At 42.9% G+C, this 144,179-nt stretch overlaps 1 protein-coding gene across 4 annotated transcripts; it reads left to right on the top strand.

The window, feature by feature from the left end:
* Positions 1-1,805: 1,805 nt before the first annotated feature.
* Positions 1,806-70,246, top strand: PDCD6IP (programmed cell death 6 interacting protein). Of its 4 annotated transcripts, none has more exons than XM_069561350.1 (18): positions 1,806-2,198; positions 15,160-15,214; positions 16,598-16,667; positions 25,765-25,892; positions 28,103-28,256; positions 29,408-29,508; positions 31,800-31,916; positions 41,319-41,541; positions 42,828-42,951; positions 47,954-48,131; positions 53,210-53,321; positions 54,428-54,597; positions 58,792-59,040; positions 59,407-59,541; positions 60,670-60,764; positions 65,837-65,960; positions 67,144-67,352; positions 68,266-70,246. In XM_069561350.1, the coding sequence occupies exons 1-18, from the start codon at positions 1,990-1,992 to the stop codon at positions 68,438-68,440; spliced, it is 2,628 nt and encodes an 875-aa protein (XP_069417451.1). In that variant the 5' UTR covers positions 1,806-1,989; the 3' UTR covers positions 68,441-70,246. The 4 variants fall into 4 exon arrangements, 2 of the variants coding, with proteins under 2 accessions (XP_069417451.1, XP_069417452.1); XR_011250801.1 differs by having other exon boundaries at positions 1,826-2,198; positions 65,837-66,080; XR_011250800.1 differs by having other exon boundaries at positions 1,847-2,198; positions 31,785-31,916; positions 65,837-66,080.
* Positions 70,247-144,179: the final 73,933 nt, after the last annotated feature.

Genomic DNA, 144,179 nt, shown 5'->3' on the forward strand with positions numbered 1-144,179 from the left:
TGCTTGAAATTTCACCTTGATGTCAACTAGTCCAAGAACTGTCCATGAGCTGATCACACCCTGCTCCCTAGCCACGGTAAAACTGTTCACTACCCCCTCCACAGTGGGCCACACAGTCTTGATGGCAGAAACCCACTGTGGCTCCCTCTGCCTGGCAAAGCAATAAAAGCTACTCTTTCTACTTCACCCAAAACTCTTGTCTCCCTGTCTCTATGAAGAGTTGGCCAAGTTTTGGCAACACTAACAACTTACATAAAATCCTTCTAGATCTTTTTTCATACTACATAAATATACATATGTGCATTTTGTAATCAAAATGAGATATTGTAACATACGTATTGTTTTGTGACCTGCCCTTTTCAGTTAACCAACTCCGCCTTTCCATGGCACTGTGTTTCCAGCTCATATTCAGTCCATCTATATTCATATTTCTTCAGTTGTCCTGAAATTTCATAGGTAGTCTGTTCAAATCAGGATTCAATCTGGACCCTATGTCCCTCATATTTCTTTTTATAGAGCAGGGGCTTTTTTCCCTCAACTCTAAATTTTTAAAGAGACGGGACCAGTTTTTCTGCACAATGTTCCACCTTCTGGATTTGCTTGGTTACTTTGTATGGTATCATTTAGTTTGCTCTTTTATCCCCTGCATTTCTCATAAATTGTGTTAGATGCAAAGAACTGAGAGAGTCAAGTTAAACATTTTTGACTGGACTAGATCACAGATGAGGATATCGTATACTTCATATGACACCCCACGAGGTTGATGCACAGGGTGGTCTTTTAAACATGAATGGTATCATGTCACCATTGTTAAATGCCATTTATAGCTTCCTACTTATTCTACATTACAACTCTTCAACTTGGCTCACAATGGTCTGAAAGATTTGGTGCCTTATTTTTCCACTTTAATTTCCTCCAGTCTCTGCTTGCTTTTTAAAATTGCTGCTATGCTGTTTCCACTCCCTGAACATGGGAAGCGGAAGTACTTGCCTTCTAGGACCTTTGCCCCGTGGTCTGGGAGACTCTCCCCAGCCACTACTTTCTCCGTTTTTCTTCCTTTCTCCTAACGTCAAGCATCTTATCAAACTGTACGCCCTTTTTCTTTTTTTTAAAATATATATACTTCATATAACTATTATTAACTTTTTTTGCCACTTAACTTGGCATCTTCCATCCAACCTGAGCCCCCTACAGTGGAAGTGGGAACACCAGGGAAGTCCCTCAAACTGCAGGTCTTTTAAAGTTCACTTCCTTAGAAAAGCTGTCTCTAATTACTTAATAATTGTAATTATTTAAACTAGCTTCGTTGGCGGGACCTTCATACCCTACATCCCAAGCACCTTGCTTTTCGTACCAAGATACTTTTTTCGCATTGGCAGGTGATTCTTTACCAGTAGCGCCATCTGGGAAGACCCCCAAGATACTTTTTTGGTCCGCCTTAGTATCTGTGTCCATACCTGACAGTAAGCTGCCCAAGTGCAAGGGCCTTGCCTGTTCGACTCACTGTGAACACAGCATCTGTGCACAGCACGCCGCCGACTGAATCACCATAGGTCACAATAACCCTGAAGCAGCCGGGTCTTGGGCAGGTGGCCGCAAACTCGCGTCAGTGCCCGTAATAGGAGTACTTCCCTGGGAAATCGTTCGAGTGCAGGAAGTTATTTTTACGCAGGTAATTTTTCTGCCCAATGGCCGAAGCAGTAGAAGGAAAGAGAAAATTCCACAGGTGGGGCAGGCTGGCACCTTCAGCCCAGGACGAGTGGGGCCCAGGTGAGCAGCCGGCTCCCCGACTCCCTCACGTGACCGCGGGCGGCGCGCCGAGTGCGCCTGCGCCGGAGCTCCCGGAAGTGGCCGGACCCGAAGCGCAAGCGGAGCGCACGTCCGTCAGCCGCTCAGTCCGCCCGGCCGCCGGCCCGGTACTCCGCGCGCCTCGACCGTCGTCGCCGTCCCGTGGTGTCTTTGGCCCGAAGGGCGGCCGAGGCGCTCGCCATGGCGGCGTTCATCTCAGTACAGCTGAAAAAGACCTCGGAGGTGGACCTGGCCAAGCCGCTGGTGAAGTTCATCCAGCAGACGTACCCGAGCGGCGGGGAGGAGCAGGCCCAGTACTGCCGCGCGGCCGAGGAGCTCAGCAAGCTGCGGCGCGCCGCGCTCGGCCGCCCGCTGGACAAGCACGAGGGCGCGCTCGAGACGCTGCTGAGGTGGGCCTGGGGCCGGGTAGGGGGAGGCTGTCGGCCGCCCGCCGCTTGCCTTACTTCCTCCGCCCTTCCTGACTCCTTGACACCCACGGCCGGGCCGGCCGCCCCACCCCGGCTCGGCCCGGCGCGTAGGTGTGGTCTGCATTCCTTCCTGCTGCAGGCCCCGGTGACCCTACCCGCTTCCCCTGGCTGTCCGCCGCGGGCCGCGGGCCTCGGTCCTCCGGGGCCCGGCCCACCGGCCACCCGCGAGGAACGGTCCACCACGTATTCACTCTCTCTCGCCACATTTACTCAGAACTAGTTTTCTTCACTTTTTTTTGGGGGGGGGGGGGGTTGTCTGTGAGACACCTCCCTTCCTCCATTTTTGCCTCACCGGAAAACTTTGTTGGCCAGGTTGGAATTTCATAATAGTAATTGGCTTGAGGGAAGTGGCAGAATTGGGGCTCTGGAACTCACGTTTGTTACTTACTCCATACTGTCCACTTTGAAATGAGCCCTCTTCCTAAGTTCATCGTAGCCTAACGACAGATGGAGAATTCCATTGGTTAGGAGCTGCCATTATTTAAAATTTAAACTTGAATAACAGAACGGTCCAGATAGGTTCCTTTTAATCAGTTTGTTCACAAACAGGTATGCACATAATGGAGTAAATTTGTTATCTTAGTAAATATTTATTGAACTCAGGATGTATTTAATGAGTTTTTTTCTGTAGAACTTTGCAGTTAGAATGGCAGGACATTTTTATAGCACTTTATAGTTAAAAAAAATTATTTCGCCCACCTTTTAATCACATTTCCTGTGTCTAATGTAGTCTCAGTTCACAGGAAAAACACAGCTATGTTAGGACGCAAGTAGGAGCCGCTCAGGTTAAACTCACTAACTGAAAAGGCGACGGATATTGCTTCCTTAGTTTTAGGCATTCCTGGAGATGATTCTGCTTCCAGGATGTTTTCCTCTTAGGAGAGCTTTGTTCCTGTAATCCGGAGAGATGGCCACTGGCTCTCCTGTAATTACGGTGGTCTTAACAGTCAGGATCTTACACAAGAGTGCTTTTCTCCTGCGCCCTGGCAAAAGTCCACGGAAGCCTCTGATTGGATTGGCTTGTGCCCATGTGCAATGGTGGGAAATGGCCTAATCGCCCTCCTCTGAGTCACTCTGCTGGTTTAACTTCTCCGTGCAGCATGGATTAAAGTAGCATTATTATGGAGTCAGTTTTACAGAAGGAGGGTACTGAATAGATTACGACCCCTTGGTGGTAAATTTTAAATGATGAGACTTGGGTTTCAAAGATCATTAGCTTGATACTTAGTATAAGCTTTTTAAAAAGTTAACCTATGAATGCTTAGACATTCTTTATATTAACATACGTAAGAATATTTCCAAAGCAGTTCTTACCTAGACCTGAGTAGCGTTCAGTGAGGATTTTTCACTAGTAGTATTTAAAGTGGAGAAGGCAGTGGCACCCTACTCCAGTACTCTTGCCTGGAGAATCCCCATGGACAGAGGAGCCTGGTGGACTGCAGTCCACCACTCCAGTGTTCTTGCCTGGAGAATCCCGGGTATGGCGGAGCCTGGTGGGCTGCCATCTCTGGGGTCGCACAGAGTCGGACAGGACTGAAGCGACGTAGCAGCAGCAGTATTTAAAAAGCATGGGTCATGGTATAATAAGAATGCATTAGGTTTGGTCTCAACACTTAAGGAGCAGTGGAGTCTTCAGAGACTTGACAGACAAGAAAGGATAGTGAATATTGGTAATGTGAGGTTTAAAACTTATTTCATTTGTGCATTCTCTTAGTATTTTCCCAGGCGTGAATGTGACAACTGTTCCTACGTTTTAGGGCTCTTGCAGAGATAGTTTGTTTGAAACTGTTTCTTTAGTCATCTCTGCATTATCCTCACGTTAGCACATTCTTGCTTTTCCAGTGGCGTTAGGGTAAGCTGATAGATATTAATACAGTGTATTATGTTTTATAACGGAGCTATGTACAAAAGTAGCTTTGGTATGCATCCTGTTATTGGCGGGGTTCATCCAATTAGCAGAATGTTTTGCTTTTAATAATTATATTTTGATAATCGTATAAACTGAGCATTAATTTACATATTTTAACTTAATAAACTTTTTGAAAAAGAAGATTTAAGTTAATTCCTAAAGAACAGAAACCAGCTTGATAAGTACTGGCACACAGCTCTACATGTATAGGTCCAGTGATGGACTTGTCTTTTTGTTTTTAGATGAACTCTTAAAATTTCCTAAAATACATGTTTATGTGTTGTAATATTAAAAGTGAATGTTATCCTTTGTAAAGTGACTTTAAGTACAAATTGGTTAGGAGTGCCTCAGTAAATATTGAATCTTATACTAGGTGATCAGATGGGATGGTTTTTTGGGCAGGGAAGCTCCAGATAACCAGCTTATACCAGTCTTTTGTGGTGATTAATTTCTTTGTAGAGAAAGCTTACAGTCTCCTTCCATGAAAAAGCCTGGTTGTCAGCTTTCTGAAATTTGATTGAAAAAATGGAGGGTGAGCAGCATTCATGTATGGAGTTTTCTGTGTCAGCCTATTTTAGTTTTATATCATATATGTTGCTGTATGAGGGTTGAATTCAACTGTATGTGGGAGATCTCAGATTATCAGTGAGTTAAATTATGATTTTAGTCTTGTGTAAAAAGTTGGTAGAGGGGTAGTTTAGATAGCTTAGGGATGGTATGGGCTTCCTGGGTAGCTCAGCAATGCAGGAGACCCCGGTTTGATTCCTGGCAGGAAGATCCCCTGGAGAAGGGATCGGCTACCCACTCCAGTATTCTTGGGCTTCCTTGGTGGCTCAGACTGTACAGAATCCGCCTGCAATGCAGGAGACTTGGTTTTGACCCCTGGGTTGGGAAGATCCCGTGGAGGAGGGCGTGGCAGCCTGCTCCAGTATTCTTGCCTGGAGAATCCCCAGAAGAGCCTGGCAGGCTACAGTCCATGGGGTCACAAAGAGTCAGACATGATTGAACGACTAAGTACAGCACAGCCATCAGGCTCAGGCTCCTTTCAGGCAGCCACTCTGTAAAAGCTAGAGTCCTCATTCCCAGGGTCCAGATAGCAGTTATACTCAACTCTTAGACAAGAGAATGGAGGAAGAGGGGGGAGGCAGAAGGCTCAGCCTTTAGAATGTTACCTGAAAACTGCCCCACAACACCCTCCTCTTATGTTATTAGCCATTATGTATGTCCACATCTCAGAAGGGTAGGAGAAGTAGAGGGATTTTTATTAAGGCCATGCATATGCTTCTGCTAAGTCGCTTCAGTCGTGTCCGACTCTGTGCGACCCCATAGATGGCAGCCCACCAGGCTCCCCCGTCCCTGGGATTCTCCAGGCAAGAACACTGGAGCGGGTTGCCATTTCCTTCTCCAATGTGTGAAAGTGAAAAGTGAAAGTGAAGTTGCTCAGTCGTGTCCGACCCTCAGTGACCCCATGGACTGCAGCCCACCAGGCTCCTCCATCCAGGCAAGAGTACTGGAGTGGGGTGCTATTGCCTTCTCCAAGGGCATGCATATACCCAGCTAAAATATGTGATTTTATTAGGAAGGAAGGATAGGTAATGATGTAGATGATTAGCACCATCAGTAGGCTCTGGTGGCTTAGCCAGTAAACAGTCTGCTTGCAACATGGGAGACCTGGGTCAGGAAGATCCCTTGGAGAAGGGAATGGCAACCCATTCCTGTATTCTTGCCTGGAGAATCCCATGGACAGAGAACCTGAGAGAACATATCTGAGAAACTCACACTTTGGCTTCACTTTCAATAGGCTCTCAGTTACCTTTGTCCCCACTTAGCTGCGCTTGGTGCCCACCTGAGCTGTGCTTGGTGTCCTGAACATTTTCCTGAGAGTGAGCCTGTCCTCGTAGTGGAGGGTCTGGGAGCCTCAAGATTTCTTCCAAAGATCTTCAAATGACCAGGGATGGAACCCATGTCCCCTGCAGTGGAGGCAAATCTTAACCACTGGGCCACCAGGAAAGTCCCCTCAAGTTTCCTGTCTGGCTTCTTTGCACAATTTTCCTGCTTTCTCTCCAGGCAGTTAGATTTTTCCGCTTTGTCTGCTTCATTTACTCACTTTCCTTCCACCTTTTAGGAAATGCCCTTGGAGCTTCCTGTATGCTGTTGTGCCCTTTGCCATTCTTTCTGTCCTAGTGCAGTCACATCTTTTTAATTTTTATTGCCTTTCCAGTGGAAGTTTGAGAGAGGGAGCAGAGAAGGTTGTTTATTCAGATCTCTTTGTTTAGCAAATAGCATATTTGCATTTTCAGCTTTCTTCTGTATTTATATCAGTTTGCATTCTCCTTGGCAAGTAATTTTTTTCCCTCCACATCCTCAGGAATACTTGCTGATTAATAATTTAAATAAGTTGCTTTTTGCTGAATTGATGGTGCGAGATGGTACCCAGTTTTAGGTTGCATTGCCTTGATATCTCTGAGATCCAGCATTTTCTGTTTGCTGGCTGGCCACTTTTCTTTTTCTGTAAATTGCATGTCCTTCTTTTTGCCCATTTTCTACATTGTGTTTTCCTTACTGATTTTTAAGAGTTCTGTACATTTTCTGGCAATTTATCCTTTTTCTGTTATTTATAGTACAAATATCATCTTTAAATCTGTGTTTTGTCTCTTATGTTTATGGTATCTTTTGTCACACAGAAGTCCTTGCAGTTTTTTTCATTGGTCTTGCCTCCTGTTATGTGGGATGTTAGTTCCCCAAACGGGGATCAACCCTCATACACTGCAGTGGAAGCTCAGAGTTATAACGAGTAATGAATCCTGAAAAGTGTTTTATTCTCCTCAAAACCTGTTGTTACAATTTTTTTCTTATTTCTGATGTTGCATATGATTACCCCCCACCCCCCAATCAGATCTCTTGAAAGTTCAGAGCCATCTTTTTTTTTTAAACCAAGTCTGCTTAATTTTTGGTTTTCTGCTGTTGTTCACTTCTTTTTCCTCTTTTTGTATAGAATGATTAGCTTCTCATCTTTTTTTGTTTTTCTAATACATCTATTTTAGGACTGTATGTTTTTTCTGAATCTGATCCAACTGGTTTTGGTATGTAGTATTCTTGTGGACATTTTAAAAATAATTTGTAATTTTAGTTTTCTTTAATGTGAGTCTTTTATATAGATTTTGTAAAATTTCTAAATTTGTGTGTCACTTTTTTGTGGGTTAATATGTAGTTTGCTGCATTATGGTACTGTGTTTTTCTTTGTAAAATAAAGTTGATGGAACTAGTTTCATAATTTCTGGAAATTTTCCCAAGCACTAGTGTTTTATAAATCAAGAAAGAAAATATTGCTGTTCCATTTTACTTCTCAGCTGTTGCTTACATTCTGATTGGTGGTGAAGGTATTGAGATAATATTAGCCCTAATGACATTGCTACAATTTGTTAATCAAATCGAGTATGGTGGATATAAAGATAAATAATACTTGACCTTTGATCTCAAGGAGTACCTGTAGTTGCCAGACCTTAGTTTGGCTGAGTTAATTTTATTTATGCTACATAAATGAATAAACACAAATTTAACAGGAAGAGTTAAAATCTTTGTTTGATAAATAAAATGGCTTGTCAGGACTGTCTTCATTATTTGTAAACCTGGAGGGAATTTGCTGCCATACTCCACTGCAGCAGTGCTTCTGTGAGTGATTCTTCATGAGGTAGGTTGGGCAAAGAAGGAAGTGTGAAAATAAGGTGCAGGAGGCATCCACTGACTCTAATCAATGTCTGGCTCAGCTCTCTGGTCTTCTGAATCTGGTTGGTGGGCTTGGAGTTGCCCAGCCCTCAGTACTGTCTGGAACTGAATGGCTTACGTGAGTTTGTGTTGTGGTATCACTTTCCTAATGTGGATTGGTTGTTCTTGGTCTCCATACCATCCTCCTAAAAAGTTTTTTTTAATTAGGATTTTTGGAGAAGACTCTTGAGAATCCCTTGGACTGCAAGGAGATCCAACCAGTCCATCCTAAAGGAGATCAGTCCTGGGTGTTCATTGGAACGACTGATGTTGAAGCTGAAACTCCAATACTTTGGCCACCTGATGGGAATAGCTGACTCATTTGAAAAGACCCTGATGCTGGGAAAGATTGAGGGCAGGAGGAGAAGGGGATAACAGATGAGATGGTTGGATGGCATCACCGACTCAATGGACATGAGTTTGAGTAAACTCTGGGAGTTGGTGAAGGACAGGGAGGCCTGGTGTGCTGCAGTCCACGGGGTCACAAAGCGTTGGCCACGACTGAGCAACTGAACTGAATGGAAATTTGTTTTATCTTTGGTATATTAAAAGAAATATATTCGTTTGCTATTTTTTTTTCCCATGAGATTTAAAAAGTTGAGTTCTTAGATATTTGCTCTAGAGCCATTGAGTTTTTAAAGTACTAGAGAATATAAAAAACACTCTGCATATTTGCAAAATTAGAATCTGTAGCTCCTGTTTTTCCAACACGTGCTGTGTGTCTGAAACCGTCTCAGGTTGGGACTAGAACCCATGTGCTGGGCCTTGAACCCAGCTAAAACCCACACTACCTGGTTTTAGTGCTGAATGAAGTTGAGGTTCTTGACGCCTTGTGGCAGAAAGAACACAGTGAGAGACAAAGTGATAGGTAAGAAATGGATTTACTGGGATTCAGAGAGAAACATGCTCCACAGACAGAGTGTGGGTCATTAAGAGAGCAAGTGCTGCAAAATGTGGTGTGGTTAGTTTTTACAGGCTGGGTAATCTCATATACTAATGAGTAATTTCATTGCCTAAAAGATGATGCTGTGAAAGTACTGCACTCAACATGCCAGCAAATTTGGAAAACTCAACAGTGGCCACAGGACTGGAAAAGGTCAGTTTTCATTCCAATCCCAAAGAAAGGCAATGCCAAAGAATGCTCAAACTAACACACATTTGCACTCATCTCACACGCTAGCAAAGTAACACTCAAAATTCTCCAAGCAAGGCTCCAACAGTATGTGAACTGAGAACTTCCAGATGTTCAAGTTGGATTTAGAAAAGGCACAGGAACCAGAGATCAAATTGCCAACATCCATTGGATCATAGAAGAAGCAAAGGAATTCCAAAAAAACACGTACTTCTGTGTTATTGACTACACCAAAACCTTTGACTGTGTGGATCACAACAAATTGTGGAAAATTCTTCAAAAGATGGGAATACCAGACCACATTACCTGCCTCCTGAGAAATCTGTATGCAGGTCAAGAAGCAACAGTTAGAACCAGACATGGAACAACAGACTGGTTCCAAGTTGGGAAAGGAGTACGTCAAGGCTGTATACTTTCACCCTGCTTATATAACTTAAATGCAGAGTACATCATGAGAAATGCTGGACTGAATGAAGCACAAGCTGGAATCAAGATTGCTGGGAGAAATCAGTAACCTCAGATATGCAGATGACACCACCCTTATGGCAGAAAGTGAAGAGGAACTAAAAAGCCTCTTGATGAAAGTGAAAGGGGAGAGTGAAAAAGTTGGCTTGAAACTCAACATTTAGAAAACTAAGATCATGGCATCTGGTCCCATGATTTCATGGCAAATAGATGGGGAAACAATGGAAACATTTTATTTTTTGGGGCTCCCAAATCACTGCAGATGGTGACTGCAGCCATGAAATTAAAAGACACTTGCACCTTGGAAGAAAAGTTATGACGAACCTAGACAGCACATTAAAAAGCAGAGACATTACTTTGCCAACAAAGGTCTGTCTAGTCAAAGCTATGGTTTTTCCAGTAGTCATGCATGAATGTGAGAGTTGGATTATAAAGAAAGCTGAGCGCCGAAGAATTGATGCTTTTGAACTGTGTTGTTGGAGAAGACTCTTGAGAGTCCCTTGGACAGTGAGGAGATCCAACCAGTCCATCCTAAAGGAAATCAGTCCTGAATATTCATTTGAAGGACTGATGTTGAAGCCGAAACTCTAATAGTTTGGCCACCTGATGGGAAGAACTGACTGATTTGAATAGACCCTGATGTTGGAGAAGATTGAAGGCTGGAGGAGAAGGGGACGATAGAGGGTGAGATGGTTGAATCGCATCACCAACTTAATGGACATGAGTTTGAGTGAGCTCCGGGCTTTGGTGATGGACAGGGAAGCCTGGCGTGCTGCAGCCCATGAGGTCCCAAAGAGTCGGACACAACTTAGCGACTGAACTGAACCTGTGGTTAGCAATGTCTCCTTTCTTTTGAAAAGAGTTGTTTCTTTGTGGAGTTTACTCCATACTATAAAATCAGGTATTAATGATTTCCAGTGACTACTGAACTTACATTTCTTTTTTTTTGTACTTAAATTTCATGTTACATAACCTATCCTAAAATGAAAGTTGCTCAGTCATGTCCGACTCTTTGTGACCCCATGGACTATACAGTCCATGGAATTCTCTGCACCAGAATACTGAAGTGGGTAGATCTCCAGAGTATCTCCCCAACCCAGGGATTGAACCCAGGTCTCCTGCATTAAAGGCAGATTCTTTATCAGCTGAGCCCCCAGGGAAGCCATTCCTCCCTTGCCAGAGAGTCCAGCCATCTCAGCCTGGACAGCTGGCAGGAGATAAGGCAACTTTATGAGTCACCAGTTCCTGGTTCATGTCAGAGTCATGTCCCCTTTGCGACACCATGGAGTCAGCATGGAGTTCTCTAAGCAAGAATACTGGAGTGGATTGCCATTTCCTTCTTCAGGGCATCTTCCCGGCCCAAGGATCGAACCTGGGTCTCCTGTATTGCAGGCAGATTCTTTACCATCTGAACCACAAAGGAAGCCAACCTATCCTAAGACACTTATTTTACTTTGAGAATTCCATCACGTAGCTTTTAGGCATTTAAATGTAGGATATAAATGCACTGTTACCCACACAAGTCAAATTTTGAGAGTTAACCCCAAAAGCTTTGGAGTAAATAGATATAAAGAAATTTGGTATGTTCGTGTAGCCTTTCTTTTTTCTTTGATCCATTTGCAGAGCGAGTATTTTCATCTCCTGCTGCTTCCAGTTTAGAGCAGAGGGCAGCAAATGAAGGCCTGCCCAGCTGCTTTTGTATGGTCTGGGGCACTCTCTAGCGGGTTGGCACTGGGAACCTTGGAGAGCTGGGTAGGGTGCTCCCCTCTGCCCCGTCCTCCCTTTTATTTTCAGTGTCCGCCTCCCTGGCCAGTAGCCAGGTCTCACTGCTGCTCAGGACTTGCTTAGGTGTCACTGCACATTGGGTGTTCTGCTTGGCAGTGAGTGATGTAATCTCGAACCAGGAATTGGTGACTCAGCAAGTCGCCTTATCTCTTGCCAGCTGTCCAGGTTGAGATGGCTGGACTCTGGCAAGGGAGGGAAGGCTTGCCATAATTTGAGTGTCACTGGGGCAGAGATAAAAACTGACTGCATTGACCACTACCCACCTCTGTCTCCTGGGCTTCTCACCGCCTGACTGAATACTCTTCCTTCAGAGAACTTCAGCTGATGGTAGTTAGATACCTGTCCCTAGAGATCCCATCATCTGAGGTGGCCCAAGGAGGTAGAAAGGGTGCAGGGCAGGGCAGATGTTTTCTCTTTTGTTATGTGGTAACAGGTACCTGCATATTAGCCTTGATTTTTGCCTTTGTTCTGGCAAGGCCTAGGATGTGTTCAGTCATGTCCAACTCTTTGCAACCCCGTGGACTGTAGCCCGTCACGCTCCTCTGTCTGTGGAATTCTCCAGGCAAGAATACCTGAGAGGGTTGCCATTTCCTCCGCCATGGGGTCTTCCCGACCCAGGGATCGAACCCACGTCTGCTGCACTGGCAGGTGGATTCTTTACCGCTGAGCCACCTGGGAAGTGCAAAGACCAAGCGTGGGGTCCCTGCTCTGTAGCCCTGCGGGCCACCGTGCTGTGCTGGCTCGCCCTTAGGGGCTCTGTGGCCTCAGAGTCTCTGTATTTGCTTGTCTCTTTATGGACACATTCTTCAGTAGTTCCTATTTGTTCTCAAAACAGAATCTCAGGTTTTACTTTTCAGAGATAAAAAAGTTGCTTTTTGAAAACTTTGTATTTTGCTGATTCTTTTGTTTGGAGCTAGCGATCAAGCTTAGCAAATAAGATCCAGTTCCTGCTCTCAGGGAGTTTAGAACTGATTAATACATAACTGACTGTGGTAAATTGTGAAGGGAAAATTTCGGGCCCTAAGTGATTGTCGGATTTCGGTGTTGACCATCTGGTGATGTCCATGTGTAGAGTCTTCTCCTGTGTTGTTGGAAAAGGGTGTTTGCTATGACCAGTGCGTTCTCTTGGCAAAACTCTATTAGCCTTTGCCCTGCTTCATTCCGTACTCCAAGGCCAAATTTGCCTGTTACTCCAGGTGTTCCTTGACTTCCTACTTTTGCATTCCAGTCTCCTGTAATGGAAAGGACATCTTTTTTGGGTGTTAGTTCTAAAAGGTCTTGTAGGTCTTCATAAACTGTTCAACTCCTGAGAAATCTGTATGCAGGTCAGGAAGCAACAGTTAGAACTGGACATGGAACAACAGACTGGTTCCAAATAGGAAAAGGAGTACGTCAAGGCTGTATATTGTCACCCTGCTTATTTAACTTCTATGCAGAGTACATCATGAGAAACACTTGGCTGAAAGAACCACAAGCTGGAATCAAGATTGCCGGGAGAAATATCAATAACCTCAGACATGCATACGACACCACCCTTAAGGCAGAAAGTGAAGAGGAACTAAAAAGCCTCTTGATGAAAGTGAAAGAGGAGAGTGAAAAAGTTGGCTTAAAGCTCAACATTCAGAAAACGAAGATCATGGCATCCGGTCCCATCACTCCATGGGAAATAGATGAGGAAACAGTGGAAACAATGTCAGACTTTATTTTTTTGGGCTCCAAAATTACTGCAGATGGTGACTGCAGCCATGAAATTAAAAGACCCTTACTCCTTGGAAGGAAAGTTATGACCAACCTAGATAGCATATTCAAAAGCAGAGACATTACTTTGCCAACAAAGGTCTGTCTAGTCAAGGCTGTGGTTTTTCCTGTGGTCATGTATGGATGTGAGAGTTGGACTGTGAAGAAAGCTGAGTGCTGAAGAATTGATGCTTTTGAATTGTGGTGCTGGAGAAGACTCTTGAGAGACCCTTGGACTGCAAGGAGATCCAACCAGTCCATTCTGAAGGAGATCAGCCCTGGGATTTCTTTGGAAGGACTGATGCTAAAGCTGAAACTCCAGTACTTTGGCCACCTCATGTGAAGAGTTGACTCATTGGAAAAGACCCTGATGCTGGGAGGGATTGGGGGCAGGAGGAGAAGGAGCTGACAGAGGATGAGATGGCTGGATGGCATCACCGACTCGATGGACGTGAGTTTGAGTGAACTCCGGGTGTTGGTGATGGACAGGGAGGCCTGGCGTGCTGCGATTCATGGGGTTGCAAAGAGTCGAACACGACTCAGCAGCTGAACTGAACTGAAACCTGGGCAGTAGCAACCCGCTCCAGTACTCCTGCCTGGAAAATCCCACGGATGGAGGAGCCTGGTAGGCTGTAGTCCATGGGGTCGCGAAGAGTTGGACATGACTGAGCCGCTTCACTTTCGCTTTTCACTTTCCTGCATTGGGGAAGGACATGGCAACCCATTCCAGTGTTCTTGCCTGGAGAATCCCAGGGACGGGGGAGCCTGGTGAGCTGCCGTCTATGGGGTCGCACAGAGTTGGAAACGACTGAAACGAGTTAGCAGCAGCAGCAGCAAACCTGCTTTTAATCAGTAGTTTACCAGAGGTGTTAATTTGTCCAGTGGATGTAAACAATTACCTGAATAGGAAATAGTATTTTAAGAAATGCATTGGTTATCTAGGCAGAGGTTAGTTTGCTTTTAGACAATAATAGTAGACAAATATTTTTCTTTGGTGCTAAGAGTTTTTTGTTAACAGTTTTTTCAGTGCGTGCATTTTAGCTACAGGTTTACACATTAAAAGAGTATGTTAATTTTAAAATGGCTGACTGAAATGTAATTTGTGGCCCACTCAAAGTAAGCACGCATAATTTTAAGTATACTCTTAAACCAGTTGTATTTATATAAATGTGTGTCATATTTAGCTTTGGTAGTTTTAGGTTTTGACTGGTTTTTATATTGATTAATTATTTTTTATCATTCCTTTTTCTTCCTGATTCATGGAGATGTAATTGGCACTTAGCTCTGTGTTTAAGGTGTAGTACAGCATAAGGATTTGATGTAAGTCATGAACTGGTGAGTACTTTAAGTTTAGTGAATATCCATCATCTTATATAGATACAAAATTAAAGAAATAGAAATCTTTTTCCTTGTGGTGATAACACTTAGGATTTACCTCTTAACAACTTTCATATATAATATAAAGCACTGTTAATTGTATGTATCACACTGTGTTTGACAGCCCTGGTATCAGTAGTTACCCTATGACTAGAAGTTTGTACCTTTTGACTGCCTTTATCCGGTTCTTCCTCCCCTCAAGTCCCCACCTCTGGTAACTGAAAATCGGATCTCTTTTTCTGTGTGTGTGTGTTTTTGAAGTAGAATTGCCCCACAACACTGGGTTAGTTTCTGTCACACAGCATAGTGATTCAGTATTTCTGTACATTTCAAAGTAATCGTAGTATGTTTAGATGCCATTTGCCACCATACAAAGATATTACATAACTATTGACCACATTCCCCACACTGTACGTTCCATATCTGTGGCCCATTTATTTTCTGTTAGACATTTGTACGCCTAATCTCCTATACAATAGGGAAAAGACAGCTTCTAAAGTAAATGGTGTTGGGAAAACTGGACTACTTCTCACACCATGAATAAAAATAAGTTCAAAATGGATTAAAGACTTCTAGATGTAAGAGCTGAAGCCATAAAACTTCTAGAAGAAAACAAAATACACTGTTTGATATGAGTCTTAGTAATATCTTTTTATACCTCCTCAGTCCAGGGAAACAAAAGTAAAAATAAACAAATTTGCTCTCTTTTTCAGATACTATGATCAGATCTGTTCCATTGAACCCAAATTTCCATTTTCTGAAAACCAGGTAAGTCATTAATTTTAATTTGTTTTAAAAGTTACATGTGATAATGGTAAATCACCCATTTCGTCTTACCCATGGTATTTTATTAAAATAAATGGTGCCTCTTCACTATCTCTAGGTTTTTATAACACTTTTAAAATGAAAAACTTAAAAAAAAAATTAAAAAATAAAATGAAAAACTTTTAAGCCCATCTGTTATGAATCTGTGCTGCTTTGAAGTGTCTCTTGGAAATTCTGTTTATGCTGTTCCTGAGTCACTTCTGTGATCAGGTAGTGCATTGGATTGCATTTTTCATCTGTAGGAAGTATGGACCAGGATAATCTGTGATGTCCTTTGTTTTGGTTTTTACAGAATAAAGTAGGAAACTATATGATTCAGGACGTATTTAATTTCAGTTTATGTGCTTTAAAAATTACTTGCCCAAGTTGCATTTGTATGTAAACTTGCAAATACTGTTATGATTAGGTGTTACACTGTAGGAATGTCAGTCTTTCTCTTTAAAGATAGATACTGAAAGTGCTGATGATTTCTTGCACTTATATTTGGGAGACTTGTTAAAAGTTTTTAATTGTTGTGACATTTCTAAATTTTAAAACAGTTTGTACAAAATACTTTAAGCATAAAGTTTTTACAAGTGAAGTAATGTGGTGAGACTTGCTTTAAAATACCCCAAGAGAAAAAGTATGTGTGTGTTGGTGTTTGGATTGGAAAGTGTGGGTAGGTGAACAGGGAAGGGCAGAAGACTGGTGTGTGTATGGGAGTTCCTTGTGTTCTTGTCTCTCCTTTCAGATGTATTGAAAATTTCTCTCAGCCATAGTTGAAAAATTTTGTATTGGATTGCAATGCATAATTTAAAAGAGGCTAAGTTCTTTTTAACCTTCACACTGTGGAATAGTTTAGAGTGAGATGCAGTTTTTAAGTAAGTAAACTGTTTATTCGTGTATAAAACACACACAGAACAGTTAACAAACAGTGTATAGCCTGAGTTGTCACGAAGTGAATATACACGTCTAGCCATCACCCAAATGAAGAAATAAAATTTTATGTCATCCTGGAAATTCTCCTCCTTAAGTGCCTGTTCTGTTCAGGTCATTGTGCATTTGTAAGGACGAGGAAGGCCGTGTTTCCTGGAGAAGATAGTGCGTGTGTGATTACTGCTGGAGAGCGACATTGCAGATATCCTACTGCCCGGATTTTACTTCCAGAAAAGAACATTTCATGGTTCACAAAAAGGAAAAGGAGTTGGGTGGTTAGAGAAGATAGTGTTTTAGACAGATTGAAGCTTTTGTCCTTTTATTCACTGTGGATTTTTTTTTGAAAGAGACTTAATAAGTGAGATTCAGGAAGGTAACATAATTTTCTTTTTTCCCCCTCTTTCTTTCAAGATCTGCTTGACATTTACGTGGAAGGATGCTTTTGATAAAGGTTCACTTTTTGGAGGATCGGTAAAATTGGGTATGTAATCTTTAAATAAAAGTGACAGGAAAGTTGTTCTAACTATTTTGAGTTGTTTTAGTCTCCAAAATTGCTCTCCTAATGACTGTTTGTAAATAATGAAAATTTTTATGTTTTGTTTTCTTTTTAACTTCAACTTTTAATGAAATTTCCAAATACTTGTAGAGAGCCTACGTCTTGCCAGGCATTCTGCTAGTTTTAAAACTGAACAAGATAGTTGTATTCAGTCTGGTTGGAAGATAGCTGATCATTTTAAAGTATAGTGGGAAGTATACTAATCTCTGAAGAAACTTATGGGCATCTAGACAAGGAAGTAGTTAATTCTGCTCTTGAATGCACGTGATGTTTGAATGAATCCTTGAAAGATGAATTTGTTCTTTCCAGGTAGAAAATAATGTTACAGGTAGAATATCATAACCGAAAGTCAGAAGAGTGGAGGCTTTTTTTTATCTGCAAGCTTATCATGTTAATCTTTCTGTGTGTTAATTTTCTCATCTCTGAAGTGGGATTATTAAATGAGTGGAATACATGTAAAGTCCTTAGAACAAGGCTCAATAAATATTAGCTACAATGAATAATATTAATATTACATATAACTATAATATAATATGTATGCATTGCAGGATATATACTATATAATATTAAATAACAGTGTCATATAGTATGTTACCGTATTAATACATATTAATATAATTATTGCTAAGAGTTGAAACTATGGGGGGTTTGGGGATTTTGGAAGGTGAAGTAGATTGTGAAGAGTTGCAAGTGTGCTATCAATTTGTGTTCTTCCCTCATAGCTTATTACACCTGGGCACTGTGAAAGGCCTTTATACATATTATCTAACTAAATTCCCTCTCAGCACAGTGAGAAAAGGCACTATTCTTACTAAAACTGGTTTAGAAAGATGAATGACTTTCTAAGATTTAATAAAACTAGATATGACTCAAAAAGCCTAAATCCAGAGACGAGAGAGAAACAGACCCATTAAACTGGTAAGGGAGAATTACCAGTTGAAGAGGTTAGAGCAAGTATTGTGTCTGTGGGTTGGGGAAAGGATGGTTTTGAGAGAGGGTTCAGAGGTGAGAACTGATGGACCTGCTGGCTCTCTGTCAGAAGGAGTTGATGCTTGACTTCAACTTGACTCCAACTTTGTAACTTGGTTTGACCTATGGATAATTATTCTTTTCAATAGACAGGTCAAGTTTGACTTTTCTGTGTTATATCTGGGTAGAAATTTCTCTTTGGCATTTAGATGTAATGTATTTAACATTCAAAAGAGGTGGAGACGTAGATTTAGGAACAGTTTCCTTAAAAGATAATAAATTTGTTCTCTCTGGTAAACTGTAGGTTGGGAAAAGTATGAAAGCCAAACTAGGGAGTATAGCTTTCAGGGGAAATAAGAGGAAGAGTTTCCTGGGAATGAAGTTGAGAAAAGGCTTTCAGATCTTGGAAGAACCAGGGGAAAATAGAGACAGGATTGAATTCCAGAAGAGTTTCAGAGGTTGCGCAGTCCGGTGGTTCCCAAACCTGGCTGCATGTTGCAGCTACCTGGGGAAAATGTTAGAAATACTGATTGTATTTACAGACAAAGATACAGTATGCCAGATGTGAAAGGAGGACATTGCAGGGTGGGCCACTGGAATTCATCTCTTTGAAAATGCCTGCATGTGAGTTTCATGTTGAAACATCATTGACAGAGTTGTGGAGGTCAAAGAAGGTTGTAAAATTTTCTAGCTCAGTCGATAAAGAATCCACCTGCAATGCTGGAGACCTGGGTTCGATCCCTGGGTTGGGAAGATCCCCTGGAGGAGGGCATGGCAACCCACTCCAGTATTTCTTGCCTGGAGAATCCCCGTGGACAGAGGAGCCTAGCGGGATACAGTCCATGGGGTTGCAAAGAGTCGGACACGACTGAGCAACTAAGCACAGCACAACACAGGAGGAGAAAGAAGTTTCCCTAGGGCAGGCTGAAGTCAGGTTTTGTTGGGTTGAGGAGTGGACCGGAAGTTAGGAAATGCGAACAACACGTGGGTGCTGAACAGCTCAGTTCAGAAAATGTGCAGTGACGATTTGGGGACAAAGGGATCATTGTGCTGAGAGAGAGGCAAGGTCAAGAAGAGGACTTACAGTGCTGCTGTGACAAGCGGATTCTTTGGCTAGGCATAAGGAGCAGGTATCAGTGGAACTAGGAGACACTTAAGTGAGATAGGTAAAGTTGATGAACCGAGACCCTAGAGGAGCTGGGATGGAAAAGAATTGAGCGCGTGTATAAAACGGGAGGTAGAGATCAAGGCATTTCTAGTAGCAGTTATGGCGGATTAAATGTCCAATAATGTTTAGGGTAAATGAAGCATGGGCTGCTCATTCCTTAGAATATTGTGTAATTTAAAGTATTAAGAATGATAGTACAAATATATATTTGTTGACATGGAGACCTGTGTCCCCTGAATATCCAGTAAAAGATATGTTACAGGTGAGAGCTGCTATATAACTCGGGGCCCCAGAGTTGGTCTCCTTAGGACACCTTTTATATAAAACCCAAAGTGATTGCTGCTTCCTGGATAAGAAATTGTCAAAATAAAATAGCAGACTATGACGTGGGATGATAATGTTTATGGGAAATATAATAGGCTGGGATATATATTTTGTATGTAAAAGTTTACTTTTATCTGTTGCTTGGAGTATATCTCATTCTTGAAGTCTACTGACGGTCATATATTGGATGAGCTGTTTTCATATTTACACTGTCACTTTCTTGTACGGCTCTGTGTGTACGTTTACAAGTTTTAATTGCTCCACCAACACACACATTCTGTGCTTTTATCATAGTCTCAAGAGTCTGCAAACTCTCAGTCTCATTATCTTATCTCTCTCGACTCCCCTCTTGCTGAGCGGCTCCTCTGCTCCCTTTGGTGTCTTCTATTCTTTCTTGAGTGTGAGCCGTTTGCTGTCTAAAGCTGCTCTATAACGATTATCCTTTAGGTTAGAATCATTGTTTTCTGAATATTGTGTGTTCCTCCTTCACTGGACTGTATTCTTTTTTTGTTTTATTTTTAGTTTTGACTGTGCTGGATCCTGCTGTGTGTGGGCTTTTTATAGCTTGGTGAGTGGGGGCTTCTCCTTGCTGTGGCTTCTCTCACTGTGGAGCACCGGCTCTAGGGTGTTCAGGCTGTAGTAGCTGTGGCCCCCAGGCTTAGTTGCCCCGTGGCATGTGGGTGGACCGCCACGGAAGTCCCTGGAATATATTCTTAGATAACTGTCTTAGAAAAGGTCAAAGATCTGCATCTCTCCTTGGGTGAAAATGTGGTTTGTTCTCACATGAATTTGGTTTGAAATACTGGCACCTAGTGCTTAGGTCAAGAAGCTTGGCATCATTCTTGAAATTGTTTCACTTCGTTCCCCACGTTCAGTGAATTCACCAGCAGATCCTATCAGATTTTCTGTGAAAGTTATTCAAACTACAGTCACTTCTCAGCACTTTTGCTGTCCCCTCTGTTTGGAGCCAGTCACCCCTCGTGCCTGCTGCAGCAGCTGACTGTCTTTATTCCTGGCTTCCGCCAGCGCTGCTTCCCTGCCGCCTGCTGTCCCCGGGTGGGCTGAGTGCACCTCTCTTCAAAACCGTTTACTTCCCGCCTCCCTCAGAGTAAGCGCGAAAGCATTGCAGCAAAACCTGACTCTGTTACCTCCTGACAACATTGCCTCCCATTTTGTCCCTTGTCTCCCCTTTTTTCAGCTGTACTGGCTTGCATGTATATTAATATTAGTTGAATTAGAATTATGTTTCTTCTTTGATAATTTCTTCATTTTTTCCCTCTCTTCTCTTTGGAATACTGAATTAATTGAGCCTACTTTTCTGAGCTACTCACTCAAAACTCACATTTTCCCTTTCTTTCCCTCTTTATGGGCTGCTTAGATATTTTCTAACCTTTCTTTTGAAAAATCATATTTTCATTTCCAGGGGCCTTTTCTTCTTCATGGATTATTCCTTTTTAATAACATCCTGTACTTGTTTTATGTCTTTGAGTCTCTTTTAAGGATGCTCATGAGGATCTTGGAAATGTTGCTTTCTATTACTGGAATTGTTTCTGTTTATTCTGGGTTCGATTTTAGTTCACCTTGATCTTAATTTTTGTGTGTGTTCTGCTCCTGGTTATTGTAGATTGTTAATACATTTATCTAAGAAAGTAGGTTAGAGTATTCTTGAGTATTCTTGCCTTGAGAACCCCATGAACAGTTCAGTTCAGTTCAGTCGCTCAGTTGTGTCCGACTCTTTGCGACCCCATTGAATCGCAGCACTCCAGGCCTCCCTGTCCATCACCAACTCCCGGAGTTCACTCAGACTCAGGTCCATCGAGTATGAGAAGGCAAAAAAAAATATGACACTGAAAGATGAACTCCTTAGGTCTGCAGGTGCCCAGTATGCTACTGGAGAAGAGTGGAGAAGTAACTCCAGACAGAATGAAGAGACAGAGCCAAAGCGAAAACAATGCCCAGTTGTGGCTGTGACTGGTGATGGAAGTAAAGTCCAGTGGTGTAAAGAACGATATTGCACAGGAAAGTTAGGTCCATGAATCAAGGCAAATTGGCAGTGGTCAAACAGGAAATGGCAGGAGTGAATGTTGATGTTTTCGGAATCAGTGAACTAAAATGGACTGGAATGGGTGAATTTACTTCAGATGGCTATTATATGTCAACAAGAGTCTGAAATGCAGTACTTGGGTGCAATCTCAAAAATGACAGAATGATCTCTGGTCATTTCCAAGGCAAGCTGTACATTATCACAGTAATCCAAGTCTGTGCCCCAACTGCGAATCCCAAAGAAACTGAGGTTGAGTGGTTCTGTGAAGACCTACAAGACCTTCTGGAATTAGCACCCCCAAAAGATGTCCTTTTCATTATAGGGGACTGGAATGCAAAAGTAGAAAGTCAAGAGATACCTGGAGTAACAGGCAGGTTTGATCTTGGAGTGCAAAATGCAGCAGGGAAAGGCTAACAGTTTTGTCAAGAGAACGCCATTGGTCATAGCAAACACCCTCTTCCAACAACACAGGAGACCACTCTACACATGGACATCACCAGATGGTCAATACTGAAATCAGATTGATTATATTCTTTGCAGCCAGAGATGGAGAAGCTCTATATGGTCAGCAAAAACAAGACTGGGAGCTGACTGTGGCTCAGATCATGAACTCCTTATTGCCAAATTCAGACTTAAATTGAAGAAAGTAGGGAAAACCACTAGACCATTCAGATATGACCTAAATCAAATCCCTTACAATTATACAGTGGAAGTGACAAATAGATTCAAGGGATTAGATCTGATAGAGTGCCTGAACTATGGATGGAGGTTCATAACACTGTACAAGAGGCAGTGATCAAGACCATTCCCATGAAAAAAAAATACAAAAAGGCAAAATGGTCGTCTGAGGGAGGCCTTACAAATAGCTGAGAAAAGAAGAGAAGCGAAAGGCAAAGGAGAAAAGGAAAGATGTACCTATCTGAATGCAGAGTTCCAGAGAACAGCAAGGAGAGATAAGAAAGCCTTCTTAAGTGAACAGTGCAGAGAAATAGAGGAAAGCAATAGAATGGGAAAGACTAGAGATCTCTTCAAGAAAATTAGAGATATCAAGGGAACATTTCATGCAGAGATGGGCACAATAAGGACAGAAGTAGTATGGACCTAACAGAAGCAGAAGATATTAAGAAGAGGTGGTGGCAAGAATACACAGAAGAACTATACAAAAAAGATCTTCATGACCCAGATAATCACGATGGTGTGATCACTCACCTAGAGCCAGGCATCCTGGAACGTGGAGTCAAGTGGGCCTTAGGAAGCATCACTATGAACAAAGCTAGTGGAGATGATGGAATTCCAGTTGAGCTGTTTTGAATCCTAAAAGTTGATGCTGTGAAAGTGCTGCACCAATATGCCAGCAAATTTGGAAAGCTCAGCAGTGACCACAGGACTGGAAAAGGTCAGTTTTCATTCCAGTTCCAAAGAAAGACATTGCCAAGGATGTTCAAACTACCGCACAATTGCACTCATCTCACACGCTTAGTAGAGTAATGCTCAGAATTCTCCGAGCCAGGATTCAACAGAATGTTGAACCGTGAACTTGCAGATGTTCAAGCTGGTTTTAGAAAAGGCTGAGGAACCAGAGATCAAATTGCCAACATCTGTTGAATCATCAAAAGCGAGAGAGTTCCAGAAAAACATCTGCTTTATTGACTATGCCAGAGCCTTTGAATGTGTGAACCACAACAAACTGGAAAATTCTGAAAGAGGTGGGAATACCGGACCGCTGTATCTGCCTCCTGAGAAATCTGTATGCAGGTCAAGACGCTTGCTCCTTGGAAGAAAAGCTATGACCAACCTAGACAGCATATTAGAAAGCAGAGACATTACCTTGCTGACAAAGGTCTGTCTAGTCAAAGCTGTGGTTTTTCCAGTAGTCATGTATGGCTGTGAAAGTTGGACCATAAAGAAAGCTGAGTGTCGCAGAAATAATGCTTTTGAACTGTGGTGTTGAAGAAGACTCTTGAGAGTCCCTTGGACTGCACGGTGATCCAACCAGCCCATCCTAAAGGAAATCAGTCCTGAATATTCATTGGAAGGACTGATGCTGAAGCTGAAACTCCAGTGCTTTGGCTACCTGATGCGAAGAACTGACTCATTGGAAAAGACCCTGATGCTGCAAAAGATTGAAGGCTCGAGGAGAATGGGACGACAGAGGATGAGATGGTTGGATGGCGTCACTGACTCAATGGACATGACTTTGAGCAAGCTCCAGGAGTTGGTGATGGACAGGAAAGTCAGGTGTGCTGCAGTCCATGGGGTCCTAAAGAGTCGGCCATGACTGAGTGACTGAACTGAACTGAGGCTAGAGTAGCTGGTGTGTGTGTCTGCTTTATGCTGCAGAGGCTAGAATTAGGTTGGGGGCAAGCTAAAAGCCGGCTGTAATTACAGGGGAGACTACTAAAGTGCTACATAGCAACGACTGTTTTGCTTTATGACACTTCTGTATGGCACAAACACACAGCTGTAATGCTATTCTGATTTTCCTGGGTGGTTTGTTCAGTGGTTTTGTCAGAAGCCTTATGATTATTTTGCTTGGTTTTCAGTATCTGGCACATTATGTGAGATCTTGAATGTGACTATGATTGAATTTGTTCTTCTGTGTGTGTGTGTGTGTATGTGTTTTAAAAAAAAATAACATAAAATATACTATCTTAACCAGTTTTGCCTGGAAAATCCCATGGACGGAGGAGCCTGGTGGGCTGCAGTCCATGGGGTCGCTAGAGTCGGGCACGACTGAGCAACTTCACTTTCACTTTTCACTTTCATGCATTGGAGAAGGAAATGGCAACCCACTCCAGTGTTCTTGCCTGGAGAATCCCAGGGACTGGGGAGCCTGGTGGGCTGCCATCTATGGGGTCGCATAGAGTCAGACATGACTGAAGCGACTTAGCAGCAGCAGCAGCAACCAATTAAAAAACATTTTCCCCCCCTCATTGTGTGGCTTGTGGGCTCTCAGTTCCCTAGCTAGGGGCTGAACCTGGGCCCCAGCAGTGGAAGCACCGAGTCCTCACCACTGGACTACCAGGGAATTCCCGGTCTTAACCAATGTTAAGTGTATAGTTCAGAGGTGTTAGGTGTATTCACAGTGTGAAACATATCTGGAACGCTCTGATCTTGCCAGTCTGAAACTCTGTGCCCTTTAAATAACAGCTTTCCTTTTCACCCTTTCCCCAGTACTTGGTGACCACCATTCTACCTTCTGTTTCTATAAGTTTGACTGCTTTAGACACCTCATGTGGGTGGGAACATAGAGTGTCTTTTTGTTACTAGCATGTTTTGCTTAGTGTAATGTCCTCAAGATTCATCCATCTTATGGTATGTGATCGGATTTCCCTACTTTTTTAAGCTGAATGATACTCCATTGTAAGTTTATACCATGTTTTGCTTCTGTTCATGAATCAGTGAATGCGTGAGTTGCTTCCTCCTTTTGGCTACTGTGAATCATTCTGATATGAACATGGATGTACAGATATCCCTGAGACTAAACCCTGCTTTCATTTCTTCTGGGTTTATACTCAGAAGTCGAATTGTTGGATTATGCAGTAATTTTATTTCTTAACTTTTTGAGGGATCTTTGTATTGTTTTCCACACGGCTGCAACATTTTACATCTCCACCAAAGTACACAATGGTCCTAGTCTCTCCTCATGCCTGCTGACAACTGTCCCACTCAGTTTTGTTTCTCTTTACTCAGTTTTGGTTGTGCTGGGTCTTTGTTGCTACGAGGGGGCTTTCAGTAGTTGGGGTGCACGGGGGCTACTCTCCACTGGGTGAGTGGGCTTCTCATTGCGGGGACCTCTTTTGTGGAGCACAGGCTCCAGGTACGTGGGCTTCAGGAGCTGCAGCCCTCAGGCTTGGTGGTTGTGGCTCATGGGCTCAGTTGCTCTGCGCATGGCATGTGGAATCTTCCCGGACCAGGGATTGAACCTGTGTGTTCTCTGCATTGGCAGGCGGATTCTTATCCACTGTACTGCTAGGGAAGTCCTCTATTTTGTTTGATAGTAGCTATCCCAATTGATGTGAGACGTGTAGAGTCTTAGTCAGAATTGTATTTTAACCAGATAGTCTTCTAGTCCTCTGAGAGATACATTATTAACAAAAGGAAGTGAGACACAGAAGGCCAGGTGGGAGTTTGTACCAAGTGAGAAACTGGTTTGAATGTCATGGGAAGGTATCATTTTGAGAGAGCTGATGGAAAAATGGGAAGAATTTATTTGAATTGAATTTGAAATGATGTGAGAATGACTTTTCATTTTGAATCTAATAGTGTGGATGTAAAGGGAAGGAAAGATGAATTTATTGATCCTTGAGTTTTAGGTGATGAGAATATTGTTGTGGAAATAGATGTCTGGCAGGGCAGCTAGAAATATGGGAGAAGATTATGGGTGAGAAAACAGGTCTGGAAACTTGTTTTTGTGAGAGCCAGTGGGATAGAGGTCATAGTATTTCTCTTTGAAACATTCATTTTCTTTAGAAAAAAAATAATCTGATGAATTTTTCCTTCTCAATCTTTTATAGCTCTTGCAAGCTTAGGATATGAAAAGAGCTGTGTGTTGTTCAATTGTGCAGCCTTAGCTAGCCAGATTGCAGCAGAACAGAACCTGGATAATGATGAAGGATTGAAAATCGCTGCTAAACATTATCAGGTACGCAGAACAGTAGTTACTACCTCACTGTCAATACTGAGTTGGATTGAATTGAAAATCATTTGCGATTAGGGTTTATAAATGTTTCTTTACGTACAGATGCTTCCTTGAAAAATAATGTACTTTTTAATGAATTGATACATTTTTTTGAAGTCCTTAGATAAAAGAACATGCTTGTAAACCCAGCTCTGTTTTTCCTCACTGTTGTACACCCAGCACTGTGCCTGGCACATAATAAAGGCTCAATAAATGTTGGGAGAAAAAATGATTAATCATTTGAGATAAAATCTTTGGCAAGTCCCTTTTAAATGCGTGACCTCATTTAAAATATTTGTACATTATTTTTGCATAATTTTTCTTAGCGAGATGTAGTTAAAATTTCACCAGTGTCACAAAAATGAAGATCTCTTGGCAAGAAAATTTTACCTCTGAGACTTGTGGAGAGGTCATAGTTAAATGTGGTCAGACATGTAATGTTCTTAACTAAATGTAGATTTTGCATACGGTCAGTTACTAATATGGCCTCTTATTTGGCGACAGTGTAGTGTTAACTCAGCTTTTTATGCTTCAATTTAAGGAAAAATGAGTGGTTATTGTGAAGTGGTAATCTGTAATCATGTTTTCATGTTTTCTGTGGCTTTAGCATTCACAGAGTGCGTTCATGTTCTCTTGCACACTTGGTGATGCACGCTGCATAAGGTCATTCTCGATTTCCAGACAGGGGACCAGAGGGCAGAAGTGTTAATGCAGTGGTCCCCTGGGGTTTCAGGCGTTCTAAGTTTAGGGAATCCCAAATGGTCCTTGTACTGTCTCTCATGGTTCTGAAGTTTGCTTGTTTCAGAGGTGGAGTTCGGTCTTTTCCATTGTTTAGGGGAGTTGAAGAATGCTGTTCTAAGAAAGTGAGAGCAAAGTGTACTTTAACCACACAACATGCTCCCAGTTTTGGATGGGCACAGACGACAATCCTGATGCAAATAGCTTTCCTTTGTGAGGCTATAAGTGGCAGGTTTTTTAAAATGTGAAAATGAATTAAAATTTTATTTAGTTTTCTGTTCATTGTAAACTCCAGTTGTTGGCACGCGAGATCTTAGAGGGGATCCTGGATGACCGAGGGTACATTCCCCTCCTGCTCACAGCAAGGCCCCTAGTGTGAGGGCAGGGGAGGCTAAGTCTCTGTCCAAGCCATTTGCTGCCAAGACTCTCTGCCCTTGGGTAAGTGCTTTAATCTGTAGCTCTCCAGTCCTTACTTGTGAATGGGAGGCCAGATCCCCTGGTTTGTAGTGTGTGATTCTGTTACTTTACTGAGCGTGTCAGCTCCTTGCAGACATCCATCTAGTTTTGTGGTGCTTTCTGACTGCAGCAGATGTGATGTTCCCTTCGGTACAGCTTAACCTTGAGTTAGCTCTGTGTAGCTTAACTGCATAACCCACAGCTCCTTTCAGTCCGAGATTGATGTCTTTCTTTTTCCCAGGGTCAGTTGTTTCATAAATGCAAAGTTATTTCCGTGTTAACCTCAGCGCAGTGCTCAGTTGTGTCTGACTCTTCTGTGACCTCATGGCCTGCAACCCACCAGGCTCCTCTCTCTGTGGGATTCCCAGGCAAGATATACTGGAGTGTAGCCATTTCCTTCTCCAGGGGATCTTCTGACACAGGGATGGGACCCATGTCTCTTGTGCCTCCTACATTGGCAGGTGGATTCTTTACCACTGCCACCTGGGAAGCTAAGCAAAATATAACAGAAGAAAAATCTGAAGGGAAACGTTTTACCAGGGAGCTCTGAAAGCCAAATAAAAGATCCTTAGCCTTGGATCGTCCTGCTGTTCCCCAGAGGACTAGGTATCAGTACTCTTTAATTATTTGAGAGATGAGTTTGGGACCAAAGCAAGAACATTTTAGGACTAAAAACATTTAAATAATATCCCTGCCTCTGTTCACACGTTGGATTTTGAGGAAGTATTTGCAAAAGTTGAATCAGTTTGTCGCATCAGTTTACTTTGTTGCTGTTGAATGTCTAATGCATGTTAAATCTTATTCTGTAGTGTTTTTAGAAAAATATTCTTATTGTTGGTAGGTGAGACGTCTTAGGTCTGTTTTTCATAATATAAGAATTTAAATACAGTAACTGTTGAGCTGAGTTAACATTTGAAGTGGTTTTGTGTCTTGCTGAGTTCTTACAGATTTTAATGAAATTCTCCTTTTCCTTCCTCTAGTTTGCTAGTGGTGCCTTTTTACACATTAAAGAGACCGTTTTATCTGCCTTGAATAGAGAGCCCACTGTGGACATATCTCCAGACACTGTTGGGACCCTCAGCCTTATCATGCTGGCCCAGGCCCAAGAAGTGTTTTTTTTAAAAGCCGCAAGAGGTAATTCCACTTTGTTCTCCATTTTGTTGCATGGAAAAAGAAGTGACAGGCTTTTAAAATAAGGTGATTATAATATGTTCAATGTAGAACTTTCATCTTTGACCCGTGGTTCATCGAAAAATTTCAACTTTCCTTTTCCGACCTGAAGGTGGTACAAACACACAGTTCAGAATGTAGGCTGTTTCTGAAGTCTTTTATGAAATGTGTAGTTATCATCTTAAAACACTGAATCCTGGAGTAGTAATTATGTAGGTTTGTAACATTTAAAATTCATTCATTCCTCAGATATTGTAATTACTGGGTACAGCTGTATGCCGGTCCCTGTGATAGGTTCTAGATGGAGTCAGCGCACAGAGAAGATTTCTGTTTTTAGGAAGCTTGCAGTTTATCATGGGGGAGATGATAAGCAAGAAGTTAAGTAGCCAAGGTAATTTTAGAGAGAGATAATTGCTATAAACAAAATAAGATGTGGTGATGACTGGTGGTCTGGGTGTGGGATAAGGATATAGGGGGAGTCACGCTGTTTTTAGATTCTTCAGTCAAGAAGAATTTCCTTGTTTAAACTAGACTTCAACTAAGAAGGAGGAGCCATCCCAGCAGAGTCCCTGGCCCTGCGAGTGAGGGAATAAGGAACTTGTTCTAAGGCGTGGAAGTTAGTGTGAGAGGGAAGAACAAGGGCTGAAGGTACAAGTGTGGAGGAGGTGAACATGAGAGCAGTCCAGCAGGTGGAAGCAAATGAACTGGAAAAGGGTTTCTTTTAAGATAACAGCTTATACTGAGGTAGATTCATATGCAGTAACATTCACCCTTTTAGCATATCAGCTCCTTGGTTTTTAGGCATTCAGAGTTTTGCAGCCATCCCTAACTGTCTTACTTTAGAACAGTCCCGCCCCCCGAAGAGATGCCGCAGGCACTGTCAGTCACTCCACTCCTCGTGCACCTTGGCGTCTGACAGCTGCTCATTTATCCCAACTCTGGATCTGCCTAGGGAATAATTAACTTGTACACAGGAGAATCAGTTTCATCAACAAGGATTTTGTAAGACAAATGTATAAACTTGTGATCTCAATGTCCTCACTGAGTTACCATGACATATCAGATTATTTTACATTTATTTTCATTGAAGTGATCAATTTAATATTTTATTCCAGATAAAATGAAAGATGCCATCATAGCTAAATTGGCTAATCAGGCTGCAGATTATTTTGGTGATGCTTTTAAACAATGTCAGTACAAAGATACTCTCCCCAAGGTCAGTTATTGTTTTTTGTAAATACTTGGTTGTTTTGCATGTGGAACTATTTGGACATTTTTGTGTCTTAAGCAAGTTGAAAGTTACGATTTCTAAAGAGATTTGAAATTTAAGGGGAGGCATTTGAAGAATATGTTTGTAGAAATAGTTTTTAATTTAAGATGCATGACACTTTCTCTTTCATATTTAGCGAATGCCTTTGCTTCTGTTCTTTACAAAATTTATTTTTGCAAGCTAAAACTCTTTCTGAAAAATTGTGAATACCTGTCTCCAGTAATTTTATCAGATCAGGGCATTGTTTTGAATCATCAGTCCTTTGGTACAGCATGATACTTGAGCATGTTGATTATTCACTCTTTTAATTATTGTCCTGTTTTCTTAAAGATGAATCTTAAAGCACACAACAGACATAAAGACAAAAGGAAAAGGAAACTTAACAAATTCACCCCGTACTTTGATTAGAATTGGGTTTTGCCAACAGGGACAGAGAATTGAGCTGCTGTTGTACAGCTCAGGAAACCCGCGGACTAAAACCTCGTGTCACAGGAAGTATTAATTGTTTTAATGTTAATCTTTCTGAAGCAGCATTTGAAGAGACTAGTCAGTGACGAGCATTTGTAAATGATAAAGCAGACAATTAGACTGAAAAGTAAATTCAGTCTGCTTAAAAACAGAAGCTTACAGATTGAAATGTCTTAAGAGTCAACTGCTCTCTTTCAGAAGTGTTCAAGGAATTCATTTTGTCTGTATGCTAGCAAATGATATTTGTTGCATGCTTTTTATTAGGGAAAATGATTTATAAGTCATTCAGGAATCTTTATAAATTATGAAATTGCAGACAGTTTTGTGGCAAAATAAAAAAGCACAAAAGTACATCAACATATGAGTGTTGAGAATGAGCAGAATATGAGCATCAAGGAATTTGAAGTGTGCTGGAGATTTAAAATCCACCAAGAGACCAGTAGAAGAATTTGCCTAGGACTCTTGGGTAGTAATAGTGTTGCTGTTAAGAGACTTGGGATCTCCTCTCACCTTTTCTTCATTTGAAAGACCTCGTGATCAGCTGCCCAGTGTACTGTTAAATCCTGTGGGGCCATTAGTTCAGTCCTGTCCTGGCGAGAAGACAGTGTCACCTACAAAGACTTGGAAACTACCTCTGCACCACTCCTGGTATTCCATGAAAAATCTCCTATTTAAGTACCCAGTTGCTCCAGACTTAACCTTGAGAACTGGCATGAGTGCAGTTTGAGATTTTAGATGTCTTTTATTTTTGCCTTTTGACTGATAAAGCTCATCAGGTATTTTCATATTCTAGTTATAAAACTGGAATATCTGCAAGTAGTGACCCAGGAAGCTAGGAAATTATTCACTGGGAGACAGGAAAGCAAACAAGGTAGTAATTCAGTTTTCATTTCTCTTATTATTATTATTATTTTTTGTCTAGACAGTGATTGTCTAGTATATTTCTTGGGTATTAAATGGCATGTACTTCCTAAAAACATTGAGCTTATAGGGTAGGGGTTGATATTTTGGAAGACCCTCTACTGCTTTTTTGGTTTATGTTTTTGGATCTTCTAAAATTAGTTTTGGCTGGAACTTTTTTCAAAGCAAATTAGGGCAGAGTAACGCTTCATCATTTCAGTTGTTCGCTCAGTGCCTCTGTCTGCTCTGTGTTTTTGAGTGTATGGTATTGAAATGTTAGTCTTTATGTGATGCTACGTAATTTTTATATGGCTAAAAATCATTATTATTAAAATTCTCTTAGATTGTGAATTTAAGTGGGAACTTACTTCACTGTCTTTTGTCTTTTAAACATGATGAAACAGTCAGCTATAGAACAGTTTCATTAGTATATGTGAGTAATGGTGTCTTAGTTAACTGAGAGCTGGGTAAGGGCTCACAAGCAAGCTGCTAAAGCCCTGTGCTTGATGTTCCTCTGTGAATGTCCATTCTACTTCTCTTTCTAATGCATGCTTTCCGTTTTTCTTTGTAAACAAAATGTTGACTTCATGGCTTAAAGAGAATTGTAAAAACCTAAATTGGCTACATTTAACAGTTAAAAAACCCAATTGTTAATTCTAATTGGAAGGAAAAAAACCTTGAATTCATTGAATCCAGTCCACACAAAATCATGTGGTCTTCTCTGTTTACACCTAATGACTAACCTATCTCTAAACTATTAACGGGGTGATTCTAATTTCTGTCTCCTTTTCCTTTTTCTTCCTGCATCCCATGTTGTCTGTGGTGGTTTGTGTGGTTGGACTCTCCCTGGTCAGTATTTTTATTTCCAGGAGGTGTTCCCTGTCTTGGCTGCAAAGCACTGTATCATGCAGGCCTATGCTGAGTACCACCAGTCTATCCTGGCAAAACAGCAGAAGAAATTTGGAGAAGAGATTGCACGGCTACAGGTGAGTTTCTTAGAAATAAATATTTAAGTCACTTGAATACTTGAATTTCCTTTTTCTTCTTTTTTAAGTGAGATTCCAAAGTTTGCTCATAAAAAGCTTTCCCACTCATTTCACCTGTCCATGAAGATGGGTGATTGTTTTTATTTTTTAGGCTATGAAGGAAATGGCAACCCACTCCAGTGTTGTTGCCTGGGAAATGCCCTGGGCAGAGGAGCCTGATGGGCTGCAGTACACTGCCTCACAGAGAGTCCGATGTGGCAGAGCAACTGAGCACAGCACAGCATACCTACTGTGTGCTTTTGGAAGTTTCCTATTTTATCTACAAATTTCATGTTAACTTTGCATTCAGTTCTCTTTTATTTACTCATGTTTATTTTAGTATAAAATACTCTAAATTAATTTTCATGCTCCAGAAAGGATGTGGAGTGCTTAACTTGTGGCATAGCCTTTGTCTATAATTGGGTCATACAATTCCATAGTTTGAGAAGGACAGGCGTAGTCTATGTAAATAGAATCTTGTAATCAGCAGACTACCTTCTATGCTGTATCTGCCCTAGGTGTGTGAGTAACTTGCCATGACATCTGGGGCAGCTTTGCAGCAGGGGCGAGTGGTGTTATACGAATTGTTTGTAGTTTGAGAGTTAGTCAGCAGATGGTAGGAAGATGACTGTTATGGAAATTTAAGTATGGACTAGTATTAGAAGATACAATGCAAATCTTACTTAGGAAATTCAGTGTAATTAGTCTTTTCATGAGAAGAGAAACCCAAGTTTTATGAAAAAAATAAAATATATGCTTGTGTTATACTCCACATTGACAAAATCAGAGAAAGGCACACTCAGATTATCAAACATTTATTTGTCCAGGGATTCACTTTGATTGTAGTAACTTAGCATCATATGAAGCAGATGAAAACATATGCTTCTGAGAAAGGGGTTTCTAGGGAGTGTTTTTTCAGGGTAGTATATTTAAACTGTCAGGAGTATGGACTGAAAGAAAAGCACACAGCATACAAGTCGGAGTGTAAGTTTTATTCAGGGACTTTACGGAGGACTGTGGCCTGGGATCTCCAGTACTCTTGCCTGGAAAATCCCTTGGGCGAGGAGCCTAGTAGGCTGCAGTCCATGGGGTTGCTAAGAGTCAGACATGACTAAGCGACTTCACTTTCACTTTTCACTTTCATGCATTGGACAAGGAAATGGGAACCCACTCCAGTGTTCTTGCCTGGAGAATCCCAGGGATGGGGGAGTCTGGTGGGCTGCTGTTGGGGTCCAGCCCTGGTGGATCCAGGGAATTCGAAGGGTGGACGGAGTTGGCGAGGAGAAATTTATTTAATTAGAGATATAAGATTAGATTAGGAAAGAATAGTGTAGTAGGAAAATTAGTGGAGAAAAGAGGCTGAATAACTTGGTTTACGTGGAGAACTAATAAAACCTCGAGACAAGAGGTTTGCACCATCTACGTTAGGCCATTGGCACCCGTTTGAATAGTGGAGGGTGCCCCGCCTTGGGCTCCCTCTCGCGTGGGTCTTAGAAGCCAGGGCAAGTAAGTAGACATGGTGAGCCTCCACGCCCCAGATGGGAATTCAGCCAGAAAAGAAAGAAGACAAGGGGAGACCAAGCTGCTTCGGTGAGCGAGGCCCCAATAACTTTGTTTTTTAAAAGGACTTTATACCTTTCCCACAAATGATGTTGTGTACATTATCTTCTGGCCTTGGAGGCCTGTGAAACATTCTAAGACCTCTTTTGATGAAGGCTGCTCAACCAGAAAACTTATTTTCCCTTGAAGTGTTTTTTCTTTATATTTCTAATCTATGTGAGCCTCAGAAAGTATCAAACAAAGTTACATTTTCAGGAAGCAAAAGTGCAATAAGTTACATCACAGAAAGAACCAATTAGCTCAGAAGTCTAATGTGGTCACTTTCAAGGCTACACTTGTTTTTTCTTACATTCTAACTATGTTAACGAATGTGCTCCCAGTTGCACAGTGGATAAGAGATGGGAACTTAGCAACAAGCATTGGCCCAATAATGAAATCCTGTACCAGCACTACTCTAATAACTTTTAACTCTTTGAAAGACTTTATGTTTGAGGCTTCCCATGCCTCTCACAGTTGGGGGGCTGTAAACAATCACACGCGTAGTTGTAAAAGTCCAGGTAAGGCAAGTTAGAGAGCCATCCGAGGGGTTTGAGCTGAAACACTCCTTTCAAATGCAGAAGACTGAAGCCCTAAGTTAACTTTTTACAGAGAGTGTCAGAAGAGTGGAAAAGCACAGTACAATAAAATCAGGCTGACTCTGGTTTTTGGGGGTAGATGTTCAGGAAAACTCAGGGGGAACCCCTGAAGCCAGATCATGCCTTTGCATTTTGTCTGGCTTCCTTTCTTATGACCTTTGCCATGGGTGGGATTCCTCACGCCAGCTCCCAGCAGGCTGCCGTCTATGGGGTTGGCACAGAGTCAGACACGACTGAAGCGACTTAGCAGCAGCAGTGGCCTGGGAGATGGCCTCTCAGTAGCTCCGAGGAACCTTTCTGAAGAGGTAGGGGAGAAACCCGCTCATATTTGATTTTGATGAGAGAATACCTCCAGTCAAGCAAACCTTTCAGTAAAAGATTCACAAAGAACAGATATCCCAGGTTAATGATTTTAGTGCTTTTCTGTGTATGGGAAGATACAGGAATCTGGATTCATTAACATTCTTCCTGAGATATACATCTGTCTGAGGGGCCTGTTTTTCCAGAGCGTAAGGAGGGCATCATCTTGTTTTTCATCCTGAATTCCTCTCTCAGGGTCCACTGTTGGTCAGCCACTTCAGTGAGTATTGACTAGATGGTAAACTGGTCTTTGTTTTACAGAAGTATAGCTTCTTTATTTTGGGGAGATTCTGGAACTTTTATATTCAAATGAGGATTCTCTATAAACCAGTTGTGTAAGATCTCCTTTTGAAATTTTAATCTAATTTTTAAAACCTCTTTGGAAAAAGGAAGCTATTTCAGATTCACACAGGAGATAAGGACTTCTTTCACTTTTAGACACTTTTTTCAGCTATACACCTGAAGAGTGTATAGCGTCAGTTACACAGCTTTAGTCATAGGTTAGAAGTTAACAACATAAGTACTTACTGATTCATGTCTCCAGGGGCTGTTCCTCTTTCCATTAGGCATGAGATATAATTTTCTTACTTGATTTGAGCTGAAACATAGGCAAAGAGAACAAAACAGATAAAAAAGATGAACAGTAAGTCATATTCTCTGCAGTCTCCTGCTCAGAACTCCCCATGTACCTGATAGTCGCACCGTTCAGTCAGTTTTGCAGTCATTGTTAACAGTAATGGGGAAAGCTTTTAGTCATGAGCAAGCCAGAAATGAAAAACAAAATTGCAGGACTCAGGAATATCACAGCAGTAGGTAAGATAGCAAAGGGAAAATTGCTGTGGGTGATTCACTTCTGGGGCCAAGAAAAATTGTACCTGGGCTCACACAGCTCGTGAGTGTGCTTCGTGGACAGTGTAGTTCATTAGGCTCCAGGAGATGGGTCTACTTGATCGTCCTGGTGAGTGTCTAAAGCTACCAAGGCCCAATTTTAAAAAAGAAATAAAAATGCAGTTTACCCTTGAACAACACAGATTTGAACTGTCCAAGTCAACTTATATGCAGGTGTATTTCAATGAATAAATAAATATTCTGCTCTCCATACTGGCAGCTTCTGAATTTGTGGAGTCACCCAACTGCTGGTCATGTACTGTGTTTAATCTGCAGACACAGAATCTGTAGGTACAGAGGGCCAGCTATAGGACCTGAGCATTCAGATTTTAGTGCCTATGAAGAGTCCTGAAACCAATCCCCCACAGATACTGAGGGATGCCTCTATATAGATATAAAACTGTGACTCAGATAAAATGGATACATACCAGATATTTATTTAATTCATTAATGAGTCTGATAAGATGATAAAACTGATTTTATGAAACTGTTGTTTTTTCTTTGTTAGATACTACTTTGTAGGTATTAAGGAGAGTGTCCTCCTTAGATATGTGCTGAGATATTTGGGGATGAAGGGTTTGATGTCTGAAGTTCAGTTTCAGATAGCTATATAAAAAGAAAAAGTCTGTGTGTATGTGGGAAAGAGAGCGAATATGACGAAATTGGTAACAGTTGTTAAACTTGCCAGAGGAGGTGTTTTTTCTCAATTGTTCTGTTCTTTTAATTTTTCTGTGAACTTGAACATTTTCAATATAACAGTTGGGGGAAACAGGCATACAGTTAGCCGATCTCTACTTTTTCCCTTCTGTTTTACTCCCTACAGCCTTTTCCCCCACTGCCTCATAAGTAATTTCATATTTAATCCTTTCAATGTTTTTTTTTTTTAATTCTCTTTGAAAATATAAGCAGATATGTACACACGTGCATGCACACTTAATGCACAGTCTTAACTCTCCTGTTGTTTATATAAGAGATCATAGGCCATGGGTGGCGCATTGCTAAAGAATCCACCTGCCAGTGCAGGAGACACAGGAATTGTGGGTTTGATCTCTGGGCTGGGAGGATCCCTTGGAGTAGGAAATGCCAACCCACTCCAGTATTCTTGCCTGGGAAATCCCATGGACCGAGGAGCTTGGCAGGCTTCAGTCCTTGTGGTCGTAAAGAGTCAGACATGACTGAGCAGCTGAGCATGTACATGCTGTGTGTAGTGTTGTGCATCTTATTTTTCTCATATAGCATATTGAAGCCCTCTCCATTTCATACAGCAGCAAAGAGACCTTTCTCATTTCTCTTTGGAGCTGCATTGTACTTCACTATATAAACCACATGTTACTGCTGGATACTTGGGTGTTTCCAAGATTTGTAATTACAAACCACACTGCAGTGATTAATTATGTGAATGTGGCATTTTGTATTTCAGTAGTTGTCTTAGCTCAGGCTTCCATAACAAAATACCATGGACTGGTGGTTTAAACAACAGAAATGTATTTTCTCATAGTTCAGGAGGCTGGAAGTCTGAGGGTGTCAGGATGGTGGGCTTACATACTGCTAGCCTGTCTTCTTGCTGTGTACTTGTATGGTAGGGGGAGACAGCGTGCTTCTGGTGTCTCTTCTTACAAGGGCACTAATCCTTTCACGAGGGCCTCACCCTCGTGACTTCTCCATGATCTCCCGAAGGCCCCATGTCCAAGTACCATCTCTTGGGAAGTTAGAGCATCAACATACAAATTTTGAGGGGGTGGGGGTGGGGACACAGTTCAGTCCATAGCAGCAGGTATATCTTAAATTCCTGGAAAAGGGATTGCTGACATCAGAGTATAAGTACATCTGTAATTCACTGTATATTATATTCAATTCTTGGGTCTTTGATCCACTTGGAGTTTATCCTGATAGGTGATGTGAAGGATGGATGCAATTTTTATTTTTTCAAATGGCTACCCAGTTGTCTTCAGACCGTTTAGTGCAATAACTTTCTTTGCCCCATTGCATTGAGATTTTGACTTTATCACTTACTAAATCCTTCATATGTATTTGGGTCTGTTTTTATTCTGCTATATTGGCCTGTTTTATCTGTTCATGTTCCAGCTACACCATTTGAATCATTGACACTTAAGAATGTTTTAATACCTAATTGGTGGTGATCATCTCTCATTCCCTGAATTTTCTTGATTGTTCCTGCTTATGCATCTGTATAAATTTTATTTAAGTATTTATTATGGAAAGCTTCAAACATATATATATATATATAAATAAGAATCATCAAATACCTATTACGTAGTTTCAGTGATTATCAGTATTTTCTCTGTGTCTCATCAGTTCCCCCTTCCTCTTATTTTTTTGATGTATTTATAGCTATCTCACGTATCATTTCATCCTTAAGTTGCTTCAGTATATGCCTCTAAGATAGATAAGACTTAAAAAAATTAAAACCACAATGTCATCCTATCCAGTGCAGTTAGTTCCAGTTCGTAAGCTAGTAACCTAATACTACCCAGACCTGGTTTAGTTTTCTTTGATTTCTTTCTAAAATGTGGTTTTATAGTTTGTTCAAATAAGGATTCATGTGCAGTCCTCACATTGCATTTGGCTGATTCGTCTCTTGAATTTTCAGTTTGTAATGACCTCTGCTCCCCAACTGCCATGTAGAATTGTCTTTACTTTTTCTTGTTTTGTATGTTTCTTACAGTGGTTTCTGTGAAACCTATTATCGTTTTCATGTTCTTTGCATAAATGTTTCAGTCTTTCTTTTCTTAAATGATTTCATATTTGTCTTCACTGAGTACTTTGGGTCTTGTTTCACGTTCTGTTGCTATCAGAGTATCACCCACTGTTACCTGAGTATTACCGACTGTTACCTTGCTATCTGAATAGCATCTCTGTTCATATTTTGTGTTCTTTTGGTACTGCGATTGCATCCTTACGTCTTTTAGCTTATTTTACCTTGTTTAGTAGGCTGTGTTCTTTCATTTGTGGCAACATTTTTTTTTCTTTTTTCTTTTGGCTGTGCTGCATGGCTTGCATGATCTTAGTTCCCTGACCAGGGATTGAACCTGGGGCTACAGCAGTGAAAGTGCAGAGTCCTAACCACTAGATCGCCAGTATTTCCTGTGGCAACATTTTCTTTGGTGAATTTTCCTTGTCTGTTGAAAAGTTACACTGCTCATTTTCACCCTTTTCCTTGTGGTTTCTTTGTGTTGAGGCAGATGGAATGCCTTTTTGGTTACTTGTGTTTGAATGAGCTTGATTTTAGTTGAAGAGGTCCCTGGGTGGGGGAACACTGGGTATCTTTCCAAGCCTTCTTGTATAGGGCCCTTCCCCTCTGGTTCTCAAAGCCTGGTGTAGGAAGGATTCCACTTTTGTGCCTTTGCTTTTCCAGGTGGTTTATCTGCTGTAAGTTTGTATTTTGTGGACGTTTTCTGAGTGCTCATCCCTTTTCCTCTTCCCCTCTTTTCTGCTTACCCAATATCCCTGTTCTTGTCGTTATCTGCCTTGTTTGGAGGAGGCCCCTTAGTATTCCTTTTTTCCTTTGACCCTTGTGTGGCTCCAGGAGGCCATTTGGCTTTTCCTTTATCATCAGCTGGCAGCTGTCACCTCATTGCATTTCATTGTTTTCAGATTTGCTTAACTAAGCACTTTCCCCTCAGGGTGGGCCCTTAGCCTTCCCTTGTTTCTCCTGCTCTGTTGCTCCTAATACCAATTTTGCTATTAAGGAGAGTGTTTGATCACATTTACAAGTCAAATTTGATGTACAGATTTAAAAAGTGGTTTAAATTTGTGTGTTTTCCCATCTCCTAGTTTCCACTAAAGATGTAGCTTTTGTTTGTTTTGGTTATCCTTATTTCTATTTCATATTAATCTTGCACAAATATTTTAAGATTTCTTTGCATTGCTAGTAACTGGATTATTATTTTTTGCTTATCTTTCCAGATTGGTGGTGGTTTATCTGTATTTTCTATGTTGATTTTGTATCTAAACTACCTTTTACTTAGAATAGTTGGTTCTTTTAGATTTTTCTGGCATGCAAATAAATATATCACCTGTAAATAATAAATTGTTCCTTTTCTAAATTTTACACTTCTAATTTCATTCTTTTGTCTGGTTATTTTTACATGGTCAATGTTCATGATGATACTTGTGATCTTTGTTTTATTTCAACTCTAGGAATATTTTATTTTTCTGCTAAGCATGATATCAGCATTGAGGGTTAAGATTTTAACATATAAGGAACTGGATATTTATTTTTATTTTACTAAAATTTAAGAAATGTCGAGTGAATATTTTATCAAATGATTTTGCAACATCTGTGAGATAATTTGACTTTTTTAAACTTAAATTTATTATTTGGAGAATTATATAAATAGGTTTTTTAACATTAAACCATTCTTATAATCTTGTAATTTTGATGTTTTTACTTTATCTTTTGGTGTTTTTGCTTTTATGTCTTCATGTGGTCACTACAGATGTTCTTTATAAGCCTGCGACTATTATATATTCTCTAGTTGTGGAGTGCAGGGTTCTCCACGTCTGATAAATCAAACTCATTAATTGTGTTGTTCAGAACTTCTGTAATCTTAACCATTTTTGGTTTACTTGGTCCATTTATTGCTGAAACAAAGAGTGTTAAAATCATCCACTCTAATGATAATAAAATGGATAGATTTATCAGTTTTTTATTATAATTGTTTACATAGATGTCAAGTGAGTGTATGCTCCTTGGTTCTGTCTCGTCACAACAAAGATTTGGAGTGATGGACATTAAAGCCCTCTTTGTGTCACAGCTCTTGGGTCTTGGACAGACTGTGTTACAGCTCTCAAGTCTCAAACGGACTGTGTTACAGCTCTTAGACAAATCAGTGTTACAGCTCCGTGTTACAGCTCTATTTTATTTAGATAATAGCAGGAAAATCCATCCTCGAGACATGAGGGCGTGCGCCCAGCGCGCCGGGGAGAGAGGGCCCTTTCGCTCCTCTGTTATGTGGTGTTCCCTCCCCTGGGCTGGCCCTGTGTGAACCGGGCCAGCCAGAGGTGCTGTTTGTTCTGCCTGAGGTCCTCACTCCGGTCCTCGGACCTTCCTTTGTTCTGTTTTCACGGGCTTTTCCCTTCCTTGTCTTTTAGCCACCACCATTCTGGACTCCTGTTTCCTATTCTAACTACCTAACATAAAGGCTTTCAAATACAACATTTGTGAGTTTATATCTTTCTGGCAAATTGTCAGTTGTTAAACATTATATTACTGCATTTATCCTCAATAATCTATTATTTAGATTTTAATTAATTATTATTATGTATCCTCATTATCTATTTTATTTGGTGTTACTGTACCCAATATCACCTAAGTAATTTGAGCCCTAAGTTTATGTAAGGCTTATGTTCATCTTTTGTATCACAAGGGCAAGTTTTAAAGAAAAAATTCCGATTGTTGCTGACATGACATGCTGCTTTGTTGTTTTCCTGCATTGCAGAGTTCTTTTCTGACCCACCGTTTTCATCCCACATGTAGCCCTTTGAGGTTTCTGCCTTCATGTGGGGGTAGGGTGGTGAAGGGGATGTTTCTTCTTTCTAGTTTGCTGTCTTAGGTAGTTTCAAGACCCCGTCTAAGTCTCCCTGAGGGCTTTTAATGCATTTTAATTGCTAGTCCTTTGGATACAGAAATACCCAACAGCCAGAGACAGCTTTCCTCAATGTCAATTTATAGTTTTGATTTCTTTTATTCTCTTGGTAATTCATTCATGTCTTAGAGGGGTGTATTCTTCATTTTTGATATTTTGGTATTTTTTGATAAGAGAATTGCTAGGTTATTCTGTTGCTCACAATGCTAGTAATGCTAGTCTTAAAAGATTTTTTTAAAAAAAACCAAAGCTTGGATATTTGTTGGAAAAAAAGAAAACTTTTTTTTTCTTTTTTAACATTTTCTTGCTAGCATGCAGCAGAATTGATAAAAACAGTGGCATCTCGCTATGATGAATATGTCAACGTGAAGGAATTTTCTGACAAAATCAACCGTGCCCTTACTGCAGCAAAGAAGGATAATGACTTTATCTATCATGATCGAGTTCCAGACCTTAAAGATCTAGACCCTATTGGCAAAGCCACACTTGTGAAATCTACTCCAGTCAATGTACCCATCAGCCAGAAATTCACCGGTATGTCAGCTATTCAGAGGCACTTTAGTGTTATTTATTTTTTCTCCAGTTTAATCTATTTTTTGTAGCTAAAATCACATAGTTGCAATTGGATGCTTTGAATATAATTTTATTCATATTAAGTGAAATTTTAAGATGGACAGTAAATGGTAGTAAACCATAAAGTATACAACAGAGTCAGAAAACTTGAAACTGAGTAATTATAAAGACTTAAATGAGCACTTGTCTTTTTGTTAACATTTGTTATTTAAGATTCTGATATTAAAAATAAATGTATATAAGTATGACTAAGCATATAAGCTTCTGGAGTCATGGGTGTATCAGATAAGTAAATGTCATCATACCCTTGACTATTATAGGTCTTTGCAATATATGGTAGCCTCTAGCTAATATTAGATCCCCAGGGATCTAATATTTCTAAGTTATTGGATGGTTATTTTAGAATTGGCCATCTGTATCTGTGGTTCCACAGCCATGAATTCAAAGCAACTGCTAATTGAAAATATTCACAGAGAAAATTTCCAGAAAGTTCCAAAAAGAGTAAAACTTGAATTTGCAGTACTCTGGCAACTGTTCACATAGCGTTTACATTGTATTAAGTATTACAAATAAGTTAGAAATGATTTAAAGTGTATGAGAGAATATGTGTAAGCTGTATGCAGACACTGTGCCATTTCATGTAAGAGGCTTGAGCATCCTCAGAGTCTGGTACCCACTGAGGGACCTGGAACCAGTCCCCTGAGGACACCATGGGACTACTGTACTTACTTCTGTTTAACAAGCTCAAAGTGTTTACCATGTGCCAAAAGCTCTCTTAAGCACTTTAAAATATTAGTTCATTTACTTCTCACAGCAGCTATATGAGGCAAGTGTGGTTATTATCCCCGTTTGACTGCTGAGTATACTGAGGCAGAGTGGTGTAGTCATTTGCTCAAGGTTGCAGAGCCAGGAAGTGGTAGAGCTGGAAACCATGGTACTATGGTCAATTTTATCAATGAATGAGTATTATTTTCTCTTGTGTAGATTTTCTTCTCCCAAAGATCCCTTAAACTTAATGATAAACACATCTTTAAGAAAATTAAGTTTGGGGAAAAGCCTTCATTATCATTCCCTGTGAATACAGTGTTCTAAAAATTCTCTTTATCATTGTCCTTTCAATAGATTTAGTTTTGTTCTTTAAATGTTTGAACACTTTTAAGGTGAATATTGGAAAGGAGATATGAATCGTCACTTTACAGTTTGAGTTTTTGTCTTAAAATTTTATTGAAATTGATTCTTCATTTTAGATCTGTTTGAGAAGATGGTTCCTGTGTCAGTCCAGCAGTCTTTGGCTGCCTATAATCAGAGGAAAGCTGATTTAGTTAACAGATCAATTGCTCAGATGAGAGAAGCCACCACTTTGGCAAATGGGTAAGTAGGGCTTAACTTTCGTAAGTTTATCTAAATTTCTGATGTTTCCTGGTGGGTTATTTATGAACATTGTACTTTTCTGAGCTTAGAACTGAATGTTAAGGGTATTTGAAACAGCAAATATATAGTGTCCCCAAGAAATGGACATTTTGGTTGTTACGAACATTGATGTACACATCTTTGTGTGGACATGTTTTATTTCTCATGAGCAAATAACCTAGAATTACAGAATTGTTGAGTTGTATAGTTAGTGTATGTTTATTTCACAGGAGATGGCCAGATGGTTTTCCAGAGTCATTGTCCCTGCGCCGTTTGAGAAGTGCTGTTTCTCGGCACCTCGTCAGAACTTAGCATTGTCAGTCTCTGATTTTAGCTGTTTTAGTGTGTGTGTAGCAGTGTCTCACTGTGGTTTAGTTTGCATCCCCCTGATGACTAATGATATTGAGCAACTCTTCATGTGCTTATTAGCCCTTCATGTCTTTCATGAAGTGTTGAAATTTATTGCTCATTTTTCTTCTTAATAATCTTAAAAGAGTTCTTTAGATATTCTAGAGGTAAATCTTTTGTCAGATACGTTACTGAGTTGTTTTTCCCCGGTCTTGTTTGCTTTTTCATGTTTTTAGTTTTGATGAATGAGTAAGTTTTGACCTCTATCCTTTTTCCAGCAGGAAGGGAGCATAAGATTTCATTATGTAAATGAAATAATAGAATAATAGTTGCTGTGCCATAAAACATGGAAATTCTGTATTAATATGTATATCAACTGTGTCCTCTTGACATTATGCCTAGATGATGTGAAATTGGGTGTTAGTTCTAGAAGGTCTTGTAGGCCTTCATAGAACCATTCAACTTCAGCTTCTTCAGCATTAGTGGTTGAGGCATAGACTTGGATTACTGTGATGTTGAATGGTTGCCTTGGAAATGAACAGAGATCATTCTCTCGTTTTTGCGATTGCATCCAAGTACTGCATTTCAGACTCTTTTGTTTACTATAGGGGCTACTCCATTTTTTTCTAAAGGATTCTTGTCCACAGTAGTAGATAAAATGGTCATCTGAGTTAAATTCACCCATTCCAGTCCATCTTAGTTCACTGGTTCCTAAAATGTTGATGTTCATTCTTGCAATCTCTTGTTTGACCACTTCCAATTTGCCTTGGTTCATGGACCTGACATTTCTGGTTCCTATGCAATATTGCTCTTTATAGCATCGGAATTTACTTCCATCACCAGTCACATCCACAACTGGGTGTTGTTTTTGCTTTGGCGCCCTCTCTTCATTGTTTCTGGAGTTATTTCTCCACTGATCTCCAGTAGCATATTGAGCACCTACTGACCTGGGGAGTTCCTCTTTCAGTATCCTATCATTTTATCTTTTCATACTGTTCATGGGGTTTTCACGGCAAGAATACTGAAGTGGTTTGCCATTCCCTTCTCTAGTGACCACATTTTGTCAAAACTCTCCATCATGACCTGCCCATCTTGGGTGGCTCTACAATGGCTGGGCTCATAGTTTCATTTAGTTAGACAACTGTGGTCCACGTGATCAGTTTTGATAGTTTTCTGTGGTTTTCATTGTGGGTTTCGTTCTGTCTGTCCTCTGATGGAGAAGGATAAGAGGCTTCTGGAAGCTTCCTGATGGGAGAGACTGACTGAGGGGGAAACTGGGTCTTGTTCTGATGGGCAGGGCCATGCTCAGTAAATCTTTAATCCAGTTTTCTGTTGATGAGTGGGGCTGTGTTCCCTCCCTGTTGTTCGACCTGAGGCCAAACTGTGGTGGAGGTAATGAAGATAATGGCGACCTCCTTCAAAAGGTGCCTCTGACCCTGCAGCAGGCCACCGCTGACCCATGCCTCCGCTGGAGACTCCTGGACACTCACGGGGAAGTCTGGGTCAGTCTCTTATGGGCTCACTGGTCCTTTCTCCTGGGTCCTGGTGTGCACAGGTTTTGTTTGTACCCTCCAAGAGTTTGTTTCCCCAGTCCTGTTTAAGTTCTGGTGTAAGTCTCTGGGTCCTGGTATGTACAAGTTTTGTTTGAGCCCTCTGAGTGTGTCTGGTGAGTATGGGGTTTGATACTAAACACAATTTTGCCCCTCCTACCGTCTTGCTGGGGCTTCTCCTTTGCCCTTGGACGTGGGGTATCTTTTTTTGGTGGGATCCAACATTCTCCTGTCGACGGTTGTTCAGTAGCAAGTTGTAATTGTGGATTTCTTGGGGGACTGGAATATAAAAGTAGGAAGTCAAGAGATACCTGGAGTAACAGGAAAATTTGGCTTTGGAGTACAAAATGAAGCAGGTCAAAGGCTAACAGAGTTTTGCCAAGAGAATGCACTGGTCATAGCAAACACCCTCTTCCAACAACACAAGACTGTACACATGAACATCACCAGATGGTCAATACCAAAATCAAATTGATTATATTCTTTGTAGCCAAAGATGGAGAAGCTCTATACAGTCAGTAAAAACAAGCCTGGGAGCTGACTGTGGCTCAGATCATGAACTCCTTATTGCCAAATTCAGACTTAAATTGAAGAAAGTAGTGAAAACCACCAGACCATTCAGATATGACCTAATCAAATCCCTTATGACTATACAGTAGAAGTGACAAATAGATTCAAGGGATTAGATCTGATAGAGTGCCTAAAGAACTATGGATGGAGGTTCGTGACATTGTACAGGAGGCAGTGATCAAAACCATCCCCACGAAAAAGAAGTGCGAAAAGACAAAATGGTAGTCTGAGGAGGCCTTACAAATAGCTGAGAAAAGAAGAGAAGCGAAAGGCAAAGGAGAAAAGGAAAGATATACCTGTTTGAATGCAGAGTTCCAGAGAATAGCAAGGAGAGATAAGAAAGCCTTCCTCAGTGATCAGTGCAAAGAAATAGAGGAAAACAATAGAATGGGAAAGGCTAGAGATCTCTTCAAGAAAATTAGAGATACCAAAGGACATTTCATGCAAAGATGGGCACAATAAGGACAGAAGTGGCATGGACCTAACAGAAGCAGAAGATATTAAGAAGAGGTGGCAAGAATACACAGAACTATACAAAACAGATCTTCAAGATCTAGATAAGTGCAGTGGTATGATCACTCACCTAGAGCCAGACATCTTGGAACGTGAAGTCAAGTGGGCCTTAGGAAGCATCACTACGAACAAAGCTAGTGGAGGTGATGGAATTCCAGTTGAACTATTTCAAATCCTGAAAGATGATGCTGTGAAAGTGCTGCACTCAATATGCCAGCAAATTTGAAAAGCTCAGCAGTGGCCACAGGACTGGAAAAGGTCAGTTTCCACTCCAGTCTCAAAGAAAGACAATGCCAAAGAATGTTCAAACTGCCACACAATTAATTGCATTTATCTCACATGCTAGCAAAGTAATGCTCAGAATTCTCCAAGCCAGACTTCAACAGTACATGAACTATGAACTTGCAGATGTTCAAGCTGGATTTAGAAAAGGCAGCGGAACCAGAGATCAAATTGCCAACATCCGTTGGATCATTGCAAAAGCAAGAGAGTTCCAGAAAAACATCTATTTCTGCTTTATTGACTATGCCAAAGCCTTTGACTGTGTGGATCACTATAAGCTGTGGAAAATTCTGAGAGAGATGGAAATACAGACCACCTGACCTGCCTCTCGAGAAACCTGTATGCAGGTCAGGAAGCAACAGTTAGAACCAGACATGGAACTACAGACTGGTTCCAAATTGGGAAAGGAGTGCGTCAAGGCTGTATATTGTCACCCTGCTTATTTAACTTATGCAGAGTACATCAGGAGAAAAGCTGGGCTGCATGAAGCACAAGCTGGAATCAAGATTGCCGGGAGAAATATCAGTAATCTCAGTTATGCAGATGACCCCACCCTTATGGCAGAAAGCGAAGAAGATCTAAAGATCCTCTGGATGCACGTGAAAGTCGAAAGTGAAAAAACTAGCTTAAAGCTCAACATTCAGAAAGCTAAGATCATGGCATCCAGTCCCATCACTTTATCACAAATAGATGGGGAAACAGTGGAAACAGTGCCTGACTTTATTTTTTGGGGCTCCAAAATCACTGCAGATGGTGACTGCAGCCATGATCTTAAAAGACACTTGCTCCTTGGAAGGAAAGCTGTGACCAATCTAGACAGCATATTAAAAAGCAGAGACATTACTTAGCCAACAAAGATCTGTCTAGTCAAAGCTATAGTTTTTCCAGTAGTCATGTATGAGTGTGAGAGTTGCACTACAGAGGAAGCTGAGCGCCAGAGAATTGATGCTTTTGAACTGTGGTATTGGAGAAGACTTTTAAGAGAATCCCTTGGACTGCTTGGAGATCCAGCCAATCTGTCCTAAAGGAAATTAGTCTTGAATATTAATTGGAAGGACTGATGTTGAAGCTGAAATTCTAAAACTTTGGCCACCTGATGTGAAGAACTGACTCACTGGAAAAGACCCTGATGCTGGCAAAGATTGAAGGCAGGAGGAGACAACACAGGATGAGATGGCTGGATGGCATCACCGACTCGATGGACATGAGTTTGAGTAAGCTATGCAAGTTGGTGATGCACAGGGAGGCCTGATGTGCTGCAGTCCCTGGCATCACAGTCAGACGTGACTGAATGACTGAACTGATGTGAAATTATAACTATTTAGTGTATTATTTCTCTTTTGTCACTGACAGTATATCAATCAGGAGTGTGATAAAAGATCGCATTTTTAAAATAGAGTTTTTGACTTTTAATTGCTTAGGATGAAAGAAGTAAAGTTTAACCAGTGAGCCAAAGGTATCTAGTATATTTTAATGTAACTTTTAAACATTTTTGTGCTCAGTTCTGAATTGTGAATCTAACTTAATTCTCTAATGATGTTTTATTTAATTTTATCAATTCCTGATTTTCTGTTCTTCCTTTGTCTTTGCTTTATGTTTCCATTTACAGGGCTTATCCACTTTTTTGGAGTGATAACTCCACTGCTAGTGTTTGAAAGAAGGATTAGACCTTTAGATGACATAGTATCTCATTTTTTCAGGGTGTTAGCTTCCCTCAATCTTCCAGCAGCAATTGAAGATATATCTGGAGATACCGTACCTCAGTCTATATTGACCAAGTCCACATCTGTGATTGAACAGGGAGGCATCCAGACTGTTGATCAGTTGATCAAAGAGCTACCTGAACTTCTACAAAGAAATAGAGAAATCCTCGACGAGGTATGTTTTAAGAGGTTTGCTTTTCAGGTAAATAAAATACTCTTTGGCCCCTTGGTGTCCAGCAGGGATTGGGAAAGGAGGCTTCTTCCTGTGGTTTCACAGGGTAGCACTCATCATTCAGGTGAATTTATTGGGGCCCATAGTCTGCCCTTCAGCCTCAAGAGGAATTCTGAGTGAGAATGGGTTCATATGTCTTAAGGGTATATAAGTGCACATTAATAAAACTTACATGACCATTGTGTGAAACTAGTATATTGTGGGAAATTACTATCACACAAACTGTTCAGACTTTTTCATTATTAAGGACTTTTTTTTCTTGTGAAAGATTCAGTCTCTGGTGAACAAGGAATCAGACTAAGGAAGTTAGGCCATCATATGTTTTCCAAGCCCACCATGCTCATCTTCAGATGACAAGGGCATTTTATCAATAGGAATGTAGCACTAACATTTGTTGGCTAAAGTCAACTATTTGCCAGTGCTGTTCTGCTTTTAAGGTGCTTTTGCCTCAGTTCTACTAATTGATACATTTGTTTCTTTAACTATAAATGTGTTCAAACTGGTTATTTTGCTTTTTTGACAGTTGAGGAGTCATGTCTCTTTTAGGTGACTTCTGTTATCAGTGCTTTAATCCATGCTGTTTCAATCTTTCAGTTAACTATCAGAGGAAGTTGTATTTACACTGTTTCCAAATACTTTGGGGCAAAGACAGAGTACTTACATACTATGATAGTGTGAACCTTGGGAATGAGAATATATACCTTCCAGGTTTACTTAAGGGCTTAACTAAAATAAAACAAATATCAATGTGAAAAAAATCTCATCTCATAATTAGGGAAAAACTGGCTTTATTAGTGTGTATGGTATGTGTGTTTTCTGCCTGTCTTATGAGGTATTTTTGTTTATTTTATCTTCTAACAGTCTTATGAGTTAGACTCATTATTATTCTCTTTGTTGTAGTTTCATTTTATAAGTTATTAAGTTGTGAAGCTGATAATGTTTTTGAGTGTTTATGTTTCTGGTAGCAAATTTAATTCTAGTCTTGGTTTTCAGATAATTTGAAGTGTCCACTAATGTATTTTCTAAATGATAAATTTTTCTTGCTTGGGATCTGTTGGATCCTTTCCATCTTAGATTCATGGGTTCTGTTTCTTCAGTTATTCTTTTTTCTCCATTCTCTCCTAATGAATTCCTGTTAGATTGATGGCAGTGCCTCTGAGTCCGTTCTTCACGTCTTCTAACGTTTCTGTTGCTTGTTCTCTGTGGGGGACTGTCTGAGGCTAGCCTCCCAGCTCACTGATTGCCTGTTTAACCCTGCCTTTTGTGTTCTTCAGCCGCTGTATTGCATCCCCCCCCCCCCCATATTTTTCATTTCCACAATAAGGATATTTAATTGGTTCTTTTCATAAATCACCTACATTTATCTATATGTGTCTTTTTTTCTTTTCTTTTTTTTTTTTTTTTTTGGTAAAATTCACATAATATAAAATTTCACCATTTTGGTCTCTTTTAAGTGTACGATCCAGTGGTTTTTAAGTACATTCACAATATTGTATGAGCCCCAATACAGTCTAATTCTGGAACATTTTCATCACTTCCAAAAGAAAGCCTGTGCTAGTTAATAGTCACTCCTCTTTCTCCCATTCCCCTTGCTTTTGGCAACTACAGATCTGACTTCTGTTTGTATAGGTTCATTCATTCTGGACATTGCAGATAAGTGGAATCAAGCCTTTAGGCTTGCCCGTTTCACTTGGCATCTTTTCAGGGTTCATTCATGTCACAGCACTTGTCAGTACTTCATTTCTTTTTGTGGCTAAATATTCCATTGTGTGGATGTATCATTAAGTATTTTATTTATCCATTCATCAGGAATAGATCCTTGGGATGTTTCCACTTTTTGGTTATTCAGAATAATGCTGTTACTTGTGAACAGGTTATGTTTGAACACCTGTTTTCAGTTCTCTTGGGTTACATACATAGGAGTGGAATTACTGGGTTGTACAGTAATATTGTGTTTAATTTTTTGAGGAACTGTGAAACTGGTTTGCAAAAGTAGCTGTGCCCTTTTACAGTTTACCAACAGTGTATGAAGGTTCCAAATTTCACATCCCTGCTAACCCTCATAATTGTCTTAAAAGAGAAAGAAGCCATCCTTGTGGCTATGAAGTGGTATCTTACTATGATTTGATTTGACCTTATATGTAGAAAATCCCAAAATTAGTAGGAGTTTAATGAGGATTGTATTGAATGTTTAGATCAGTTTGAAGAATATCACTGATCTTTAACAGTATTACGGCTTCCAGTCCATGGACAGAGGCTGTCTTTCCATTTGATTTCTTTCAGCAGTGTTTTATACTTTTCACTCTCTAAGTATTTTACTTCCTTGATTAAAGTGATTCTTAGTTATTTTATTCTTTTTGATGCTGTTATAATGGAATTATCTTAATTTCCTATTTGGATTCTTCATTGCTAGAGTATAGAAATACAGCTGATTTTGTGTGTTGATTTTGTTTTCTGCAACTCTACTAAATTTGTTTATTATCTCTAATAGTTATTTTATGGATTGCTTAGGATTTTTCATATAAAAAGTCATATCATTTGCAACTAGAGATGGTTCTTCCTTTCCACTTTTGGATGCTCTTTATTTCTTACTGTAATTGCGCCAGTTAGTTCAATCCTGATTTAAGCATTGAGAGTCCTCAGACTTGATCAATATCTTCGGGGAAAACATTGCAGTTTTTCACTGTCAAGCTATTAAGTTTTTCATCGATGGCTGTTCTCAGATTGAGGAAGTTGCTTTCCGTTCTTAATTAGTTGAGTGTTTTTATCATAAAAGGGTGTTGGATTTTGTCAAATATTTTTTCTGTGTCTCAAGATAATCACATGGATTTTCTCCCTTCATTCTACTAATATGAAGTATTACATTAACTGATTCTTAAGTGTGAACCACCCTTGCATTCCTAGGTTATGCCACTTTGTCATGGTGTAGAATTCTTTTAATGTGCTGCTAGATCTGGTTTGGTAGTATTTTGTTGAGCATTTTGCAGTTATATTCATAAGGGATACTGGTCTGTAGTTTTCTTGTGTGTGTGACTTTCAACTTGTGTGTTTTTGTGATTGTGTCTTTTGCAAATACCATATGGTAATAAGATTTTTACTTTGAGCTTGACAATCTCTTTCTGGACGGTTAAATTATTCATATATTTAGAACCATATTTTTCTATAACACTTGTCTTTCTCTTTTGATTTCTGTTTTCTTTCTTTGGTTTCTCCTCACCCTCACTTTCTATGGTTTTATTGAGTTCCCTCCATTTTTTCTCACCCCCCCCCCCCCCCCCCCCGCTTTTTAACAGCATGAAAGTTGTATACTTACTTTTCTTTTTTATAGTTTATTATGATGTGTCTGGGCATGGGTTTTCTTTTATTTAAGTTGCTTGATATTCCATGGGATTCAGTGAATTTGAGAAATTGTGTCTTTCATGCATCCTGGAAAGTTCTTAGTTTTCACTTCTTTGAATATTGCTTTTTCCCAGTTGCCATTATTATGTCTTTCTTCATCTCTGATGTTGAATCTTCTCAGTTTACTTTCTGGGTCTTCCAGCCACTTGTGTTTTCTGTTGCTCTGTGCTTCCTTCTGCCTGATTTCTTCTGGAGTGTCTTCCAGTTCACTAGTTCTCTTCAGTTATATTCCAGCAGTTTTTTTAGCTATCAGTTAGCTTCCTAATTTTATAACTTCGTTAATTTCCAGAAATTTTATTTGGCTCTTTTTCAGTTCTTCTCATCTTCTTTCTCCTGTCATACTTTTACTCTAAAACATATTAAATATGTTTAGTTTATATTCTTTATCTTATCTCAGGGTCAGTAGTCTTTGTGGTTTGGTTCTGTGATTTGTTATTTTTTCCTGATTTTTTCTCATACCGGTTTGTTTCCTCTTATTTCAGTGTTTTTGTTTGTGTGTTTCCTGTATTTTAAAACTTTTTTGGGAGGGTTTTGTGTGTGTGTATGTGTGTGTGTGGTTAATCTTTTATTTTGAAATTCATTTTAGGAGTTTGTGTCATACAGGTAGTCATTTCCAGCCCTAAGTTCAGGCTTTTGATTAGGAATCTTGAGGTGATACTTCTTTTCTTTTCTATATAGAGCCAGGGTTCAGATGGTCAAATTCCCTTCAGTTGGTCAGTTTTCCTTTAAATACTCATCCACTGAGTGTCATCTATTTGGAAGTCCCCATTTGAGGGAAGAGAGTGCCTTTGATCTGATCTCCTACTCATATTAGCCCCACCTGTGTTTCCTGTCTCCTGTTAAATGTACACTCTGAGCCACTAGAGAATGTGTAGTTGGTGAACTATGGACAGTAGGCCAGCTCCACCTTGTGGCCTGTTTTATATGGTTCACTAGTTAAGAATGATTTTTACCACTTTTAGAAAACAGTTATTAAAAAAAAAAAAAAGAATATGTGAGACTGTAGTCCCCAGTCCTAAAATATTTACTCTAACGTTTGACACACAATTTGCAGATCTCTGCTCTAAACGATCAGGCATTAACAGGTACCATTGACTCTAGCACTTGAGTCCATTGGTGGATTAGCACTTTCTTACGTTTCTGCCTCTACTGTCTTGTTTTCTCAGCTCTGCATTCGAAAGGCTTTTTTTTTAATGTTAATTTTCAGTTTGTTGTATTGGGTTGATGTCTAAATCTTTTATTTGTATGAATTAATCAGTTTTCTCTTTGTTTTGTTTATGGCTTCAAAGTTCTAAAGGCTTTCTGTTTATTTAATCTTAAAAAAAATCATTTAAAAGTAGTTTTGGTATATGGATATACATAATCTCTTAGTCCTCTTAATTTCACTGAGTAAGGTAATGACTAACTTAGCCTTAAGTTTTACAAGATGTTTTGTTCAGTATATTATGACTTGGATTTCTACAGTGAAAATTATTGTACTAATTTATATTCTAACCAGTACTGTAGGAATAGCCCTAGCTCACTAATTCTCACCTATATTGAGTATGATCATTTTAAAAATGTTCTAAAGTTTTTTACACCAGAAATGATATTTCACTGTTGCTTTGCGTCCTTTTTAAAAGTCATTAAGGTTGTTGGATGAAGAAGAAGCGACTGACAATGATTTAAGGGCAAAATTCAAGGAACGTTGGCAAAGAACGCCATCCAATGAACTTTATAAGCCTTTAAGAACAGGTAAAAATGTCCCTAAATGACTTTCACTTGAGTAAGTTCTCATCTTGTATCCACAATTTTTGCTTGATTGAATTAGGCTCCATATGAAAATCCAGGTGTTTTGCTTCAGTTCCATGTAAGATAAAAAATAACAAGGATGTTCACCATGATAAGTTCAGACTCTTAAGAAAGTGAAAATATTAAAATGATCCTGTAACTCTTACTTCCTGTTCCAAGCTTTCTGCATATTATAAAAGAAGATAAATGAGATCTTATATAAGTATATGGTGTTGTGATTTCATTTCATTTAGTAGTGATGCTGCTGCTGCTGCTGCTAAGTCGCTTCAGTTGTGTCCGACTCTGTGCGACCCCATAGACAGCAGCCCACCAGGCTCCCCCATCCCTGGGATTCTCTAGGCAAGAATACCGGAGTGGGTTGCCGTTTCCTTCTCCAGTGCATGAAAGTGAAAAGTGAAAGTGAAGTCACTCAGCCATGTCCGACTCTTAGTGACCCCATGGACTACTGCCTATCAGGGTCCTCCATCCATGGGATTTTCCAGACAAGAGTACTGGAGTGGGGTGCCATTGCCTTCTCCATAGTAGTGATACTACCAGGTAGTAAAAGATGAGTTTTAAATTAACCTGAGGCCAAATTATTATTTTTAAGACTTTGATTGTAAAGATTTTGTGCTTGTTCAGATAAACGATATCTAGACTTGCTTTATTTCTCTGTAAAAAGTATTTAATACTATTGTGAATTTTCTAAAAATGTATCTGCTTTTCTTATAAGTCAAATTTAAAGAGTGATCCTTTGAGACAGGAACATTTTTGAAATAAGTTGTAACAGTTTTTGGAGTGAATGTTATCTTTCTGTATTCATGAGTTGTAGAAAAAGATTAATGTCAATTGGCTTTTATTTAGTGGATTGTAACCACAAAGGTGTTTTAAGGTTATAAAACACTAGAGATGCAAAGACTGACAGGAGCTCAGTTTCTGTCATCTGGTACTTTCGGGCTGGCAGGGAGACAGGTAAAATTGGGGAACAAAATTGAAAGTACAACCAGCTTATGCACTTCACTGTTAAAACCATTACTGTGCTCTGGTAACATTGTTTTCTTCTTCTACAGAGGGAAACAACTTCAGAACTGTTTTGGATAAAGCTGTGCAAGCAGATGGACAGGTGAAGGAGCGTTACCAGGCTCACCGAGACACCATTGCGCTCCTGTGTAAGCCGGAGCCGGAGCTGAATGCCGCCATCCCTTCTGCTAACCCGGCGAAGACAATGCAGGGCAGTGAGGTGAGGATGTGTGCTTTGATATGGGTGGCCGGCCGCTTCTGACAGCTATGTTCAAGCCATTACACACAGTGAATTGCCCAGTTTTCTTCTTACTGACCTTTTTAAAAAAAATGATGTACATGGAGGTGGATGTGTTTAGAGCGACATGATATATATACACTGTGTAAATGTTATATTACTATCCATTTATTAAATGTTTCCTCTGTGAGCTCAGTGCTGTATGTAGTCACAGTGTTTAATTCAAATTTGATAAAAGGGAGCGACTTGGAAGTAAAGGCACTTCTTTGAGGGGGAAGGACTGGATTGGCCAGATCCTCCTCTGACCACATTCTTTGTTTCTTGCATCTTTCTATATGCCACCTTCTACCATATTTCCCTGGGACTCCCTCTGAAGGGAGGGTTGTCAAGGTGTGCATGTTAAATAGTGGATCACATTGGCATGGTATTTCTGCTGGGTACAGGCTCATGGGAGCGTGATTGGCTGAGACCCTAAGGGGATGGGTGTGACTGATCACTGTGAGGTGAGATAGGGGCCCTGAAGCACACAGGAAAGTAAGCCAAAGGGCAAGAGATACTCCTGAAACCTTCTTGAAGGAGGTGAATTTCCTGTGACAGTAGTTCTCAGAAGTTATCATTGTCATTTCTTATCTGTCTTTGCTCAGAAGCATTTCATGTATTCATTCAGGCAAGAGTTAATGGACAGGCATCTGCTGTGTAAGGCACTGCGCTCGGTACACACGATGGCCAGCCCTCACTCCCCATTCACAAGCAGGCGTAGGAGAGGAGACATACACAGAGATAACCGGGATACAGGTAGAAACTGAGACGTGTGGGGGCTTTAGGTGACGGAATTCTCAACGTTCCAGCATTTGGAGCCCCTTGCCTAGGTGGCTTCTTAGGACATTGGCACATTATGAGAACAGAGGACAGGCAGAAAGGTGAACAGGAGTAGGATCCGAGAGTGAGTGTATGCAGAGCAGCTACCAGAGGTTGAGTGGAAGCCGGCCCCTGAAGTGAAGGGAAAACGGCGTCGGGATATGCCCAGACCCTGGATCTCTGGTTGGGGGCCAGAGAGAATGACCACTGTGAAGTCAGATGCTTTGAGGATGTCGAGGAGAAAAGGAAGGTGGTTGAAATATTAAATTTGTAAAGAAGAGACTGCACACCCATAGAACAGCAGCATGTCCTGGCTTCTTTTGATTTTATTAGAACTCTCTTTAATGTCCCCCCTTTTTTCTTTTTAGTGTCACATACACAACTCAGAACTTACATGGCTTTCGTTCTTTGATTCTGCTCTCTATAGAAAAGGAAAAAAAAATTTTTTTTAAAATTTGTAATAGCTGCTCTGTTAATCCAGAACAGTATTACATAGGGGAAGAAAAGTTTGACAATCAATATGAAGTTATTTTATTGAAACTAGATTTTCTGCATGGAGGTAACCAACAATTTTCAGTGCTGTATATATTCATTCATCATGTATCTTTATCAGAAAAGGCAAGCATCATTTATTTATTAAAGCTCCTTCAGATAGTTGTCACCATAGTTGATGACACATTAGCCAGAGTTCTTATGAGAAACACCCAGCCATTTGAATTGCTGATTATTAACGTGATACAAAGTACCTGTTTTATTAAGAGGTCCAAGCATAATGGGTAGGGCTGTTTTTTCTTTCTTTCTGAAGAGGCGAACTATCTAGTTATTTATCTGTTCTGTTTGGGCAGCTGTTTTTAGGTACTGAGAGGATGTTAGTTTCTATACTATATAAGACAGTCTGTTTCAAGATAGTCCTGACTTTCAGCTTTGTTTACTAGACTATTTTTTAAAAAATTAATTCTGCATATTCCTATTTCTCCCCTAGCTTTATTTCACTTGACTTCTATAAAATTTTTGAACTTCTGTTAGGCATAACATACGTATAGAAGAAAATGACATTTCTTACTTTCCTAATGGCCAAGCAACCTTCACATAGGGTTAAAGTCAAGGTTGAGATTCCATTGTCAATTTAAATTTATCAAGAGGTAAAGCTATCAAAACCTTTTCGAATATATATGCTACTGTATCCCCCAACACAAACTGTGTTACATGATTATAGAAATCCTTATAATTTAGCAGAATAAAGGATACTTTAATTCTTGGTCTGTTCCTCATTTTTCCTCTGTTCTTGTCTGAGTGCTTCTGTGCTTAAGCCTTTTTAGTCCACAGTGCATGCAAAGTAGAGAATTAAACCGTGAGACATAACCAACAGTTAATAATAATGGCTCCTACTTATGGAGCACTTAGCCTGTGTTAGAAATTACATTAAGCACTTATATGGACTTACTTCAGCCTTTCCAACTGTCCTGACATAAAGGTACTATTATTATCCTTGTTTTGCAGATGAATTTTCCAGGTAAACTGTCCTTGGTTATACGGTAACAAAGCCCATGACATTCACTAAGGGAGTATAATCAAAGAGTTGAAATATTGTTTTCTATGTCATCATGTTTCACTTTGCTGGACAGCTAGATTCCTTCGTTTCTGTATTGCAGTTTTGATTTAATTTTGTGTTTTGGATGGGTAGAAGAATGTTCATGGTTCAGAAGGTTCCTGTAGAGAACTCTCAGCCCTGTTCTTTCCACCTTATTCTCATCTGCTCTGTATACGTAACAGTATTCATTAGTGTCTGGTCTGTGTTTAGTGCTTTTGTATTTGTGAAAAATACATATGCACACAGATAAACATAATATATTATGTGTGTGTATAGCTTTATATTCTGATTTCCCTTCTCATTGAAAATGCGACATACAGTGTATATGCTTTTGTACCTTTTTTCATTTAATAATATGTCCTGGAAGTCATTTGCAAGCAAGACTTTGACCTGCTTGTCTAACGTCAGATTCTACTAGGCCCCTTTAATAGACTTTGCTGTGCCCATCCAGCCGTGATTCTTTGCCCTCTTCTTCCTTTTAGAGTGTCTGTGGTTTGATGCTTCTTAGACCTCTGGGAGTCATGTTAGAACATGTTAAGAGACTCTGCATTTAAGAGAGGACACCTAGGAGATAAATGGTGGTTACCAGAAGCTGAAATGTAGAAGAAACTTGAGGCTTTTCCTCAGGTTTCAGTTTTCACATGGGAAGGTTGCCCTGGACCCTCCTGTCAAGCAGCTGATGACTAAGGGCATGGACTGCAGAGCAGGACAGCTTCTTAGGCATGGGCAGTAGGTGAGGAGACCTTTGGAGCTGAAATTGCTGCTGGTAAGAAGCGAGTCAGGGGTGGAGATGGGGTTCTTGGACGGTCCCTTCTTTGCCCACTTTCTTGCTCTGAGCATTCTTGGTCAAGCAGAATGGGGACTTGGGGTTGCCCAGGTGAAGTGTGAAGAGCTGTGAGTGAAAGGGAGCAGCTCACAAGGGCCTTACAGGGCAGGCACTTGAACCCTGAAACACTATTACCACATAGGGGTGTTAGGCATTTATGAATCATGTGGCTGTTAGGCAGAGACCGCCTGGACTGAATGAGAGGCAGAACTCATGATGTGAAGAGAGATAGGACCTACCCCTTCTTTCTCTCCCAGGGTTTAAAATCAGTGTATGACTTAGAGCTTTCTGTCTCTCTTTTTCTCTCCCCCTCTCGAGTGCTGTCTCCATGTATCGTTATCTCTATTTTTATCTCCATGTCTCCCTCTCTCAATCTCACTATGTTGGCAAAATAGGGTATCTCTTGACAAAACACACCTTCCTCTACATCATCGTGAGGACGCAGTAAAGTATAAACGTGGTTAGAGAGTGGTTTGGAGTCAGGCAGACTTAGGTCTCAGGTTTCACCTCTGCTGCTTTAGTAACTGTGTAACCTCAGGCCGGTGACTTAATTTTTCTGAGACTCAGTTTCTCCATCTGTGGAATAGAGGTAAGAAATACATACTCTATGGGATATTGTAAGGAGTGCATTAAATTAAATCTGTGAAGTGTTTAGGATCGTGCCTGAGGCATGATAAATGTTCAGTAAATCTGTTTTCATTATTGCTGCTGCCATTGCAGGCTGAACCACTAAAGGTACAGCAGTGTCTGTATGTAAGTAAACCTGATGTCTGAATTATACTTGGCTCTCTGAGAAATCATCTCTCCCTGACCCTGGTGAACCTTTGTATAATTCCCTTCTGGTAATTGGCTTCTGGTTTTTTTTGGGCAATTCAGCTAAAAGTTTTTTTAAATTGTACAGGTGGTGAATGTCTTAAAATCCTTATTGACAAATCTTGATGAAGTAAAGAAGGAAAGAGAGGGGCTGGAGAATGACCTGAAATCAGTGAATTTTGACATGACGAGCAAGTTTCTGACTGCTCTGGCTCAAGATGGTGTGATAAATGAAGAAGCTATTTCTGTTACCGAATTGGATCGAATCTATGGGGGTCTCACAACTAAAGTCCAGGAGTCTCTAAAGAAACAGGAAGGACTTCTTAAAAATATTCAGGTAAAGTTTATATACTTCAGTAAGATTTTTATTTAAAAAATTACAGAAGGGATCATCTGTATACAGGAGGGATAATCTGGACTAAATCTATCTATTTAGGATTGTGTTTTTGGCAAGTATTCCATATTAATAGAAGCCTGTAAACTGTTGGTTATATTTTCATGCCCACTGAATTTGGGGTAATTTTACTAATGGAAAGCTATAAAGTACTGTGCTACTCCAAAGGGAATATATTAGGTAAATATCTAATAATAACTCAGTGTAATCATAGGTGATTTTCATAGTTGGAAAAGTATCAGTAAAAATGTCATGAGTGATATTAATTTCATAAATATATATAACTGCATAAATCTTTATTTTCATAAGGTCTCACACCAGGAATTTTCAAAAATGAAACAATCTAACAATGAAGCCAATTTAAGAGAAGAAGTCTTGAAGAATTTAGCTGCTGCGTATGACAACTTTGTTGAACTTGTGGCTAATCTGAAGGAGGGCACAAAGGTATGAAGCACACAAAAAATAAGAGCTAACTGACCAGTGTGGCCGTGAGGATATAGTTTGAGAAGTTAATTGGTATTTCCAATTGGACCAAATCATTTCTTCATCTTGAATTCTTTAGCTTTCATGACTTTGGCCCCCGAGAGCTTTGTTATAAGCGGGAGAAAGCTAAATGAAGGTGGTGGATTTCATGGGAACTTTGCAGAATGAGTATGCGTAGACATTCATTTCAGGTAGCAGGATTTAGCAAGAATCAGCAATACTTTGTTACATGATAGAAAGTCGGCCAATCTGAGTGAATTATGAGGGAATAGGAGTCGTAGTCAGAGCTGATACGTGATGGGGAAGGGGGTTGGTATGACTTTCATAGTCTCTGCCGATGGTTTAGGTGATGATAAATTTGTGATATGCTTCTGTCTTAGAGTGCTTACTGAATATGTTTCAGTATTTTCTAGCCTTTCCTTTAAATATTTTTGGGGAAATGCTTATATTTGGTTTGACCAATTTTGGGGAGCAAGTGATTTTTTAAGTTTTTCAAGTACGTAATTCCTTTTGGTACTTTAACTCCACAATGATGACTGAATAAAGTTATCTCAATTTTAATACAGTAGGTATAATGTAAAACCCTCCAAAGAGAGCACAGAAATACTGCCAAAACCTTCCAAAGAGAGAGGATAGTAAAATGCCATTTTAATTTGATTTAAAATGCTTTGTTGAAATAGGTAAGCTGAGAAAACTCTCCAGAGTGCTTTTGGAAATCCTTCGAAAGGTTTCTGAAATGATGCCTGCGTTTCTGAAATGAACATGCAAATCTAATGTTTCCACTTAAATAGGTTGTTTTTATTAAGTAGTAGATTTTTTTCTAGGAATTGGAAACTTGTTCACAATCATGAAATTTAACTTGTCACTGAATTTTTGGTGACAGCACTTTCTAATGATTATTTTATTTATTTTTTTCAAAATATTTTAGGTCATATTTAACAATAAGGTACTGGACTTAAGTGGTATGACTGTCTCTCATGCAGAGGGTTTTAGTTCTTTAACTGTTATTGACAAATGAGCTTTAAATTGTGTTCCTCTTAGATTAAAAATTGTTCTGGTTTGTCACTGATGTTTGTTCTTTGCTTGTAGTTTTACAATGAGCTGACTGAAATACTTGTCAGGTTCCAGAACAAGTGCAGTGATATAGTGTTCGCACGGAAGACAGAAAGGGATGAGCTCTTAAAGTGAGTTTATTTTCTGTATCAAATTGTACTTTTGAAGTATTTTTCTTAAAAAAAAATTATATTCTTGCTACCTCTTTTAGAAAAATCACATGTGGATACCCTTGTGGTGTGTTGGCAGTGTGAGTTAGCAATTTCCTTCATTTCCTCTGTGGTGGTTTACAAAGCAACAGGCAACCAGCTGCATGATTCAAGAACAGCAGGATGTAAAGGAGCACAAACTCTAGATGAAGGGAGAATAGTGATGTCACAGAAGTGATGGCAGCACAGCTCACGTGACTTTCTCAGGGAATGCCAGCAAACACGAGCAGTTTACCTTGAAGAGGCAGATGGGGTCCTTGAATGGAGCTGCAGGCACAGCATGAGGGAGAGAGGATTTACAGCTCAGTAAATGTCAACAAAAGCACTTTCTATAGGGCCTACTGGGCAAGCAACATAGTACTCACTCTGCGTGGAGTAATGGAGAGCCGACTCAGCATTGTACCCATTAAGATGAGAAAGAGCGAAATTTAACAAGACTAATAGATGAAAAACATTCACCAGAATGACACTGTCACAGAACAGGTGAAATTCTACTGTGAATTAAAAAAAAAAGGCTAGGAAACAATCACTAAGGATTACCACAAACAAAGCCAGTACTCAAGGAAGATGGTAGGGAAACAAGAGGTCATAAAATATGAAGTGTCAGGATTTAGGACACAATTGGAAGAGAACAGAACCATCACAGATGTGAGATGAAATGAGGAGGAGCCAAAGCAAGAAAAGACAGGGAAGAAAACACAGGAGCAAAGAGTAGCAAAGAAGGAATCAAAGAAAATGAAACCAGAGCAAGGAACAGGATTTAAAAAAAGTAGAGAAGGTGGGCAAAGAAGATCTAACATACGTAAAACTGAATTCCCTTCAAAGAAGAAAATCCCAAACAGTGAACAGAACAAATACTTAATGATATTACTCAAGAATATTCTTAGAATAAGTCCTGTTGAAAGGGTATACGTCATTTGGTCAGAAAAACGAGTAAGAACTGTTAACACTTATTGGTATTAAGGCATATACATCATTAGCCTTCAAAGATAATGACCAAACTTCCCTGGTGGCCCAGTGGTCAAGGCTCTGTGCTCCCAACACAGGGGGAATCGGCTTGATCCCTGCTTGGGGATCTGAGATCTCACATGCACATGGTCTGGCCAAATAAATATTCTTTAAAAAAGAAAATGGCAGAATCCTATTAAGGCAGTCAGGCAGACAGATCAGCTCAGTTTCTAAAAAGGTGAAAAAAACCTAGGCTGGCATCACTGCATGCTAGAAGAGAGTGGAGTGATTGCTATTCAAACTCAAGGAAAGCAAATATAAGACAAAGATTTTATATCCGGCCCACCTGTCCTTCAGGTATATTCAAAGTCAGGTGGTCATTAGCGATGAATATGAAGAACCCAGAGACTACTACTCAGGAGCCTTTCTTGAGCCCCTCAGATGACCTCACCATTATTCTCATTTGTCCGTGCTTAAAACAGTTTCCAGTAGAAGAATGGGGAGAACTTAAGAGCTATTTCCTTCCAGCCCCAAGATAGAGCAGGGCCATTTGTTATCAGCTTTTCTACTAAACCTTTAAAAAGCAAATATTTAAAATCTTTTAAAAATGGTTTTAGAGATTAAAAATAAACCCAAATTAGTTTTAGTAGTAAGTAAATCTGAAAAGAGTAAAACTGAGCAGTCTTCGGACCAGTTTTATTTATGAATATGGATGTGAAAGTTCTAAATAAAATGCTTGCCGTTCGTATTCTCCGGGATATTAACTAATGAAGGAATGCGAGCATGACCATGAGTACAGTGATTGGTTTAGTATCCTTACACCTAAGGAGAAAAAGGTGGCCTTCGCAGATGAGGAAAAAGCATGAGGAGCTATGTACATTCCCCCTAAAGGCCAGTGCCACCTGTCAGTGCTGTCGTTCCGTGTCATGTTGGCAGCGCCAGCCAGCACCATTGGGCAAAAGGCGATGAGAGAGACAAAAATCGTGAACTGCCACTGTTTACAGGCTTTATGATTGTGCATCTTGGAACCCTAAAAGAGTCAGCAGCCAGACTCTGCAAATAATAAAAGAATTGGTGATTGTGAGAATAATTTGTAGCCATCAATAGCATTCATACAAGTAAAGACATGGAAGATACAGTGGAGGGAAAGACCTCAGTTAAATAGTCACGAGAAAGTAAAATGCATAAGAATAGATTTGTCATATATGAGACCGGTATGAAGAAAGCTTTGAAACACTATTCAAGGACACAAGAGAGGATTTGAGCAAGTTATAAGACACATCATGTCCTTAGATAGGATGAGACAGCTTCATGAAGATGTCAGTTCTAAATAAATTTATCCATTCAACATAATTTTGATTAAAAAAAAAAAACACATTTTCATTTAAAAGTCAACAAGTTGTTCTAAAGCTCAAGGTGAAGAAAGTCAAGAGTAGTAGCCAGGAAAAACTGCATAAAAATAACAGTAATGGAAACTAATTTACCAGATTTTAATATATGTAATATTGTCTCTAATTAAAACACAGTACTGGCACATGATTAGACTAAAGACAGAAGATAGGAAGAGATTTAAATCCCTAAGTGACTTTAGTGTTTTAAGAAAAAAAAAATCCTAAATCATAGAAGTTAAGAAACAAGTGCCTAGTCATTTAGGAAACGAAAGTTATTTTTACAACAGAATAAGTTCCAAACAGATCATACTTGAAATGTATAAAATGAAATGAAAAGAAAATGAGAGAAATTTTTAGTAAAGCTGGAATAGGAAAGGTCTTTGTAATTCTGACATAAAATCCAGAAGCCATTAAAGAAAAAAGAGTAAGTTCATCATAACATGATCAGCAGAGTCAAAATGTAATAAGCTGGCGGAAAGTGTTTGAAACTTATTCCCGGGACAATAGGCAAATTTACCAAATTTATAAAGAAAACTGAGATACTAATGAAGAGGGGAAAAAACCCAATAGAAAAATTGGCAAAGGATGTGAACAGAAATTCTGCAGATGAAATAAAAGTGACTGTTAAGCATATGAAAAAATACCTCCCCTCATTCAATATAAATATGAGTTAAAATTACTCTGAAATGGCATTTTTCAGACTGTCAAAATTGGGAAGTTTGATAGCGTGCTTTATCGGCACACTTTGGGGAGCAAGTCTCATTCTGCTGTGGGAGTGCACAGTGGGGCAACCCTTTTGTGGGACACGGTAAGGTCTGAATTGCAGACCCATACATTACTTAATCCAACTTCTTTTTAAAGGATGTTTTCTATTTACCAATATACAAAAATCTCTAAGATGAATAATTTATGTTAAAAAAAAGATTACAGATTAGTGTGAAATATGCTTTTTGTGTAAAAAGGGAGAAAATAAAAATGAACATTTGGATTGGTTTATTTTTGATCAGGAAGCTCTGGACAGGTTCATAAGAAAGAATAGTATAGTGTCTGTGTGTTTGTGGGAGTGAATGGTGGAATGAGAATTTGTAGATAGTGGTCTGTCAGTTTTTGAATCAAGTGAATATATTTCCGTTTTATAAAATTATACCAAATTTAAATAATTATGGAGATTCTGAATTATTTTTATAGTCACCATCAAGTAGTCTGTAATTTTATTTTTCAGATTGTGTTCCCATCCTTGGCCCCCAAGGATGCTGAACTCTTGGTTCAAATTCAGTCTAGTAGAGAAGCCCAGTTCATGAAACAGATAAAGATGGATCTGTGATTTACTAGCTTTGTTTTATATAGTGGCTAGGAAATTCATCTAGTGGCTAGGAAATTCATCTAGTGGCTAGGAAATTCATCTAGTGGCTAGGAAACTCTCATTTGTCCTATAAATGTGTTAATTACTGCAACCGTGTCTGGTTTTTCAAAGGAAAGAAAGATGTTTTATATCTATATTCATGTTAGATATTGTATTTATGATTAAATATACTCAACTAATTAGGTAATTATTAAGATAATTATAGATGAGTAAAATACTTAAACTATTAAATGTATTATATTTACTATATATGGGATACATATATAGACACACATATACTAAATGTTTCAGAAGCTGACCTTTTAAAATTTTAATATGGGCTAAAAGCTTGTAGTTTATATTGTAAGCATTTATTACGGATTATAAACATTTAGGAAGTATTTGTGATTTCTTGATGAATGTGTGTTCATCTTTTTTATATATGGAGTGTCTAATTTATCTTTCAACTGGGCTTGTTTTTGAGAGTGAAAGTGTGGTCTGGGGACACTTGCTGGAATCGTTCCATCAGGACAGCAGGGCCTGCCGCAGACACTTGAGGGCATGTTGTGTTTGTTGTTCTGTGCTTGTGAATCAGCACAGTGAGAAGTTGATCAATACCAAATATTTCATAAGAGTGTATTTTACTTTAGGGTTTTGTTTATCGGAATTTGGGGATAGATTCCAATTTACTGTTGGAGGAATCTTTAAATTTTTTAAAAAGTTTTGATGCTGTATTTTAGTGGTGCTTTCAATATCTGTCTTTAATGAGATTACCTATGTGAGGTATCTTTTAACTTAAGGTATCTCAGTGCCATGTTTTGGATATCTTCAGAAAATGTTCATCAAGAAATTTCCATTGTTTTCTGTAAACACTGATACACAGTGATTAAAATATTAGGTAGGAGATTGTAAACAGTTGTGGTTTTCTGATCAGTTTTAGATTTTTATGTTAGGAGTTTCTCATCTAGGGGCTGACGTCTTACTAGAGAGAGGGCAGTTTCTTAGGACTGCTTGCTCAGTTTAACATGTTCCTAACTCTGGCTATAATTATGGGCTCTGGAAAAGTTTACCTTTTCCCGTTATCTTCAGAAATAGAATAAAAACTAACTTTATTTTATTCAGTAGTAGGAAGAAAGATGATTTCAATTAGTTCTTGCCAAGAACAGAAATATATAGTATATTTTAAAATACTATCATTGTTTTGATTCTGTTTTCTGTGTTTCATACTGAAGAAAAGAAAGAAAAATATCTGGATTTTACAGATGTTGGTTTTCAAAAGTGTGTTAATTTCTAATGCTTCTGTCTTTAATAAGGGACTTGCAACAAAGCATTGCCAGAGAGCCGAGTGCCCCTTCAATCCCAACACCCGCGTATCAGTCCTCTCCAGCTGGGGGGCATGCACCAACACCACCAACTCCAGCACCGAGAACCATGCCGGTCAGTAAGCAACCATTACCTTCTAAGATGGACGTTTCACGTGTTTGTGACACTTGGCTAGCTGTGAAGGATAACACAGACTTTACCTTGTAGAGCCCTGGTGGGCACCACTTTGATCAGGTGACCAGCCTTCTGATATTTTGCAGTATGAAGAATACGCATTCTTTATTCATGGATCACTTCTGAATTTTTGCTAAAAAATGTTTACCTTGAGTTTAATGAAGTCTTTGGAACCAACTTCCAGTTTATAGCAAAGACAGTGATAAAACCATAAATTAAATCGTGCTGTTGGAAACACTTGGACAACCTAGAACAGGAACATTCTTTGAGACACTTGTCTTGGTTTTCTAAAGGCGAATATTATAGAAAGAGAAAAGGTAGATGGCGAGGGCTTCTAGATTAAAAGAGAGGAAAGACTCCCAATAATCAAATGTAGTACATGGGCCTCAGTTGGATCTTGGTTAAAACTCTTATAGGTGTTTTTATGAAAAATAAGAAAACTTGAATGTAGGGTGGATACTCAGTAATACTAGGGAATAATTATTAATTTTGGAGTAACTTAATTTTCTCAGGGTGAAATGGTATTATGATTATATAGGAGAATATTAGGACTTGTATACTGAAATCTTTAAGGCCAGTGTCCTTAAGTTTGCAGCTTAACTTTCAAATGATCCTGCAAATATGTAGAGATAAATAGAATATAATTATAGGTAAAGCAAAATTGGCCAAATGTTAATAATTAATACATTTAATTGGTAATTATGTGATTATTTATGATAGTACTCTTTTAAGTTTTCTGGTGTTTGAAATTTTAATATGAAAAATCATGGGGCCAGGAGGAGATAAGAGAGAAAAACGCTATCTGACCCATTCCTTCCTCCTCCCTCAAATGTGTGACCACAGATGGGAGCAGTAAATGATTTAATATTGGGCATCAGGAAAAGAGCAGTGCTATGGAATATCCACAAATTGGAGAATTATTTTTCAACTATGGTACATTCCTGGAGTGGTGAGCTCACATTTAAGAATGGGAATTAGAAATGCATTCGGTTGGATTCTGGAGTTTCTCGTACACTCTCACTCATTCTATTTTATTTTCTTCATATTTGTCACTCATTTTAATTGATAGCAATTTGACAGAAAGCTGACCTGTGTTGTAGTCAGTGCCGACTTTTTCTTACAGCCTACTAAGCCCCAGCCCCCAGCCCGGCCTCCACCTCCTGTGCTGCCAGCAAATCGAACTCCTGCTTCAGCTCCGGCTGCGGCTCTAGCTCCAGCCCCGGCTCCGGCAGGCACTGGGACCACTGTACCAGCTCCATCACAGACTCCTGGTTCAGCTCCCCTGCCTCAGGCCCAGGGACCCCCATACCCGACCTATCCAGGGTATCCCGGGTAAGACTGAAACTCTGTCTGTCCTAGTGAATTGGCTAATGTTTCTAACTCTGGTTAGTCTTTTAAAAACAAGGTCACCCATTCTCTGAATGGAGGTGTCCCATAGACTACATTGTCAGCTCACATAGAAATACAGTAAGTTATAGTCACTTTGAGCAGTTGAATAGCCATTTCCCAGGTTTATTTAATTTGTTTTTAGTTTTTACATGTTGGGTTTATAGTAAACATACCTTTGGTATGGAATTCAGAATGTGCTTCCTTGGTCATCTTTATTTAGGTGTAAACAGACAGGTGCCTTTTCTGGACTTAGCAAGACTGATAAGGCCTTCCTCACATACCTGTACTCTGACGTCTTGACATTCCTATCAACTCTTGAACCAGGAATCTACCTAATTATGGCATATACTTAAAGATCAGCTGTCTTTGTTATTTTTGTAATCTTAAAAATCCAGACAGTTAACTTCCTTTTAAGATGTCTACCAGACTTAGTAAGTAAATTGTATCTTCCAAATGTTAAACCTGTGAAACCAGTATAAATCTATGAGCATTACAGTAAACATTGAATCTTGTAAAACAGAAATGGACTTTGATTGCCACAGTAAAATGAAGAGTCTCTGTTTTTATTCTTGGTGATGGTTGAATATTTAATCTTATTTCCTTCAAGAGTCTTTACTTGGGTAGTATTAAGTACTTTTTTCTTTCATTTCAGTTAATAACAGGATAGAACTCTTTTCTCTAGCAAGTACCTAGGAACAGCTGTTTTTTTCTCTCTCCACTGTTCTCTAATAGACTGAGAAATAGAGGAAAATGTGGTTTTCTTGAAAAAAACTTCATTTTAGAATAATTACTGTATGGTTCATTTTCTAGTATTTGATTTACCGATGTAGCTTTTTTTTGTTCTTCTTCCCATCAGGTATTGCCAAATGCCCATGCCCATGGGCTACAATCCTTATGCGTATGGCCAGTATAATATGCCGTATCCACCAGTGTATCACCAGAGCCCTGGGCAGGCTCCGTACCCGGGACCCCAGCAGCCTTCGTACCCCTTCCCTCAGCCCCCACAGCAGTCTTACTATCCACAGCAGTAATATGTCAGCTCAGAAGCTCAGCTGGTTCAGTTCAAAGGGAAAGAAATACCAACCCTGCAATAAGTGTACTAAACTCTACGCTCTGGTTACTATAACGTCCTCTACTGTACTGAATGCAGTGTATAATTTCTGTCTGCGGCTAGAAGCTGTGCCCCAGTTCCACACTTGGTTGAACTTGGGCGATTTGCTGCTGTTGCAGTGTAAACACTAAGTATAATAGAATTTGAATTAAATTACATTACAGTTCATAAAAGTTGAAAATGAGAAATTAAACCCACCGGTGAAACGTTTGAAATTATTATACTTAAGTACGTGATTGGAACATCAGATGCTTACAACAATGGTTTAAGTACGGATATACAAGAAAACTAAGTTATCTTTCTCTCTTGGTTTATTGATTTGGTTTGATTTTCCTTACGCTATTTTGCATAATCAAAACATTGTAAATCTTTTAATTTAAAAATAAATTCCTTAAGAACAGTTGTTATTGTTATGTTTTGTCATTGATTCTCATTGCTGTCTAATTTCTTCCTGGTACTAGATTCTCATTTTATGTGTACATAAGTTAAACAGATCCTGTGTTAAGTGCATGATTGATGCAAGTTAATAGTCAGGTTCAGTATATCTTACAGGAAAACCAAAAGAATAATAACCATACTTTATCTTTCATATGCTGATTAGTAAATTAATTTTGACATTTATTTTGAAAAATCTTATAATGTGGAAGAAACAATTGCTACCAAAGATTCTTCAAATATTCAAGTGAATATGTATATTTAATGTTTTATTACTACTCCAAGAAATCAATACAGATTCTGGTAAAAAATTTTTTCCTTTTTTCATAATCTGGTTAAAATAAATACATGTCATTAACAGTACTGTCTAATGTAATGGAATTGTTTAAAGAAAATTTACTGTACCCTTCTGTCCTTTTTTTCACCTTACTGTCTTAACCTAGTAACATTTATTGCACAATGTGTATGAATAGATATGATAAGCCCTTTCATTTTTATGCTCCTAAAGGATTGGACTATTTTATAATTCAGGGAGTACACAAAACAGTTGTTGGGAGCATATGCCAATTCTGGAATAGGCTGTGTATTTAATACTAGTCTGTGCTGTTCGGATAACTCAGTGCTGTATAAACCTCAGTGAGGCTTGCCTGGTGGAATGCACAGGCGTGCGTCGTGAGAAAGTGAGAGAGGAAGGAGCTGTCTGACACCCCAGTGGGGTCTGTTCTGTGTGAGGCTCATATCTGAACATACCAGCCATCCGAGCAGCATTCCAGTGAATCTGTGTGTGCTTATTTTCAAAGTTTTAATGCTAACCTTTTCTTGAATTGTTGTTTCATTTAAATGATGCTGTCAGTTGGTCCATTGTTGTTTTCATTTGACAGTTTGGGTTTGTATTTTTAAATGTGGGGCTGAAGGTGTGATTGTAAAGGGAGCTAATTGGTTTAAAATATATGTATATTTAAAAAAAATCTTACTTTGTTGTTGTATGTAGAAAACATGAAGGCATGTTACTTCAGTATAAATGACTTACATGCAATACTGAAATTGCTTTAAAGTTCAGTAGTTGAAACCTTGGCAAAATAGTTTTTTACATATCATAGCTGACTTCTATTAATATGGAATCATCAGAATATGACATGGACTTGTTTGACTCTTGTGTAAATGGCACTTAAGTTCCTCCTCCTTACTATTCAAGGTACCATCACCAACAGAAAATACTCAGTGAGATTAGGGGTATCCCAAATTGCTAGTTTATAATTCTCACTAATACAGAAAAAACCAAAAAACAAAATTGGCCTGAATATTCTCTTGGGGAAAGAAGGCACTATTAGAAAAGAGTAAGTGCATCAGAGGGCCAAAAGAGAAGTTACAAAGCTGTTTGGCTCATTTCCTGTGCTGGGCTGGGCTTGTTCTCAGAGCCACAGGAAGATGGTTCAGAAACTTTAGGAAAGGCGCCTCCATAGACCCTCGTGGCAGCCTCCCCGGCTCCCTGCCCATTCCCTCCTGTCTGTTCCCTCCTCCTTTAGAGGATGCAGATGCTTTCTTCAGGTCACCTGTGTCCACAGGTGACCAGGTTTTCACAGTCCTTCGTTGCTCGATGTGTCTTCATGGAGCTGTCTAGTTCCACTAAGGTGACACGTGAAAAGTTTTTCTTTCGTCTATTTTGCATCCTAACAAACAAGGAAGCCCTCACTGGAATTATTTTTGTTGCCGAACTTTTTTATCCTTTGCTTTCTGTGTTCCAGAAAATACCCTACAAAGTTATGGATAATGCTTTTTATTTAAAGGAAGGAGAGTGTCACTCTGGTTCAGGTATGTTGTACCTATGTTTATAGTTAGGCTATTTGATTTCCTAAAGCACACTATTTCTGTTTTATTTCTTTATACTGGGCTTTGGAATGCTATTTTAAAATGGACTGTAAGTAATGATCTGAAAAGCTGGTCTGAAGTGGGGATAAAAACTAACATTTCTTACTCTTAGTTTGAGACAGATGGCTTGATTTCTGAGTCTGGTGTCAAATAATGGTGTACTCCTGTGCCCCTCTGTCTTTATTCTCATTTAAGAATAATAGTCATATGCCATTGCAAGCCAGTCAGTCTTTGTGAGATCTGTGTACCCAACTTCTTTGCAATTTCTAGTCTTCCTCTCCCCAAATATAAGTAGTTAGAGAAAAAGAGTCACTGATTTTCTATATCAGTCAGCAACCTTTCTAGTCAGATTTAAAAAATGTTTTCCATTAGAGCTTTATAGTTTGCAAAAGTGCATTGTACACAATTTCTAGTTTCATAAACATGGCAAAATGCACTTCGTTAAGTAGGTTTCAGTTTGTTAATGGGGAGCTTTTTTTTTTTTTAATGATCAGTATGTCTTAGAAGAATCTGGCTACAACCTAGCGCCATCTCTCTTTTTTGTGTGACACTTTTGCAGCTATTAGTTGCTTCACAGTACAGAACAGGATACAAAGTAGGAGAAAAACTGCATTTTAATTACAAGTTTAAAAGACTTTAGAACTAAATGGTTGGTTATAAGATTTACATGGAAAGGCAAAGAAGGAAAAATTATATTTTTAAAGAAAAAGAGAATATTCAGGCTTTATTTCTGGTATGAAGTTTATATTTTTTAAAAGAAATCCTATATTATCACGCCAGAGATTTTAGATTCTTTTCTGGTTATAAACATTGCTGGTAGTTGGATTATATTTTTTATTGTTTTCATTTCTCTTAGGGGGAAAATTGTAAAGAAAAGGGTCCAGATGAAATGTATCCTAGAAATAAAAGTTGAAAGATTTTTACTTTCTTGTAGTATGAATTCTTATTTAAAATATTCATCCTTCAGCTTTAATATTGCTCTTAATTTCTTCATTGAACAGTGGGTTGGGAAATTAAAAAAATAACCCACTTGAACTAACTGCATGAGACTTATAAAAAAGACGACAGTGTTTAAGTGTTTTCTTACAGCTGTCAACCTTGTAGATGATCATGGTTTTCAAACGTCCCTTATGATTGAACGCAGATCTTTCAGATGAGTAATCTCTTCTTCAGGCTTCCCTGGTAGCTCAGCTGATAAAGAATCCTCCTGCAATGTGGGAGACCTGGGTTTGATCCCGGGGTTGGGAAGATCCCCTGGAGGAGGGCATGGTAGTCCACTCCAGTATTCTTGCCTGGAGCATCCCCATGGACAGGAACCTGGCAGGCTGCAGTCCATGGGATTGCAAAGAGTCAGACACCACTGAGCGACTCAGCACAGCATGACGCAGTCTCCTCCTCAGGTGTCATTTTGGGGGCTACTTTTTGGAATTGTTTGGCAAGATTACCACAGTCAATTGGTCAGGGAAAAGGGGATGGTGAAAAGTGGTCATCTTTGAAAACATTTGTATTTTCTTATTTTCTTCCTCCTTCTTCCCTGTTTCAAGATCAGATGCAGCTGTTTTACTGTGTAGCTCAGAATACGCAGTTTATCCGAGGATGTGTTGATTTTGTATGTCTCAAGTATGTTGGAGTTGAACAAATTAGCTCCAGGAATGAGTTGAGAAGCTGAATCCCTAATACGTGTAAAATCTTTGTTGGTTGGTTTTCACTTACCTGGCTTCTAGGTTGGAGACTACCAAGTTCTCCCTGAGGGGCTTGGGAACCTAGATGCGTGGGGTGGGAGGACAATGGGGATCTAACGGACCCTCCCCGGAACTGGGGTTCACCTGCAGCTGAACTACAAGCAGCTCTGCGCTGGGGCTGTTAACGACTGCAGGGTGGCTGGGCTTGGCCTGAGTACAGACAGGAACTGGGCTGGAGCCAGTGCCCCAGAGAGCGCCTGGCCCCTGCTAATGAGGGTCCCCATCCACTGACCTTGCCTTTGTAGTTAATTATCCATCTGGGTCACATCCAAGTCGTCTGCCTCAGCACTCTGCCCACAAGGGACCCTGGCTTGGGTCAGCTCTGTGGCTCCTGAAAGCCTTCCTTTTTGCTTAAAAGTTGCTTATGTCCTTTTTAATCAATGACACCAAGTGAAGCAAGTAAATAGGTCAAGGCTATTACCTTTGTGTTTCTTTTTAAGTTTTCCTGTATTTATAACTGTTTTAGTCTCTACACATTTTTAAGCCATGTAATTCATATGTAATGACCATCTTCCATTTTCACTTTTTAATATATTTTACTATTAATACCACTGGTTTTTTCTTTCTGGATGTATTAGTTATGGTTTTTTTTTTGGCAATCCAAGAGGAAAGTTAAATTTACAACTTGGTTAAAGTTATTAATATAGTTATGTGATCTTCTGACATTTTGTGTGTTGGGAGTATTTTTTCTGTTTCCTTTTCCAATCTTTCATTGCTTGGATTGTGTTGTCTTTTTTCTAGTAATTTGGAACACTACTACTATTTTCTTCCTTCCCATCCCCAGGAAGATTTTTTTTTTTTAAAATACACGTTTGTAAACATGTATTTTACATGTTTGGACTTAGTGTTAATGTAGTAGTAGTCTTACACTATGAACTTTGGATTGTTAGCTTGGTTGCTTCTGGTTTTTGATGGTGACGAATAAAGCTGTTTCATGCCCAGGTTTGTTTCCCTCCCAGATTTTGGCTCCAGTGGCTTCTGCTCCCAGTAACCTGTGATGCTGTGTCTTCACCTGTGTCTCCAGTTTGGGGAACTTTGTCCCATGGTTCCACATCTCATCTCTCTGATGCACTCTTTAGTAATTCACCTTTCTGTCTCTAGTCCACTGCTGCTGTGTTCCATCGATGTCATGGTTGCCTCCTCTTATTTCACGTATCAACTTGCTCAGCATCAAGCTATGTGCTTACTGGTTCTAAGGACTGTACTGAGTCTTTAAGAATTCATTTGTTGCAGAAGAACCCCGTGAAATTGGTGTTTTTATTCATATTCACTCTATATAGGGAAGTCAACTTGGAGAAGCTGGGCAGCTTGCCTGTGGTGACACGGCTGCTGAGTAGCTGAGCTGGGGCTCTTTGCTCAGCCGCCTGTGATCTGAGCAACTAATGACGGCCTCTCCCTGCGCTGGCACTGCTGCTAAAAAGAGCTCACGTCTGCTGAGTGCTCGCCACGATCCAGGCCCTCTTCTAAGCAGTTCAGATCCAGCAACTTAATCTAGTTGAGCAGTCAGTATTGAGGTGGCCACTAATTTCATTACATTTCGCAGGGCAGGAGGAAACAGGGCACAGAAGGATTGGATGTCCTGGGGCTGGCTGGTGATGGAGCTGGGATCTCACTGAGATGAAAAGTTAAAGGCAAAAAAACCCACCAAAACAATCCACAAAAACGGAAGGGGTCATATTCCACTGTATATGCCTGCCGCATCTTTACCCGTTCCTCTGTTGATGAGCGTTTAGATTGCTACCATGTCCTGGCATGGCACCATGTAAATAGTGTTGCTATGAACACTGGGGCATTGGGGTGCGTGTATCTTTTTGAATTGTGGTTTTCTCTTTGTATATGCCCAGTAGTGGGTTTACTGGGTCATACAGTAGAAACCGGCACAACATTGTAAAGCAACAATATACTTCAATAAGAATTAATTAAAAAAAAAAAAAAGTTAAAGGCTTTCTAGAGTTTCTCCTGTCCCTTGGAGTCTTTTTATTTTTAAATTTCCTTATTTGACTGCACTGGGCCTTAGTTGCGGCACTCAGGGCCTTCAGTCTTTGTTGCAGGATCTAGTTCCCTGACCAGGGATGGAACCCGGGTCCCCTGCATTGGAGGGGCTCAGAGTCTCAGCCACAGGACCCTCAGGGAAGTCTGGCATCTTTGTTTTATAGGGCATTTGCTCTCGTTTCTTACATCCATCTATCCATTCACCTATTCATTTTTTTCTCCCCAATAATTAAAAATTAAATATCAAAAGGCTATTGACTAGGTGCTGGGAATACAGCTGTGCCCTCAAGGAAGTTATATTCTGGGAAAGAGTGAAATTGAACTGGAAACAACTATAGGTTTAAGTGTGAACTTGTGGGAATTCTCCCGTTTCCTTCCTCCTCTCAGTGCCACAAGGTAGCTTAAATGCTTTGCATGTTTCTGACCCAGGGTTGGTTTGCTGGATGGGGAGCAGAAGCTGGAGTCTCGGGCCAGGAGTTGAAGCAGCAACAGCCCCGAGGGGATAGGTTTTAGGACAGCATTTTTAGAAGGTCACAGCGGGCCCAGAGGGTATCATGCTCTAGATGAGGCGAAGCGTCCGTCTTTGAAGGGACCATGAGGCTGGACAGCATGGAGTGGTAACCCAGGACCTGCCGCTCCCTTGGGTGATAGTGTGGGAAGTCAGTAATGACTGAGACTGAATTTCTCATCACCCTGTGGGATGGGCTTCAGAGTCAGAAATGAATGACTTCAGTCAGTAGATATTTCTTCTGTACCTGTGCCAGCTTCAGTTCATAGCTGCCTACTGCATTTGGGCCATCTCTGGGAGAGCAAGGGATGTTGATGCCACTCATACTTGCACCCATGGTCTGAGTGTCCAGGTTTGTCTGTGAAGTCTAGAACTCTAGGTAAGGCCCTTTTGCTAACAACACTGCATTTATTTGGTTGGACTGGCTGAGGCCCCACTGGAGAACTGGAGAGCAGAAATAGCAGGGCTCCTGGAAGCTTCTTGATCAATCGTGTCTGACTCTTTGAGACCCCCTGGACTGTAGCCCACCAGGTTCCTCTGTCCAGTGGGGTTCTCCAGGCAAGAATATTGGAGCGGGTTTGCCATTTCCTCCTCCAGGGGATCTTCCTGACTCAGGGATCGAACCCACATCTCCTGCACTGGCAGGCAGATTTTTTACCTCTGAGTCACTGGCCAAGTCCCTGGAAGCCTCTACTGGTGTTCAAAAGAGTGATCTGAATGCTTTCACCTGCTGGTCAGATACGCGGTTGGCAGGATGGAGGGAAGGTAAAGCACCCATGAGACAGTGCTGAGGAGACTCATGTTTCTCTGCTTGAATCCTAGGGTGGCCCCAGCCCAGTCATGCCATGTAGGGCCCAGGCCAAGGGGTTGCCTCAGTTGTGGGGAAGCCCGTCTGCTATGGTAGCAATGAGCCCACTGGAAGCTGTGGATGTTGAAAGATGAAGCTCCAGCTTGGTCCCAGGAGATGAGTCTGCATCTCCTCACGGCTCATTCCTGAGGCAGCAGGTTGGTGGCTGAGAAACCGTAGGTGTAAATGAAATCCCAGGGACCCCAGGGCTGTGCTCTCAGAACAAAGGAGGCTCAGTGGGTGAGGCAGACTCCCCTTCAGCTTCCAGGGGCTGCACCCTTGCAAACACACAGTGGGCTGCTGGAAAGTGTCCACACCCACCGGTCAGGAGAGGTCAGAAGGGCCTTCCACAGAGAGTTCTGGACTTCACAGACAAACCTGGACACTCAGGACAGGTGCTGACAGACATGAGCGGCACCTCCCATCCCAAGCTCTGTGTGACCCACCCTCACCCTCACCCCTTCTCCAGGCACCAATGCTGTAAAAGCTGGCACTAGTGAGTGAGGGGAACCAGGCTCTGCCAGAGGCCAACACATGGGGATGCGCCTCAGACCCTCGGGAAATGGGATGGAGCCTGCATCCCAAGTGTAAGGGTGACCCTCGGTCCATCCTCATGGGGTGGCCTGGGCACCCTGGGGAGAGACCTGCTTAGGAAGGACAGCAAGGTGAGGCAGGTAAGGGACACCCTGCTTGAGAAAGAGTGTCCTGACGAGTCCACTGCATGCTGTGGGGAGACCTGGGACATTAAACAGGTTTTCAGCCATAGACAGAACTTGCAGTTGGTGAGATGGCCGAGGAGGGCTTGGAATGATCAAGAAGCCAGAAGGAGCCTGCAGGGCGGAGGCAATGGGACACCACTGCTGGTTCTTCCACTGCGTTCACCCGAGATCTCGGCTCGGATCTTTACGGTCATTGCTCTTAGCTCTCTGTCAGGTAGACTGCCTGTCTCCACCTCAGTTCTTCTGGGGTTTTATCCCGTGCCTTTGTCAGGAACTGCGGTGTTTTGCTTCACTTCCTGTGCTTGTGGTCTCCGTTCTGCAGGACTCGGGACGGTAACTCCTCTGGCTCTGCTGACTGCCCGGGGTGGATGGGCGTGGTCCGGGGCTCCTGCAGACTTCCGGGTGGGCGGGGCTAGCTCCATCCCTCTGGCGGGCCGGGACGTCAGACGTGTTTGTTTAGAGGGCTGCGGGGTCAGGACTTGAGGCAGGCTGTCTGCTGATGGATGGAGCTGCGTTCCCGTCCTGTTGGTTGTTGGTCCTGAAGGGTCCCGCACCGGAGCCTAAGTAAGGGCTGGGGGTGCCCGCCAGGTCGCAGCGCCCAAACGGCGGCCTGCGGAGAGCTCACGCTGAGGAGCCTTCCCCGTGGCTCGACCACCAGTGTCTGCTCGCGCCTTCCCAGGACACCCTCCAAGATCCGAGGTAGGCGCGGCCCAGGCTCCTCTGGAGCCACTGCTTTTGCCCCGAGTCCCAGCGCACAACACGCCTCGTGTGCCCTCCAAGCGTGGAGTCTCTGGCGACTTGCCTGGCCGTCCAGTGATGAGGGCTTCTTGCTCCCACTGTAGGGGTTGCGGGTTCAATCCCTTGGTTGCCCTGGTCGTCGGGGAGCTAAAATCTCGCAAGCCAGGCAGTGTGGCAAAAAACAAACAAAAAACCTCCATAAAAAGCAAAACCAAAAAACCCCACAAAAAACCAATGAGGTCTCTCAACCTGCTTCCCCTAGCCCTGTGTGGCACTCAAGCCGCACCGGCCTTCCAAGTCAGATGCTCTCGGGGTTCCTCCTCCCGATGCCAGACCCCCCCGGTCCCTGGAGTGTGACATGGGGCTCAGAACTCTTACTCCTGTGGGAGAACCTCAGCGACAGAATTCTTTTCCAGTTTGCAGGTCACCCATCCAGTGGGTGTGGGATTTGATTGTATTGGGAAAGCACCCCTTCTACTGTCTCATCGTGGCTTTGCATTTGGAGATAGGGATCTTTTTTGGTAGGTTCCAGTCCTTTTTTGTCTGTGGTTGTTCTGCAGTTAGTTGTCACTTGGGGGTTTTCCTGGCAGCAGATGAGCTCAAGTCTTGCCACCAGCCATTTTATCTCCTCCACCCCTTCCCGCTGTGTCTAGATGGCCAAGGGAGACCCCTCCTCACCTGTGTGTGTGTGTGTGTGTGTGTGTGTGTGTGTGTGTGTGTAGCAGGGAGGCAGTGGCGGGGCCGGTTGGGCAGTGAAGTGTTTATTTATTCATTTTTTGGTGGCATGCAGGATCTTAGTTCTCTCACTGGGGATCAAACCCATGACCTGTGCAATGAAAGCCCGGATTCTTTTTTTTTTTAGATGTTCTTTATTTCCTTCTGAATTATGTTATTCCTCACAATTCTTTTGTTTTCTTTTCTTTTTGATTTTGGCTGCGCTGAGTCTTCGTTGCTGCACTCAGGCTTTCTCTAGCTGCAGCGAGAGGGCATGACTGTTGTGTTATGCAGGCTTCTCCCTGTGGCGGCTTCTCTTGTTGCATAGCGCTGGCTCTAGGCGCTCCGGATCACCAGGTGTGGCCTGCAGACTCTAGAGCAGGGGCTCAGCAGTTGTTGCTCACGGAAAGCCCGGATTCTTAACCGCTAGACCACCAGAGAAGTCCCAGCAGTGAAGTGTTTAGATGAAGGCCACATGTGGGGAGTCCTGGGGTGTGAAAGGGTGGCAGCGAGAGAGCCCCGCTGGCAACAGAGGTCCCAAGAGGGTTTGGGTAGGAGAGGGGCAGCCACGTGAGGTTTGGGGAGCCCAGCAGGGAGAAGGGATGCATCTGGACGTGCTGTGGAACTGCTTGGTAGATGAGAGCCTTGTGGCAAGTGGGTCGGACACTCTGGACTAGGGGTCCTTTGTTGTCATGTTCTTGGGTCATTCTCCACGATTAGGGGGTAGTCCTTGGCTAACCCCTGGGTCCTGCTCACAGCTGCCCTTCCCAGAGGACAGGCTTCCCCTTCAACTTCTCATTCCAAGTTGGGGTCCTTGGCTAACCCCTGGGTTCATTCACCGGGTCTCCCGGGGTCAGGGGCCTTCTCACAGTTGATTTCATCCTGAAAGTCCCCAATTTTCAAACCACCGGCAGCACTGAGCGGAGGTTGAAGACTGGTTGGTAGAAGCAGCCTGACCTGGGCTGGGTCCTGTGTGATTCTGGGCGGGCCCCTGGGCTGTAAGCCTCTGCCTCCCTGATGGCAGGAAAGGAGCAGCGTCCCCAACACCTGCTCGGGTAGGTGCTGCTGGCTGTTGTAATGGTTTCGAACACAAACTCTCCATCACTTGGGGAGAATTTGGTGAAAGTGTTGGCACTTCTGTGGCTTCAGGCTTATTTCTATTTGGCCGCAGTTTACATCCATTTCTGGCATGTTTAGCCAGGATGCAACAGGAAGCTGGTGTCCTGCTTTTCAGAGTAGTGTTGTTTCACTGGCCATTTCATCCAGATCCCTCAGTTCTCACACCCTGGAGCTAACACAAGCATTTCCCCCTGAAACACTACAAAACTGGTAAACTCCATGCCTCCTGAGGGTAAACCACTCCATGAATAAATTAAGGTAGATAAACTACTTGGGTCCCATAACCCCAAAGGGTCCTCCAGGGGATGGAATTCAGGAAGTAGAATCCTCTACTAGAATGAGAAAAATTGGAGCTTTGTATTTACTAAGCTCTCACTGAAATATGGCTTCCCAGGTGACTCTATAGTAAAGAACCCACCTGCTCACGCAGGAGATGCAAGAGATGGGGTTCGATCCCAGGGTCAACAAGATCCCCTGGAGAAGGGAATGGCGACCCTCTCCAGCGTTCTTGCTTGGAGAATCCTGTGGTCGGTGGAGCCTGGCGGCTATAGTCCATAAGATAGCAGAGTTGGACACGCCCGAGCGACTGAGCATGCACACAATTGAAATACAGAATTTCCTCCAATTATAAATGACAACAAAAGGTCAAATCCTGACCGGTGTGTTACTGGTACCTGTGATATATCTCTTCTCGAAATCCTAGGTATTTGTATATTGTATTACAGTTGCCACTGATTTTTCAAAATGTCATTTATACTCATCACTACTTTGCATTTATGATAAATAGACCTGCCATGAGGTCTTGTTATTTACTGTCAAAAAAGCACATATAATATTAGTATAGACCCCACTTGTTTATAATAATTGGAAAATAAATCTAAATAGAATTGGTTCCCTTTGTAACTCTATATATTTTGCTTTATGAATTTAGGAAGAGGGTCCATAGGCTTTGCTTGACTGCCCATTTGGTTCACAGCAGCACGAGAAAATGTATTAACCTCTAGATACTGGAAAGCTTTCTGGGTAAGAGCGGCAATTTCCACTGAGACCACAGGAGGGAACTATTTCCCAACTAATGCTTTAAAAGCTCACAGCAGGGATTTTTCTTATTCCTCTTTTAACTCTTGTTCTAAAATTGGTTCCAGTTTTTTTCGTTACTGTTAACAATGTAATTGAGGCCCCGTGATGAGGCGCTAAAGCTGATATCCTGCCATGAGCTGAGGCATCTAGGTGTTGTGAGTCTAGGAAGATGTGATAAGGAAAACCGAGTCTCCTACAGATGAGAACTTGTTTAATGCCCACAGCTCGTTTGCTGTCTCTCCCTATTCCCAACCCTGCAAACAAAACAAAACAAAACACACAACCAAATTTACGAAGCAGAGAGTATACTTGTCTTGTTCTGGTAGGAACAGACCCTCCATTAGGACAGAAACAAAGCTGAAGGGTTTTCATTAAGTCGGCGGCTGTCAGAAGTGGCTGCACTTGTCTGTGTGGAGGGGAGGGCAGAGGCGGGAGATGGAGTAGGAGGGAGGGACTTTATTATTTATTTCTTTTAAACTTTTTTATTTTATATTGGAGTATAGCTGATTAACAATGTTGTGATAGCTTCAGTTGCACAGCAGAGCAACTCAGCCACACATAAACGTGTATGCATTTTCCTCCAGACTCTGGGAGGGTCTTTATACAACCGGAACTTTATAGGCACAGAGAGACTATGATTCTAAAACAAATCCCAGGACCCAGCCAGGCCTGCAACTTGGTGACATGGTGGTTACCCCAGGGCTGATTTTAATGGGAACAATCTTACACTATGTCCTTTGACCACACACGTCAGCACATAGGTCACTGGATGTATTTAAGGGCTCAGAATGAAGGTCTGAGACTGTCTCATTGTAAAGGGCAGCAGCCACTTTTACAAATGAGCCTGGGTCAGAGGAACAGCTATGTGAACCTTCACTTGCCCCCACATAGAAGTAGGGTGGGACTGGAGGAAAATGATGTTGTGGGTGGGGTCCCTACCGCAGAGGCTGGCTCTGGGCTCCAGCGACCTGCCACAGTGACTCTAAAATTAACTTGTTTGCTTGCTGTCTCTCCCTGCTCTTCTGACCTTTAAGGATTTTTGGCTGTTATTACATTTTAAAATTATAAAATATTGCTGTTCTGTGCTAAATCGCTTCAGTTGTGTCTGACTCCTTGCAACCCTGCATGGATGGTAGCCCACCAGGCTGCTCTGTCCATGGACTTTTCCAGGCAAGAATACTGGAATGGGTGGCCTTTTCCTTCTCCAGGGGATCTTCCCAACCCAAGGATCGAACCCAGGTCTCCCACATTGCAGGCAGATTCTTTCCTGTCTAAGCCACCAGGGAAGCCCTATAAAATATTAGCTTTATTTAATATCACAATATTGAATAATCTCTAGGAATATGGGTACTCCATCCCTTTTGGTTCAGTATCAGCACGATTTAAAAAAAATGTTTTTTGGAGGATAGTTGATTTACAATGTTGTGTTAGTTTCAGATGTACAGCAAAGTGGATTAGTTATGCGTATTCACATAACCACTCTTAAGATTCTTTTTCCATAAATGTCATTACAGAGTATTAAGTGGAATGCTATACAGTAGGTCCTTATTAGTTACCTATTTTATTTATGGCAGTGGGTATATGTCAGTCCCAATCTCTCAATTTATCCCTCACCCTCGTTTCCTCCCTGGTAACCGTAAGACTGTTTTCTACACCTGTAACTGTTTCTGTTTCATAAATAAGTTCATTTGTGCCATTTTTTGGGGTTCTGCATATGTGATACTATATGATATTTGGCTTTCTCTGACTTCACTGTGTGACGATCTCTAGATTCATCCATGTCATTGCAAATGGCATTGTTGCTATTTTTTTGTATCTGAGAAATATTCTATTGTCTATACATACCACACCTTCTTTATCCTTTCCTCTGTCTGTGGACATTTAGGTTGCTTCCATGTCCTGGTTCTTGTAAGTAATGCTGCAGTGACCACTGGGGTGCATGTGTCTCTGGGTATCAGTTCAATTCAGTCGCTCAGTCGTGTCCGACTCTTTGCAACCCCATGAATCGCAGCATGCCAGGCCTCCCTGTCCATCACCAACTCCCGGAGTCCACCCAAACCCATGTCCATTGAGTTGGTGATGCCATCCAACCATCTCATCCTCTGTCACCCCCTTCTCCTCCCGCCCTCAATTTTTCCCAACATTAGGGTTTTCTCCGATAAGTCAGCTCTTCACATCAGGTGGCCAAAGTATTGGAGTTTCAGCTTCAACATCAGTTGTTCCAATGAACCCCCATGACTGATCTCCTTTAGGATGGACTGGTTGGATCTCCTTGCAGTCCAAGGGACTCTCAAGAGTCTTCTCCAACACCACAATTCAAAAGCATCAATTCTTTGGTGCTCAGCTTTCTTTATAGTCCAACTCTCACATCCATACATGACCACTGGAAAAACCATGCCTTGACTAGATGGACCTTTGTTGACAAAGTAATGTCTCTGCTTTTGAATATGCTGTCTAGGTTGGTCATAACTTTCCTTCCAAGGAGTAAGCGTCTTTTAATTTCATGGCTGCAGTCACCATCTGCAGTGATTTTGGGGCCCAGAAAAATAAAGTCAACCACTGTTTCCACTGTTTCTCCATCTATTTGCCATGAAGTGATGGGACTGGATGCTATGATCTTAGTTTTCTGAATGCTGAACTTTAAGCCAACTTTTTCACTCTCCTCTTTCACTTTCATCAAGAGGCTTTTTAGTTCCTTTTCACTTTCTGCCATAAAGGTAGTGTCATCTGCATATCTGAGGTTATTGATATTTCTCCCAGCAATCTTGATTCCAGCTTGTGCTTCATCCAGTCCAGCATTTCTCATGATGTACTCTGCATATAAGTTAAATAAACAGGGTGACAATATACACCCTTGACATACTCCTTTTCCTATTTGGAACCAGTCTGTTGTTCCATGTCCTGGATACATTTGGCTGTTATTTTGATTCCGAGCACCGCTGTTTCTTTCAGTCATTGCTTCCTTCAGGCGTGCATGGGTGTCTTCATCTACCATAGCTGACCTTTCAGGCTCCATCCTGGATGCTGAAGCCACAGCAGAGACCCAAGGGCTGTGGCTTCTAGTTTCGTACAGAATTCTGCACATGGGTCCAGGTGACCACTCTGAACATGGTTCTTTCAGATGTATTACCGCATGCCAGTCAGACAGGTTGTAGATTTGCTCCAAGCCTCAGTTTCCTCTTGTATAAAATGAGAAAGATATTATACCTACCTCAGGAGATTCTTGTGAGAATGAAGAAAACCAAGGGTGTACGTGGCTAGCACCATGCCTGGCTGTTATCACTGAGGACCATAGCTTTGTCCTCGAGCGTGTGGTGTACTTGAGATAAGCAAATGGCCCAGAGTATGAGTGGCTGCAGCTTCAGCTGGGCTTTCTGGCCCGGGTACCCCTGTAACCCGGGAACTTAACCAGTGCCCTTCACTAACGTGCCCTGTATTTATTTTGAGGGATAACAGTGTGACACGGTGGTCACGGGCTCTGGGTGGGTCTGACACTTACTCGCTGTAGGACTTGAAGCAAATCACTTGGCCTCTGTGATTCAGCTCCCCCAGATGGAAAATAGGTCCAGTAACACTTCCTGCATGAAGTGATGATGAGCTGACACATGAAAAGCTCTTAGAATGGTCTCTGGTACACAGCGAGTAGTCAGAATTATGAGCTATTATGATTATTACCATTATTGTTCTAGGTGACTTGCTAAATGTTCTCTGATGACAAATATAGAGGTTTGCGTGGATCTACTGGACGGTCTAGACCAGTGGTCAGCTCCGTGGACCCTGTCTCCCCGCAGGTTGACCTGAGAACTGCCACCCCCTCCCATCTTCCCCTGTCCTTGGGAGGTGCCTTCCACCCACGGCCCCTCAGGGGAGCCAGTTTCAAGGACACAGCCTTGAGAGAGTAAGGTATTGGGGTCATCTGGACGGTGTATGTTAAGGCCTCTGTTTAAACTTGGAAGCTTCTGGCAGGTGGGCGGGGAGATGCCCTCGACTGCGGTGCCCCAGACCAGCCTCATGTGTAGGTTCCCTGGCTTGTCACGCCTGCCTCCTCCCCACCTGGAGTGGCTGCCTCTTTCCTTGGTCTTTCTCTGCCCTCTGAGTATAAGGTTAGTTTTTGAAACAGGGAGACAGGCCTGGGACCCTTTGCTGCAGTGCTTGCACCTGGCTGGGCTTCCCAGGTGGCGCCAGTGGTAATGGATCTGCCTACAAGTGCAGGAGACACGGGTTTGGTCCCTGGATCAGAAAGATCACCTCGAGGAGGAAGTGGCAGCTCGTTGCAGTATTCTTGCCTGGGATAGCCCATGGACAGAGCAGCCTGGAGGGCTACAGTGAATGGGGTTGGAAATAGTCGGACACCGCTGAGCACACATGCACATTTGTACCTGGCCACACCTCTCCTCCAGCATCGAAATACAAAGAAACTGTGGGGCTAAAAACAACTGTGTTGCACATGCAGTTAGGGCAAATTCTGGATAAAAGATACAGAGAGACTGAAAAACCCAACCGCCACTTTTGAAGAGCCTGGAGCAAAAGCAGGTACTGTGCACGCCCCCTGCACACACCACCTAGAGGGTGGGCAAACCATCTAAGCACCCCTCTGGTCTGACCCCTGGACACACCCCTACCCTCATGCCATGTAAGGAATGAGCTCGCCTCCCCCTGCCACTCCGCCGCTCCACCAAGGGACTGAGAGAGCAAGGGACTGCTGTTCTTGCCCCACCGCTTCTGCAGCAGGGGCCCCAGTAGAACCTCGTCTGAATTTCTTGTCTGGCCTCCGATCAATTTCTATTGATTGAGGAAGGCCAGGAACCCTGGTTGGTAACACTAGCACGTGCTCGTGGGGGTGGGAGGGTGATGGTGGTCCAGTGGGTGGTGATGGGTATGAGTTGAGTGATGGAGGTCTAGGCAGGGAATGGTGATGAGTAGCTGGTGATGATGGTGGGGTGATGGGTTGGCAGCGATGGTTCTCAGGCTCCAGGAGAGCTGCGTGGTGGGGTGGGAGGGCCGACCCTTCCCTCTGACTCCCTGGAGGCCCTCCACGCTGTGAGATAAAACAGGACCAACAAATTGAAAAATAAAAACCATATGATTATCTCAATAGATGCAGAGAAGGCCTTTGATAAAATTCAACATCCATTTATGATAAAAACTCTCCAGAAAGCAGGAATAGAAGGAACATATCTCAACATAATAAAAGCTATCTATGACAAACCCACAGCAAACATTATCCTCAATGGTGAAAAATTGAAAGCATTTCCCCTAAAGTCAGGAACAAGACAAGGGTGTCCACTTTCACCGCTACTATTCAACATAGTTCTGGAAGTTTTGGCCACAGCAATCAGAGCAGAAAAAGAAATAAAAGGAATCCAAATTGGAAAAGAAGAAGTAAAACTCTCACTGTTTGCAGATGACATGATCCTCTACATGGAAAACCCTAAAGACTCCACCAGAAAATTACTAGAGCTCATCAATGAATATAGTAAAGTTGCAGGATATAAAATCAACACACAGAAATCCCTTGCATTCCTATACACGAATAATGAGAAAGTAGAAAAAGAAATTAAGGAAACAATTCCATTCACCATTGCAACGAAAAGAATAAAATACTTAGGAATATATCTACCTAAAGAAACTAAAGACCTATATATAGAAAACTATAAAACACTGATGAAAGAAATCAAAGAGGACACTAATAGATGGAGAAATATACCATGTTCATGGATTGGAAGAATCAATATAGTGAAAATGAGTATACTACCCAAAGCAATTTACAAATTCAATGCAATCCCTATCAAGCTACCAGCCACATTTTTCACAGAACTAGAACAAATAATTTCAAGCTTTGTATGGAAATACAAAAAACCTCGAATAGCCAAAGCAATCTTGAGAAAGAAGAATGGAACTGGAGGAATCAACTTGCCTGACTTCAGGCTCTACTACAAAGCCACAGTCATCAAGACAGTATGGTACTGGCACAAAGACAGACATATAGATCAATGGAACAAAATAGAAAGCCCAGAGATAAATCCACACACATATGGACACCTTATCTTTGACAAAGGAGGCAAGAATATACAATGGAGTAAAGACAATCTCTTTAACAAGTGGTGCTGGGAAAACTGGTCAACCACTTGTAAAAGAATGAAACTAGATCACTTTCTAACACCGCACACAAAAATAAACTCAAAATGGATTAAAGATCTAAATGTAAGATCAGAAACTATAAAACTCCTAGAGGAGAACATAGGCAAAACACTCTCAGACATAAATCACAGCAGGATCCTCTATGATCCACCTCCCAGAATGCTGGAAATAAAAGCAAAAATAAACAAATGGGATCTAATTAAAATTAAAAGCTTCTGCACAACAAAGGAAAATATAAGCAAGGTGAAAAGACAGCCTTCTGAATGGGAGAAAATAATAGCAAATGAAGCAACTGACAAACAACTAATCTCAAAAATATACAAGCAACTTCTGCAGCTCAACTCCAGAAAAATAAACGACCCAATCAAAAAATGGGCCAAAGAACTAAATAGACATTTCTCCAAAGAAGACATACGGATGGCTAACAAACACATGAAAAGATGCTCAACATCACTCATTATTAGAGAAATGCAAATCAAAACCACAATGAGGTATCACTTCACACCAGTCAGAATGGCTGCGATCCAAAAATCTGCAAGCAATAAATGCTGGAGAGGGTGTGGAGAAAAGGGAACCCTCCTACACTGTTGGTGGGAATGCAAACTAGTACAGCCACTATGGAGAACAGTGTGGAGATTACTTAAAAAATTGCAAATAGAACTACCTTATGACCCAGCAATCCCACTTCTGGGCATACACACCGAGGAAACCAGAATGGAAAGAGACACATGTACCCCAATGTTCATCGCAGCACTGTTTATAATAGCCAGGACATGGAAACAACCTAGATGTCCATCAGCAGATGAATGGATAAGAAAGCTGTGGTACATATACACAATGGAGTATTACTCAGCTGTAAAAAAGAATTCATTTGAATCAGTTCTGATGAGATGGATGAAACTGGAGCCGATTATACAGAGTGAAGTAAGCCAGAAAGAAAAACACCAATACAGTATACTAACACATATATATGGAATTTAGGAAGATGGCAATGATGACCCTGTATGCAAGACAGGGAAAGAGACACAGATGTGTATAACGGACTTTTGGACTCAGAGGGAGAGGGAGAGGGTGGGATGATTTGGGAGAATGACATTCTAACATGTATACTATCATGTGAATTGAATCGCCAGTCTATGTCTGACGTAGGATGCAGCATGCTTGGGGCTGGTGCATGGGGATGACCCAGAAAGATGTTCTGGGGAGGGAGGAGGGAGGGGGGTTCATGTTTGGGAATGCATGTAAGAATTAAAGATTTTAAAATTTAAAAAATAAAAAACTAAAAATTAAAAAAAAAAAAATAAAACAGGACCAAGTTCAGGAACCAGGTGTGTCCCCGATTCCAGTGCAGGTCAGGTGCAGAGAAACACATGACACGGGGTAGTTTCCCGGCAGGAGCCCCGGTGTTCCCCCTGCCACCATCGGTCCTGGCTGGGCTGGCATTCTGAGCAGCAAGGCGAGTTGTGGTGTGAGGGCTAAGACTTGTTTCACTCACTTTTGGACATGCCTACACTATATTTGACAGTCTCACCTCATATTCAGTTTTTTTTTCCTCTGAGAAATCACAGGGACTTTAAAGATATTGTATGAATGTTTCTTATAACATCCCTTTGATGTTAAGGTCAGGTAAGAGAACCCTACTTTCCAGGTGACAAAATTGAGGTGATTCTGCAGGTCACATGTTTCTTAAACTATTGAGGGTTTACAACCCTTCCTGTGGCTGCAGAATTAATTTTTGTTGGAAAAAAAAGAGAAAGGGGCCATTTTGTTCTATTTCAACCTCCCCTCAACTATGGCAAAAGAGACGACAAGAAAAAGTCTCCTCTCTTCCAGAGAGTCCTGCTGGGCCCCTTCTCTCCTGTGTGTCTGTGACCCTGTTTCCTTTCTGATGAGAGCGATGTACTGGGCTGTGGGGTCTGATACTATATGAGGGAGTGGGGAAATGGGAGCAGAGAAGACATTTTTTTTTTAAAATTTTATTGAGGTGTAGTTGATTTACAAGGTTGTGTTAATTTCAGGCATCCAGCAAGGTGATTCAGTTATAGGTGTATAGTCATATTCTTTTTCATACTCATTTCCATTGTAGGTTATTATGGGATCTTGAATAGAGTTCTCTGTGCTATACAGTAGGTCTTTGTTGATTATCTATTTTTATATATATTAGTGTGTATCTGTTAATCCTAACCTCCTAATTTATCTCTTCCCTACTCCCTTTCACCCTTGGTAACCACAGTCCATTCTCTATGTCTGTGAATCTCTTTCTGTTTTGTATATAAGCTCATTTGTATCACCCTTTTAAGATCCCACATATATGCGGTATCATATGATATTTGTCTCTGTGTCTGACTTAAGCTTTCATTTTAAATTTTGGTGAGTGAGTGTTGTTTGTACTACCCTTGTCATATAGGGAACCATTTCAGAGAGGGGAAAAAAAACCGCACCTAAGCTGTCTTTGAAAAAAAAATTTGCTCCACATTCCATAAGGCTGAGCAAAATCACGTTTTCCTTGTGAAAGCAGTCGCAGTTTCACTGCGACTTCCACAACTTGGAAGATAGACTGTGGCCGCCTTTCCTGGCGGTGTCCTGTCGAGCCAGGCCCAGGAGACGTGAAGCTGGCCTGTACGTACGTGTGTTTAAACTGGAAAAGAAATAGAAAGGGGCGCTTTAGCAAATGCTGCGCTCCACAAGCCTGCTTCGTGGGACTGCTACTGGCGCATGTTAAACCTCAACCCTAGGCTGCCAGCAGCCCCTCTGACGCCTCTTTGCAGACACTTTATGGATGTGATTTAATCCTCAGCACTCTTCCTTTCTTTCCTCTGCTGAAGGAGCTCGGTACTCTCAACTCATTAACTTGTGCTCCTATTATTTGCCTGCCGTTGCAGTCCTCTTCTTGCAATAACGCAGCATCTCGCTGTCAGGGGAGGTTGCAGTCACAGAGGTGGCCTCGACGGGCCTTCGGCAGTGATGGCAAGGTTGCAAATTTAAGAAGAGCGCACACGGCAAAAATGAGAAGCAGCAGGGCAAGTGCTGATGAAGGCTTTCTAATATTCCCGTCCTGTGGTTCCATGTGATGTGTGCGCTGGGAAGGGGGAAGAGTTAGGAACATTTTGGTGCTTAGGGTTGAGATTCTTAGAGGCCTAGCCATGCTGCTTTGTGATGTGGGGTCTTTTAAAAGAATCAGTTCAGTTCAGTCGCTCAGTCGTGTCTGACTCTTTGCGACCCCATGAATCGCAGCACGCCAGGCCTCCCTGTCCAACACCATCTCCCGGAGTTCACTCAGATTCATGTTCATCGAGTCCGTGATGCCATCCAGCCATCTCATCCTTGGTCGTCCCCTTCTTCTCCTGCCCTCAATCCCTCCCAGCATCAGAGTCTTTTCCAATGAGTCAACTCTTCGCATTCATTAAAAAAATTTTTTTGGCCATATGTGGCACTTGTAGGGTGTTGCTTCCCCAACCAGGAATTGAACCCGGGTCGCTGCATTGAAAGTGCCAAGTCCTAACCACTGGGCTGCCAGGGAACTCCCAGTGGTGGTTGGTCTTGGGGCATTTGTTCCAAAGACACCCAAGGGACCTGTTCAGTGCAGAGGAAGACGTGGACCCCATCACGAGGGAATGAGCAGGCCCTTTGGGAGAGAGGTAGCAAGACGGTGGAACCAAGGAGAAATGTTCCAGATAGTAGATGTCAGTGGGAGGGGAGATTAGCTCTGCTGGACTGGATCAGATCGAAGAGGAAGAGATTGTCACCAACCACTTGCCAAGGGCCCCAGGAACGCACGTGGAGTTGGACTTGGGTTCGTAAGCTGCTGCATGAAGAGAGAACACATGCCCCAGGGAGCTATGCAATGCTGGGTGAGAATGGCTCCGAGGGGCTTCACGGTGGCTTTGGGCTTGTGTTTGGCGATTTGAGTACAAGGAAGTGAGGTCTATTCTGGGATAGTGTTGTTAGAAAGGGGCAGTTTGATGACTGGGCGTCTTAATACCTTTCGTCTAGGAGACGGGAGGAATGGAGTGGGGAGTAGAGACGTTCTTGAAAAAGAAGCCATGGCAGCTCTCTTCAGCCCCAGGAGGGGAGATGTGGTCCTTTTCCTGGTTGCACAGTGTCTCTGTTCCTCCCTCTATTCAGGTATGATATCCGCGTGGTATCATTGTCAGAGTTCTCAACTGGTGTTGATATTCTATGAAATTGTTTATCGGGGGGACATCACGACCTAGCTGGTAGCAGCTGGGACAGTGACTAGCTGAAAGCTCCCACGGCTTCTTTCATTTTTCTTAAAATACTTGATCTGGGCCCTGAAGGATGGGTAGGAGTTTTCCAGGTCAAAAAGGGAAGCCATCTCCTACAGGGAGAGGGTGGGACTGGATGAGAGAGAGGGAGTGTGGAGTATCACAAGAGGCTGAGGACTCTGTGGGTGGCTTGGGAACCAGACAGGAGCATGTATGTGGGAAACAGGGGAAGAAAGGCCCTGAGTCTAAGCTGGCCAGGTGGGAAGGGCTTTGGGGAAGCTGCGGAGCTCCAGCTACAGAGCTCAGCTGTAGCCCAGCTACAGAGCTCTGACATCTCTTTAGGCCATCTTCATCAGAGTGCTCAGGTCAGAGTGGCTGGTGGACAGGTGTTCATGACTTAGGATGACCTTCATTCTTTCTGCACATGGTTCTTGCCTTCACACCCTGTACAGCCATCAAAGCCCAAAAGGAATGCTACCCAAAGCAGGGATATCCTTCTAGGAGTCCAGGTATGCTCTCTTGCAGTAACCCTTGGGCTACTATAGGCACTGAGCTGGAAGGCTTCTCCCCGCACATTTGGTCTGCTCCCCTGCTTCCGCAAGGCGAGCCTGAAGCCACACAGGGCAGCATACTGGCTTGAGATTCCGTAGCGAATCGTGACAGGATGATTGACCTCACACCTCCTGCTGCCTTGCCTCTGCTCTTTCAGAATGTGCCTGAGTTGATGCTTATTCACCAGAGTAAATATTGGGGCTCCACCTGGCTGGGTCACTGCAGAGACACTCTTCCCCTGACTATACACAAAGATAAAATGCAGCAGCCAGAGGTATTGAGAGGAATTCCATTGTGACAGGACCCTGCTGGCGACTTTTCAGGGGCTGTGATTCCTAAGCTCTAATAACACTTCCAAAGCCGTTTTCTTCCCACATGATCTCTGTGCCAACACCTACCTGGCTCCCTTATCGCAGTCCAGGGCTGGGTCTTCTCCTGCTCCTTCCTGCCTCCCATCTACTTCTTTCTGAAATGGACTGGCCCGGCCTTTCTGTCCAAAGCCCCCGTCTCCTCCTCTTTCTCAGCGCCCGTCCCACCTTTCTATCAGCCATGATTGTGTCTGGTTACATGTTGCAGAAACCTCGCTACAGTGGCTAAAACAAGTACAAGGCTTCCTTTCCTCCCTCCAGAACAGTCTGTCGCAAGGTGCTCCGCAGCTGGGGCGGCAGCTCCTTCTGCTTCTCCGCTCTGCCACTGAGGCCGTGTAGGAGAAGGCAGTGGCACCCCACTCCAGTGCTCTCGCCTGGCAAATCCCACAGATGGAGGAGCCTGTAGGCTGCAGGCCATGCGGCTGCTGAGGGTTGGACACGACTTCACTTGCACTTTTCAGTTTCATGCATTGGGGAAGGAAATGGCAACCCACTCCAGTGTTCTTGCCTGGAGAATCCCAGGGGCAGGGGAGCCTGGTGGGCTGTCGTCTCTGGGGTTGCACAGAGTCGGACACGACTGAAGCGACTCAGCAGCAGCAGCAGCAGCAGCAGCAGCTTTCTTCATTCTCACAGATGGATGCTGCACCTTTAGGCATCATATTTGCATTCCAGGCCAGAAGAGGGGAAATGGTTGAAGGCAGAAGACATATGCCTGATTAATGATTTCTTTATTATTATTATTATCTTTATTGAAGTATAGTTGGTTACAGTGTTGTATTAGTTTCTGGTGTGCAGCAAAGTGATTCACACACACACACACACACACACACACACACACACACATATAGAGAGAGAGCTTCCCAGGTGGCTCAGTGGTAAAGAATCCGCCTGCCAACATAGGAGATGCAGGAGACCTGGGTTCAATCCCTGGGTTGGGAAGATGTCCTGGAGGAGGAAATGGCAACCCACTCCAATATTCTTGCCTGGAGAATCACATGGACGGAGGAGCCTGGGGGGCTACCGTCCATAGGGTTGCAGAGTTGGATACAACTGAGCAACTAAACATGTTTATATATAAATATAAATACATAAACGTATAAGTATACACACACACACACACACACACACATACACATACTCTTCCACTATGGTTTATTACAGGCTATTGAGTTAAGTTTCTGTGCTATACAATAGAACCTTGTTGTCTATGTATTCCCTGGTGGCTCAGAGGTTAAAACCTCTGCCTGCAATGTGGGAGACCTGGGTTTGATCCCTGGGTGGGGAAGATCCCCTGGAGAAGGAAATGGCAACCCACTCCAGTATTCTTGCCTGGAGAATCCCATGGATGGAGGAGCCTGGTGGGCTACAGTCCACGGGGTCGCAAAGAGTCGGACATGACTTCACTTTCACTTTGTGGGAAAAGGCAATGGGAGCCCACTCCAGTACCCTTGCCTGGAAAATCCCATGGACAGAGGAGCCTGGTGGGCTGTAGTCCGTGGGGTCGCTGACTTGGACACGACTGAGCGACTTCACTTTCACGCATTGGAGAAGGAAATGGCAATCCACTCCAGTGTTCTTGCCTGGAGAATCCCAGGGATGGGGGAGCCTGGTGGGCTGCCGTCTCTGGGGTCTCACAGAATCAGACACGACTGAAACGAGTTAGCAGCAGCAGCAGCGGTAGCAGCAGTTTGTACCTACTAATTCCAAATTCCTCCTAATTTATTGGACAGCAACCTCCTTCCTTCTTTGGTAACCGTAAGTTTTTTTTCTACCTCAGTGAATCTGTTTCTGCTTTGTTCCTAGGTGGCGCTAGTGGTAAAGAACCCACTGCCAGCGCAGGAGACATAAGAGACGTGGGCTCGATCCCTGGGTTGGGAAGATCCCCCTGGAGGAGGACACAGCAACCCACTCCAGTATTCTTGCCTGGAGAATCCCATGGACAGAGGAGCCTGGTGGGCTACATAGTGTTGCAAAAAGTCAGACTCAGCTGTTGCAAAGAGTCCATAGTGTTGCAGAGAGTCCCAAAGTGTTGCAAAGAGTCCATAGTGTTGCAAAGAGTCAGACTCAACTGAAGTGACTTAGCCCACAGCATTGTATTTTAGATTCTACTTTGCCAACAGAGGTCCGACTAGTCAAGGCTATGGTTTTTCCTGTGGTCATATATGGATGTGAGAGTTGGACTGTGAAGAAGGCTGAGCACTGAAGAATTGATGCTTTTGAATTGTGGTGTTGGAGAAGATTCTTGAGAGACCCTTGGACTGCAAGGAGATCCAACCAGTCCATTCTAAAGGAGATCAGTCCTGGGTGTTCTTTGGAAGGAATGATGCTAAAGCTGAAACTCCAGTACTTTGGCCACCTCATGCGAAGAGTTGACTCATTGGAAAAGATTCTGATGCTGGGAGGGATTGGGGGCAGGAGGAGAAGGGGATGACAGAGGATGAGATGGCTGGATGGCATCACCAACTCGATGACATGAGTCTGAGTGAACTCCGAGAGTTGGTGATGGACAGGGAGGCCTGGCGTGCTGCGATTTATGGGGTCAGAAAGAGTTGGACACGACTGAGCAACTGAACTGAACTGAACTGATAAGTGTTATTATATGAAATTAGTCTTTCTCATCTGACTTCTTCACTCAGTATGATCATCTCTAGGTCCATCCATGTCGATGCAGATGGCATTATTTGGTTCTTCTTGATGGCTGAGTAATTTTCCATTGTATATATGTACTACATCTTCTTTATTTCTTAAAATAAAGCATATAGGAACTCAAAGAATCATTGATCCACATTCTAAAATTCAAACTTTGTGCCCGCAAAGTTATTTGATGTCATTTTAATTCTTGTTTGTTCAATCAGGCTCCTGTGTGCTCAGCAAAAACAGTGTAGAGGAGGACTTTAAAATAGTGATGCAGCCCTTATCCTCAAAAAGCTGACTACAGTTACAAAGGCATGACACAGAACTTCACACAGAACTTCTGTATCTCTTTATATCAGGAAGACGATTACTTTCCCAGAAGCCCCCGCATTAGACTGCCACTTGCATCTCATTAGCCAGAAATGGTCACATGGCCATCACTAGCAGCAGGGGATCCTGGGGAACTAAGTTGTCACCTTCCAACCCTGGGAAAAAAAAATCAGGGTCAAGTTAATAAAGACAGAAAGAATAGATATTGTATAAGAATTTGGCAATGTCTGGTATATACAACCTCTAGATTTTGTATCGCAAGAATTTGGGCATCTAGTTTGGAAGAAACAGGGCTCTTGTCCATGTTGGGTTGGGGGAGAGAAGCTGATGGAGCAAAGTTAACCCACATGTGAATTAGTATTTACTTAAACAAGCATGATTCATTCTAGAACATATTGATTTGTTCTTATTTTATAACATCTTAACCTTTTAAAAAATCACTTTATTTTTTTTATTTTTTAAAGAGAGCTTGGGAATAGGCTATTTAATTAATTTATTTATTATAGCCATGCCCTGTGGCATGTGGGATCTTATGCCCCCACCATGGACTGAAACTGCACCCCCTGCTTTGGAAGCAGGAAGTCTTAACCACTAGACTGCTAGGGAAGTCCCCTTTAAAAATAAGTTAGAAATCTAAATAGCCATTTAGGATATGTTACCTATAAGAAATGAAATATTTCCTCTTAATGGATTCTACTCAACATCAGGGCTTTGCTCTGAGATAGTTCAATTCAAAGAAGACAAATTGCCAAATGTATTCTACTTAGAGTTGCTTTTCTCTTATTATGCACTAAAATAAAATAGTTACAGGGAACAAAAACACCAAGCTCTTGGTACTATAATATCAATTCTCTTTTTTGTCATTGTGCACATAGGCGTTTGATGTTCCTACAGTGGGTGCATACCAGTCGGTAGTGATCTGTTCTTTCCCACTTAACATTATCTTACTGACAGGGCTTAATGAGTGACAGTTCATATGCTTATTTTTAGTGACACTGTAATATTCTGATATGCTAGAGCTCATTTAGCTATTCCCCTTTGATCAGATGTTAACATTTAACAACTGATACCTCATTAATATCGTTAAGTCAGGAGAGACCAGGCTATAGAAACAGAGTATGTACTTAAGACCCCTGCTGGGCCTGGCGTTCGCCATTGTTGCTGGTTTGTAGAGTAGCCAGGGGTCTCTTTGCTGCTGGTGGGGGATTTGGTATGAATATTTAGTAACTGATATAGAAGGATGGCAGCAATTCAACGCTGTGCTTAGTCGCTCAGTCGTGTCTGACTCTTTGCGATCACCTGGACTGTAGCCTGCCAGGTTCCTCTGTTTATAGGGATTCTCCAGGCAAGAATACTGGAGTAGGTTGCCATGCTGCCAGGCCCTCCTCTGGAGGGATCCCCCAACCCAGGGATCGAACCCAGGTCTCCTGCATTGCAGGCAGATTCTTTACTGTCTGAGCCACCAGGGAAGCCCAACAATTCAGTAACCAGTTGTAAATAGGCTTTTTTTTTTTTTTGCTACACTAGGTCTTCGTTGCAGTCTGCTTCTCTTGTTGTGGCAAGAGTGCTCGGGCCCCCGAGTGCACAGGCTCAGACTGTGGCTCTCAGTCTCTCTGGTTGCAGTGCATGAGATTAGCTGCCCCGTGGCAGGGGGGATCTTAGTTCCCTGACCAGGGATAGTGGTTAAGAATCTGCTTTGCAATACAGGGGACCAGAGAAGTCCCCTGTAAATTAGCTTTAAGTGCGTAGTAAGCCATTCCAAAGCATAGTGACTTAAAAAAAATACATCCCACCACATTAAGCTCATGATCCCACGGTTCTGCAATTTGTGCTGGGGTTTGAGCGGTTCTACTGGTCCTGACTAGGGTCAGTCATGTGTCTGTGCTTTGCTGCCGGTCAGTTAGACTGTCTGCCTCTGGGTGTTGCAGGTCCCCTTGGGTGATAGAGGTGACCTGACCGTATGTATTTCATCTTCCAGAAGGCTAGATGGAACTTTCCACATGGCTGGATGAACATTCCATAAAAGAGGAGCAAAAAACCACCCAAGGACTCCTGAGGCCCAGGCTTGGAATGGGAACAATGTCAACTCTGCCACACTTAATTGGCCAAAGCAATTCCCAAGGTCAGCCTCAAGGACAAAGAAATACTCTCCACCTCTGGAAGGAAGATGCTGCGCTATCACACTGAAAAGAGGTATGGATACAGGGAGGAGCATACTTGGGCCATTTTTGCAAAAACCAACAGGCTGTTGTGTATCAGAATGGCAGACTAAGTGTCACTCTGTTAGAAACGAAGCATCTATAGTATGTATTATTCTGGACATTACATATGTTACTGCTGGGAATATATTATGCTCTTCCTGATGATTTTAGCATTCTTGACATTAGAAGAATGCTTATACAGGGGAGCAGGGTTGGAAGACCTTCACTCATTCTGGGATCATTCGTTTGGCCTCTCTGTGCACAAGGTTGGGGCAGGGCGGAAGCGTTGGGCACATTTGTCTGGAGTCCAGCAGGGAAGGTACACAGCAGAGCCCAGCGTGGACTGTGGTTTCTGTTCTGGCAGTGATATGTGTGGAGGGGTCTTGGCCCAGGGAGAGGGATGTGGGTGGAGCGTGTGTGCGTGTGTGTGTGTGTGTGTGTGTGTGTGTATGTGTCTTGTGTAAGGCAAGGCATCCCAGGGGTAGGTAATGACTGACTTTATTTTATTTCTTTTTATTTCTGACTGATTGATTGTGACGGATTAATTGGCCGAGTCGCGAGCCTTGTGGGATCTCAGTTCCCTGACCAGGGATCGAACCTGTGCCCCCTGTAATGACAGCGTGGAATCCTCACCGCAGAACCACCAGGGAGTTCCCTGTAATGACTGGCTTTAGATTTGAAAAATGAGTCAGCCAGAAGAGGAATGTGGTGAAGAGTGAATTCCAGTACGCACAAGGCGTTTCTTTCACCCAGATAATCAGTGAGGGCACTCTGGGGCAGGGAGTGAGCCCGAGGGGGATTGCACTGAAAAGCCGGGCCAGGTCCCAAGTGCCTTCAGCCTGCCTTTGACCTTTATCTTGGAGGCAGTGCAGGGCCGCTGGTGACTGCACGTTTTATTGTGAGGGTTCTCAGGACTGGAGCTGAAGAAGCGACTTTGACCAGTGCAAGCTATTTGATTCCCTGCAGTTGGGAGCTAGCTTTTGTCCTAGAAGCAAAGGAAGAATCACTTTTTTTTTGCTTTTGCTTTTTCTGGGGCCATGCCTTGAGGCATGAAGGATCTTAGTTACCCCACCAGGGACTGAACCCATGTCTGCTGCAGTTCTGCAGTGGAAACATGGAGTTCTAACCACTAGACCGCCAGGGAATTCCCTGGACTCACTTTTCTTCTCTGAACTCACCTTGGTTCTCTGAGAAATCACACCAGGAGAAGTAAACGTGGCCTCACTCTCACATCTTCCATCAAGATAAGATCTAGATGGAACAGTGATTTAAGTATGAAAAAAATAAGGTCATAAAGTATTAGTAGAAAATATGAAAATGGTTTTAATCTCAAAGTGGACAAGACTTGCCCAGAAGTCATAAGAAAAGAGATGGATGTATTTAACTACATAAAGCAAAAATAAAAAACACCTGCATTGCAAAAAAAACAACATATGCAAAGTGGAAAAAAAAAAAACCCAGCAGATTAGGAAAAAATATTTGCAGTGTGGCAGCCCTGCTCTCTGGTAATTTAGTTTTTCCTCCCTGGGTCACGAAGATCCCTGGAGCAGGAAGTGGCAACCCACTCCAGTATTCTTGCCTGGAGAATCTCATGGACAGAGGAGCCTGGTGTGCTACATACAGCCCATGGGGTCACAAAGAGTCGGACACAACTGAGCGACCAACATATAACATTATTTTGTCGAAACAGTTTTTTTCTTACTATTTCAAAATATCATCTTTATCGTATGTTAAATGTCTATTTATTTGTGAATCTTCTGGGGAGGGGGCTTTAAATCCTGTTCCTTTAATCCATCTGTTTATCCTTTCCTGTGCCAGTACCATATTAACTTAATCGCTGTAGTATTCTGTGTGTGTGTGCACATGTGCTCCTTGTGACTCCAGGGACTATAGCCTACCATGCTCCTTTGTCCATCTGGAATTTTCCAGGTTAGAATATTGGAATGGATTGCCATTTCCTACTCCAGGGGATCTCTCTGAACCAGGGATTGAACCCAGGTTCCTTACAACTCCTGCACCGGCGGGCAGATTCTTTACCACCAGCACCACCTGGCAAGCCCCATAGTATTAAAGTGTGTCTTAATATCTGGCAGTCCTCTCATGTTACTTTTATTTTTTATTGAAGTAGAGTTGATTTACAGTGTTGTGTTAACTTTAGGTGTACAGTGCAGTGATTCAGTTACACATATATACATATAAGTGTGTGTGTGTGTATTGTGTTTCTTATAGGTTACTACAACATATTGAATATGGTCCCCTGTGCTATAGAGTAAGTGCTTGTTGGTTATCTGTTTTATATACAGCAGTGAGTGTATATTAATCCCCTAATCCTAATTTATCCCTCTCTCCTCTTTCCCCTTTGGTGACTGTAAGTTCATTTTCTATGTCTGTGCATCTATTTCTCTGTTCACATGCTTTAAAAAATTTTAGATTATTTTTGGCTGCCCTGGGTCTCTGTTGCTGCACATGAGCTTTCTCTGGTTGTGGCAAGTGAGGGCTACACTTTGTTGGGGTGCACAGGCTTCTCATTGCAGCGGCTTCCCTTGTTGCAGAGCATGGGCCCTAGCATGTGGGCTCAGTAGTCGTGGCATCCCAGCTTAGTTACTCCGAGGCACGTGGGATCCTCCTGAGCCAGGGATCGAACCCATGGCCCCTGCATTGCAAGGCAGACTCTTAACCACTGGACCACCAGGGAAGTCTTTTCAAATGTCTACTTTTCAAAAGTCTTTTTTTTTTTAAATTTAAATTTTATTTTTTTACTTTACAATACTGTATTGGTTTTGCCATACATTGACATGGAGACTTTTCTTAAAAAGTCTGCTTGGATTTTGCTTTTTTTTGTTCTGCATATGAGGGGTTTCCTGTTTGAGAATATGGTACATCCTCTCATTAGTGCAAGTCCTTTTTTGACGTGCATCCCTCAGGGGCAATTTTAATTTTTTTCACATCAACTTTGCACATTTAGGTTATTTCTATATATTTTATCCTTTTTGGTTGTTACAAATGAGATCTTCTTCCTTAATAATCTAACTGGCTATTAAATTCTTTCTATTAATTTTATAGTCATCCAACCTACAAAAAATTTGTATTGTTTTGGGCTTTTATTAGGGCTTTTATTAGTCAGTAATCATACCAACTACAAAGACAAATAACTTTGCTTCCACTTTTAAATTCTTTGTACTTTATATTTCTGTTCACTGTTGATTGCATTGATTAGTATTTTCAGAACCATTTTAAATAATGGGCTTCCCAGGTAGTGTTTATAGTAAAGAACCTGCCTTCCAAAGCAGGAGATGTAAGAGACTCAGGTTCAGTCCCTGGGTTGGGAAGATCCCCTGGAGGGAGGGCATGGCAGCCCACTCCAGGATTCTAGACTGGAGAATCCCATAGTCAGAGGAGCCTGGAGGGTTACAGTCCAGGGGTCACAAAGAGTCGGAAACCACTAATCGACTTAGCACGCAGGTACCGTGGTGGACATTCTTGTTTTGTTCCTGGCTTTCATGGAGTGCTTGTTGTGTTTTCCCGTTAAACATGAGGCTGGTTTAAAAATTGAAATATTTTTTAAGGAATCTCCACACTGTTCTCCATAGTGGCTGTACTAGTTTGCATTCCCACCAACAGTGTAGGAGGGTTCCCTTTTCTCCACACCCTCTCCAGCATTTATTGCTTGCAGATTTTTGGATCGCAGCCATTCTGACTGGTGTGAAGTGGTACCTCATTGTGGTTTTGATTTGCATTTCTCTAATAATGAGTGATGTTGAGCATCTTTTCATGTGTTTGTTAGCCATCCGTATGTCTTCTTTGGAGAAATGTCTATTTAGTTCTTTGGCCCATTTTTTGATTGGGTCGTTTATTTTTCTGGAGTTGAGCTGCATAAGTTGGTTGTATATTTTTGAGATTAGTTGTTTGTCAGTTGCTTCATTTGCTATTATTTTCTCCCATTCCGAAGGCTGTCTTTTCACCTTGCAAATAGAACTCCCTTATGACCCAGCAATCCCACTTCTGGGCATACACACCGAGGAAACCAGAATTGAAAGAGACACATGTACCCCAATGTTCATCGCAGCACTGTTTATAATAGCCAGGACATGGAAACAACGTAGATGTCCATCAGCAGATGAATGGATAAGAAAGCTGTGGTACATATACACAATGGAGTATTACTCAGCCGTTAAAAAGAATTCATTTGAATCAGTTCTGATGAGATGGATGAAACTGGAGCCAATTATACAGAGTGAAGTAAGCCAGAAAGAAAAACACCAATACAGTATACTAACACATATATATGGAATTTAGGAAGATGGCAATGACGACCCTGTATGCAAGTCAGGAAAAAAGACACAGATGGGTATAACGGACTTTTGGTCTCAGAGGGAGAGGGAGAGGGTGGGATGATTTGGGAGAATGGGAATTCTAACATGTATACTATCATGTAAGAAGTGAATCGCCAGTCCATGTCTGACGTAGGGTGCAGCATGCTTGGGGCTGGTACATGGGGATGACCCAGAGAGATGTTGTGGGGAGGGAGGTGGGAGGGGGGGTCATGTTTGGGAACGCATGTAAGAATTAAAGATTTTAAAATTAAAAAAAAAAAAAAGAAGAAAAAAAAATTGAAATAAATATTTATCTATTATAATACATTAGGGAAGCATCCATCATTAATAGCCTTTGGTATAGCCAATTCCTTTGGCTAGTCAAGTATCTGTGTATCTTTTCCCTATATAGAGCCTCCCCGCCCCTTAACTGGGGGCAGAGTCCCATTTGGTTCTGCTTCTGTGTGAAAGGCCAGGATCTCTGGGTGAGGCACGGTCCTGCCCATCAGATCAAGACAGTCTTCCCTTGGGACTTCCCTTGTGGTCTGATGGCTAGGACTCTGTATTCCTGATGCAGGGGTCTCAGGTTCAACCCCTGGTCAGGGAACTAGATCCTGCATGCTGCAACTAAAGACCCTGTGTGCCACAACTAAGCCCTGGAGCAACCAAATAAAGAAATATTAAAAAAGAGAAGATAGTTTTCCTCCTGATTTGTTTTTCCGAAATTGTCAGATGGTCTGATCTTCATTTTATAAGAGATTGTTTTTTCAATCCACAATAGAAGATCAAGTTTAGAATCATAATTTATTTTGTCAAATTTCTGGGTTTTTAAAAATAAAATTATTATTGAGGTTAGTTATGTCAGAGAGGTAAGAATATACACTAGGAGTGAAAATAATGAAGAACTTTAAACTATTTACAAATAAAATATTCAGCTCTTTATTGAAGAACTTTGGCTCTGAATGTCTCAGCACGAATCATACAGACTCGCTTGGTGAAGATATCTGAGGAACAACAGAAAAACAGGCTGTTTCTTCAGAACATTTCCCCCCACACCAGCGAAAAAAGATAGTCTTCCTTGATCTGGTGGTCTTTGAATGAAAAGGGAAGTGATCTAATCACAGCATGGCCAAAATGTGGTAACTCAGTGGACACAAGTTAATACAATGTGAACCCCATGTTGGAAAGGGAAAGTGGGGAATATGATAGACACTGGTCCATGGCAGAGATTACACTGGACTTCAGGCTTCCCAGGTGGCTCCGGGGTAAAGAACTTGTTTGCCAGTGTAGACGATGTAAGAGACTTGAGTTTCATCCCTGGGTCGGGAAGATCCCCTGGAGAAGGGAATGGCTATGCACCTGAGTATTCTTGCCTGGAGAATCCCTAGGGACAGAGGAGCCTGGTGGGCTACAGTCCACAGGGTCATAGAGAGTCGGACATGACTGAGTGTGGCGAATGTTCCCTTTTCTGTCTGTGGAACACATTTCATTGCTGAGTCCATGTGGACCACCTTTCTCTGCTCCCTGGAAAAATGCATTGTCCTCTGAAATTCCCACTTCTGCCTAGGGAAACTTTCTTTCTTATCTTTTATTCTTCAAGGCCATAAAAGTACTGACTTCCAGTCAACTTAGATTGCTGGCCACAGACAAAAAGTCCCTCTCCTAGCAGAATTATATCCCCTTCCATCTGTGTTTGTGACTGGCTGGCTCTCTACTGAGTTCATCACTCTTGTAACGTTGGGTGGAAGGAAAGAAAAAGACAGCATGTTTTTCTCCCATAGTTTGTATATTAACACATATATGTGGAATCTGCAAAGATAGTTCTGATGATTCTATGTGCAGGGCAGCAAAGGAAACACAGACATTAAGAACAGACTCTTGGATGCAGTGAAGGAAGGAGAGGGTGGGATGATTTGAGAGAATAGCATTGAAACGTACACATGGCTGTCTGTAAAACAGATAGATAGCCAGTGGGAGCCCGAAACCAGCGCTCTGTGACAACCTGGAGGGGCGGAGGGTGAGGGAGGTGGGAAGGGGTACAAGAGGGAGGGGACATATGTATGCCCATGGCCGATTCATGTTGCTACATGGCAAAAACCATCACAATATTAAAGTATTACAAATTAAAGATAAAATATAAATTTTGTACAGAGGTAATAAATACTCAAAATACCAAAAAAAAAAAAAAAGGAATTTTCCCCAGGGCTTCACCATCACTGGCAGGTTGTCTGTCTTCCAAGAAACCACCAGTGACGGTTCAATGAAGAGCTTTGCATGGAATAAATAGCAAGGGCTCAGATGACCAGCTTGTGAGGCCATATCTTATGCAAGATATGCATCATTGCTGGGTACCTCTTTTACTCAAGTGTTAAAATGTAAAATATGACCCATGGCGATTATAGTGTGCCCTCGTTGTAAGATGGAAATCAACTTCAGAGATGTTAAAATGGGCAAAAAATGTGCACCTTAGAATGTGATAAGATACCACGCCTGTACCTTAAAAAATTTTTTTTTAATTAAAAAAATGCATTTATTTATTTGGCTGCGTCAGGCGTTAGTTGTAGCACGTGGACCTTCGTTGCATCATGTGGACCTTGCTGGTTCACGCCCTCTCTAGTTGTGGTGCGCAGGCTCAGTAGTTGTGACGTGAGGGCTTAGTTGCCCTGTGGCACATGGAATCTTCCCAGACCAGGAATCGAACCCGTGTCCCCTGCACTGCAAGGCAGATTCTTAACTACTAGCCCACAAGGGAAGTTCGGCAGGTCTGCGCCTTTGCCGTGGGCTGTCCCACCGGCTCCGCCTGGAAAACATCTCATTTATGCTCTGCTACCTGAGGCTCCCCACCTGCAGGAAACAAGTTTTGTTTCAGGTAGGGTGAATTGTTCTGTCATCTTCTAAGTTCCTTTCCCGCTTGTGTCCCAGGTGGCTGCTCCAGCCCCGGGAGCCATAAGCACTGTTCTAGTAGCAGAAAGGAGGGACGGGAATATACAGGGGCATTCTCCTTCCCTGTAAGTGTACGTCCAGGAAGTTGCTCAGACCATTTCTGCTTTATATCCCACTGTGTGCAACTTAGTTACACACTCACCTGGGAGAATGTAGTTTTGTTCTAGGTTGCTTAGTCCCCTGCTAATATTCAGGTATTTGATTACTGTAGAAGGAAAGGATGAAACTTGGGAACAGCTATTTCTTATGGAGCATTTTACCACTGACCTTGTTTATTTTTTGACTGTGGAGCACAACTTGTGTGTTCTTAGTTCCCCACCCAGGGATCGAACTTGGGATTCCCGCAGTGAGAGCACCGAATTCCGACCAGTGGATGGCCAGGGAAGTCTCTCAGCTAACTGTTTCTAAAGGTTTATAAGATAGTCGGTGAAAAGGTTCCTCTCTTTATTACGAATGAAATCATCCCAAGAATGTACGCGTGTATGTGTGCTTAGTCGCTCAGGCGTGTCCCACTCTTTGTGATCCTTTGGACTCCAGCCTTTGGTGTTCCTCTATCCATGGAATTTTTCAGGCAAGAATACCGGAGTGGGTTGCCATTTCCTCCTCCAGGGGATCTTCCCAACCCTGGGATCGAATGTGCGCCTCCCATGCCTCCTGCATTGTAGGCAGATTCTTTACCCGCTGAGCCATCATTAAATGCCTTTTAAGCATCTCTGGAGATGATTAACCCCCAGCCCCCAACTCAGTCTGAGCCCCTTCTCCATAGGACATGGGCCGTCACTCTCAAGTCTGTAGCAGCTTTGCACAACAGAATCAAGCATTCATTTATGTGATTCCTGAATTCAAATCTGGCCCCAGTAGCAGCGGATCCCACCAGGGCGACTACCGGGAGTCTAGCACCTAACTCAGAACCTGATACTTAGTGGGCACTCAGTAAATTTCCAAAGAATACCCGAGCAAACGAGCAGTTTGTGTTTTGTGTGAGGTTTTTCAAGAAAATAGCTAGTCTTTCTCTGCCCTCTTCCACCAGCCCCTGGTTCCCTCCCATATGCAGCAGCTTGGATGAGATAGTTAACAGGATGGGTGGGCAGCTTCTGGTGTGAAGCCTGCAACTTCTCGGCCCACCTCCTGGAGTCTGTGTGGACACGAGGAGCTTTGCATTAACAGTGGGCTCTGGGTGGGGGAGCCCACAGAGCTGCCGGCGGGCCAGGCTGGGAGCCGTTAGCACTGGGGACAGGGCCAGCTAGAGAGTCTCACCAGTTATGGTCAGTGCAGGTGGTGGGAGGGTGCGCCCTGGTTCGCACGAGTCCCAGGGGACTGGCGTGTTAGCGCACATGGCAGGCCTGGCGTGACCCTCCTGCCTGGTGGGGCAGAGAGAGGCTGTTTAGCATTTTTTGATGCTGGCGGGAGCAGCAACCTGAGCTGAGACATCTTTTCTTGCCAACTCATTAAGGATTGGGCTGGAGCCACAGGAAACCTGCAAACTCAGGCCACTTAGCAGGAGAGAGGCCCTGAGGCGTGTCCTCACCTGCTGGTACTCTTACTTCTTCATGGCTTCCCTCTTGTTCTCTGGGGATTGGGGTGGTGATGCCAGGGGTTACTGGAGGAAAGAGGGTGGGTGGCAGGGAGAAGGCGGCACCCAGGCTGCCTGCCTGCTTGAAGCCTCAGTGACTCCCTGCCTTTCTCAGAGACCCTCAGGTCCGAGGGGCTGCAGATCTGCGGCTGTAGACCTCCTATCAATCCAGAATGTTCTCTGGCCAAGTTGCTTCAGTGTCACCAGCATTTTGTTTTTAGGTCTTTTAAAAACATTTAAAATTTTATGTGTGGCTGCACGGGGTCTTTGTCGCTGCATGTGGGCTTTCTCTAGTTGCGGCAAGCAGGAGCTACTCTCATCGTGGTGTGTGGGCTTCTCACTGCAGTGGCCTCTCTTGCTGTGGAGCATGGGCTCTAGAGCGTGGGCTCAGGCTTAGCTGCCCTGCAGCACGTGGGATCTTCTGGACTGAGGATGGAACCCATGTCCCCGGTACTGGCAGCCAGAGTCTTAACCTCTGGACCACCTGGGAAATTCACCAGCAGTTGTGGAACTTCTGCTCCATTCTGGGACCTGCGTGTGGAGATCAGAGATGTAGGCAGATGCTCTGGATGTGAAGAGACCCAGGCACTGATAGAAGCATATCCTTCACAGCACGTGTGCCCAGCAGAGGGTGCCTGGGCTGAGACAAGTATCTGGGAAACTTCTAGGGGGAACAGAGGCTTGCGCAGGCTTCACAGATGAGTGATGCTTGACAAATGGATAAGGGTTTCTGCACAGAAAAGTCACAGGGGAGCCAAGTAGCATGGCACAGTTTGAGAGTTTCCATCCCTTACTCTACTCCTGGTTAAAGCATGCCACTCACTTATCAAGCTCCAGGGAAGGTTCTCGGTATTTACAATGGTCCATCTTAGTTCTCAGAGAACCTCTGAGAATGAAGAACCAGTGTCTCATCCCACCATTCAGGGCCTGGGGCACTGGGAGGTCAAATGACATATCCAGGATTCACCTCAGTAGATGAATGTGTGATTAAGGGGCTTAACTATCTAAGTAGTTAGTAAGTAGTTTAGAGACCTTCTCCAGCAGCCCAGTGGTTAAAGCTCTGTGCTTCTAATGCAGAGAGTGTGGATTTGGTCCCTGATCAGCAAACTAAGATCCCACATGCCACACAGTGTAGCCAAAAAAAAAAAAAAAAAAGCAAAAATATTATAAAAATAAAATAGTTTGAAATGGATATGAATATTCTAAAAAAGTAGTTAATAAGCAGTGAACCAGGCTTGTAGAATCTAAAGCCCGCAGTGATGATAATGATGATAGCAAGAATTAGTCATCCCACTCACTGCATCCTCACTCAGTGCCAGATACTGTGCTAAGTGTTATTTCAGTTAGTTTCCAACAGAGGCAAGTCTGCCCTGTTTTATCCCCACCTCATGGCTGAGGACACTGGGAAATGGTTAAGTGACTTGTCCTGGAAGAGATGCCCTTGACCAGTGGCTGAAGGTTTGCTCCCAGGCAGCCTTAAGGCAAAGCCCATGTTCCTAATCATTGTCCTTTTCTGATTTCTTTTCCTGGAAGGGTGGAGTGAGGGAAGGCAAGTGGAGCAGCAGGCAGAGAGGCCTCAGACCCTGGAGCACCCAGGCCCACGGCCATGAGGCGGGGCAGTAATAGAGCTGGGCTGCCTACTGCAAGAGCTGCAGTGGAGCCTGCTTTGGAAGGGTGGCCCCAGGGTCTCCTCCACGAGTCCAGCTGGAATCCATTCTCCTTGAGCTCCACTTTGCTCCTCTAACTGGACTGTCCAAATCTCTAGATGGGTGCTGTGCCATCCGCCTCTCCATGGTCTCTTCAGGGTCACATCACGATCGAATGGCGGTAGGGGTGGGAGGAACCAGTCTCACTGCTCAGGCGTCCCTGGGTGGCCTTGGTCCCATCCAGAGCAGCCTCTGTCCAGTGAACCTCATACTTCCTGAGTTCGGCACCTTAGCCCACAGGCCTGCTCCTCTCAGCCTCCCCGTCTCAGTCACTGATAGTACCAGTGTGATGGTTAATTTTAAGTACCAGCTTGACCTGAGCACAGGGCACCCAGATATTTGGCCAGTCATGTTTCTGGATGTTTTTGCAAGAATGTTTTTGGATGAGATGAACATTTTCATTGGTAAAGCCGATTGCCCTCCGTAATGTGGGTGGGCCCCATCCAACTGGTTGAAGGTATAGGGAATAAAAAAGATGGGTGTGTCCCTGAGTAAAAAAATTCTCCAACAGATGGCGTTGAACTTCATCACATTGTCAGCTCTCCTGGGTCTCAGGGCTGCCCGACCACACTGCAGATCTGTACTGCAGTCCTCATAATTTCATGCTCCAGTTCCTTATAGTAAATTTCCTTCTCTCTCTCTATATATATACACATTCTATTAATTCTGTTTCTCCGGAGAAGCCTGACTAATACAGTTGCCTTCCTAGCAGCTTAAGTAGAAATGGAGGCGTCATTCCCTCTCATTAGCCCTGTTACTGAATCAACCACCAAATCCTTGGATATCACTTCCTGAAGCACTCTTGTGCCCATCCTATTCTCATCACGTCACTACCACCTCCTAGGTCAGGGGGTCATCCCCACGCCCTGGGTGGCAGCAGCACCCACTAGTTGGTCTCTGAGATGGTCCTGCCCCTTCTCCACCCATTGTTCACAGCAGTCCGAGATCTTACAAGGGCACGTCTCACCCTGGCACTCAGCGATGAAGTCTCTTCCGAGGTGTCCCTTGGTTCTCAGGAGAAAGCTGTGATATCACTTAGATTTTGCTGCCTAACAAATGATGCCAAACGTAGTGGCTGTAACTAACAGGCGTTTATGGCTTACGATTGGTGACTTGGTTTGGACTCACTTGAGTGGTTCTTCTGGACCTGTCTGGGCTCACTCATAATTCTGGGGTCAGCTGGTGGGTCAGCTGGGAAGGGGCTGGTCTAGCATGGAGTCAGCTTGGATGGCTGGACTTTGATCTACATAAGATCTGCAGAAGCTGAGAAGGTTTCCAAGAGAAAAAGGGGAGGGGAGAGGGGGAGAGAGATAGATAGAGAGAGAAATAGAGAGAGAGAGAGAAAAAAGAGGCTCAAGGTACCCAGAAGCCTGGGCTCAGATCTGGCATATGGCTTCCTCTGCATTCTTTAGGGAGAAGGCAATGGCAGCCCACTCCAGTACTCTTGCCTGGAAAATCCCATGGATGGAGGAGCCTGGTGGGCTGCCGTCTATGGGGTCGCACAGAGTCAGACACGACTGAGGCGACTTAGCAACAGCAGCAGCAGCAGCATTCTTTAGACTCAAGCAAGAGAAAAGTCCAGGTCAGAGTTAAGGGGTGGGGGAGTGGATTCTACTTCTTGATGGGAGGAACCACAAAACCACATTGTGGAGGGGCTAGGTCCCTGTGGGGGAATAGCTGAGACCACTTAAAGTTCGTTGCTGTTGTTTGGTTGATTGGTCGTGCCAGTCTTAGTCACCACATGAGGGATCTTTAGTGGCAACATGTGAACTCTTTAGCTTTGGCATGTGAGCTCTACTAATAGTTCTCCCACCAGGGATCGAACCTGGGCCTCCTGTAGTGGGAGCACAGAGTCTTAGCTACTGGACCACCATAGAAGTTCTGTAGCCACTTTTGCAACCAACCACAGCCCTACACCCTTACCCTGGCCTGTGCCGTTCTTTGTAATTTGGTCCTGTCCTTCTTGGCATTCTTCTCTCCTTCTTGGCATTCCAGCCCCAAAAGCTTCCTTCCCATCTCTGAATCTGCCCAGCTCTTCCTGCTCCAGAGGCTACCCACATGCCGATCCTTTTGCCTAAAATGCTGTTCCTTCATTCAGCTGAACAGTTGGTCCTCATCTTTCAAGTCTCAGCTCAAATGTTGCTTTTTGGGCAAAATGTTCACTGACTAATCTGTTCACGATGCACATCATTCTTTACTCAGTACCACTTACAACAACTGGCATTAAATAATTATTGTTTTGAATGTTTGTGTCATATCTGTTTTCTCATAGCCTGTAGACTCCATGGACTTTAGTTAACTCATCTACTTACCAAATGTTTATCGAATGCCAGTTCTGTGCTAGGCATTGTGCTGGGGATGTGGGCAGTGATAAACACAGACCCAGTTCCTTTCTCAGGGAGCTTATGATCAGTTGGGGGCACCAACGGTAACAAGTAACTACTGGTTTTTCCCTGGCAGTCCAGGGGTTAGGACTTTGTGCTTCCACTTCAGGGGGTGCCGGTTCGGTCCCTGGAAGGGAAACTAAGAGCCAACATCCTGCATGGTACAGCACACACACACACACACACACACACACACACACAGAATAAGTAATTACAAAGCACAAGTAAAACTGCTGTAGAGGTAGTTCTGAAAGGAGGGTTATATGATGCCATGGGGGATTTGATAGGTAGGGAGGGCGAGGAAGGCTTTGCTGAGGGCTGAGATGTGAAAACTCGATGTCAACTAGGCAGAGGCTGAGAGGGCAGGGTGGACCCTCTGTGACCAGACGTCTGGTGGCAGGGAGAAGGTGGGGTACGGATGACTGACAAGGAAGGCTGGAGGGCAGGGAGAGAGCGGCTGGACTCTGTTATAGCGCAGGCTTGGGGAGTTAGCACTGGGGGTTCTCTGAGTGGGGGGCTGCCTTGAAAAAAATCAATTGATTTATTTTTGGCTTTTCGGGGTCTTCATTGTGGTTTGAGAGCTCCTCATTTTGGTGACTGCTCTTGTTGAGGAGCACGGTCTCTAGAGAGCTTGTTCAGTGCTAGTTGTGGCTCCTGAGCTCTGGAGCATAGTGGCTCACGGGCCTAGTTGCTCTGCAGCATGGGGGACCTTCCTGGATCAGGGATCAAACCCATGTGCCCTGCACTGGCAGGCCAATTCTTATCCACTGTGCCACCAGGGAAGTCCTGGGGGCCACTGGAACTTGGCATTGAACATGATGAGTTTAGGGTAACTTGGAGATATTCAGAGTTTCTCTTGAGCAGGTATTTTTCAGGGTTGGCATTCAGAAGAGGGGTCTGAGCTAAAGACCTGTGTGAGATGCTGGTAACTGAAGCCAAGGTGATATGTTGGTCCCCCACGGGTGGCAGCGCTTCATTCTCGGTGTGCTTTGGATTCCTTTGGCAGTCCGGGTGTGCCTGTGATTTTAAATGTGTGACGTGACATGTAGAAGGTAACAATGGAGACCAATTATGTTGAAACACAGCTATCAAAATAACTAAAAATAAGTTTGTGATATAGATGTATAGATGCTTCTTTATTAACTCATTAAATAACGATACCCAGTGGCAGTTCTGATAATTGCTCTAATTGCAGAGTAGTGATGGATACAGATTTTGAGACAACCGCAGCAACTGTTGTGTGGGATGAAGATCCCTGGGATTTTTCTTGGGGATGAGGTGACAGGTCCTGCTAATTTGCATTCAGAATTGAAAGAATTGCTACCTTTCAGTAAGAGGAGAGTGAAAAGGAAGTTGCAGGTTTTTTCACATTCAGGTTCACTGACCCCCCCTACAAGGGGCTTGGGGACCCCCGGGTCAGACCCTTGGTCTCGAGCTAGAGGAAGAGAGTATGTAAGATGTTAGGGTAGTGTCTTGGGCTAATAAGCAAGGGAGGAAAAGGCTGAAGAGGCCTAGAAGGGAGTCCTGGGAGGTAGGAAAAATGAGTTTTGTCTGTAAAAATCTATGGAAAACCAGTGATCCATGAAAGGGCTGGTCAATTGCATCAAATGCTGAGAAGCTGCGTGACATGAGGACTGATAAGTGTCTATTGGATTTGGTGGCTTTGCAAAGAATATTTGTCTTGTTTGTGGCTTAATTCCTGGTGCATGTCAGGGCACGTGGTGGGCATTTGGCCTCTGTTGAAGGAGGGGAGGAGTCTCTCCTCATCGTATCACATGGAAACTTGTCTGCCTGGTGGGACAGTAGTGGAGCCTGCAGGCACTTGCTGCAGTTGGTTTCCTGACCAAGGGCTCCCTAATCTTCAGAGACTCTGTAGGGATCAGCGGGCCCCCGGAGTTTTGGAGGCTCTCATTGGTGCACCGTGCCCTTGGGATGGAAGGAACAGTGGCTCCGCCCACTCCAGGAGAGTTGGCTCTGAGGCTCTGGACCTCAGGGTGGAACTGGGGAACACCCCCAGTCACTGGGTGCTCCCGTCAGTACCTGATACTCAGAGCTGAATGTGTCCCACTGGAGGTGACTTCCTCTGGGAACTCAGCTTAGTCTCTGCGTTCTCCACTAGTGCCTGGCGGCAGTGGGGTGAACCCCTGTATTTGAGAGGTACTCTGTGTTTGTGGGGAGGTCTGGATTACCACTGCAGATCTCAGGTCACTTGCCCAAGTCTCCCCACTTGAAAGCAGATTCCTGTGAAGTGGGTCCCTTCTGCTCCAGCGCCGTGGGCTGATGGACCCTCACTGAGCCGTGCGGGGTCATCAAAAGTGAAGGGATCATTATGAATTTTTGTCAGGAAGGTCTCACTGTTGTATGTCTGACCTGTTTACAACAGTGAAACAGCCTGTGGTGGTGGCTGAGCTGATGCAAGCAAGAACTTGGCAATGACAATAACATAGCTTGGGATTCAGTGAGGATTTAATATTCTCAGTTCAAGGGGTTTCAGCCTGTGTTCCAGCGATCCCAAAGGGCTCCAGAATGGAGAAAAGAGAGGCCCACCAGGTGGGACTCAGGACCTGCACAACCAGCTGGAGCATCTCCGTTATATATTGGAGCATCTCTTCTGTGCCCTGAGCCCCTCTCCGATATCATTGGTCTGAAGAAGGAATTCTGCTGCTGGAAATTTTGAAAGTCACTGATTCAGCCCAACTCTGTAATTTGATACAAATAAACTCAAAGAGGTAGAAAGCTGAGCCCAAGGGAGTGTAGATAGTTGGTAGCTTAACTAACATTGGGGCTCAGATCACACAGTCCTTTTTTTTGTGATCTGCTTACAGAAATGCTTATGAAGTCATGCATGTTACTGTTCATTCGTATATGTAGTCACCATGCTTATACTTGACGCGTGCACTGTTTCTCCTAACTGTACATCCCCATGGTGAGTTTGTTTGTTCTGAAAGGTGTTCAGGGAAGGGTGTGCTTAGGATTCTTAAAATCTGGTAGGTGTTTTTTTTTTTTTTTTTTTTACTTATTTGGCTGCACCGAGTCTAAGCTGCAGCATGTGGGGTCTTTATTTGCAGCATGTGAACTCTTAATTGTGGCATGTGGGATCTAGTTCCCCAAACCCAGGTCCCCTGCATTAAGAGCTTGTAGTCTTAGCCACTGGACTACCAGGTAGGTCCCTGGAAGCTCTTTTTGACCCTTCTGGCTGATGAAGTGCAGGTAAATTGAGCAGATCTTGGAAGAGGTCAAGTGTTTTCCACATACAGAGAAAAGAACCCCCAAAGAAAATAGTCTGACTGGGTTAATAAAGGTCCAGCATTCCTTGGGGACCTTGGAAATTAATCTGACAGCTAAAACCTCAGAGAAATGAATGAAAATTGTGAAGCAACAGCTCTAAATATTGAAAAGTCTATAAACAACTCCTGAGCCACCTCCTGAAACTGTGACAGTCTCCATGATAACTTCAGCTGCTTTGTGCCAGGCTGGCCCAACCTGGATTTCTTCCAGCTTACATCCAGAAAAGCCCTGCAGTGCCTTCAGCCATGACCAAGAGTGGGGGATGGGGCAGGCACTGAATGGAAGGTGCCTGGTTGTGAATTATGCACCAAATCCCCTCCCACAGTGAGGGGTGTGTGTGTGTGTGTGTGTGTGTGTGTGTGTGTGTGTGTGTGTGAGAGAGAGAGAGAGAGAGAGAGAGAGAGAGAGAGAGAGAGAGAGAGAGAGAATGTTTCAACGTATGTGGCATCTCAGTTGGACTGGAGCATACAGGCATCCTGAGTCTTACAATGTTTTCCTTTTGTAATGGGATTTGGAGTAATAGAACATAGTAGGCTCATTTATCAGAGAAGGCAATGGCACCCACTCCAGTACTCTTGCCTGGAAAATTCCATGGACGGAGGAGCCAAGGCACAGTGCATGGGGTCGCTGACTGAGCAATTTCACTTTCACTTTTCACTTTCATGCTTTGGAGAAGGAGATGGCAACCCACTCCAGTGTTCTTGCCTGGAGAATCCCAGGGATGAGGGAGCCTGCTGGGCTGCTGTCTATGGGGTCACACAGAGTCGGACACAACTGAAGTGACTTAGCAGCAGCAGGCTCATTTATAAGCCTAGAACACTTGTTTTGTTCAAGTCCCTCACTTTTCACACCAGGCCCTCTGTGGACCAGAGAGAGCTTACAGAGTTGGCCCCTTCCTGTTCTGCTCCAACAAAGCCCCATCTTAGCTGCTACTTGTCTATTTTCCCGCGATCTTGAGAGCAGGGACTCCTCTCATTCAATGTTTTTTTTTTTTTTTTTTTTTTTTTATTGGAGTATAGTTGATTTGGAAAGAGTGGAAGGTGTCAGTCTCTCAGTCATGTCCAACTCTTTGTGACCCTATGGACTGTAGCCCACCAGGCTCCTCTGTCCGTGGAATTCTCCAGGCAAGAATACTGGAGTGGGTAGCCATTCCCATCTCCAGGGAATCTTCCAGACTCAGGGATTAAACCTGTGTCTCCTGCATCACAGGCAGACTCTTTACTGTCTGAGCCACCAGCGCAGCCCAATGGTTAATTTCTGCTGTACAGCAAAGTGATTCAGTTATATATATCTGTATATTTAGTTTTATATGTCTCTCTCTCTCTCCATCTTCACTCGTTTTTAGATTCTGTTCATTACAGAATATTGAGTAGAGTTCCCTGTGCTATATGGTAGGTTCTTATTAGTTATCTATTTTATATATAGTAATGTGTATCTGTCAATCCCAGCCTCCCAATTTATCCTCTCCTCCCTTCCCCCTTGGTAATCATAAATTTATTTTCTACATCCGACTGTATTTCTGTTTTGTAAATAGGTTCATTTGTACCAATTTGTTAGATTCCACATGTAAGTGATACCATATGATATTTGTTTTTCTTTTACTTCACTCTGTGAAAATCTCTAGATACATCCATGCTACTGCAAATGGCATTGTTTTTTCTTTTTTATAGCTGAGTAGTGTTCTGTTGTCTGTATACCCATTGTCTATATGTCTTCATCCATTCATCTGGTGAGGGACACTTAGGGTGCTTCCATGGCCTGGCTATTGTGTGTAGTGTTGCAATGAACATTGAGGTACATGCGTGTTTTTGGATTATGGTTTTCTCTGGGTCTATGCCCAGGAGTGGGATTGCTAAGTCATATGGCCCTTCTATTTTCACTCTTTTCTTCTTTTTAGGAATGTTCATACTCTTCTCCATAGTGACTGTTACCAATTTACATTTCTACCAACAGGATAGGAGGGTTCCCTTTTCTCCACAGCATTTACGGTTTCTCCAGCATATATTGTTTGTAGATTTTTTGGTGATGGCCATTCTCATTGGTGTGAGATGGTGCCTCATTGTAGTTTTGATTTGTATTTCTCTAATAATTAGTGATATGGAACATTTTTTCATTGCTTATTGGTCATCTGTATGTCTTCTTTGGAGATATGTCTATTAAGATCTTCTGCCCACTTTTTGATTGGATTGTGTCTCATTCAGCGTTGATGCCCAGTGCCTGGCAGAGGGTCTTGGCACACTGAAGGTGTTCAGGAAATTTTTGTTGATGGATTGATTGAATGAATGAAGTAATGAATGAGATTTCTTAGGAGAAATCTTCTGAGTCAGATTTTCCATAAGGAGAGGTAAGAGGTCATGGGAAAAAATTCTGAGCAGAAGTCAAGCACTGTTTCCCCTTTCCAAGTTAAGAAATAATAAAGCTTTCCATTTTATGATTTCAGAAACATGTTCATTTGATCCTCATGATAACTGGCGAGAAATATGGGGAGGTATTTGTTATTCATACTTCCCAATGAGGAGACTGACGTTCTGGGAGGCTCAGCACTTGCTCAAGGCCACACAGCTATTGACAGGCCAAGGTCAAGTCCTCTAGGCATCAGCTGGAGCCGTCTTCCTTATTCTAGAAGCAGGTGTCCTGTTGGACTGTCTTAGGAAAACCTTGCAGGAAACCTCTGAGTGAGAGAAATGATGGCCAGGCATTTGGTAAAAGAAAACCAGAGTCAGCATCTGGCTAGTGCTTTCCAGACCCTTTGATGTGCTTTGCTCACAAGTCTTGTCATTGGTCCCCACTGCACCCCTGAGATGTGCCACTCACTTTGAATAGACAAGATCATTGATTTGCTTCTATCCTCTTATGGATAAATGATGGGGTTGGAGCAGTGCCCAGGTCCCATCACCTGAGTCCTAGCTCCAACAACTGTAGGCCAGGCATCAGGCCAGAGGTTGACAGGGCAAGCCTGAGAGCAAGAAGACCTCCTATCCAAGGAGCCTAGAGCCCATTTACAAGGTGGTGGACACTCCTGGACTAACAGCTTGATGCTGGGAAACTGAGGGGCAGGTTTAGAAGCTGAAGATAGAAGTTGAGAGAAGACAAGTCCTGCAGATGATGGGAAAGCAAGCAAAACTGGAGGAACAGGAAAGAAATCCATGATTTTTTTCAGCAGGACATGGGTGGGAAAAGATGATGTAAGCTTAACATATGTAGAGAAACAGAACATACAGTTCTCCCTGTGAAATGCCTTTTAAGTGGCAGAATGTAAAGAGATGTTATTTTTGTATTTGTGACATTTTAGGCTTCAGCTACTTGCAACTGAAAATGAAAAGAGAAAAATCTCGAAGCAGCCGAACTTATTTGTTATCAAGTTAAGGAAAATGACAGAGGAAGGACACAATACTTAGCTGCTAATTACCGTTCTTTGACAACCCATGGAGACCATCCTTAGCTTATTTCAAATCAGCATTCTCAGCTAGTCATTTATATCACTGACATCCCTGCTGAGGGAAAGGTGGTGAGAAAAGACCATGAAAACACATCAGGAACCATGAATCACAGCAAGTTGAAGAAAATCGGCAGTATCTCAGAGTGCCAGCCCTGGACCTAACACACAGCTCAGAGCATCGATTCAGAGCCAGGGCTGGGGCCTCGGTGGGTTTTCCTGGCCGTTGAGTCCTCTCCATCCCCAGATGGGAAGGAGGGCTCCCTCCAGGCCTCAACCATCCAATCTAGTTCTTCTCTTTGTTTCTGACTGATCTCAGGTTTAATTTTGTCTTCTAGAACTTCTGATAAATTTCTGAGTAGTAAATAATACATTCCCCCCAGCCCCCGCCCCGACCTTTTCCTCTGTGAGAAGAGAGCAGGACCTTACAATAAATATTTTTGTGAAAGAGGATAGAACCAGATGTTTGGAGGATAGGAAGGAATTCAAAAGTGATGTCCCGTGGTTGAGTCCAACTCTTTGCGACCCTATGCACTGTAGCCCACCAGGCTCCTCCACCCACAGGATTTTCCAGGAGAGAGTACTGGAGCAGGTTGTCATTTCCTTCTGCAGGGGATCTTCCTGACCCAGCGACTGAACCCAGGTCTCCTGCATTGTAGGCAGATGCTTTACTGTCTGAGCCACCAGGGAAGGAATTAAAGGATGATGATAAATAAAATGAGCCTGGTAGCACCTAATGAGTGACTCTCAAACTATCATGAATAGCTGCTATGGTTAATTACTGTCCCCCCACCCCCAAGTCATGCATTTCGGCTGCATCCCCACCAACTCCTCCTCCACCAAGAACTATTTCTGAATCCTTGGACTTCCCTGGAGTGGTTAAGACTCCATGCTTCAAATGCAGGTTTGATCCATAGTCGAGGAACTAAGACCCCAAATACCATGTGGTGCGGCCAAAATAAGAAAAAAACCCAAAAGCGATATTCTCAAACCTTCATGTGAATGGGTTCAAATGCAGACTGGAATGTAAATGTTGTCTAATACTTTTGAATTTGTCAGATATATAATCTTCAAAATGCTAAAAATGCCAGTCATACCAGCATAGAAGGAATATGATTGATGGAACTCATTAATTAACAAGGGCATCGAAGGTTGTTAAGGATGTTCCCGAGAGGCTGATGATCTCAAGGTCTACAACTTCCCGAGGAAGGACCCTCCTTGGTGACAAGGCTCTGCAGTGTGGTCACAGCTTCTGTCTTTTGCTGTCTTGACCCCCGAGGAGGTGGCAGCTGGGTGGAGGCAGTATCCCCCCACCCCCTGCCCCAGGGTGCAGAGAGCTGCGGGCACCCAGCTTTACTGTCCTTAGATCTGAAAGGAGCTCTGGCTTACCCTTACAGCTCTGTGCAGTTGTTACATCCAAGATGTAACAGATTCTTCTGAGAGGGAGATGAGGCTGTTCTCTTGGGAAATCTGAGTTGAATGGGATTGATTTTTAGGTGGCAGCTCTTTCTCAGGTGGGTTGCAGATGGAAACAGTCAAGAGATGAGACTGTGAGTAAGCATTTTGAAGTCAGACTTGAGTGCCTTGCAAAGACTTTTAGACACTCACTTGATTCATCTGCACACGTAGTGGGCGTTCAGAACCTGCTGAATGAATCATTTCAAGACGGTCCCTCAGGGCAGCAGAGATCCCTTTGTTGGGAGGGGGTGCAGAAGGGCAGGGAGGAAGCGGGGGAAGTGTCATGCTCATTGTTTGAGCAATTTCTTGTCCTCTCACCCCCATTTCATATTCCACCTCTTCTAAGAAGATGGATTCGGCAGTATTTCCTCCTATTTTCCTCTCTTTATGATGACATCACTGTCATCATCCCTGTGGCTGGCAGTTCTCGGTGACTCACCACTTTGCTATTTTGGTAGCTGTGCATTTCAGGGGATAATTGCCTCCCCCTCCTCTGGAGCACCACACCTGTGCACATTTGGAGGCTTCCAGAACGGCAGCGCTGTGCCAGGCAGCAGCTCCTGGAGCGTGGTGATCAAGGTGAGAGTAATTATGAATGAAGGAGGGAAGTGGCCCAGTGGGTGACAAGACGGGCCTGCGCCCCCAGCCAGGACCTGTCAGTCAGTCCCGACATCACCCCGAGGCTCAGCTCTTCTTAGACACAAGGACAAGAGGGAATCTGTCTGGGAATGAAGGCTGCTCTCCCCAAACCAAGCTTGGCGTGGGTGCTCCAAGTGTTGAAATTCTCACGGTGCTCCTGCGAGAGAGGGGACCTCTGAGAGAAACTTCCAGAACATGGTGTTCTGGAGTTTGGTGATGTCCTTAGTGGGAGAGAGGGTTCCTTCCTTTTCTGGAAATTCCCTCCACTTTCAAGGCAGCCAAGGTCTCTTGGTAGGCTGTGTTCAAGTTGGCTCAGTGACCTGAGACTCTGGCTCAAATGTGTTTCCTTTTAGACCTGTCCTGCTTGAAGTGACACCAAGTGACCCCTGCTGGCTCCAACTCTCTTGTAATAACCTTCTCTAGAGGCCACAGAAGTAGATGTTTTTCTGGAATTCCCTTGCTTTTTCTATGACCCAACTAAAGAACAGCAAAGCAGCCACAGGGTAATTTTAAACATACCTGCTCAGGGTATATCTTTTTTTCTTGCTGTTGTTCAGTTGCTCAATCGTGTCCGACTCTGCAATCTCATGGACTGAAGCACACCAGGCTTCCTTGTCCTTTACTATCTCCCAGAGTTTGTTAAAACTCCTGTCCATTGAGTTGGTGATGCCATCTAAGCATCCCATCCTCTGTCGTCGCCCTCTCCTCCTGCCCTCAATCTTTCCCAGCATCAGGGTCTTTTCCAGTGAGTCAGTTCTTCACATCAGGTGGCCAAAGTACTGTAGCTTCAATTTCAGCATCACTCCTTCCAATGAATATACAGGGTTGATTTCCTTTAGGATTGACTGGTTTGATCTCTTTGCTGTCCAAGGGACTCTCAAGAATCTTCTGCAGCACCACAATTCAAAAGCATCAATTCTTCGGTGCTAAGCCTTCTTTATGGTCCAACTCTCACATCCATATATCTTTTATAATGATTTAAAATTCTCGTTTAATTTATTTTCTTTTACTAATTTAGAATATTGTGTTAGTTTCACATGTACAGCAAAGTGATTCAGTTACACATATGTGTGTATTCTTTCTCAGACTCTTTTCCATTCTAGGTTACTACAAGATATTGGATACAGTTCCCTGTGCTGTGCAGTGGTCATTTAACTCAATTCACTGAACTTCCCTGTATCTTCCTTGTGCTGTTTCGGCAGCTGGACTGATGCACCAGTCCTGTCATATCTGTAAGCTGGCCCCAGTCACGTATTAAGAGGATTGTGGCATTTGGTGAGGATGGAGAACTCTTCAGTGAGTAGGGATCGCCAATTCCATAACACAGGGATTTTGTCTTAGAGACTGAAAAATCTCCCTAGGTCACAAAGGGTGAAATCCTCTGCTATTAACTTTCCTGACATCCGTGACTTGTCTTCCAGGGAAAGCTGTGTGAGTTTTGAAGCAGGGACAGTGCATTCTTGCTCACTGACTTCCTTGTGGCACGAGGCACCAGACTTTGCCCACAGGGAGCATTCTGTGATTCCTCAATGGGATTTGAGGGTTTAGGCTTGATCCTGAACCAGCCTCACTAATTCATTCATTCATTCATTCCACACAAATTAATTCAGGATCTACTAAGTACTACATGGCAAATAGATGGAGAAACAGTGGAAACAGTGCCTGACTTCAATTTTTTGGGCTCCAAAATCACTGCAGATGGTGATTGCAGCCATGAAATTAAAAGATGCTTACTCCTTGAAAGGAAAGTTATGTCCAACCTAGACAGCATATTAAAAAGCAAAGACATTACTTTGTCAACAAAGGTCCATTTAGTCAAGGCTATGGTTTTTCCAGTAGTCATGTATGGATGTGAGAGTTGGGCTATAAAGAAAGCTGAGCGCTGAAGAATTGATGCTTTTAAACTGTGGTGTTGGAGAAGACTCTTGAGAGTCCCTTGGACTGCAAGGAGATCTAACCAGTCCATCCTAAAGGAGATCAGTCCTGGGTGTTTGTTGGAAGCTGATGTTGAAGCTGAAACTCCAATACTTTGGCCACCTCATGCGAAGAGTTGACTCATTGGAAAAGACTCTGATGCTGGGAGGGATTGGGGGCAGGAGAAGGGGACAACAGAGGATGAGATGGTTGGATGGCATTACCGATTCGATGGACAAGGGTTTGGGTGGATTCCTGGAGTTGGTGATGGACAGGGAGGCCTGGCGTGCTCCAGTTCATGGGGTTGCAAAGAGTTGGACATGACTGAGTAACTGAACTGAACTAAGTACTGAGCATTGTTTTGTTTTTGTTTTTGTTTGTATGGGGATCAGCTTTAATATGGGGCTGGCCTGTCTGAGGGCTAAGAGAGTCCACTTTGTTTTCTTGTTGGGAGTGGAATCTCAGGGAGATTGTCTAATTCCAAAATGAATTGTGAACTAGGGAGTCATTTCCATTCTTCCCAGTCTCTGCTTGGCTGCTGACAGCTCGGGGAGCTCTTGCTGGACCTGCTGGCCATCCTGGAAGGTCCGTTCTAGCAGGATTGGGCCTTGATGTATGGCCCTAGAGAGAGGTGGCGGGCAAAGTTCTGAGAGTCATCAACCCAGCAAGCACATGCCCCTCCTGATTCACCACCTCCAAATGCTAACACGGAAGCAGAGAGGTCTTCACCCCTACATTTACATGGAAAGTGGGCATGTCGGGGAGACAGACCAAGGCAAGGACCCCTTAAGCAAAGCCCCCATGAGCTAATGAGAGCAGCAGGAAGAAGGGAAAGGGCAGGGCGGGGAGGTCAGAGGTGCCTTCCACAGAAGATAGCGCTGTGGAGACACTGGCCTGCGGAGCCTCATGACCCGGGTCGGGTGGTGTGACCAGCACCAGGAGTGTTGGGCCTGGCCACGGCCTATGGGAAGCACAGCTTCAGAAGCTGCATTTGGCTGGAGGATTTGAATGTTGCCATTTAATTCAGAAATGAGAGCAGGACAGCCACTTTATTAGGACCCAGCCTGCCTGGCCTGGCACCCGCCTCCTGGGAGCCCGGTCAGGGCTGGCCATGCACCCAAACTCTGTGAGCTCCAGTCCTCCAAAGTCCCCGAGAGTCCCATGCAAGAGGGCCGCGTTATGAGGTTGCCGTCAGTAATATTCCTTTTTGTATATCTACCACGACTTTCTTATCCATTCATCTGCCAATGGACATCTAGGTTGCTTCTATGTCCTAGCTATTGTAAACAGCGTGGCAGCCTTTTTTAAAAAAATTATTTTATCTAGGATTGCCATTCAAATATAAAAAAATAGAATGGAAAAGTCCTTGGGAAGAATCAAAGCAATGCAAAATGTGTTTGTTACCTCTCTGCTTCTAATGCTTTGACTTATGGCTCTTTCTCATGGCCGATTATGGCTTCCAATAACAAAGGGATGTACTAGGCAGAAAACACTTTCAAGCCTCCAACTGAGGAAGCTGGAATTAGGAATATTCTTGGTTTAACAAAGTTTGTGGTTTATATTCCTTTATGTGGGAATTCTGATCAGGTTAGTCTGGTCAAAACAACCATCTTTTTTTTAAAAGCCTTTTTTGATGTGAACCATTTTTATCTTTTTTTTTTTTTAATCTTTTGGCCACTTGGCATTCAGGATCTTCCCTGAACAGGGATTGAACCCATGCCCCCTGCACTGGGACCACAAAGTGTTAACCATTGGACCACCAGGGACGTCCCTGATTGGGACCATTTTTAAAGTATTTATTGAATTTGTTACAGTATTGCTTCTGTCTTATGTTTTTTATTTGGGTTACCAGACATGTTATATCTTAGCTCCCTGACCAAGGGTTAAACCGGCACCCCTGGCACAGGAAGGAGAAGTCTCAACCACTGGACTCTACCAGGGAAGTCTCTAAATGACCATCTTGAATAAGCACAGTCCCTAACTCATCACACTCTCAGGCCCTTGGGACCTCAGCCTAGGGACTGAGCAGGAGTGTCTGCTGCCCATCTCTGTCCTGGCACACCTACTCCCCACTTGCTGCTGTCCCCCCTTTGCCCCGTGGCATGAGGCCCCCAGGGCCGGGGACTGGGTGCCTGCCTTTCTGTGCCCTGAATGCCTACAGGGTGGGAACAAGGCCGGCTCTGCAGAAATAAAAGCCACCACCACCAAGTACCAAGGAGGGGAGGGGGTGCACGTGCGTAGCCCACTGACAGCCCTTGAGCTGGGCCGTCAGTGTCGCCTTCCCTGGAGGGCCATTCACAACTGACAGAACAGCTTCCAGAGGCTTTAACAGAAATCAAAAGGTGGCAGGAGTTATTACCTCGCCTGCCTCTCACACCCTTTCTCCCACTTCCCAGCTTTTTTTAATATCAGGGTCTGCTTGTTTGGTCTCTGGAAGCCCGCACCTATTTGAATACTTATCATCTCTTAGAGCACAAATAACAGTCCAGGGACAGCAGGAGAGGGAACTTGAGCCTTCCTGACAATGAACTTGCATAATATGGAGCCACTCATCACCCGCCTTAGGGCGAGTGATTGGTTTCTGGGTGTTCTCTCTGAGGAATAGCATTGTCTTCATTTGACAGAGGCGAAAACTGAGGATGAGAGATGGTCAGCGTCTTTCCCCAAGGCCACACTGTAAGTGGTAAAGTCAGATTTGAATTTCAAGGTCAAGTATAGAACCACCCCCCATATGGCCCTGGAGCAGGGGTTTCTGTAGACTGTGGCGAGGGTTGGGGTGTGTGTGCAGCAGGCCTGGGCAATTCAGAAGCAGAGCTGAGGACCAGCTTAGCTGCTAATGATTAATGTCGATGAGTCCCTCCAGCCCCTCTCGCTCCTTGATATTCAGCCTGGTCTCTGGACCAACCACATCTGCATCACCTAGAAGCTTGTTAGCAGTGCAGAGTCTCAGGCCCCATTCCAGACCTGCTGTGTCAGAATCTGCATTTTCACAAGACCCTCCTGTGATTGGAAGGCATGTGAAAATCTGAGAAGTCCTGCTCCAGAGATGTCCAGGGGGCTTCTTCCAGAACGAAGCCTCAGACAGCAGTGACACCAACAAGCCCATGCTGTGTGTCTTCACTGACAGAAATTCCCCTGCGAGTGGTGGAAAAAGCCAAACTCACTCCTAATATTTTTTATCAAGGGAATGAGCAAAATTGCTCAAGGAAATGCACTCAACGACTGCCTGAGAGTCGGGCGGATCCGACAGCCTGCGGACGCTAGGTGGCAGTGGATGGACAGGCTTTGGCCGTAAACGGGTGCTGTCACCGCCAAGGGTCAAAACGAAATGATAAAGGCGTGGGTTGGGGTGGCTGAGCACAGTTGGGTCGTGAAAGGAGATTGTTGGGATGATATTAAAGAAACTGAAACTTCACCAGCCAGTCTGGGAAAGGCTGTTTTGTGGAATGAGAGATTTGGGCAAGAGTAATTGCTTCTTTTTTGCCTCGAGCTATGTTAAACACACAATCTTCCCACAGGGGAGGGATGTCAGCAGCTGGGTACCGTGAAGCCGAAGGGAATTAAGAGTGGGAAAAAGTTCCCAATCCGCTTCGTTCTGCTCGCTGAGGTCAGGGAGGCATTGGTAGCCAGGCTGCAGCACAGGTTAGTTGAGCTCACTGGTGGGGAATGAGAGCATCCTTTCCCACCATGCACTGAGCTCGCAGGACAGGCCCATCTGCTGCCCAGATGTTCTAACACTCTCTGAAGGCAACAGAGCACAGATCTGCTTCTTTCCTGTGTCTAGCTATTTGGCTGAATCCAGACTGGAGAAAAGAATATGCAGGGTTATTTTGGCTTCTAAGGTTCTTCATCCTCCATATATCCTCTGGAACTAAAGTCTAGGGTGGAGACCTGTGACGCCCGTGTTCAAGGAACTGGAGTCCATCTTTGGTGTCTAAGAAAACAAGGGCAAAAGAAAGTTTCCTGAAATTCTCCAGATTGTGAGAATACTGTATAGACCCTACCTTTTGTTTTCCATCCTGTAGTGATTGGTTCCAGAAGAACTCTCTCATTTTTTTGGTCTGTAGATCCCAAAGGTTGGAGCACTTTGTTGGGAATCCATTCAAGACAGTCATGTTTTCCTGAATGTTTGGTGGGAGTGCCATCTGAAAATATCTTGAAGTTCTATCAGGTGGGTGGAAACACGTTATTCTAAGAGATTTCAGGGTTTAAGTTCAGAGTCTGGGCTTTTCCTAATTATCCTCTATCTCTAACCAAGATGTCAGCTTAGCTGGAAGACTGACCCCTGCAGAATTCTGCAAGCCTACTGGAAATAGGACGGTAGAATTACAGAACGGATGTTAGAGATGATCCTGTCCCTGTCCTGTCATGTTCAGATGGGAAAACTGAGACCCGGAGCATTCCATTTGGTTTCTTTTGGCAAACTTTAAATGAGGGCCCACTCTGTGCTGGAGACTGAGGCCAAACAAAGAACCTGACTCACGGTCTCTACCAGTTAATAGATCAACTTATGGCCCAGGTGCCATGATGGTGAGCGGTGGTTACAGGTAGGGAAGAATGGCTTCCTGTCTCCCTCCTCCTCTTCTTTTTTTCCCCCTTCATTATATTAGTTTCCCTTTCTCTTTCTCTCTTCCTCTTTTTTTTGAATTGTGATGATTTTTTTCAGCCCTCAGGGGCTTTGTATTTACCAGGCAGAAGTGTGCAGGCAGCAGTATTAGCAATTCCAAGGACATGTTTGATCATTTCTGTCCTTTCCAAAGGCCTGGATACAAGACGTAGTGCTTTCAGACCCGAGGAAGAAAATTTTGTTGTATTTTTTTATTTGTAGGAACTCGTCTTGAATTCTGAGGGGAGTGTGTGGAAATAAACCAAGCTAGTAAACTTAAAGACTTTTTTTTTTATGGCCTGAGGAAATACATCTTCTGTAATAGATAAACTCAAAAATATCGTCTGAGTGATACTGTCCCAACTATAATCCAATTGCAGTTTATGGTAGGCTTTTCAAATTCTAAAAAAGGTGAGAACCTCTCCTTTTTTAGGGTTTATTTCTTGAATAGGTTTTGTGGGTGGAAAGAAGGGGTGAATTCAAAAATAAAGATGTTACCAACCATAGCTGGAAAAATGGCTAGGGAAAGTCTGTTCTATTACACAGTGATATTCAGTAACATGAAAATTGCATGCAAATAGGTCCCTAGGCTTCCTCACTGTGGACAAATCTGGTAAAGGCCACTGTCTGAACATCTTGTGTCCTGGCTGACCAAGAGGAAGATTTAGAGTCTTAAACATCAGGCTCCTGAAGTTTGCATATAATTGAGCTTCCAGGTCCTTCAAAATCTTACATTTGATTCACAAACTCAGGCATCTGCTACTAATTAAAGTATCAGGGTATAATTATACCCTTTCTTATTAGTAGATATGGAATCTGACAGTTGCTTAGATACAAAATAAGCAAGCGCAGATTGTGTTTCTGTGCCCCTCACAGGCTGGGGAGACAGAACAACAGAATTTTCAAAAGCTTGGCATAAAAGGGTCTCATTGCCCAGAAAATGTAAAGTTCTGAATCATTGTCCGTAGATTTGCCTGGGAACAGATGTTAATCCCATTGCAGGTCTGTGGTGGGAGTTGTAATATCATTTAGTGATTTCCCTGGCTTGGTCCCCTCACTTCTGTCCTGCACTCCAGCTCCCCAACAAAAAGCATCCAGCTCTCCCAGGGACAAAGCAGTTGCAGCTTTCTCAGGGAGTTCTAGGGCCAGAAGATCTGACTGGAATGGCAGGGCTATGTCCTGGTCAATTTTGACTCCATGTTGGAAACTGTTTCTTTGACTTGGTTTTCTTTTCTTTTTCTTTTTTCAGTTCTACCAGTTTATTGCTACCAACCCATCTCCTTCCACCCTCCTCAGGCACGCGTGCTCAGTCATGTAACCTTTTGGACTATAGCCCGCCGGGCTCCTCTGTCCATAGACTTTCCCAGGCAAGAATACTGGAATGGGCTGCCATTTCCTTCTCCCTTTGACTTGCTTTTCTTTGCTTTTGTTATTATAATCATACATAATAGCCTGCCTCAGAGGACCCTGCCCCTCAGCCTGACTGTAAACTGAAGTGCCTTTGTTCAGCTTGTAGAGAGAGAATCTGACCCTGTCCACCTGTAAATAGAAGAGATTAAAACACCACTTCTAAAGATGGACTCTTCTTAGAGATGTTTTGCAAGACTGAAAACATCTTTTTCTATTTACTTGCTCACTGCCTCTCCCTCTCTATTCTGTGTTTTGACTTCAGTTCCTCATTGCCTCTCCCTCTCTGACTCTATAAAAGAAACTGGTACCCAGACCCCGACAAGATGGTTACTTTGAGACATTAGTCTGCCATCTTCTCCATCAGCCAGCTTTCCGAATAAAGTCATATTCCTGGCTTCAACATCTTGTCTCTCAGAGTCACTGGCCTGTCATGTGGCGAGCAGAGTGAGCTTTGACACAGTAACAAGTTGACTTTGGCTTCAAGGATTTGGCATCTGGGGGAGACTTCTGGTCATTTTAAGATATCCTCTCATCCTGCTCAGTTATGTCTTCACAAAATATAGTTAGAAAAACTCCCTGCTGACCTGTTAGCTACAGGAATTCAGGGATCAGGACGTGTTTGGAACACCCCTGTATCTCCAGGGTCCAGCATGGCTCTTGGCACTTAGAAGACGTTCAATACCTAGTTATTAGAAGGATAGATTCTATTGATTCTTTCATATGCAAGTCCGCATTGGGGAGGTGTTACTTTCAACTTGTGCAGTCATTTACTTCCCAGTGTGTATGATGCCACTGGTTCAGGACTACTGCCGCCCCAGAGCTAAATGCTGTCTGCCAACCTGTTTCTGTGTGGCAAGTGAATAGAGAATGGTTTTGACATTTTTAAATGGTTGGTGAAAAATTAAAATAAGAATATTTCATGACACATGAAAATGATATGAAATGCAAATTTCAGGTCCATAAATAAAAGTGTTGTTGGAACACAATTATGCCGTATTGTCCTCGGCTACTTTCGACATACTGCAGTGGCAGAGCTGGGTTGTGGCAACAGAGACTCACGGTCTGGAAGGTCTAAAATATTCTGGAAAAAGTGAGTTGGTCCCTGGATTTGATCATTCTGGGAGTTAGCCTTTGATGTTGAGGGGAGTGGGATGCAGGAAAGAGGGTCTGTAGGGGCGAGTGAGGGAGGCAGGTTAACTGGGAGGAGAGAACAGCCTGGAAGTCTGGAATAGTACTTCTCCAGCTCCGGCCTTTCCACAGTGGAAGTTTCCAGTTCCTCACTGTAATTCTGATGAATGCCCTCAAGGAACACAGTGATAATCACTTCTTAGACTGCTGCACTGTTCGGATGGATGCAAAGGACTGTATCTTTCTGCTGTTTCTTGGTCGTTGTAAATCCCTAGTTCAGAAATGCTCCTCCTTTGTCAAAGACATTAGATTTTGCCTCTCAGACAGGTGTTTGGGTCATAAATCTGTACATGTGAGCAACTGTGAGCTGGAACTTGCCTTTCAAGGCAATTGACTTCAGTTTTCAGCCACCCAGCAGGCACCCCATGCACCTGCACCACATTTTAGCTTCCCAGAAGCCTTGAGCCCACCACTTCTGTTTCTAAACTCCTAGCAAGGGTGGAGCCCTTCCCTTTCAGAGAAGTGCCTTTGTGATTAAGCCGGCGAGGATGCAATCAGCCTAGTTAAAGCCTTGATAATCCACTTGATCCGTCTCGGTTATCCTTCCAAATCCCAGAAGTCATCTTGTGGAACCAAGCCATGTTTCCCTGGGGTTTACAAGAGCATCTCCTGGAGCAGATGGAATCAGATCATTCTCTTATTAGCCATCTAAATTCTGTATTAAAGTCTAATTTTTCCAAGCCCTATGCTTTATTCAAAAAGAGATTTCTTTTCTCTGGGCTAGTTCCAACCTCTGGCTTCCTGGAGGCCTGGCTCATCTAGCTCTGGGTTTAATGCCCCATGTCTCCTGATGGTATATTTATGGATTGGAGGATAGATTTGCTTTCTGAGTGACAGTGATTAACACTGGCATTGTTTACCATAAGTAAACCTGGGTTTAGAAAATCATAGCCAATAAGAGGATTGCCATGTCTTTTTAAAGGGTTGACTACCAAGGCTTCCTGTAGGAAGCCTTATCTGATCTAAAAGTGTTTATTTATTAAATAAACTTAAATGTAGATGATTTATAATGTGTCAATTTCTGCTATACAGCAAAGTGATTCAATTATATATTTATATAACCTTCCCAGGTGGCACTAGTGGTAAAGAACCTGTCTGCTGATGCAGGTTAGATGTAAGATACGTGGGTTTGATCCCTGGATTGGGAAGATCCACTGGAAGAGGAAATGGCAACCCACTCCAGTTTTCTTGCCTGGAGAATCTCATGGACAGAGGAGCCTGGCAGGCTGCAGTCCATGGGGTTGCACAGAGTTAGACACGACTGAAACAACATAGCACACAGTATATATATCTTTATATATATTCTTTTTAAAAATATTATTTTCCTTTATGGTTTATTATAGGATATTGAATATAGTTCTCTGTGCTATATAGTAAGAACTTGTTGTTTATTCATTGTATTGAAAAGTTTATTTTTTTTTTTTACCTTTTTTTGTGGCTTGTGAGATCTTTCAGTTCAGTTCAGTTTAGTCACTTTGTCGTGTCCGACTCTTTGCGACCCCATGAACCGCAGCACGCCAGGCCTCCCTGTCCATCACCAACTCCTGGAGTTCACCCAAACCCATGTCCGTCGAGTTGGTGATGCCATCCAGCCATCTCATCCTCTGTCGTCCCCTTCTCCTCCTGCCCTCAATCCGTCCCAGCATCAGGGTCTTTTCCAATGAGTCAGCTCTTCACATGAGATGGCCAAAGTATTGGAGTTTCAGCTTTAGCATCAGTCCTTCCAATGAATATTCAGGACTGATCTCCTTTAGGATGCACTGGTTGGATCTCCTTGCAGTCCAAGGGACTCTCAAGAGTCTTCTCCAACACCATGGTTCAAAAGCATCAATTCTTTGGCACTCAGCTTTCTTTATAGTCCACCTTCACATCCATACATGACCACTGGAAAAACCATAGCCTTGACTAACCGACCTTTGTTGACAAAGTAATGTCTCTGCTTTTCAATATGCTGTCTAGGTTGGTCATGACTTTCCTTCCAAGGAGTAAGTGTCTTTTAATTTCATGGCTGCAGTCACCATCTGCAGTGATTTTGGAGCCCAGGAAAATAAAGTCTGACACTGTTTCCACTGTTTCCCCATCTATTTCCCATGAAGTGATGGGACCGTATGCATGATCTTCTTTTTCTGAATGTTGAGCTTTAAGCCAACTTTTCCATTCTCCTCTTTTACTTTCATCAAGAGGCTTTTTAGTTCCTCTTCACTTTCTGCCATAAGGGTGGTGTCATCTGCATATCTGAGGTTATTGATATTTCTTCCAGCAATCTTGATTCCAGCTTGTGCTTCAACCAGCCCAGCATTTCTCATGATGTACTCTGCATATACGTTAAATAAGCAGGGTGACAATAGACAGCTTTGACATATTCCTTCTCTGATTTGGAACCAGTCTGTTCTATGTCCAATTCTAACTGTTGCCTCTTGACCTGCATACAGGCCTCTCAAGAGGCAGGTCGGGTGGTCTGGTATTCCCATCTCTTTTAGAATTTTCCACAGTTTATTGTGATCCACACAGTCAAAGGCTTTGGCATAGTCAATAAAGCAGAAGTAGATGTTTTTCTGGAAGTCTCTTGCTTTTTCCATGATCCAGCTGATGTTGGCAATTTGATCTCTGGTTCTTCTGCCTTTTCTAAAGCCAGCTTGAACATCTGGAAGTTCATGGTTCACGTATTGCTGAAGCCTGGCTTGGAGAATTTTGAGCATCACTTTACTAGTGTGTGAGATGAGTGCAATTGTGTGGTAGTTTGAGCATTCTTTGGCATTGCCTTTCTTTGGGATTGGAATGAAAACTGACCTTTTTCAGTCCTGTGGCCACTGCTGAGTTTTCCACATTTGCTGGCATATTGAGTGCAGCACTTTCACAGCATCATCTTTCAGGATTTGAAATAGCTCAACTGGAATTCCATCACCTCCACTAGCTTTGTTCATAGTGAGGCTTCTTAAGGCCCATTTGACTTCACATTCCAGGATGTCTGGCTCTAGGTGAGTGATCACACCATTATGATTATCTGGGTCATGGAGATCTTTTTTTGTACGGTTCTTCTGTGTATTCTTGCCACTTCTTCTTAATATCTTCTGCTTCTGTTAGGTCCCTACCATTTCTGTCCTTTATTGAGTCCATCTTTGCATGTAATGTTCCCTTAGTATCTCTAATTTTCTTGAAGAGATCTTTAGTCTTTCCCATTCTATTGTTTTCCTCTATTTGTTTGCATTGATAACTGAGGAAGGCTTTCTTATCTCTCCTTGCTATTCTTTGGAACTCTGCATTCAAATGGGTAGATCTTTCCTTTTCTCCTTTGCTTTTCACTTCCCTTCTTTTCACAGCTATTTGTAAGCCCTCCTCAGACAGCCATTTTGCTTTTTTGCATTTCTTTTTCTTAGTGATGGTCTTGATTCCTGTCTCCTGTACAATGTCATGAACCTCCTTCCATAGTTCATCAGGCACTCTATCATATCTAGTCCCTTAAATCTATTTCTCACTTCCACTATATAGTCATAAGGGATTTGATTTAGATCATACCTGAATGGTCTAGTGGTTTTCTCCACTTTCTTCAATTTCAGTCTGAATTTGGCAATAAGGAGCTCATGATCTGAGCCACAGTCAGCTCCCGGTCTTGTTTTTGGTGACTCTATAGAGCTTCTCCATCTTTGGCTGCAAAAGATATAATCAATCTGATTTCAGTGTCGACCGTCTGGTGATGTTCATGTGTAGACTCTTCTCTTGTGTTGTTGGAAGAGGGTGTTTGCTATGACCAGTGCGTTCTCTTGGCAGAACTCTATTAGCCTTTGCCCTGCTTCATTCTGTACCCCAAGGCCAAATTTGCCTGTTACTCCAGGTGTTTCTTGACTTCCTACTTTAGCGTTCCAGTCCCCTATAATGAAAAGGACATCTTTTTTGGGTGTTATTTCTAGAAGGTCTTGTAGGTCTTCATAGAACTGTTCAACTTCAGTTTCTTCAGCATTACTGGTCGGGGCATAGACTTGGATTACCGTGATATTGAATGGTTTGCCTTGGAAACAAACAGAGATCATTCTGTCATTTTTGAGATTGCGTCCAAGCACTGCATTTCAGACTCTTTTGTTGACTGTGATGGCTACTCCCTTTCTTCTAAGGGATTCCTGCTCGCAGTAGTAGATATAATGGTCATCTGAGTTAAATTCACCCATTCTAGTCCATCTTAGTTCGCTGATTCCTAGAATGTCAATGTTCATTCTTGTCATCTCCTGTTTGACCACTTCCATTTTGCCTTGATTTATGGACCTGACTTTCCAGGTTCCTATGCAATATTGCTCTTTACAGCATCGGACCTTGCTTCTACCACCAGTCCCATCCACAAATGGGTGTTTTTTTTTTGCTTTGGCTCCATCCTTTCATTCTTTCTGGAGTTATTTCTCCACTGATCTCCAGTAGCATATTGGGCACCTACCGACCTGGGGAGTTCATCTTTCAGTGTCCTATCTTTTTGCCTTTTCATACTGTTCATGGGGTTCTCAAGGCAAGAATACTGGAGTGGTTTGCCATTCCCTTCTCCAGTGGACCACATTCTGTCAGAATGTGAGATCTTAGTTCCTCAACTAGAAATTGAACCTGGGCCCACAGCAATGAAAATGCTGAGTCCTAACCATTGGACTACTAGGGAAATTCCCCAAAAGTTTTCTTTTTAAAGTAACATAGGAAATGATTTGTGAAAAGAAAGATCAAGTTTCAACTTTCTAAATAGTGTCATTTGTTTAATCTATAATGTGCCAGACATTTCTCTAGGTATTCTGTATTTATTTCCTCTAATTCTTACCCAAATCCTGCAGAATAGATGATACTCTCTGCATTTTACAGAGAAAATTGGTACTTAAATAAGATGAATGAGTTGCCTGAAATTCCAGATAGGAAATGGTACAGTTAGGATTTGAACCCACGAAGGGGTGACCTCAGAGCACATTGCATAACATCAGATGACACCAGCCTGCTAAAATGACACTTCAACCACTTCGTTCTTTAAGGACAGGCAGAATTTATTTATAATCTTATAGTATTGTGATCAGAAAAGATGCTTGATATGATATCAATTTTCTTAAATTTACCAAGGCTTGCCTTGTGGCCCAGCATGTGGTCAATCCTGGAGAATGTTCCGTGTATACTTGAGAAGAATGTGTACTTTGTTGCTTTTGGATGGACTGCTCCATAAATATCAATTAAGTCCAGCTGGTCTAAAGTATCATTTAAAACCTGTGTTTCCTTATTAATTTTCTGTCAGGATGATCTGTCTATTGATAAAGTGGGGTGTTAAAGTCCCCCACTATTATTGTGTTACTATTGGGATTTCTCCTGTTATGGTTCCTAGTATTTGCCTTGCCTATTGAGGTTCTCCTATGTTGGGTGAATATACATTTATTTTTTTTTTATTTTTTATTTTTTTTCGTATACATTTATAATTGTTGTATCTTCTTCTTGGACTGAACGCTTGATCATTATGGACATCAAGGACAGGCAGACTTATAGAAAGAATCAAAATACAAAGAAGTTAGCAAGCTGGACTGCTAGAAATGCAGACTGAACAAGTGTGTGTTTATTTATCTCAACTTGTGCAGGGATCATGAAGCCCCATATTTTCTTTAGCTAAATGTTTCCATCTCCTTCCTTACTGGACATTTAAAACAGAGTTTAAAAAAGAGTTGAAATTGTTTATTAATTGTTTGGATAGATTTAAAATCCAAAAGGCATAAGAAGGCATATTAAAAAATATAGTACAGTATTGTAAAGTAAAATAATAAATAAATAAATAATTTTAAAAAAAAAAGAAAAATCCATTCCTCACCCCTAGGAGATTTCTCCCAAGCCTGATCCATATAGGAAAGTGATGGTAATATGGTGGACTGAAAAATGGCTGTAGTTCGTCTCCCTCCCTCTATTCATACCTCTTTGCTTTGTGATCTTGAAGCTTCTCCCAGCAAGAGGTGGAGTGTGTTTCCCCATGCTCTGACCTTGGGCTTGCCCTGCGGCCTGCTGTGGGCCACGTGGCCCATGTGACCCAGCGTCAGGCCCCGGCCTAGGCCTCGAGGGGCTTCTGTGCTTCTTTCGTTTCCTCAGAAACTTGCTGAGTTACCACGTATGCAAGCTCTGGGTCAGCCTGCTGGAAGGGGAGGGGTCCCTGGAATGATGAGTCATGCAGGAAGTGCAAAGGCAAGGAGCACCAAGGATGTTTGACGTGTATGGAGAGCGGTCAGGAGGCCAGGCTAAGGGGAGTGTTAAGAAATGAGGTTGGAGCCTTGCCAGCTGTGATAAGGCCTTTGAGTTTTATTCTTAGGGTGTGATAATGTTACTGACCAGGGTTCTTGGCCTCCTAAATCAATAGAAATTGACTAGAGGCCAGACAAGAAATTCAGGCAGGGCTCTCCTGGGGCCCCTGCTACTGCAGCAGGGAGCCAGACATACAGGTTCCCTTGCTTTCTTGCTCCCGGAGGTGGTGGGTGAGCTTGTTCTTTATATGGAGTGAGGATAGGGGTGTGTCCAGGGGTCAGGCTGGAGGGGTGGCTTAGGTGGTCTGCCCGCCCCTCTGGTGGTGGTGAGTGCAGGGGGCATGCTCAGAACACTCCTTTACTCCAGGCTCCTCAAAAATGGCAGTTGGGTTTTTTGGTCTCTGTATTTTTTGTCTAGAATTTTCCCTAACTGTGCACGGAGTTATACAGTTTCTTTGTATCTTGTTGCTCAAGGAGAGGTGTGTCCAAGTGCAAGCGCTGCAGCAAAGGATCCCAGATCCCAGCCTGTCTCAACAGCAAGGAATGAGCAACTCAGTAAACAAAGAATGTGGGGGTGAACAGTCAACCAGGGAGCAAGAAAGCGCACGGTCCCTAACAGGTACAATGAGCAGCACTGTCATGGACCTGTGGTCTGGGATTTGCAACTCAAAGAGCAAATCCTGAATTGTTCAGTGAGCAGGGCTGGGGCTCGGTTCCTTCTGGGGCTCAAGACCAGGGTGGCTCCTCTGGGCTTCCTGGAGCCTGACATCTGCCTGGGGAGGGTCATTACCTCCTCCAGGGCCACCCCAGAATAGGTGGGCTCCATCTGCGCTTCTGGGTAATTTGGATTTCTAAAAAGAGCTTCCCACAGAAGAAGTCAGATTGAGCTCCATTCTCTGGAAGGGCAGGGGATGGAAATGCCAGGGTCTTGTTGGCCAGGAGGACCCCCACTGAGGATGGGGAGTACTTGACTTTGGCCTTCTGCCCCGAGAGGCCCACAGGTAGGTGTCTTCTCTGGAGTGAACCTGGGAGGATGCTCAGCTGCAGCCCAAACCCTCCAGCTGCCCTTTCACCCAGGACTGCTCTACTCTTGGAGAGAAGGCACAGGCCAGAATAGGGTCCATGGAGGAGGCTGCAACCATCCACATGATGGCCTCCGAGGGCTGCCTCCATCTCGCCTGTCCATGCACTGGTACCCAGGGAGGCTGAGCACCAGCTGGCCCCAGAGCATGGCCCTCAGCTGGCCAATGGCTCTGACCCCTGCCTTCCCTCTGCCTGGCCGTGGGAGCTCGAGACCCAGCCTGCCTCTCACCTGTCTGCTTCCAGGACTCTTGGCTTCCCCTTCTAGTTGAGTGGTCTGTGAACATGTGATGGTCCTGGGCTTACCTCCCTCCCTGGATTTGGCAAAAGGTCCTGGGGCACCTCCGAGCTCCCTTCTTCTCCAGAGATGCTGTGTCGGCAAGAGAAGTGTCACATTCTGTACAATGGGCTCTTCTGAGCCTTTCTGTTATCATTTATGCTCATATTTTGAGGGTGAAGCAGTGAAATGCCTTGAGGGTTCAGAAGGTGATAGCAATATGTGAACTAGGGCAGCTGTCATACTAGGGCAGGTGTGGTGGGACCTGGGGTGAAATGGGGATAGCATATTCTAGCTAAAGGCCTTTAAGTCCAATATTAAACATCTTGAGCAAAACCTGCTCTTGGTCATGTCAACAGGCTGCCTCTTAGAGTCCCTCAAGAATTAGAATGAGTTTCACATGAAACCAGCCTGACTGGCTGAAAGAGACAATCATCAACTTCTTTTTATTTGTATTTTTGGTTGTGGCGTGTGGCACATGGGATCTTTTTTTTTTTTTTTAAACTTAATTTTATTTATTTATTTATTTATTTTAATATCTTTAATTCTTACATGCGTTCCCAAACATGAACCTCCCTCCCACCTCCCTCCCCACAACATCTCTCTGGGTCATCAAATCCAAGTCCCCTGCATTGGAAGCTCGGAGTCTTAACCATGGGACTATCAGGGTAGTGCCACAATCATCAACTTTTTATTTTAGTAACCTCATGTGAAATTCTTCAGTGGGTCCCTAAACTCCTTTTTCATTCTTCTTGGGATAGGGCTTTTGATTTTCTGCTCCCTGCTGAGAGTGGTTTTCAGGGACAACCCCTCAAGCAAATGCTGCTTATGGCTGTTGGGCTGATTGGCTCCATATTTGGTGGTGGGTTGAGACGCAGGGAGAATTTGATATTCTACAATACCGTTTCCCTTCCAGGGATGGCACAGCTTTCTTCTTGGGGTTCAGAAGTGTATCCTCCATTCCTTGGCCTCGTTTTGAACTTTCTTACAGATATCAATAAGCTCAAGGAAATTAGAGTGGATGAAGCCATTGGAAGTGGGAATGGAGAGCTGGGTGGATCTGAAAGATGTTTAGGAATGAAAATGGACTTCATTGTATTGGATGTGGCGGAGTGTGAACTTTCTGGGCTGATGCCCAGGTTTGTTTTGAGTTAGATGGGTTGTGGTACCATTTTGTGAGAGGGGGGCTTCTTAAAAATAGCAGATGGCCACAACTGCCTTGAGTGGCTATCTGTTCCTAAGTCATTAACTATCTGGATACATTGTTTCCTCAAGAATAATCACATCAAATGGTCCTTGACAGGAACATACAGAGAAGGTTGGAAGCGCTAAGTATTCACAAACAGGAAATAATTTAGAACCTCCAAAGGAAGGCCCCTGGAATGCCAGGGCTGGCTGCTGTCCCCTACCCTGGGCTCTTGAGCTCAAGCCATGGAGACATCATTGATGTGAACAAACAGAGAATAAATTAACTTGCTTTGGAATGAGTGATTGGATCCCCCTCAAACTTGAGTGCTTGTGTTTCCTGAAAATTCAATTTAATTTTGGTCTGAGAGAGTGCCTTGCTCTGCAGCCCTGATCTTCTTTAATGGCTGATGCCCAGAGGATGAGGTGAAACCCTTCTGGCTCCAGGAAGAGGACAGGGGTGACACATGTTTGCCTGGGTCCAAATCTTCGAGCCTGGATTCAGTTCATCCCTCCCCAAGCTGCCTTAGCAGCCAGCAGCACATAGAGTTCCTCCAGGCACCTGTGGGCAGCCTGTGAGGACACCTCTCCTTGGGCAGGATGTGTGAGAAGGCCCACCATCTTCACCTCCTATGGGCAGGGCTACCCACACCTTGGGCTGAACATTTCAGTGCTCCTTGCTGGTCTATGTGGATAGAGAAGTTATCAGTGCAGAAAGAATTGATTTGGGCCCTAGCAGAGAGCTAGGCTTCAACAGTATGTGAACCATGAACTTCCAGGTGTTCAAGCTGGACTTAGAAAAGGCAGAGGAACCAGAGATCAAATTACCAACATCTGTTGGATCATCAAAAAAGCAAGAGAGTTCCAGAAAAGCATCTACTTCTGTTTTATTGACTACGCCAAAACCTTTGACTGTGTGGATCACAACAACTGTGGAAAATTCTTAAAGGGATGAGACTACCAGACCACCTGACCTGTCTCCTGAGAAATCTGTATGCAGGTCAAGAAGCAGCATTTAGAACTGGACATGGAACAGCAGACTGGTTCCAAATCGGGAAAGGAGTATGTCATGGCTGTATATTGTCACCCTGCTTATTTAACTTATATGCAGAGTACATTATGAGAAATGCCGGGCTGGATGAAGCACAGGCTCAAATCAAGATTGTTGGGAGAAATATCAATAACCTCAGATAGGTAGATGATACCACCCTTATGGCAGAAAGTGAAGAAGAACTAAAGAGCCTCTTGATGAAAGTGAAAGTGGAGAGTGAAAATGCTGGCTTAAAGCTCAACATTCAGAAAACTAAGATCATGGCATCCGGTTCATCATTTCATGGCAAATAGATGGGGAAACAATGGAAACGGTGAGAGACTTTATTTCCTGGGGCTCCAAAATCACTGCAGATGGTGACTGCAGCCATGAAATTAAAAGGTACTTGCTCCTTAGAAGAAAAGCTATGATCAACCTAGACAGCATATTAAAAAGCAGAGACATTGCCAACAAAAGTCTGTCTAGTCAAGGCTATGGTTTTTCCAGTAGTCATGTATGGATGTGAGAGTTGGACTATTATAAAGGCTGAGGACTAAAGAATTGATGCTTTTGAACTGTGGTGTTAGAGAAGACTCTTGAGAGTCCCTTGGACCTCCAGGAGATTCAACCAGTCCATCCTAAAGGAAATCAGTCCTGAATATTCATTGGAAGGACTGATGCTAAAGCTGAAACTCCAAAACTTTGGCCACCTGATGCGAAGAGCTGACTCATTGGAAAAGACCCTGATGCTGGGAAAGGTTGAAGGCAGGAGGAGAAGGGATGAGGATGAGATGGTTGGATGGCATCACTGACTCAATGGACGTGAGTTTGAGTAAGCTGCAGGAGTTGGTGATGGACAGGGAAGCCTGGTATGTTGCAGTTCATGGGGTCTCAAAGAGTCAGACATGACTGAGCGACTGAACTGAACTGAGAAGCAAGAGAGTTTGACATATATAAGCTTCCCTCCCCTTAAATGAAGAAGTTACTATCAGGAAATGAGGTATTTTCAGATAAATGTGTATTTTCTAGAGTATCTCTTTTAAAAAGTACCTCCTTACGTTGTTGGATTATTTTTTGAAAAGAATGGTTTAAATTTGTATGATGTGATTTCAACCTTTTTAAAGCAGAGTACCTTAAGAGCTATTCAGTCCTAAAATATCCTTTTTTTGCTATGTGGGATCTCAGCTCCTGGACCAGGGATTGAACCAGGGCCATGGCAGTGAAAGCCTAGAGTCCTAACCACCGGACTGCCAGGGAACTCCTCATCAAATATCTTTTTTTTTTTTTTTTCGTTATGGGAAAATTCAAGCATGTATTAATACAGAAGTGAAAGAATCGTACTATAAACCGTATGTACCCAGCGGCCAGCCTCAGCAATGGTCAATCCATGATCCTTATTCTGTCTATGTTTTCCGCTTCTCTCTACCCCAGGTTATTTGAATTCACCCTGTTTGTGGTGACCTCAGGTAATCACTAGGACAAAATCCTGTGGTCCATGCAGTGCACATCCCCTTCCCTGTATTTCTTATGTCTGTGTCCTTGCCTAAGCGAGGACTCTCTCTCGTTTGGCTCCTATAATCTGGCCTGGAAAGGAATAGAGCCAAGGGAGTTAAAGTTCTATGTTAAAAAAGAGCACATAGGGTTTGAGAAAGTCCGTCCTCCCTGGATTTCAGTACTGGGTTTATCGTGGGTGTTCACAGGCTGTTACTGGAAAATTGAGGTTTTGGACTTTTCGTCTCTTATAAAGAGAAGATGTTCATTGTGCTGTCCTACTGCTGTTTTTTTTTTCCCCTTTGAAAATGAAGTAATTATTAGTAGGATGCAAAGAAATGGGGAAATATTTATTTTTGAGAAAGGTTTTGAGACCTAAGTGAGGAATTCAGTGTATGTGCAATAGACCATTTGTTGCATGGATACGATGAAGCTGGTCTTACTGTGAGTTCCAGCACCATCTCTTGTGGCTTCAGTTGGGAGCCATTTTGAGGAATTGCTCTCAGTTTTGCCCCAAATGCCCCCAAACCATTGTGTTTTCTATCACTCCTTGCTTTCTACTTGCTGTCTCTTAAAAAATTATTTGTTTGTTTAGAAAGTGCTGTGCAGCATGTAGGATCTTAGTTCTCTGCTGCTGCTGCTAAGTCACTTCAGTTGTGTCTGACTCTGTGCGACCCCATAGTTCTCTGACCAGGAATCAAACCTGTGACCCTTGCAATCGGAGCACAGAGTGTTAATCACTGGACCCCCAGGGAAGTCTTCTATTTATTTTTAAAAATTTTTATTGGAGTATAGTTGATTTACAATGTTTTATTAGTTTCTGCTGTACAGCACAGTGCATCAGTTATATATATCCACGTATCCACTCCTTTTTAGATTTGTTTCCCATGTAAGTCATTACCAAGTATTGAGTAGAGTTCCCGGTGCTATATAGTAGGTCTTTATTAGTTATATTTTCTTATATAAAGTAGTGTGTGTATGTCAGTCCCGATCTCCCAATTTATCCTTCTCCCCTTTCCCCCTGGTAGCCATAAAATTGTTTTCTACAATCTGTTACTGTTTTGTAGATAAGTTCATTTGTACCATTTCTTTAGATTCCACGTATAAGTGGTATCAAGTGACATTTGTCCCTCTCTCTCTGACTCGCTTCACTTCGTGTGATCACCTCTAGGTCCCTCCATGATGCTGCATATGGTGCTGTCTTCTTAGATGACGGGGTTGCTCACTGTCACAACTTTTTGCAGTGCTTCTGCTTGTATAACAGAGGGGAACTGAAGGTTGGTAGGTTGACCAGATAGCCGCAGCTGTCACAGCTTCAGTCTATCAGTGTATGTGAAACTGAATCCCTAAACCACTCTTTGCAAAAGAAAAAAAGTGCATGAGAACTTTCCTGAGCTCAGAGGTGTGTCCCCAGTGACAGGCTCTGAGGACAACGGTGTAGACAAAGTTTAAGCAGCTGGGGTGTGATGGGGGTAGTTCAGTAAAGTGGGGTCATGAAGATGGGAAGCAGAAAGCTTGAGGGTCCTCCAGGAGCTCTTGATGCCTTGCAGGCAACAGGGGCTAATCCCACCTACAGCACCTTCTGCACAGGTGTCACCCTCCTGGAGTGTGTGGAGAGCAAGTCTGGGCATCCAAAGGTGTGAGCATTCCAGCCATTTGGGGGGATGTTTCCAGCATCTTTAATGGAAAAAAAAACCAGAATGCAGAAGCTGCTTTCTTCATCCATCTTCTCTTCTTTGTTTCCTCTTAATCTCTGCCTTCAGCATTTTCCCTTTTTTTGTTATCTGCCTTTCACAAATGTTTGGCAAAAACTTTTCTTTCAGGAGGAAAACCTGAAGGCGTGCCATGAACCGTTGGACTCGACGGTACTCTGATGGGTTTTTCTGGGAAACAAAACCTTTCTTAGGTTATGTAATCATCTGCCATTCATAGGGGACAGAGCCGGTGGAGGGGAAGTTCTGGCAAAAGGTGGAGCAAGTATCATAGCAGACACCTCTGTGGGTGCAGATTTATGAAATGCTTTCTGTCACATTGGGACGGAGTGGCAGGTGGGTGCCCCATTTTTTCAGATGAAGAATGTGAGGGAGAAATTCAGGAGTTTGGTCTGGGCATTTCCCATCTTTAGGTTTATCTGTTGTCTTCCTTCCCTAACCTGTCCTGGGCCCCCAGAATTCTTACTCTCCCTGAACACCCCCTCTCCAATTCCTTTCCCCTCTTTATTTTTTACTGCACCATGCAGCATTCAGGGTCTTAGTTCCCCAACCAGGGATTGAACCTGTGCCGTCTGCACTACAGCCCACTAGGGAAGTCTCCCAATTCCTTTCCTGTGATTCTTCACTCTCCAGACTTCCCCTTCCCATGCTGGACTCAGCTTCCTACCACAAACCCACTGTGTGCAGCTCTCAGTCTTCTTCAACTTGTAAGTTCATCCAACCAACTTATCTCATCCAACTTGTAAGCTTTCAGGTTCCAACCCTCTGTTTTTCAGGTTGAGAACAAGAGGATTTTTTCTAGGTAGCAGCCTTGTGCAGGGAAAAGAGGAAGAGGGGAAATTTCTTGGCTCTTTCAGCGCCATCTTGACTAAAAATAGAACTGAGTTCATCAGAAGGTGCCGACACAGAGTCTGGAAAGCACCAGGTGTCCTGACTACAGAGGTGTCCACTTGCCCGGGCTCCATGGATGGGCTTGTGGTGGTGGAGGTGGGGTGAGCAGAGAGCATGGCTAAGGGAGCTGCCCAGGTCTGAGAGCAGGCCTGGCCTCGGGCCCTCCCTGGGCAGGACAGTCAGGCTGGGGCTCTGAACGGCAGCCGGTAGGAGCCACCGAGTGAGGATGGGGTAAGAGCAAGAAAGAGGCAGTGCCTTTCTCCCTCCTTCCTGCTTCTACTCCTCTCACATGGAGGAAACTGGATCTTCAGAAAGCCAGGGGCAGGGACTTCATGACGATCCAGTGGGTAAGACTCCTTGCTCCCAATGCAAAGGGAACTAAGATTCCACTTGCGGGGCGGCAGGGCCAAAAGATGAAAAAAAGAAGGAAAGATCCAGGGACACCTGACCCAGCCCTGAGACTGAGGAAGGTCCCCGCGCTGCCCTCAGAAGGTGAGAACAGAAGAGCCAAGCGTGGGGCTGTTGCGTTGTCGCTGGGAGACGGCGGTGATTCTGAGCCGAGAGCAGCCCTCCGGATCCTTTGAACTCCTTATTTATCTGCATGTTTATCTCTCGAGGGCTTCTTTTTTATTTGTTTATTTTTGGCTGCACTGGGTCTTCGTTGCTTTGTGTAGGCTTCCTCTAGCTTCGGGGTCTTCGTTGCTTTGTGTAGGCTTTCTCCAGCTTCGGGGTCTTCGTTGCTTTGTGTAGGCTTTCTCCGGTTTCGGGGTCTTCGTTGCTTTGTGTAGGCTTTCTCTGGTTTCGGGGTCTTCATTGCTTTGTGTAGGCTTCCTCTAGCTTCGGCAAGTGGGGCTGCCCTCTAGCTGTGGTGTGCAGGCTTTCATGTTATCCCAGTGCTGAGTGCCAGAGCTGAGATTCCAGCTTCCCAGCCCAGGGTCTGGAGCAGCTCTCGCCGCAGTCCCATTTCTGAAGCCAGGGCTGGGCCTAGGACAGGCAGGAAGCTGGGTTCAAGGCTCAGAGTCAAGATCAATGATGCCATGGGGGCCTGTGTGTTTCCTTTTTTCTTTCCTGTTGCCATTGCCCTGTGGTCCCCTGATCCCTCAGTTCATTTCGGAGCTGAGTCCCTCTTCTCAGACCAGATCGGCTGTCCCCACATTTCCGTTTGGCTCAGTTTCTTCATAGCACAAGCTTGTGTGGCCCAATTGCAGTTGTGTCAGCCATGGTTGTGGGTCATGTCCTTGAATCCGTGTGGGAACATGACACATGGGAGAGGGTGCTGTGCTGGGCTTAGTTGCTCAGTTGTGTCCAACCTATGGACTGTAGCCTGCCAGGCTCCTCTGTCCATGGGGATTTTCTAGGCAAGAATACTGGAGTGGGCTGCCACGCCCTCCTCCAGGGGATCTTCCCAACCCAGGGTTTGAACCATGTTCTTCCTGCATTGCCGGTGGATTCTTTGCCATCTGAGCTACCAGGGGAGCCCCCGTAGCTGTGCTTATCAGAAACTTGTGAAACTTGGGAAAAGAACTGGGGGAGGCCCTCTTTTGGCCACTCTCCCGCTGACAGCCCCAGGGTGTGGTCCGGACAACCAGGTATGTGGCTTCTTCAGGACCAGGGGAGGAAGGCTCTGTGGGAAACTGAGTTTGTGGGTTGGAGCTATTGGAGGCCTTCACTTAGGCTCCCTGTGGGAGCTCTGGACCAAAAAGACCTGCTAGAGGGGGTGTTCTCTGGATGGGAGGCTGGCAGGGCTGGATGGGTTATGAGTGTGAGTAAGTGTATGTGTGTGTGTCTGTGCACGTGTGCTTGTCTAAGGGGACTGCTAACTTTAGTCGCCTGACTGACTTCAGTACCTGCAGGTTGAGAACCTCTGGCTATCAGAGGATAGTGCTCTGCATCATTATAAATACAGGCAGGGACTCCCCAGGGCCAGGTTTCTGGCAGGTGTCTAGTCCACAGCCACGTGCTCTGTTGGCTTAAAGAACAAAATCATCTTCAGTTTTGAAAGCCTAGCCAGTTGCACCCGCATATCCCAGACCCAGGGCTGCTGCTGCTGCTCAGGCGCTTCAGTTGTGTCCGACTCTTTGCAGCCCTATGGACTGCAGCCTTCCAGGCTCCTTCTGCCCATGGGGTACTCTAGGCAAGAATACTGGAGTGGATTGCCATGCTTTCCTCCAGGGGATCTTCCCAACCCAGGGACTGAACCCTGGTTTCCTGTATTGCCGACAGATTATTTATTGCTCAACCATCAGGGAAGCCCCCCAGACCCAGTGCTCAGAGAGAAACGGTGGCAAATTTATTTCTAAAATGCCCTATGACTTAAGCACTTTAAGCAATTAACACCAATCTGGTAACATTTTCACATATGAAATCTTCGCTTCTGTTCAGGTGTTTGAATCAACTTCACCCCAAAGGGTTAAAAGAGCCCCTCTTTCAAACAGGATAGCCTTCCTCTTCTCTTCTTCATCCCTTCCCTTGGAATCTGGCCTCTTTCTCTGTGTAAAGCAATTGAGAATGCATTTGATAGCCAAGATTTTTTCTTGTCCCTCTAAGGAAAGAATCCTGTGTACACGCTCACAGTTAAAAGGATAAAGACTCCAAAATTTAGTTCAAAGCAGAAACATGGATCCTGCTGAACAAGATACTCCCAATAATGGAGACCCAAAGATGGACTGCATCTGCACAGGAACTGGGTT

The sequence above is a fragment of the Ovis canadensis genome, chromosome 19, assembly GCF_042477335.2.
Source record: "Ovis canadensis isolate MfBH-ARS-UI-01 breed Bighorn chromosome 19, ARS-UI_OviCan_v2, whole genome shotgun sequence".
NCBI classification, from domain to species: domain Eukaryota; kingdom Metazoa; phylum Chordata; class Mammalia; order Artiodactyla; family Bovidae; genus Ovis; species Ovis canadensis.

Excerpts from the sequence above, each read along its gene's own strand:
- PDCD6IP (XM_069561351.1), top strand. The coding sequence starts at position 1,990 with ATGGCGGCGTTCATCTCAGTACAGCTGAAAAAGACCTCGGAGGTGGAC. Across the intron at positions 2,199-15,159 it reads GCGCTCGAGACGCTGCTGAG|ATACTATGATCAGATCTGTT; the intron begins GTGGGCCTGGGG and ends TCTCTTTTTCAG. Across the intron at positions 65,961-67,143 it reads CAGCACCGAGAACCATGCCG|CCTACTAAGCCCCAGCCCCC; the intron begins GTCAGTAAGCAA and ends TTTTTCTTACAG.